General features: G+C 41.3%; 9 protein-coding genes, 3 non-coding genes and 2 pseudogenes across 12 annotated transcripts; 6 read left to right on the forward strand and 8 right to left on the reverse strand.

The window, feature by feature from the left end:
• TRNAL-UAA lies at positions 3,154 to 3,236 on the reverse strand. Its single transcript has one exon. It is a non-coding gene; the product is annotated as a tRNA-Leu (tRNA).
• TRNAR-UCU lies at positions 3,551 to 3,636 on the reverse strand. The gene is given in 2 exon segments: positions 3,551 to 3,586; positions 3,600 to 3,636. It is a non-coding gene; the product is annotated as a tRNA-Arg (tRNA).
• TRNAV-UAC lies at positions 3,922 to 3,994 on the forward strand. Its single transcript has one exon. It is a non-coding gene; the product is annotated as a tRNA-Val (tRNA).
• Positions 12,718 to 13,947, reverse strand: LOC100515186 (olfactory receptor 4D9-like). The gene is given in 2 exon segments (XM_003122687.3): positions 12,718 to 13,314; positions 13,317 to 13,947. Coding segments are annotated over 2 exon segments (798 nt in total). The 5' UTR covers positions 13,861 to 13,947; the 3' UTR covers positions 12,718 to 13,060.
• On the reverse strand, positions 29,312 to 30,243 carry LOC100515358 (olfactory receptor 4D9). Its single transcript, XM_003122688.3, is given in 4 exon segments — positions 29,312 to 29,607; positions 29,610 to 29,665; positions 29,667 to 29,721; positions 29,724 to 30,243. Coding segments are annotated over 4 exon segments (927 nt in total).
• On the reverse strand, positions 37,848 to 38,846 carry LOC100515525 (olfactory receptor 4D11). Its single transcript, XM_003122689.2, has one exon. It carries the CDS (start codon positions 38,844 to 38,846, stop codon positions 37,911 to 37,913), a length of 936 nt encoding a protein of 311 aa, XP_003122737.2. The 3' UTR covers positions 37,848 to 37,910.
• LOC100522475 (olfactory receptor 4D10-like) lies at positions 45,661 to 46,595 on the reverse strand. Its single transcript, XM_003122727.2, is given in 2 exon segments — positions 45,661 to 45,950; positions 45,953 to 46,595. Coding segments are annotated over 2 exon segments (933 nt in total).
• LOC110259446 (olfactory receptor 4D9-like) lies at positions 55,572 to 56,507 on the reverse strand. The gene has a single exon (XM_021084647.1). It carries the CDS (start codon positions 56,505 to 56,507, stop codon positions 55,572 to 55,574), a length of 936 nt encoding a protein of 311 aa, XP_020940306.1.
• LOC100515706 (olfactory receptor 4D6) lies at positions 63,835 to 64,779 on the reverse strand. Its single transcript, XM_021085460.1, has one exon. It carries the CDS (start codon positions 64,777 to 64,779, stop codon positions 63,835 to 63,837), a length of 945 nt encoding a protein of 314 aa, XP_020941119.1.
• On the forward strand, positions 77,163 to 78,113 carry LOC110259447 (olfactory receptor 5A2-like). The gene has a single exon (XM_021084660.1). The coding sequence runs from the start codon at positions 77,163 to 77,165 to the stop codon at positions 78,111 to 78,113; it is 951 nt and encodes a 316-aa protein (XP_020940319.1).
• LOC110259448 (olfactory receptor 1440-like) lies at positions 96,716 to 97,677 on the forward strand. The gene is given in 2 exon segments (XM_021084661.1): positions 96,716 to 97,583; positions 97,586 to 97,677. Coding segments are annotated over 2 exon segments (960 nt in total).
• Positions 106,860 to 107,561, forward strand: LOC110259092 (annotated as a pseudogene).
• LOC110259714 (olfactory receptor 5AN1-like) lies at positions 116,334 to 117,272 on the forward strand. Its single transcript, XM_021085461.1, has one exon. It carries the CDS (start codon positions 116,334 to 116,336, stop codon positions 117,270 to 117,272), a length of 939 nt encoding a protein of 312 aa, XP_020941120.1.
• On the forward strand, positions 140,893 to 141,855 carry LOC100524301 (annotated as a pseudogene).

Genomic DNA, 144,179 nt, shown 5'->3' on the forward strand with positions numbered 1-144,179 from the left:
GCTCCTGATGTCAGGGAGGAAGAACTTTCCCCCTCTATCCTTCGTAGTTCTTCTAACTGGTCTAAGAATTACATAGACCTCAAACAAATTAACAGGAGAAAATCCACCAAAGTTTTGCAGTTTTTTTTTTTTTGGCTGTGCCCAAGGCATGGGGAAGTTCTTGGGGCCAGGAATCAAACCCGCACCACAGTAGTGACCTAAGCCACAGCAGTGATAATGCCAGATCCTTAACCCACTGAGCCACCAGGGAACTTCCAAGCAAAAGTTTAATAACCTGTATACATGGAGACATCCGGGAAAACTGAATAACTCACCAAAATGGTTGAAACCCTCACCTCAAATACCATCTTCAGCCAACGCCAAAAGAGGATAGTGAGTCATCTGGGACCTCAGAAGGGAATTGACATGAAAATGGGAAAAGCAAATGTTTGGTAATGTGATGTTTGCTGGGCCATGCAGAGACCCTGGGTCACAGAGAGGAATTTTAACACGGAGACTTTGCTAGATCCCTCCCCTGTTCTGCACACCTCCTTCTTCCTGTAGTTACCCGTGATGATGGTTCCTTTCCCTTCTGGGAACAGATCCTGCATCTACATTCTTTATGCAGTTGCAGGGAAGGTCAAACGTCAACGTTTCTTCCTGAGTCTTCTGGGCCTTGAATGTTTTCAGCTCAAAATAATCCACCTGCTGGAGAGACATTCTGACACGGTAAACTTTGCTCCTCTTCACTGCTATTGAACAATCACAAATGAATTAGATGCGATTGTCACTAATTAAGATGTGGATCCCTAAGAATCATAGAACAAGTCTGGATTCAACCAAAGAAGCTAAAATCAGTCCCCGCTGAAAAGGAGCTGCCTGTATCATGGAGTCGATTCTGGGGGAAGTTAGCTTTTGGCCTAAACTCAGCTTCTTACCACAGTTCCGGGTTCAGGAGAGCTGCTAGGTGCCGCTTTGAATGCAGTGTGGAAGAGTGTGAAATGTTTTCTGTTCTCCTAGGGCTAGATTGACAGGAGTTGAACTCAGAGAACAAAAGTCTCAAACTGTGTGTAATCGGTGTTAAAGATGTGGAACTGGGCTGCTTAGCATAGAGCTAATTGGAGCAGCATGTACTTTTATTTAACAAACAACAGTTTTTTTTTCATCCTATGTTCCGGCCCACCCATGTTCCCCGACTTGAAATGCCGTCCTCTTCCTACTTTATTTTATTTTATTTTATTTTATTTTATTTTCCCACTGTACAGCAAGGGGATCAAGTTATCCTTACATGTATACATTACAATTACATTTTTCCCCCACCCATTCTTCTGTTGCAACATGAGTATCTAGACAAAGTTCTCAATGCTACTCAGCAGGATCTCCTTGTAAATCTATTCTAGGTTGTGTCTGATAAGCCCAAGCTCCGATCCCTCCCACTCCCTCCCCCTCCCATCAGGCAGCCACAAGTCTTTTCTCCAAGTCCATGATTTTCTTTTCTGAGGAGATGTTCATTTGTGCTGGATATTAGATTCCAGTTATAAGTGATATTGTATGGTATTTGTCTTTGTCTTTCTGACTCATTTCACTCAGTATGAGATTCTCTAGTTCCATCCATGTTGCTGCAAATGGCATTATGTCGTTCTTTTTATGGCTGAGTAGTATTCCTCTTCCTACTTTCTAAGTTCCTTTGTTTTGGGAATTTGCTGCTGATCCTTAAAGAATTTGCCCCGGAGATATCTGCTTGATCCTCTCCTGAGGGGACTGGGTCCTGGGGACTCTGAGACTGCCCCTCTTGCTGGGCCCACCACAATCCACCTTCAACACATGTTTAATGGGTGTGCCTTTCTTCAAGAATGCTTCTGCTGTGAGGACAGGAACTTTCTGTACATCCCCAGTGCCGGGGTGAGTGGCTGGCACGAAGCAAGCTGTCAAAAACTGTTGAGGAATTCCTGGGGGGTTCAATGGGTGAAGGATCTGGCTTTGTCCTGCTGTGACTCAGGTCACTGCTGTGGTGAGGATTTGGTCCCTGGTCCAGGGACTTCTGTATGCTGTGGGTGCAGGCAAACAAACAAACAAACAAACAAAACAACCAAAAAACCAACCAAACAACAAAAAAAAGCCACTGTTGGATGATTGAATGGAGAGTTGAGCAAGGGCAGTGGGTCAGGGAGGATTTTAGTGGATGAAGATGGGCAGACTCCATCCTTGGAAGTTTCTGTTTGTTAGAGAGATGGGAGAAAATTCCAATCAAGGTGACTGATTTCCATAACCAAATGGAATAAGTTTGTCCTGAGAAATTTCTATGCACTTTATTGTGCCACCCCACCTAATTCTTTGCAGTGCTTATCACCATCTCAAATTCTCCAATTTATTTGCTTGTTTATAAACCATCTCTTCCCTCTGTTGCTCTGTCCTGCAAGTGCCACTTGGCAAAAACCTTGTAGGAAAGGACTTTGTATTTTTTTGTTACAGTTATTTTCTATTTGGCTTATTTTTATTTTTTTAAAGAAATTTGCATTCCCACCTCAGTGTTTAGAATGGTAATTGGCACATAATAACTATTGACTACGTAGAGATTGTTATACTAAGTGAAGTTAGAAAGAGAAAGACGAATACCACATGATATCACTTATTTGTGGAATCTAAAATACGACAAAAATCAACATATCCAGGAAACAAAAAACAGACTCATAGAGAATAGACTTGTGGTGGCCAAAGGGGAGAGGAGATGGGGGAGGGATGGACTGGGAGTTTAGGGTTAATAGATGCCAACTATTATATATAGAATGGAAAAACAAAAGTCCTACTGTATATAGCACAGGGAACTGTATTTGATATTCTGGGGTAAACCATAATCGGAAAGAATATATATATATATGTCACTTTGCTGTACAGCAGAAATTAACACATTGTTGTAAGTCGACTATACTTCAATGAAATTCAAAAAATTGTCGACTCATTTCAAAAAGTTACGTGCCTCCCACCCCCATTCCCTACAAAGTAGTAGTTTCAGCAGTCGTTTACACTTTATTTGGAAACCAGTAGTTCTGAAGTTTTTGCTACACTTTCTTTGAAATAAACTTTCAGATTAAAAGGTCATTGCCACTTAATCACTCACGCTGAGCACCTAAAACTATTGGGGAAAAAAAACAAAACAAAGAAAACACATGTTTGTACCAGAAGTGGGGTTCGAACCCACGAGGATATAAATCCATTGGATCTTAAGTCCAACGCCTTAACCACTCGGCCATTCTGGTAGCTATTTGAAAACTTTTTGTTTTTCGCAATTTGATTAATACTGAGCAGGAGAAAAATTGTAGAGCAATTAAATAAACTTTTATTCCGGATGTGAAAGGACAACTCGGAGGTGGGATAGGAGGAAAGTCAGCAACTCTCACTACATCTTGTCAATTTCCGCATGTTGGGTCCCCACAAACCCTGGAGGCACTTGAAAGTGGTGGAGCAAACTCAAGGAGTGGGACTCCTAACACTTTCAAGGCTGAGGACACCACACAGAACGGAAATCACTTCCTTCAAAGTGAACGCATCGTGTTTTCTTACTTAAAAAGAACGACTCTGGTGGGACTCGAACCCACAACCTTTGAATGCCTCCATCTATCTAGAAGTCCAATGCGCTATCCATTGCGCCACAGAGCCAGATACCCCAACGTTCTCCGCGTCGTTTACATCAAGACAGGAGTGATGTCTGTCCGGGGCACTCACGCCGGCACATCCGGCCACGCTTTCTTTCTTGGAGAAACGGAAGGGCCCATGTCACCTAGAAGAAGTGCGGGCGGGAGTTGCGCTTCAGCGTCCGAAATCTGCTTGAAAGTTTCTCCTCACGCACGATCGCCAGGCATTAACTCTCAATCCTATTCCACATAGTAAGAAAAAAAGGTCTTTGTGTGCTATTACCCCATCCTGGCAGGCTGTGAAGCGAGAGGTTCCATAGTGTAGCGGTTATCACGTCTGCTTTACACGCAGAAGGTCCTGGGTTCGAGCCCCAGTGGAACCACGAGGTTGTAAATAACCTCAATTTTGCGCTTATTTGCACAATTCCTTTTGCCTGCCGCGGGAAATTGAGTTTTACGCCAGGAAGGAGACACTTAGGTTGCTAAGGGGCTCTGCACTGCGCCCCGAAGCGCAGGCTCCTTTCTGAGGTGCCGGCACGGATGTGCTGCCACGGCTGCCCCCTGGTGGCACCTCTAAGGAGTGCAGAAGGCCCTGCCCGGCTCCGGCCACCGCACGCCGCTGCGCCTGCGCGCCCCTGACAACCCACAATTCTACCTCGAGGTGCTTGGGCGGGTTCTTAAGTCCAAGCCCCGCTTCTTCCAATCCCCGCTTGGCCATCTTTAAAAGCTGCTGCCACCACTCAGTTTAGGCAATTACTGAAGGTCACCTCCCACCCCGACAATATTCTAGAAATCTTTTAATTTCCTTCATAAGCCTTCACTCATCCTTTCCCTTTCATTGTTTGAATATATCACGATTCTTTCTTTAGTCTGTGCTTTTTGATGAACAATTAAACCGTATTCAGTCTAATGGACAGTACAGTATTGGATTTCCTTGTTCACTGGTTTTGGAGGGGATCAGTATGTAAAATAATAATAGCAAAAATCTTCAATCGTCATGATCATCTAACCCATTTGAGATACCATCTCAGGCAAGCTGGAGCTTGCCCTTTTGTCTTAGAAGAATCACTGGGCTTGTGTGTTACATCCCCATAAACGTTACTGCTTTCATCTCCAAAGAGCTTATACCAAGATAAGAGCAACTTGCTTCTCTCTCTCAGATGGGAAATATTAATGAGCTTTTGGATCTTTGCTTGTCTGAGAGTCAAGAATATTTTTTGGGTAAGTGTGGCTATTTTTTCGTATGCTTAAAAACTTTTCCCGCTTCCCTCTTTCTTCCTTCATACTATCTGATCCCTTCTTTTCTTCAATTTTCTATTATTTTGTTAATATTTTCATATTGATTTTTCAGATACCCTATAGATTTAGACTTAGGATATGTTTTGCTAATACATTTCCCCCACTTTTCACTTGCCTTTTAATTTTATTTTTGATATTTTGTGCAATGTAGAAACAAAACTTTTTTTAAAAAAACAGATGAATGCAAAACATTTATTATAGCAAGATATAAAACAAATAGAGCTTTAAAAGTTCATAATGGCACTAGGCATTATCATGACTGATGGTATTCTTTGAACTTGCTTAAACTTGGGGGATTGGTTAGATATAATTCCTAAAATTCACTACTAACTATCTTCATGAAAACATGAAGTTCGAACTGGGAAGTTTGAGTATGATATTCAAAAGCATGTACATGTTTTTCGTAAGAGTATATAAATTCTCTTTCCTGTCTTTATTCACAGTCTGGACACTGTCATACATCCTCAGTGAGGTGACCAAACTGGCGGCCTTATAAGAAATTTAAAACTTTTAATGTAGTCCCATTCATCATCCTTATAATAATTTATTGTTTATTTTTAAAATAATTTTATTGATTGATTGATTGATTGTCTTTTTGCTATTTCTTTGGGCCGCTCCCTCGGCATATGGAGGTTCCCAGGCTAGGGGTCGAATCGGAGCTGTAGCCACCAGCCTACGCCAGAGCCACAGCAACGCGGGATCCGAGCCGCGTCTGCAACCTACACCACAGCTCATGGCAACGCCGATCCTTAACCCACTGAGCAAGGGCAGGGATCGAACCCTCAACCTCATGGTTCCTAGTTGGATTCGTTAACCACTGCGCCAAACCACTGCGCCACGAAGGGAACTCCCTTTATAATAATTTTTTTGGGGAGGGGAGAGATTATAAAATTTCTTGCCTAAAAAAATTCTTCCCTATTCTGAGATCACATTCCAAAAATTATGCTATACTTTCTCCTGATTATTACTTCGTAAAAATTTTCTGTTTATCTTTGGTCCAGTTGGCATTTCTATACCTGGGTGCCATACCTGGGTGCTTTGGGTGTGTCCCCTCCAAACTTGTATGTTGAATCCTAACCCCAAATGTGTTAGTGTTTGGAGGTGGGGCATTTGGGAGGTGATTCGGTTATCAGGGCGAAGCCCCTATAACAAGATTCGGGCCCGTATAGAAGAGGACCCAGACAGATCCCTTTCCTCTTCTGCCGGGTGAGGCCACAGCAAGAAGACTGCCATCTATGACCCAGGAAGTGGGCTCTCACCAGACTTAATCTTGGACTCCCCAGCCTCCATAACTGTGAGAAAGGAATGACTTTCTTTCTTTTTAATTTTTTTTTTTTTTTGGCTTCCCCTGTGGCATATGGAAATTCCTGGGCCTGGGATGGAATCTGAGCCATAGCTGTGACCTATGCCATAGCTACAGCAATGCTGGATCCTTAACCTGCTGCATCAGGCCAGTGATTGATCAGGCACCTCCACAGAGACAATCAGGGTCATTAACCCACCGCGCCACAGCGGGAACTCCTGAATTTCTGGTATATGCAACAACATGGGTTGATTTCAAAAGTGTTGTGCTAAGTGAAATAAGCCATGTACAAAGGCCATATGTTATATGATTGCATTTATATGACTTTCTGGAAAAGGGAAAACTACAAAAGACAGAAGACAGATTAGTGATTCCATTCTGGAAGCCTGAGTAGGGTTTCATATAATGTCCCAAGATCTCACATAGCTGAGGACATTGCTTGCTTGCAGATGAAGAGGCTAGTGTGGGGGGAAAGTATTTGCTGCAAAGTGGTGTGATGGAGGCATTATGTATCCTGATAATAATGGTGGTTGCCGTTGTATGACTGTGTGTTTGTCAAATCTCATAGAACTAAATACCTTGGAAGTTCCTGTCATGGCTCAGCAGTAACATGGACACAGACTAGTATCCATGAGGACGTGGGTTCCATCCCCGGCCTTGCTCAGTGGGTCGGGGATCCTACGTTGCCATGAGCTGTGGTGTAGGCTGGCAGCTGCAGACAAAACAAAACCAAAACCAAACAAACAAAAACAAAACAACCCAAAACCCAAAACTATATACCTTAAAAGAGTGGGCTTTACTGTATATAAATTGTACTTCAATAAACAAACAAAAGTAGAATTTATAGCATATCACAGGCTCTCGATTAAAAAAAATAAGTAAATACATAAATATACAAATAAATAAGTACTTGTTGAATAAATAATGGAATGAAGTAGGAATTGGATTTCAGATTGAGATCAATAACAGTTTTACACAAACATAATTTTTTTGCCTTTTTTGGGGGGTGGGGGCGCATCTGCAGCATATGGATGTTCCCAGGCTAAGGGTTGAGTCGGGCTGCAGCTGCTGGCCTGCACCACTGCCACAGCAATGCCAGATCCGAACCACGTCTGCAACCTATGCCACAGTTGATGGCAACGCCAGATCCTTAAGCCACTGAGCAAGGCCAGGACCAAACCCTTGTTCATTACCTCTGAGCCACAGTGGGAACTCCTACATAATCATAATTTGGTGAATAATTTTTTGGAGGCTCTCTCCATTTCTTGGGGGATAGTTGCATAATATAAGGGGGATAGTTGCATAATATAAGAGGGAAATATCTAAATCACAGAATATCAAACCCTTAGAGAAGAGGTCTCTATCCCATTGTGTTTAAAAATGCAAGGAAAACAATTTCTTTTGTAATATATAAGAAGATCTGGGTAGGTGGTACCTCACCCCTTTCTTTTTTTATGGCCGCACCCAACCTAAGGTTGGCCAGGGATTGAATCTGAGCCGCAGCTGTGACCGACAGCACAGCTATGGCAATGCCAGATCCTTAACCCACTGCACCAGAGCAGGAACTCTGCTATGTGGTTCTTATGCCCTCTGAGGTTTGGGGACCCTTGGCCAGGTAGCATAGAGGGTACTCTAGCAGAGGCTTCCAACTCTGAACTGTGGACTGTGGACCCAAGGGAAATGTTTATAGAGCTGCTCCTCTTGATCTGTGTGAGTTCATGTGTGCAGATATTCCCACTCCTTAAGAAAAAGACTGAAATCTTTTTTTTTTTTTTTCTTTTTAGGGCCACACCCGTGGCATATGGAGGTTCCCAGGCTAGGGGTCTGATCAGAGCTGTAGCTGCCAGCCTACACCACCAGAGTCACAGCAATGCCAGATGGAGCCTCATCTGTGACCAACACCACAGCTGATGGCAACGCCGGATCCTTAACCCACTGATCGAGGCCAGGGATAGAACCAGCAACCTCGTAGTTCCTAGTCAGATTCGTTTCCGCTGAGCCACAATGGGAACTCTGGATTGAAATTTTGAGGAGAGAAAATGAATGTGATAGGGGGGTGGATAAAGAATATCTCCTGCCCTTTCAGTAAACAAAGAATGTTGTGGTCATCAAGCTAATAGCCATTGCAGCACCCTGGACTGTGCACCCTGAAGCTATTTAGAAAGGCTGCTAAACAGAGTACCGGCCCTAGATAAGGTGGACCTCAAAGGAATGATCAGTGAGCCCAGACTCTTCCCTGTGTATGCATCTCCCCATACATAGAAAAGTGCTAATTTCCTTAACTTGAGATGTCTGTTTCTTTAATTAGCGGTACTCTTTTGATGTTCTACTGCTTATTTTTTTCTTTTTTTGGCAAAACTCCCATAGATCCTGGCTCCTCTCTTACCTCTTTGCAGCAGTCCCTCAGAGGTATCTAAACAGCTATATTCCAGGAAAGTCCTCAGTAAGTCCCCTGAATAAAATGTAATTCTCAGATTTTAGGTTGGCTTTTCTCCCCCCCAGTGGACATGGGTTTTGAAGCTTAGTGTCTGGAAATAAAAATCTCAGTTAAAATTCTTCGACCTCTGCCAAGGGGAGACGCATGCAAAGGAATGGCTCCCTCTAGTGGTAGGAAAACATCATGAACCATTTGGCTCTGTAGACACTGCTCTTTCAAGGAGGTTCTTTAGAAATAACAGCTTCCCAAGAGACGAGATGTTGAAGAATTTGACCCAAACACATATTGTTTTAAAATCCATATGTTAAAATATTGTTGTCAAGCAACACGGTCTCATGATATTGAAAGAGAACATTTTCATGGGACTGCTTGCTTCCAAATTACTATAATCTATTAGGAGCCCAATAATCAATTGTCTCTTAAAAGTAAGTGTGTGTTTGTGTGTGTGTCCTGGATAGTCTCAAAGTAAAAAGTGTATGTACACGAGTGTGTTTTAAAATTGTGTGCTATGTATTTTTTCTCATGTTGATCAGTCTATACATAAACACACACATACACAGTTATATATACACACAGAACACACATTTTTTTTTTTTCTGGAAGTATTCTCTTGTGAAACCTCAATTCAATAGTTGCCTCTAGAAAGTAAAGACTAAAAGCTAAAAAACTGTATAAAGAAGGGAAGGTGGTGTGGGTTTTTTTTGGTAATAAAAAATGATTTATGAGGAAGAAAACATCAGCTAGTGTTGATAAAGGAACATACTGGTTACGGCCGAATGTGATTCTGTATGCTTTGGTTCAAGGGATTTGAATTGTTCTTGACACTTTTGCTACACAGGTAATTAGGTTGAAAATTCAAGCCTGAAGTTAGAAGTGTGGTGAGTGATTTTAATTCTAGGCCAGAAGTCACAACCATCTTAGTGAAGCAAATGTAGATTTTTTTTTTTTTGTGGAGTTTTTTTTTTTTAATGATTTTTATTTTTTCCATTATAGTTGGTTTACAGCAAACATAGATTTTTTTAAAAAAGACCTTCCAGCTTTAAGAAAGCACCCTGAGTCCAGGATCAGAAATGAGCAACTGTGAATTTTGTCAGTGGTGTCTGCTTTACGCTGCCCCAGCCACCTTGCTGAATGGCCTATCCTTCTGTACCTGAGAATTTTGACTCTGAGGGCTTGAACTTATCCCCCTCGCAGGCACCCTCTGCAGCTTTCCAGTTCCACATCTCTTCCACTCTGGGATGACCCCCTTTGCCTCGTCCAGTAGACCCTCGGAAATTAACTCCTAAGGAGATGCTACTGAGAATGGGCTTAGAGATACCTCCCCCACCATCACCACCACCAGATGGCTGTGGCTTTCCAGAGATGTATATAACTTCTGCAGTGGTTTCACTGTACCTAGCTTGAACCCCATGAGCCATGTCTAATTTATGAATTATCCCCAGAGCAGGAATTTCAGGCCAACACCAAGGGAACAAGAGTAGGCAGCAATAGAGCTTGTTGGGATGGGTTGGATTTGGGACCAAGTCCCCCCCCACCACTTTTTTTTTTTTGCTTTTTAGGGCTGCACCTGCAGCACACGGAGGTTCCCGGGGCGGGTGTCTAATTGGAGCTGCAGCTGCTGGTCACACCGCAGCCACAGCAATGTGGAATGTGGGACCTGAGCTGTGTTTTCGACTTACATCACAGCTCATGGCAGGATCCTTAATCCATTGAGCGAGGCCAGGGATGGGACCTGTATCCTCATGGTTCCTAGTCGGGTTCATTACTTCTGAGCCACAACGGGAACTCCCAGGGCCAAGTTTCTCTCATTTGTGAATCACACTCTGTAAAGGATGCTTTACTTCCCTTATATAAGTCCCTCAAATTCTAGCTGACTACTCTGTTCATCTATTTACTTGATCAAATAACAGGTTGTCAGGAGACCAACTGGAATTTATGATTGTTTTCTATGCTCTTAATAAGGGGCTTTAAAGAAAATGCTAGGAGTTCCCGTCGTGGCGCAGTGGTTAACAAATCCGACTAGGAACCATGAGGTTGTGGGTTCGGTCCCTGCCCTTGCTCAGTGGGTTAACGATCCGGCGTTGCCGTGAGCTGTGGTGTAGGTTGCAGACGTGGCTCGGATCCCGAGTTGCTGTGGCTCTGGCGTAGGCCGGTGGTTACAGCTCCGATTCAACCCCTGGCCTGGGAACCTCCATATGCCGCGGGATCGGCCCAAGAAATAGCAACAACAGCAACAACAACAACAACAGACAAAAAGACAAAAGACAAAAAAAAAAAAAAAGAAAATGCTAGAATGAAGAATGAGGAGGAATTTAGAATGGGCTGATTGGTACTCCAGACAATTGGTCCCTAAATAATGGAAAGTCAGTTTAACCTTAAGCCTGTTCCTTCTTGTGGATGTGCAACTCAGGCACCTTCTAGCAATGCAGACAAGATAGGGTGTCCGCAGACACGATAGGGTGTCTTTCTCCCCGGAGGGCTGCAGAGAAATGAGTGGCTGGAAGATGATGTTGAAATTCTTAGAGGGAAACTAAGCCTTACCATATGTACTCCTTGGTCATATAAGGACAACCCAGTACTTTTCATAACACTACAATACAGGATAAATTTTTTTTTTTTCTGTCCTTTTAGGGCTGCACCCATGGCCTACAGAGGTTCCCAGGGTAGGGGTCTAATCGGAGCCTACACCACAGCAAAGCCAGATCCAAGCCACGTCTGCAACCTACACCACAGCTCCCGGCAACACCGGATCCTTAACCCACTGAGCAAGGCCAGGGATTGAATCCACAACCTCATGGTTCCTAGTCAGATTCGTTAACCACTGAGCCACAACGTGAACTCCTTAGAGGAATGTTTATAGACCCCTTGTTTCAGATGCCATCAAATCCTGTCTGAGGAGTTGTCAAGACATGCATTTAGCTTATTAGATAACACAGATCTAGGTGGCCTTGGCCATTTGTTAGCTATGAAATCTTTGATCAGACCTGAAACTTATCGCAGCTGCTGCAAGGGAAACCTCGACATTTCCATAGAAAAACTTAACTCAGATCCTCCAAGGTGAGCCATGGAACGTTTCCACACAGAGGCAGCTGGATATTATAGCTGGATTCTGGCCCTTGGAGATCATTTTACTAATTATTGCTTAGGCTACACGGGGCACAGACACAACTCAAGAACTAGAGGTATTTTCCCTCCAACGTTACTTCCTCACTTGTAAAACGAGGTGTTTGGGTGATAGCAGATTTATGTCCTATTAAGAGCTGACAGTTGAAGGGTTTGCTGACAAGCTCATCATGAGAAAATCTTATATGTAATAAATCATTGAGGGGTTGAATCTACTAGGAACTATGAGGTTGGAAACAGATCTGACTAGGAACTATGATGAGGTTGAAGGTTCGATCCCTGGCCTCTCTCAGTGGGTTAAGATCTGGCGTTACTGTGAGCTGTGGTGTAGGTTGCAGATGTGGCTAGGATCCCGCATTGCTGCAGGATCCCATCGGCTACAGCTCCCATTAGACCCCTACCTGGGAACCTCCATATGATGCGGGTGCGGCCCTAGAAAGACCAAAAAAAAAAAAAAAAAAAAAAAAAAAAAAGAAATCATTAAGTAATTAAAAAAAAAAAGCTTGAAAAAAGAGAGAAAATCTCATAGAAATAAATGTTTCAGATCACCTTTTTTTTTGAAGTTCCTGGGCCAGGGATTGAACCCAAGCCGAAGCAGTGACAATATCAACTCCTTAACTGCTAGGTCACCAGGGAACCCCCCAGACCATCCTCCTTAGAGGGCTGCAGAGCAAAGGGAAAACTCTGGCTTCAAGATGGCTTGTTGATGAGTTCCCATTGTGGCACAGTGGTTAACAAATCTGACTAGGAACCATGAGGTTGTGGGTTCAATCCTGGCCTTGCTCAGTGGGTTGAGACCCGGCGTTGCTGTGACCTGAGGTGAAGATTGCAGACGCCGCTCAGATCCTGCATTACTGTGGCTCTGGCGTAGGCCAGTGGCTACAGCTCCGATTCGACCCCTAGCCTGGGAACCTCCATGTGCCGCAGGAGCAGCCCTAGAAAAAGGCAAAAAGACCAAGAAAAAAAAAAAAAAAAGGAAAGAAAAAATGGTCTATTGATTGGGATCTTCTATTGTGTTGTAAGAAAATACTTTTTGGTTCTGATTCTTCTAATCTGCTTCAAGGTGTCTATTCCTGCCCCTTCCCCCTTTTTTTTCATTTTTGGCCACCCTGCGGCATGTGGAGCTTCTGGGCCAGGGATCAGATCCGAACAGCAGTCACGACTTAAGCCACAGCTGCAGCAACACAGGATCTTTACTCCACTGTGCCGGCCGGGGATTGAACTTGCGTCCCAGCGCTTGCAAGAGGCTGCCGATCCCATTGTGCCGCAGTGGGAGCTCCACGCCGTCTATTCCTTTTGGGACGGTCCAAGCCTCCTCTTCAGTCTCCTCATGGCTGACTTCATCTCCTGGTTCCTCAGGGTGTAGATCATGGGGTTCAGGACAGGGATGATGACAGTGAAGGTGATGGAGACAGCTCTGTCCATGGGGAGGGCGGTGAAGGGCCGGGCGTAGACGTAGATGCAGGGTACGAAGTGCAGGGTCACCACGGTGATGTGGGCGGTGCAGGTGGAGATGGCTTTCTTTCTGCCCTCACCGAGTGAGACCTCAGCATCGTCAAGATGACTGTGTAGGACACCAGGAGGAAGAGGAACCACAGTGTAGAGATCAAGCCATTGTTGGAAATCATCAAGACCTCAAGGGCAAAGGTGTCAGTGCAGGCGAGTTTGAGGACCTGGGGGACATCACAGTAGAAGCCATCCACAACGTTGGGTCCACAGAAGGGGAGTGGGAGCAGCAGGGAGATCTGCACGACGGAGTGGACAAAGCCCCCCAGCCAGGAGGCCACAATGAGGGCAGTGCACCAGCCCCTGCTCATGACGGTCACATAGTGCAGGGGCTTGGAGATGGCCACGTAGCGATCGAAGGCCATCACGGAGAGAGAGAAAATATCTGCCCCACCGAGGAGGTGGAAGAAGAACATCTGTGTGATGCAGCCGTTGAAGGAGATGGTCTTTCTCCTGGAAAGAAGGTCTACCAGGACCTTGGGGGCAGTGATGGAGGAGAAGCAGATGTCCAAGACGGAGAGGTTGCGGAGCAGGAAGTACATGGGGGTGTGCAGGCGAGACTCCCAGGTCACCGTGACCATGATGAGGAGGTTTCCCAGCACGGTGGCTGTGTACACCGAAGCTAACAGCAGGAGCAAGACCAAGCTCAGCTCTCGGGACTGGGTCAGTCCTTGAAAAATAAATTCTTTCACTCTGTGTAATTTTCCTGCTCCATTGCATCATGTTTCTTCTTCTTCAGTTGCTGGGGAGGGGAAAACAGAAAATAGAATGTAGAAAACACAACATTAAGAGCAAAAGGTGTATGAGTTAAATGATGGAGCTGCCTTGGGGATTATTTTTATGGTTATTTTCTTTTTGGGTGGGGATGCCTAAAATTCAGTAAGCTCTCCTCAGGAGATGGTGTTTTTTGAGTTTTCTCAGAGCAAACAAAAGGGTGTAATTCATTGCAGCACCTAAATTAGTACATTATTAAATTCTTAAAAAAAGTTTACAGTCTCTGGAGTTCCTGTTGTGGTGCAGCAAAAAACGACTCCAACTAGTATCCATGAGGGTGAGGGTTCAACCCTGACCTCAATCAGTGGGTCAGGGATCTGGGGTTGCCGTGAGCTGTGATACAGGTTGCAGATGCCGCTCAGATTCCATGTGGCTGTGGCTGTGCTGTAGCTCCGATTCGGCCAGACCCCTAGACGGGAACTTATATATGCCTTGGGTGAGGCTCTAAAAAGCAAAAAAAGAAAAAAAAAGTTTAGTCTCATAACTTTATATGTTCTACATCCCTCTTAAAAAGTCACCAGATACACTGAGAAGTGAAGAGACTCATTTTTTTCTTGTTTCTGTTTTCTCTTTTCGACAACACTTGTGCATCTAATTATGAGGAAGTAGGAAACACACACAGGGGAAAAATAGAAAACAGTCTGCAGCTCTAATGGAGGCTTAGAGTTTCTTCTGTCCTCCTCTTCGATAGCAGACGATGTGCTTGGCATAGTCTGGACAGATTTTCATGATACCAGATAATTAGCATTAAGTCCAGAAAAACAGTTTTCCCTTAGGACAAACAGCTTTGCAGCAGCTAAGACAATTGGAGTATATCATTGATTCTTTTTCCTTTTCTTTTTTTCAGTTTTTGTCTTTTGAGGGCTGCACCTGGGCCATATGGAGGTTCCCAGGCTAGGAGTTGAATCAGAACCGTAGCCGCTGGCCTACACTACAGCAACGCAGAATCTGAGCTTCGCCTGCGACCTACACCACAGCTCATGGCATCGCAGGATGCTTTGCAGGATCAAGGCCAGGGATCAAACCTGCATCCTCATGGATAGTAGTCAGATTTGTTTCCACTGAGCCATAGCGGGAACTCCCTTCGGTCTTTTTATTTTTTGGGGGGGAGTGGTGGATATGAAAGATCTCCCGCCAGGGATGGAATCAGCTGCAGTTTACACCGCAGCCAGATCCTTAATCCACTGTACTGGGCCAGGGATCAAACCCTCAGCTCTGTAGTGACCAGAGCCACGGCAGTCGGATTCTTACCCACTGTGCCTCAGTGGGAACTCTATCTTCCTTCTCTTGGTTTCTTGTTTTCCTCATACTTCTATGGCCCAAGATTGGGACTTGGCAATGATAGCTATAATCCCTGCCCCCCAGGATGCTCTTGGTAAAAACGTCATCATTCAGGCCACTGGACAAATGGTTTTCCTTTCCTGGACTCCATCCCTTTCATCACTTGCGTTTGTATATCACCCTCTCTCCCTTCGCATTTGTAAAGGCTTCAGTTTTGTGCAAAGAGCCAAGATAGTGAGTATCAGCAGAACTGAACTGGAATATAGACTCTGTCACTTCATTGACAGAGACTCCAAGCCTCAGCGCATCGGCAGTAAAAATGGGTCTAATCATGTTTGGTTCATAGGATTGTGAAGCTTGAAGAGGCTTGTTTAATTTATTCAACCTGAGTTCATTTCAGACCACATTTCCCCTGTGCATAGCACAATGACATTTTGCAGAGCCAGTCTTTCATATATGTTATTTGAAAAACGATGACTAAAAATGCACTCCTATGCTTTTCTTTTTTCTTTTTTTGTCTTTTCTAGGGCCACACCCACGGCATGTGGAGGTTCCCAGGCTAGGGGTCTAATTGGAGCTGTAGCTGCCGGCCTACACCACAGCCACAGCAACTCGGGATCCTAGCCATGTCTGTGACCTACACCACAGCTCACAGCAATGCCGGATCCTTAACCCACTGAGCGAGGCCAGGGATCAAACCTGCAATCTCATGGTTCCTAGTTGGATTCGTTAACCACTGTGCCACGACGGGAACTCCTATACTTTTCTTATAAAATGTAATTCTTTGAAATAATTGCAACTATGATCACCTCTAGCATTTGAAAAGCAGATATGTTCCATTCTCTGGAATATTATTCAGCAAAAGAAAGGAAAGGAGCTATCAAGCCAGGAAAAGACATGGAGGAAATTTAGTCATATTATTGAGTGAAAGAAGTCAGTCTGAAAAGGTACATATCATATGATTCCAACTGTTTTTTTCTGGAAAAGGTAAAACTGTAGTAAAAAGATAAATGGTTTCTAGGGGCTGGGCTGTGGAGGTGGGGAGGGATGATGAGGTGACAGATGGAGGTTCCCTGGCTAGGGGTCTAATCAGAGCTACAGCCGCTGGCCTATACCACAGCCACAGCAAGCCAGACCTGAGCCATGTCTGTGACCTACACCATAGCTCATGGCAACGCTGGATCTTTAACCCACTGAGCGAGGCCAGAGATGGAACCCACATCCTCATGGTTACTGATTTGGTTCGTTTCTTCTGAGCCACAATGGAAACTCCCATAGGGGATTTTTTTAAAAAAAATTTTATTAGCGTGTTAGTTGATTTACATGTTGTATTAGTTTCAGGGGTACAGCAAAACGAATCAGTCGTACATATAAATATAGACATTTTTTCCCCCATGACTGAGTAGATCTTCTGTGCTGTACAGTGGATTCTTGTCAATCAGCTATGTTATTCAGGGTGAGTGTTATTCCCACCCTCTCAATTCTTTCCTCCCCCCAACAATGTCACGTATGGTAACCACAAGATGGGTTTTGAAATCTGAGACGCATGGGATTTTTAGGACCCTGAAACTATTCTGTGTGATACTCAAATTGTGGATACATGACATCATGTGTTTGTCAAAACCCCTGGAATGTAAAGCGGGAAGTGTGAGCCCTCATGCAAACCATGAACTTCAGTTAATAATAATGTATCACTCTTGGTTCATCGGTGTTAACTAATGCAGCACACGAATGCAAGACATTAATAATAGGGGAAACTGCAGTGGTGGAGGGGAGAGGGGGTAAACGGGCTCTCTGAAGCTGCTTTCTAACTTTTCTTTTTATTTTTCCTTTTTTGGCTGCACCCACGGCATATGGAAATTCCCAGGCCAGGGACAAGGTCATAGCTGAGGCAACGCTGGATCCTTAACCCACTGTGCCCACAGTGGGAACTTCTTTCTAATTTTCCTGTACATCTAAAATTGTGCGAAGAAATAAAATCTATTACTTCAAAAAATCATATACCAAAGGATGACACAATTTAAAACATTTCTATTTTGCAAAGGAGCACTTAAAAAAAACCCTTATAAAGCCTCATTTCCGCTACATCCCAATTTGATGCTCTTCTCCTGTTTCCCACCCTGTTTTAAGGAAAACAACTATACCTAACTACCACTTTGTGTGTCAACAAGGACCTGGCTATGGTGATTTTGCCAACTGCCTACAACAAAATTGCCCTTTGCTGCTTTTAAAAAAAAATCAGCTTTGTTTGCATACAGTGAACTGCACACATTTCAAGGTACAATTTGAGGAACTTTGACATATATGTACAGCCATGAAACCGTCTCCACAACTAGGATAAGGAATGCCTCCGTCATCCCAAAAAGTTGTGCCCCTGAGAACTTGCAGAATCTCAGCCCCTAACTCCGTCCAAGCCTGCACTGAGAGACCACCAGACTGTAATATGCTGAGTCCTTAGCATGCCCCCAATATCACCCCCTCTCCCCATGCAAGTGCCTGCCTGGGAAGCACAGAGCTGCCAGGACAATTTACTGTCTGTGGCGGCCGGCACCTGAGATGGGCCACTGACCTCCCTTGCTTCGAGAATTTATTGGAAGGGCCTTGCAGTTGTGAATATGCAACTCCTGCAATTCACAAGTGTCTCTCTCAAGGACCGAGAGCCATTCCTTTGAATGAGATCATCAGGAAGGAGGGGGGTGAATGTCTCCCAGCCGCCCACCTTCCATAACCGCCAGCCCGAAGGCACAACCCACGGAAATGCATGGACATTGATGGACTCTGCAATTTTTCACTTTTCTTTGGGGCCAGATTGGAGTGGAGCTCAGCCCTTTCCCTAGGTTTCAGTAACATCAGGCTGTGTTCAGCTCTGACCCTTCTTTCTACTCCTTGCCTCCACGTTCTGTCTGTATTGAAGCCAACCTCTCATCCTGCTGTTAACTCCTGGGGTCCCTGGAGGCCACCCACTTTCCGTCTCATTTCCTCCTCCAAGCAGACATCACTAACTTTCCCTCCGTGCCCTTTCCTTTGAAGCCCAAGCAACACAAAGCTAATTTTCTTGGCTCACTCCCAGCCATCTATGAATCCACAGATAACTCCACAGGATTTCATCCTCTTCAAATACCCTCCATTTTTAAAAGGGTCAGTTTTTTTTTTTTTTTGAGTAAATATTTTTTTAAGAAGATTTCAAAAGTGAAGTGATCAGAACACATGCTATTTTTTAGATAACACACAGAGGATTAAAACAAACTTTTGAACTGCGGTGGGAAGTATTGTGGCACAGAGAAGAGACACCAGCTTGGGAGGTATGAGCTTTGATGTCTTCGTGGGACAACAGAAAATTCTTTAAAGGCATCTAAACTTCTGGGTAGTCAGTCTTTTCATCAGGGAAATGGAAGAATTCACTGCCTCAAGCCCCTTTGCAAGCAGGCAAGATCTGCACAATATTAATATTGATATTAATATTGGATCCATTGATCTAGGAGATTTCTAGAATTTTGGAGCTTTTTTTGAACATATATTAAAACTTAAAAAAATTGAAGTGTAGTTGATTTACACTATTCTGTTAGTTTCAGGTGCATGGCAAAGCGATTTGGTTATCTATCCATCTATCATCTATTTACTATATCCTTTTTTCTATTTCTTCCTATTATAGTTCATTATGTTTTAAATAATGTTGCCCTCAATTTCCTTGTGTCTAGTCTAAGACTGTGTTCTGTCTATTGCTTTACCAAGCCAGTTGCATCTCAATTAACTAAAACCCTCAACTTTTCTGGGGGTGGGTAGGGGACACACCTATGGTAGTGGACGTTCCCAGGCCAGGGATGGAACCCTTGCCACAGGAGTAGCCAGAGCCACAACAGTGACAATACCAGATCCGTAACCCTCTGAACCACTAGGCAACTTGCTCAGTTGTTTCTTGATATTTAACTGATGGCTGATGGGTGGTGGCAAGAAAAACGTTTTAGAACAAGAATTTCCAGGGGCGATTTATCATAGTGGTTAAGAGACTGAGCCCTGAATCCCAAACACGGGAGGTTCTGTGCAGAAATTAGCTGTGAACGTAATCGTATCACCTATACAACTGAAACATGCTGAGAATGGTGAGCATGAGATGTACGCGCCACTAAGAAAGTAAAGTTGGAGGGTGGGAGGGTAACTAGGAATCCTTTTGAATGGGTGCCTGTTTGCAACAGGAAAGAAGAAAACAGAGAACTGTGTTTACATATATTTTGCTTTTGGCAAGAACGAGCTCAAGATCCTAAGAAATTCTTAGAAAAATGCCCAGGCAAACCATTCTAATAAACGAGGCTTCTTGAAATTCATGGAGGGCCCAACTCGAGGGAAAACACAACCCTCTTTTCCACCCAGTGTGCATTGTCCCTTCCCGCCTAACCAGCTGACCTCCTGTCTATGCTCTTCAAGTCCCCTTCTTAATACTGAAGAACCCGTTATTCTGCTGTGCATCTCTCAAGTTCTTCGCTTGAATAGACATTATCCTCCACCTCTCAGGAGGGTGACAAACACTGAAAATATTTCTGAAATCCATAATCAAGCCGCACGGACACACATGCACAGACAGGCAGTCGGACACACCAGCACGCACCAAAGAGCCCCAATGTCACCGAATGACCTCACTTAAAGCTCCCAACCTCCAGTCCCTACCCAGGAAGTAGTGCTGGCCGTTGGGTGGCAGACACTGACCTTAGGAGTGATTGTCCAGGAATAGTCCCCTTTAAGGTAGACATGCATCTGATGGTTGGTTGGTACAGTATCTTCTCTCCTATTCTCAGGGGCTAAGGGCAGGCTCCAAGAATCACTTCTGTGTGGTCCTACCACACTGCCCCATGGATACCCCATGGCTGCTGCCATGGATACCAGCCTCTCAGCCCCAGGCCCAACGGAAGGATCACCAAAGGGAATACATTTGGATGTGATGGTTGAACCTGAGTAGCCAGACTTTCCTACTGGGATGCAGCTCCCTTGAGTGTTATTAAGACACTGATCATGCACGGGAAGGGGTGGGCAAACATGCACATTTTGGTTTTGAAATTCTCCTAAGGCAGGGGAGGAGATGAATCTTCAGAGATCTTGTGATGAGATCATAAATGTCTTTGCCTCAAAGGCTCATAGGAGACAGACAAGTCTGTCTCCTGACGAGACAAGAACTCAGGGAAAATACGCAGAACTCCCAGGAGATTGTGCTCCAGCTCATTCCCTTTCTTTTCTCTTTTCTTTAGGTAGATGATTTGCTTGTTGTCTGAATAACAGACATAATTGAATTCATTATAAAGATTGGGAAGCACATTTTCTCTTTGTTTTCAAGCAAACTCCTCACACAAAGAGAGCATATAAGGAGACAAAGAATGTGTTGATACCATTCATAGAACAAGTTTTTTTTTTTTTTTTTTTTTGCTTTTTTAGGGCCGCACCCGTGACATATGGAGGTTCCCAGGCTAGGGGTCGAATCAGAGCTATAGCCGCCGGCCTACACCACAGCTACAGCAATGTGGGATCCGAGCCGCGTCTGTGACCTACACCACAGCTCACAGCAACGCTGGATCCTTAACCCACTGAGTGAGGCCAGGGATCAAACTGCAACCTCAAGGTTCCTAGTTGGATTTGTTTCTGCTGCACCACAATGGGAACTCCTATAGTTTCTTTTTCATTTGCTGTTGAAATACTATAGGAAGAGATGCTTTCACTCATCTACAATCTGGTTGCCTGTTTTTTTTTAAATCTTATAATTTCTTTTTTATTTAATTGTTGAAATACTATAGGAAAAGATCTAAATTTTATTTTATTTTATTTTAATTTTATTTATTTATTTATTTATTTATTTATTTTCCCACCGTACAGCAAGGGGATCAAGTTATCCTTACATGTATACATTACATACATTTTATTTTTTTTAATTTACTTTTTGGCTGCACTCATGGCATGTGGAAGTTCCCTGGCCAGGGATCGAACCCGAGCCACAGCAATGACAATGCCAGATCCTTAACCTGCTGAGTCACGAGGGAACTCCCCCAATATTGTTTTTGAAACCTCATCTCTTACTATAGATCCGCAGATAGTCTCACTTGGAAATACTGCACACCTTCAACTTAAAATATCTAAAAGTGATCTGATCATTGCTATCAAGCGCTAAACACTTTCCTCTCTGTAGCGGGTGTAGTCATACTCCTTGTCTCAAGGGTCCAGTATCATTGAAATACCTCTGATGAGTCCCCTTAGCCCCCCCTCCTTTTTTGGCCTTTTGTAACCCTTTTTGGCTTCTTCCTTCATTGGCCCTACTTTTTCATAATTTACTTCTTGAACTTGTCAGTTCTGCTCTGATATTCATGCTTTTGTGCAATCCCGTCCCCTCACATGTGGACTGGACTTGGTGATTTGCTTCTAATGAAGAGAATACAGCAAAAGTGATAAGATGTCACTTTTACTTTTTAATTTTTTTTTTTTTTGTCTTTTTAGGGCTGCACCCAAGGCATATGGAAGGTGCCAGGCTAAGGGTAGAATTGGAGTTGTGGTTGCCGGCCTACACCACAGCCACAGCAATGCCAGCTTCAAACCACATCTGCAACCTATGCTGCAGCTCATGGCCTTGCCGGATCCTTAACCCACTGAGTGAGGCCTGGAATTGAACTCAAGTCCTTATGGATACTAGTTGAGTTCATTATCATTGAGCCACAAAGGGAACTCGAGGATGTCGCTTTTAAGACAATGACTTCTGTCTTGTTGACACAGTTTTTTTGTTTTTGTTTTTTTTTTTGCTTTGATCACTTTCTCTGACGAAGTAAACTGCCCTATGGGAGAGGCCCACAAGGCTAGCAACTCGAGATGGCCTCCAGCCAACAGCCAGGAAGGAACTGAAACCCTCGGACCAATAGCTCATGATTCTTCTGGTCAGGTCGGTGAACTTAGAGACTGGCCCTTCCCCAGTCGAACCTTGAGATAAGGTTGCAGCTCCCGGCTGAAGCCCTGACTGCAGCTTAATAGTCTGCTATTAAGTGAGATTTCTGTGGACAACTTTCTGTTTTAGACTTGAAAGATAAGTCACGCCACAGTAACAATGACACAACTCTGCAAATTCCTCCAGGGTAGTGTTTTGTGAGTGGAATATCAGATGCTTCAACATAGTTTCTGTGGTGCTGATTGTACTAGCATCTTAGAAAGTAAGCTGAAACAATCTGAATCTTCTTTGAATTTCTCAAAGAAGTCTAGAATGACAGGATCATTCCTTTTTTATTATTCAATGAATTTATTACATTTATAGTTGTACAATGATCATCACAATCCAACTGTATAGGATTTCCATCCCACACCCTCCGTGCATCCCCCCACCCCCAACCTGTCTCCTTCGGAAACCGTAAGTTTTTCAAAGTCTGTGAGCCAGTATCCATTCTGCAAAGAAGTTCATTGTGTCCTTGTTTCAGATTCCACATGTAAGTGGTAGCATTTGGTGTTGGTGTCTCATTGTCTGACTGACTTCACTGAGCATGATAGTTTCTAGGTCCATCCATGTTGCTAAAAATGCCATTATTTCGTTCCTTTGAATGGCTGAGTCATATTCCATTGTGTATATGTACCACATCTTCTTGATCCACTCCTCTGTCTATGCACATTCAGGTTGTTTCCATGAGAAGGATGGGATCACTCCTAAACCAGTCCATTTATGTATATAGATACACTTATTTGCTTATAAAAATGTTGCAGAAGTTTAAAATCAATGTTTCTTTTTTTTTTTTTTTTTTTGTCTTTTTGTCTTTTGTCTTTTGTTGTTGTTGTTGTTGCTATCTCTTGGGCCGCTCCCGCGGCATATGGAGGTTCCCAGGCTAGGGGTCCAATCGGAGCTGTAGCCACCGGCCTACGCCAGAGCCACAGCAACTCGGGATCCGAGCCGCGTCTGCAACCTACACCACAACTCACGGCAACGCCGGATCGTTAACCCACTGAGCAAGGGCAGGGACCGAACCCGCAACCTCACGATTCCTAGTCGGATTCGTTAACCACTGCGCCACGACGGGAACTCCTAAAATCAATGTTTCTAATGTAGAAAAAAATCACAGACAGTAGGGCCAAATACAAGGGATTTGTGTAGGATAAGTTAGCATCTGCTTAATATGTAATATTGCCCTAGAAAATGTCTCTACTTGGAGGAAAAAATATATTAATCCAAGTAATTATTTGATGTTATGGTGAAGGGAAGTAAATGTAATGCTATTCTCCTGAAGTCAACTGCTTTTGCTTTTGTTTTTTCTACTCGTGCCACGTGGAAGTTCCCAGGCCAGGGACTGAATCCTCGCCACAGCAGTGACCTGAGCCACAGCAGTGAGAGCACCGGATCCTTAACTTAGGCCACCAGGGAACGCCACCTCACTGTGTTTTATCAGGTTGTTTTGCATGCTGCAAACAGGTCAAGGCAGCTTCATGGGCAGCTTTTGCTGAGCGGCCGTAATTTGTGGGGTCCTACACTTGGGAACATAAACTCTGATGGTACAGAGTTTTGGTGACTTAAAACGTCGCCCAGTCACAAAGGTTTTGCTTGAGGTAGAGTCAACAGAGAGGTTGGAAAAGAAGGCACCCTTGTGACAAGTATGGAGGGTCAGAAGAGCACTGACATCTGAGCAAAGATGGAACCAGGTGGTAAATGGGGATTTTTCTGCAGATAGATGCAGCGGAGGACAAATTTATGTCTTTATTGGAATTTTATTTTATTTTGTTTTTTCTCTTTAAAAATATTATTGGCGTATAGTTACTTGACAATGTTGTGTTGGTGTCAGATGTGCAGTAAAATGAATCGGTTACACGTATACACATATCCATTCTTGTTCAGATTATTTTCCCAAGTAGGTTATCCTAGCATATTGAGTAGAGTTCCCTGTGCTTACAGTACGTCCTTGTTGATTATCTATTTTATATATAGTAATGTGTATTTTATAAATAACAGTGTGTATATGTTCATCCCTGTTCCCCCCCGCCACCTTTCCCCTTTGGTAACCATAAGTTTGTTTTTGAAGACTATGATTCTGTTTCTGTTTTGTATCCTTGTTTTTTTTTTTTTGGTCTTTTGTCTTTTTAGGGGCACACCTGTGGCATATGGAGGTTCCCGCTAGGGGTTGAATTGCAGCTGTAGCTTCTAGCCACAGCCACAGCCACAGCAGTGTGGGATCCGAGCCGTGTCTGAGACCCACACCACAGTTCATAGCAACACTGGCTCCTTAACCCATTGAGCAAAGCCAGGGATGGAACCTGCATCCTCATGGATACTAGTTGGGTTTGTTAACCACAGAGCCACAACAGGAACTCCTCTGTCATTTTGTTTAGATTCCACATGTAAGTGATATCATATGATGTTTGACTCTCTTTGACTTTCACTAAGTATGATAATCTCTAGGTCCATCAATGTTGCTGCAAATAGCATTATTTCTTCTTTTTATGGTGGAGTATATATACCACATATATTCCATTGTACATATATACATTCCATTGTGTACATGCACCACATCTTTATCCACTCCTCTGTCAATGGACAGTTAGGTTGCTTCTACGTCTTGGCTATTGTAAATAGTGCTGCAGTGAACATTGGGGTGCATTCCAGAATATTTTTGAGTGGTGAGAGTAGAACGGAGCACAGGAAAGGATAATCAATAAGAAAAAAGACACTTGTTTCTATAGGAACGTCTGCATCAGTAAATGTTTGTTTACAAGTAGCCTATGGAAATGATGGGGCTAAGTGATGGTTGTCTTCCATGAGTCTTGCCTTCTTGGCCAGTCTTCTTTGGGCAATGGACTCCAGTGTTCCATCTTTTGGAACCTAGCCTGCAAGTCTAGTGTCATCCTAATTCCAGGATTGCCTTCATCAATTTGCCCTTTTTTTCTTCTTTTTTTTCTTCCCCCACTTTTTAGGGCCGCACCCTGGACATATGGAAATTCCTAGGCTAGGGGTCCAATCAGAGCTACAGCTGCTGGCCACAGCCACAGTCACAGCCACACAGGATCTGAACCACGTCTGCGACCTACACCAAAGCTCACGTCAGTGCCAGATCCTTAACCCATTGAGCGAGGCCAGAGATTGAACCTAGGTCTTCATGGACACAAGACAGATTCGTTTCTGCTGAGCCACAATGGGAACTCCCAAGTATTTTTATGTAATAAGAGACTCTTTTTAGAGACAATGCTTTAGACCTCATAATCTAATCCAACCGTGAGGTCTTAGCCATGATCGTAAATGTGGAGGAGATCCCTAGAGCTCACCATTTTTCATGTTCTTTCTTCTCTCTGGCATCAGAACCAGATACATTACCCCCTTGCAGTTAACTGGGGTACATGATGAAGGGCTGGCCCACCGACCATGGTCAAAAATGATACACACTACTTTCAGGACTGGTTCCTATCGATCCCTCCCCTTTCCACATTATTCTTTTTTTTTTTTGTCTTTTTGTCTTTTTTTTTTTTGCTATTTCTTGGGCCGCTCCCACAGCATATGGAGGTTCCCAGGCTAGGAGTCAAATCGGAGCTGTAACCACGGGCCTACACCAGAGACACAGCAACGCGGGATCCGAGCCGCGTCTGCAACCTACAACACAGCTCATGGCAATACCGGATCGTTAACCCACTGAGCAAGGGCAGGGACCGAACCCGCAACCTCATGGTTCCTAGTCGGATTCGTTAACCACTGCGCCACGACGGGAACTCCTCCACATTATTCTTAATCCTCTCTCTCTCTTTTTCCATTTGCAGGATGAATGGTGAGGATTCTGAGACTCTTTAGAGAAAGGTGGAGCCGAGATGGAAGAAGCTTGTCTCTTTAAATGACTGCCTGGAACAGCTCTTTCTAAAGACCAGTGTCGGCCTGCGACATGAGCAGGAAATGCATTTTTATTGTGGTTAACTGCTTTGATTTTGGACGTATTTAACACAGTTTTTAGTCTACTTGGATTAGCCATGAGTGTCAGTTTCTGTAGCTTGAGCTTGATCAAATCTGGAGACATAGTAAAGTCAATAGATCCCAGACAAATATCAGCTGGATTGTTAGATAATCCATCTCCCAACACCATTATCATTCTTCTCATTGCAGACAACCAGCAAAATCTCAGATTCCCTCATTAAAACTTTATACATTTTTTTTTCTTTTCAGGGCACACCCAAGGCATATGGAAGTTCCCAGGCTAGGGGTCAAATTGGAGTTACAGTCGCCAGCCTACACCGCAGCCACAGCAACACAGCATCTGAGCCTCCTCTGCAAACTACACCACAGCTCATGGCAGTGCTGGATCCTTAACCTGATGATGGAGGCCGGGGTTCGAATTTGCATCCTCATGGATACCAGTTGGATTCATTTCTGCTGCACCACAACGCGAACTCCTATACTTTTTCTTTCTTTTTTTTTTTTTTTTTGTCATTTCTTGGGCCGCTCCCGTGGCATATGGAGGTTCCCAGGCTAGGAGTCAAATCGGAGCTGTAGCCACCGGCCTACGCCAGAGCCACAGCAACACGGGATCCGAGCCGCATCTGCAACCTACACCACAGCTCACAGCAACGCCGGATCGTCAACCCACTGAGCAAGGGCAGGGACCGAACCCACAACCTCGTGGTTCCTAGTCGGATTCGTTAACCACTGCGCCACGACAGGAACTCCCTATACTTTTCTTAACATATGAAATTCCCTGGAGCTGCAGTCATAGGATCCCAGATCCTGGATCCCATTGGACTGGGGATCAAATCCACACCTCTGCAGCGACCTGATCTGCCTGCAGTCTGCTTCTTAACCCACTGTGCACAGATTTTCTTTAGCTTCTAATGGATTAAATGGAAAGTGTAAAGGAGTTGTGAATTCTCATGTGCAGAAACAGAGAGAAACCTGGGTCTGGCTAGTCTATGATTGGAATAATCCTGCTATGTAATAGGGAGTCACTTTCTTCCTTTGGGAATGCTTAGTATTGGCCTTTTGTAAAGACATTAAAACAAATTTCAATTAAAAATATTATTGGGGTACAGGTGATTTACAACATTGTGTTAGTTTCAAGTGTGCAGCAAAGTGAATCAGCCATATGTATATACAAAGCCACTCTTTTTCAGATTCTTTTCCCATCTAGGTTATTGCAGAATATGGAGCAGAGTTCCCTGTGCTATACAGTAGGTCCTTGCTAGTTATCTGTTCTATAGATGGTAGTGCATATATGTCAACCTCAAACTCCCAATTTGTTCTCCCCCCCCGCCCCCCCCGCCACACTGATTAGCATCTGTCTTTGCTTAAGCCTTTCGCAAATTCAGGTGCGCTGTCTACAGGCTCTGCCTGTCAGTGTTATTTCTGTATGAATACTCCCACATAGAACATTACCGATTTCTGCCCAGGAAGAAATCTTGGAGCCATTTGGGGATCCTCTCTCCCCAAGCGAAAGCGTGGATTTGCATTGTTTGGGGGACCACAGGTGGAGTTCTCTTTTCCCTATTTTCCTTTTAAATGTCAGATACTGGTCTTCACTCCATGGGTGTCTGGCTTTGTGGCTGCAGGGAGCCCACCATCACACAAGTGTGACCTACTCTTGCACACCAGCCTCTCCCTCTGCATATACTGATTTATGTGCTTGAATTTTCCTTCTCTGTCTTGCTACCCTTGGCAATGGTAAGGGGTATATTGTCAAACATCTTTTCAAACTCTCAGGAAAAGTGCTTACAATATTTCCACTACACTTTGTTCTTATCTTTGCGAAAGCAACTTGAGGTACGCTTCTGAGACAGTGACTCTATTGAATCCTTCTGCAGCAGTTTGACTCCTAACACTGTCAGGCACATAATAAGTGCTCTGTCAATACGTGTGGGATGAATAATTGAAAGTGGGTAGTGGAAGGTGTGAATGGGACTCACTTTAAAACGGTATCACATATAGGTTCCCAGCACATCCTATAGGACTAACCGCGTCAGGACCCTATGGTCCCATAGATTTAATTGCTTTCGGCCTTATGGTGATCCCTTCCCATTTTGAGAAAGTGAAATATTTGATATTTATCTTAACATTTTGGTATTACCTTGTCCTCATAGAATTTTTTTCATATTAAAAAAGTTCTTATTCTATTCTTTCTACTCTATTCTATTCATTTTGCCTTTTAGGGCCATACCTGTGGCATATGGAAGTTCCCGGGCTAGGGGTTGATTTGGAGCTGCAGCTGCTGGCCTAAGCCACAGCCACAGCCACAGCAATGCTGTATCTAAGCTGCCAGTTCTGAGCTTAATATCTGCCGTTTGTAAATAATTTAAAAAAATTCAATTTAATTTAATTTAATTTAATTTTTGTCTTTTTGTCTTTTTAGGGCTGCACCCTTGTCATATGAGGTTCCCAGGCTAGGGGTCAAATCTGAGCTGTAGCTGCCTGCCTACAGCTACACCAGATCTGAGCCACGTCTGCAACTTACACCACATCTCATGGCAATGCTGGATTCTTAACCCACTGAGCAAGGCCAGGGATTGAACCTGGGTCCTCATGGATGCAAGTCAGATTTGTTTCCACTGAGCCACGGTGGGAACTCCTATAAAGAAATATTTAAAAAATTTAAATTAAAAACATTTTATTGGGGTACAGTTGATTTACAACCTACACCACAGCTCATGGCAACACTGGATCCTGAACACACTGGGTGAGGCCAGGGCTGGAACGTGCATCCTCATGGATACTAGTTGGGTTCGTTAAAGCTGAGCCTTCTTCCCATTTTTGAGAAAATGAAATTTTATATTTGTCTTTATATGTTGGTATTGTCTCATTCTCATAGAATTATTTTCATATTAAACAATTTCTTTTTTAAAAATTAAAGATGATTTACAATGTTGTGCCAATTTTTGCTATACAGCAAAGTGACCCAGTCATGGACACACACACACACACACCACACACACACACACACACATATATACACTCAATCCCTTTCTCATACTATCTTCCATCATGTGGGACCTCATTGCTTATCGTTGTCCTCACAGAATTTAAATCCTTTCTGAATGCTCCAGTCGTTTCTTTAGTCTCCTCATGGCTGATTTCATTTCCTGGTTCCTCAAGGTATAGATCATAGGATTGAGCAGCGGAGAGATGACAGTGAAGGTGACAGAGATAGCGGTATCCGTGGGGAGGGCGGTGAAGGGCCGGGCGTAGACGTAGATGCAGGGCACGAAGTGCAGGGTCACCACGGTGATGTGGGAGGTGCAGGTGGAGATGGCTTTCCTCCTGCCCTCCCCCTGGTGAGACCTCAGCATCCTGAGGATGACTGTGTACGAGATGAGAGAAAGAAGAATATGAACCAGCTGACCAGTCCATTGTTGGAAATCATCAGGAGCTCCAGGAAAGGTGTCAGTGCAGGCGAGTTTGAGGACCTGGGGGACATCACAGTAGAAAGTGCCAGAACATTGGGTCCACAGAAGGGGAGTGGGAGCAGCAGGGAGATCTGCGCAACGGAGTGGACAAAGCCCCCCACCCAGGAGGCCACCACGAGGCTAGCGCATCGTTCCTTCCTCATGATGGTCAGATAGTGGAGGGGTCTTGAGATGGCCACGTAGCGATCAAAGGCCATCACAGAGAGAGAGAAAACATCTGCTCCCCCCAGAAGGTGGAAGAAGAACATTTGGGTGACACAGCCATTGAAGGAGATGGTCTTTCTCTCTGACAGAAGATCAACTAGGACCTTAGGAGCTGTGATGGAGGAGAAGCAGATGTCAAGAACGGAGAGGTTGCGGAGCAGGAAGTACATGGGGGTGTGCAGATGAGATTCCCAGGTAACTGTCACCATGATGAGGAGGTTTCCCACCAGAGTCGTCATGTACACCAAAAGCAAAAAGACGAATAAGACCCAGCTCAGCTCTCGCGACTGAGTAATTCCCAGGAAAATAAATTCTTTCACTCGGGTATAATTTCCCTGATCCATTGAGTCACAGATCTTTTTTTTCAAGTATATCTCTGGAAGAAATAACAGCATGTTAAAGAATGTGTTATGAAATCTACTAGTGTTTTTTCTGTCACTTGAGTTTTTTTTCCTTTTTCTTTTTCATGGCTGCACCTTGCTACTGATGCTGTGGTTCAAAGCCCTCTTCCCAACAACTGGGAATAAGTGTAAAGTGCCATTTACCCTCTAGGGATTTTTTTTTTTTTTTTTTTTTGGCCTAGGAATTTGAACTAATGCATATGTTAAAAAAATTGAGTATTGTATCACACGTCTGCTTATAAATAAATTTATTTCTGTATGCAACTGTAAATATAAGCATTTGCATTAAAAAAAACCTTTACAGAAAGAAAGCAAACTATAATCTTCAATTTGTGCTTCAGTCATCTGGATACCTGGCTTTGGGGCATAGGGGTGGCAACTTTCAAGGTCTCAGCATTATAGCAATGTGGGTAGAATTATGGAGCTCTGTTTTGTTTATTTTTTCCCTCACTTTTACCGAAAATTTATGTTCATTTTATTGCTTCTAAAACCCATCATATCCATGTGAAATATGTATTATGTTCCTGAATTTATGGATGAGGAAATCAAGGCACAGAAAAATTAAGAAACTTGTTCAAGTTCTCACCACTGGTAGAGCCATATCACAAACTGAGATCTGTCTTATTCCAAAGACCTATGGTCTTGGGAGTTCTCTTGTGGTGCAGTGGGTTGAGAATCTAGTACTGTTTTCGCATCAGCTCAGGTTGCTCCTGTGGCATGAGCTCCTGGCCTGGGAATTTCCACTTGCCACAGGTGCAGCCAAAAAAAACAAACAGAAAGAAACCCTAACGACTGCAACTACACTTCTTCCCGCTGTTGGTCAGCCCTTCCCAGAAAATCCTGGAAAGGAAAAAAAAATCCTTTGCAAGCAAGTGAAAGTAGAATGTGGGCATAAGATGGTGATGTTAGAAGCTGCGCCTGGTGAATAAAAGGTTTAGGAGTTCCCATCGTGGCGCAGTGGTTAACAAATCCGACTAGGAACCATGAGGTTGCGGGTTCGATCCCTGTCCTTGCTCAGTGGGTTGAGGATCCAGCGTTGCCGTGAGCTGTGGTGTAGGTCGCAGATGCGGCTCGGATCCTGCGTTGCTGTGGCTCTGGCGTAGGCTGGTGGCTACAGCTCCGATTAGACCCCTAGCCTGGGAACCTCCATATGCCGAGGGAGCGGCCCAAGAAATGGCAAAAAGACCAAAAAAAAAAAAAAAAAAAAAAAAAAAAAAAAAAAATAAAAAAAAATAAAAGGTTTGGCTGAAGGGACTCACATGAGAGGATGTCAGAAGTGACTTGGAAAAAAAAGGAGAATTTTAAAAGTAGACTTTGCAGTCTTTAGAGGTACCTTCGCCCAGAACCTACATCACCACAAAGTGTTCAGTGCAAGGTGCAGAAATGAGTTCTGGGTAGCATTATCCCAAACACAATCTCCTTCCTAAAATAATGGATATTGTGAGTTCCTACGGATGCTGGATGCTGTCTTTGTACCAAGTGGGGAGGATACTTTGAACCTGCAGCATTGTGCACACTGCGCTGAAACACTGGCTTAATAAAGAAGGAGGGAGGGGAAGTGGATAAAGAAATACAGATGTGGGGAGGGATAAATTAGGAGTTTGGAATTAACATATACACTCCACACTACATAAAACAGATAACCAATAAGGACCTACTGTATAGCACATGGAACTCAATATTTTGGGAAAGGCATCTATAAGTGAAACCTATAAGGGAAAAGCATCTGAAAGAGAAATATGTACATATATCTGTATGAATATCTGAATCACTTTGCTGTATACTTGAAACTGACACAACATTGTAATCAACTATACTTCAATTAAAAAAAAAGAGTTATAATTTTATCTGTTTTTGTAAAGTCAAAAGAAGGATCATGAGGGTTTCTCAGAAATCACCCCATGCTTTGGAAACAAGCTTATCAAACATCTTGGACAGAGCCTGTAAACCGAGGGTTACCCCGCAGCCCAGCTTCCCAGAAAGAATGCTGCTCCATTCTCTACATTGAGTTGAATCTCTGAGAGCTCGCCTATGCCACAATTTTCTCTCTCCCAATACTGAAAAGCCTCTACTCTTAATTGAATCCTTAAATTTTTAGAAGCCTTATGCATATTGAGTTGCGAAGCTGGCCAGATTGCATGTACTAAATTCAGGAATTGCTGACTTTCAGTGCTGTTTTTCCAAGGTAATTGTCCTCCTGAGAGGCAGGAAGTAGCCAGGCACCTTCTCAATCACCTTCAAAACAATTCAAACCTCACCCTCCTCCCTCCCACCCCCTAGTAAAATGCATCACATCCCCTGGAGCCAACTGAACTTCCTCTTCTATTTTACAAGCCACAATTTCCTTCTTCCTCATCGTGAACAACTACTGCTTTTCTTGGCTTCATTAAAAGTCTTGGTTTCAAAAGGAACATTCTATACATTTGTAGCATTTCTGAAAAATCTACACCCCCAGCTTTTGAGTTTTGGAAGTTCACAGGCAAGCACTAACAGACTCAGGCTCCAAGTGAAAAAAATCAACCCTCTTATGATGCTCCCATTGCTTCTTAGAAGTAGGTTCTGGGGAAAGTCTTTGTTTCATGGACAGCCTACCTCAAAGCTAGCGATTTGGTTATGTTTTTCTTTCAGCTGGGAAAGGGCAGACTTGGGGAATCACCTCATTCTGACTCTTCACCTGACAGTGCCTCAACCACCTCTCTTGTCCCTCAGCCACATGCCTAATAAAGGAATTTGCAAAGGGAATATTGTTGTGTATGAATGCAGAAGCTGAGTGGCCAATTCAATGGTGTTCTTGTGAGAGTCATTAAAATGTCACCAAGGCCTCCTCCTTTCTCTCTATCTCCCTCATCGCCTCTCTGCCCCATCCCAGGTGTGCATGCAGAGACACTAGTGCATCTTCAGGACATAGCCTTTTCTCTAGAGGAAGCCCATGAAACGGTGCATTATCATCCTTGGCTTAGGAGGAACATGCTGTGTTGCACCACACCATGGAGCGTGCGTTTTTCCTTCTTCCCAAAATTGTTTTGCTTTCAATCAGCTGGGAAATGAAACTTAAGTAAAAGGGTAACAACAGAAAAACAAATCAGAACTCAGTGGTTACTGTTAGGGTAGCTCTCAGAGACTGGAGGGGGTAGATTTATTTTTATTTTTTATTTTTTGCTTTTTAGGGCTGTACTCGCGGAACATAGAAGTTCCCAGGCTAGGGGTTGAATCTGAGCTGCAGCTGCCAGCCTGCACCACAGCCAGATCCAAGCCCTGTCTGTGACCTACACTACAGCTCACGGCAATGTCAGATCCATCACCCACTGAGGGAGGCCAGGGATTGAACCTGCATCCTTATGGATACTGGTTGAATTCTTTACCGATGTGCCACAACAGGAATCCCCAGCTTGTGATTTTATGTCATCAAGATAAATGATAGACATGTGTGTAATTGGATGCAATTGACCTCCCCCTCCCCTGAGTTATTGAAACAGGTTGTATCTTGTGTTCAGACATAGGTTGAGGAAGTGTCAGGGACAATGGCATGGCAGGGCTTTCTGAGTTCCTGCCCCTGGGATCATATTTCTGTAGCCGAAATGTGGCCTCCGCCTCTGTGCATTGGCACAAATTAAGTCTCGGAGAAAGAGTTTTAGGTGAAGCAGAAAGAACAGCTTAATTGCTTTGCCAGGCAAAGGAGGCCATGGCAGGCTAAGGCCTCAAAACTGTGTCCTGTCTTGAGAGGAAATAGCAAAAGGTTTTATAGATTCAGCTCAGAAGACAGGGTTATTGATTAAGGTGTCTATATTATTCTCCCTCCATAGATCATTTCAGAGTCGTTGGGTCCATTGGTCAGTCCAGTGATGGTTTTGAAACTGACAATACTTACGACTTGAACCCAGCCAGCAGATTGGGACTTGAACCCAGCCTAAACCCAGACTGGGACTTGAGCCCACGTGCTGGGACTCGAATTTAGCCAAAAGCCAGATTGAGACTTGAACCCACAGTTTTTAAATTAGAGTCACTCACCTGGTGTCTGGACTTACTGAGGTTCAGGTTCTTTGTGCCTCAGTGCAGAAGGAATTCAGCAAGAGAGAAAGTGATAGGCAAGAAATAGATTTATTAAGATGCTTGTGAGAGATGCAAGCAGGCAGGCAAGGAGGCTCTGCCCTAAGGATTAGGTGGGCTACAGTTTTTTTTTTTTTTGTCTTTTTGCCATTTCTTGGGCCACTCTCACGGCATATGGAGGTTCCCAGGCTAGGGGTCTAATCAGAGCTGTAGCCACCGGCCCACACCAGAGCCACAGCAACGTGGGATCCGAATTGCATCCGCGACCCACACCACAGCTCATGGCAATGCCAGATCCTTAACCCACTGAGCAAGGCCAGGGATTGAACCCGCAACCTCATGGTTCCTAGTCAGATTCATTAACCACTGGGCCACGACGGGAACTCCAGGTGGGCTACAGTTTTATCATCCAAGAGAAATGGGGGTGGCAAAAACCACCTCTTTCTCTTTCTTCAAGTAGTAGCTTCTTCTTGGTATCCGGTATCAAAGTATTTGACCCTATAAGGTCAAACTAGGACTGTCATGGTGCTTATTAAAAACAGCAGAAGGGTGGTCCTTAAATTCCTGCCCTTGGTCTGAACCTGAATGCTGGCCTCGCCCCATCCCCACCCAATGGCCTGAGGTGCATATCTGGCACCTCCACCAGTCAAGCAAGCCTGCCTCCTTCTGAAGGCCCTCCAGAGCGATCACCAACCCACAATGATCTCCCAAAGCTCCCCAGGCCCCCTCTCTCCATCCATGGTTCCCCACTGGGACCACCCCCCGCCCCCCCCCAACCACCACCCATGCAACTATCCCACTCCATCCCTATCTGTTTCTGGCTGTCTTTGGGGTTATCGTTCCTTGACCTCTTTGGAAGATTGCTCACAGGGAAGTGGCGAAAGGTGGTGTTCCTTTACAGAAGAAAAACTAGATGCAATAAAACACTGGGTGCAGTAACTCTAACTAGAAAGTAAACATTAGCAATACGTTTGTGTGTCCAGGCAGGGCATAACATAATGGAGGTGGTTTTAACTAGTTTTGTTTTTTAGCTGTAACAAAATTTCCTAATGATTAACTCCGGAGTCAGTCTTTTGAGACTGAGGGGAGGCCTGGGAGGTGAAAGGAAAAGCCTTTTACTTCAAAACATAAGGACTCAGGCGTTTGTACATGGTTTCACTTCTGAGATACAGTGATTCAGACTCTATAGGTCTTTGATGCCATCCAGATCTCACATAGGGATAACACTCTGATTTGAGGGAGTCACAAGGGGTAGGAAGAAAAGGAAAGGACCCATTTGCATGAACTGGGCTCTAAAGTGGCTTGCGGTATGCATTTTTCATAGGCAATTTCATATAGAAAATCTTAGAGAGTCTAGAGACTAGAGACCCGAGCTGCTGGAGCAAATGTAGCAGAACCCGATGAGCAGTGAGTTGACAAGAATTTGTGGGCTGGGTTAATGCTGTAAAAAGTTAGAGCTGATTGACAGGAGCAGGAAATAATGAACAAGTGAGTCAGTTAGTTAATGGATGCTTAAGGGGCCAGCCCAGGTCCGATGAGGGGCAGAAGCGAAGTTTGCTTTCAACACTCGCCAAGCTTTGGCTGCCTCCCCTGGGCTCTCTTCTAACCCACTGGCTCTGCCTTCGTGGTCTGACCCCTCATCCCTACTCTCTAAGCCATGGTTTATCTTTGACCCATTGTATTCTTTCGCTATGAAACTCTCTCGCACTGTGTACCTCATCATCTTCAGGGTGATTCTTCGAGTTGTATATAAATAACAGGAACACCTATTGTCATGTTTTAATGACAAAGCTAGAAATTTTAAGGAGTTCCCTTTGTGGCTCTGTGGGTTAAGAACTCTACAGAGTGTCCATGAGAATGGGGTTTCAATCCCTGGCCTTGTTCGGTGGATTAAGGATCCACTTTTTTTTTTTTTTTGGTTTTTAGGGCCTCACTTGAGGCATATGGAGGTCCCCAGGCTAGGGGTCAAATTGGAGATACAGCTGCCAGCCTACAACACGGCTGCAGCAATGAGAGCTATGAGTGGCGTTTGTGAGCTACACCACAATTCACGGCAATGCGGGATCCTTAACCCACTGAGGGAGCCCAGGGATTGGACCTGCAACCTCATGGTTCCTGGTTGGATTTGTTTCTGCTGTGCCACGACGGGAACCCCAGGATCCACTTTTTTTTTTGTAAGAAAAAAAATGAAAGCTAGGAATTTTAAGATGATAGGTGCTTTGACTTCTAGGTACATTCCATCTTTTCCACACCATTTTTTCCCCCTAATAATGACGAGTATAGATCATACAGAGGAGAAGAGTGTGACAGGTCAATGGGTAACGGAATGTGAGTGAGGCATAATAGTTTAGTTATTAAAGTGGATCCATTTGCCTTTACCTGAGCATTTACTGTCTGCCAGGCAGTGTATGTTTCACATATACCATCTCATTCTAACCTTCACAACAACTCCAAGAGAACCTTTGTACAGGGGACCTGTGCCCTGTGAGGAGTTAAAATAGCTCAAGATCACACAGATGGATGGCAGAGATAGGATTTGGATCCAGGTCTGTTTAACTCTGAAGTTCGAGCTTTCAGCCACAGTGCTCTACTTTTTTACTTTTAACCATATTTCCCCAGACAAAACCACAAGCCTATACTTCCTCTTCACAAATATGAACATATTGAAAGATAGAGTTTTATTCTTCTTTAACACCCTCTTTCTCTCTTTCTTCCTCCTTTTCTCCGGTGGGGAGAATGTAAATCCTCAGTGGTGTAGTCAGTCTGATATTTGCTCTGGTAAGACTACAACGGTGCACAAGTTCTTGAGTAATGAGAACAGATTGCTCTTGGTGTAGGATCCCTGAGGTTCTGCCTGCCTTTGTCATGAGAGTGTGAATTTGGCATGTCTAGTTCTGCATAAGCTAAATCCCTTGAGGACATTATGGGAAATATTCCCAAGCTTCTTCATTCCTGATAGGAATCTAGGAGGACAACCACTACATACCTTTGAGGTTCTCCATGGGTTACAAGCCCATATGGAGCTTAACTCAGCAGAAAAAATGTTCTTAATCTGTGACAGGCCCGTATGTACTCATATATGTGTATTTCAGAGGCAGTGATCATGAAATCTTTCTAGAACAGGATTGCAGTTGGGCCATGGACAGGTCCAGCCATGAAATAAATTGCATTCCTGTGGCAAGAGGAATTGACCTTCTGAAGACTTATCTCTAACTAAATTGATAGAAGATCTTGAGGAAATCACTCTATTCTTCTTCTATTTCATATTACTCACCTCTTGGAAAAGGGATCACTCTTCACATGCCATAAAACTTTCATGGTTGACACATCTTTTTTTAGTCTTTGAGTGGAAATATATCAATCAGCTCAATCCTATAACACGAGATACTTCATGTTCACCAGAAGCTTGGGTTACTAGTATCCTGTTAACTTAAATTGGAAAATAAAGTATTATCTAGTGAGTTTAGTTGGTTTATTGACCGTATATCTGAGTATATAAATTGACTCCATGGGTAAAACACTGAATGGAGTCTTTGTTGATGAAGAGGATGGAGAGCCTCAGTCTATCGCCTTTCAGAAGGGATGAGTCTTCCCTTCAGTTTCCTCATGGCCGACTTCATCTCGTGGTTCCTCAGAGTGTAGATCAAGGGGTTCAGCAGTGGGGAGATGACGGTGAAGGTGACGGAGATGGCCTTATCTGTGGGGAGGGCGGTGAAGGGCCGGGCATAGACGTAGATGCAGGGCACGAAGTGCAGGGTCACCACGGTGATGTGGGCGGTGCAGGTGGAGATGGCTTTCCTCCTGGCTTCCCCTGCCTGAGACCTCAGCATCATCAAGATAACTGTGTAGGACACAAGCAGGAAGATGAACCACAGGGTTGTGACTAAGCCATTGTTGGAAATCATCAGCAGCTCAAGAACAAAGGTGTTGGTGCAGGCGAGTTTGAGGACCTGGGGGACATCACAGTAGAAAGTGTCAAGGACATTAGGTCCACAGAAGGGGAGTGGGAGCAGCAGGGAGATCTGCACGACGGAGTGGACAAAGCCCCCCAGCCAGGAGGCCACAATGAGGGCAGTGCACCGGCCCCTGCTCATGATGGTCACATAGTGCAGGGGCTTGGAGATGGCCACGTAGCGATCGAAGGCCATCACGGAGAGAGAGAAAATATCTGCCCCACCGAGGAGGTGGAAGAAGAACATCTGTGTCATGCAGCTTGTATATGATATTGTCTTTATCTTTGTCAGAAGGTCTACCAGGACCTTGGGAGCAGTGATAGAGGAGAAGCAGATGTCAAGGATGGCTAGATTGCGGAGCAGGAAGTACATGGGGGTGTGCAGGCGAGACTCCCAGGTCACCGTGACCATGATGAGGAGGTTTCCCAGAAGAGTTGTCATGTACACAAAGCTCAAAAAAAGAAAGAAGACCAAGCTTAGGTCTTGGGACTGAGTCAGTCCCAGAAATATAAATTCTGTTACTCTGGTGCCATTTCTCAACTCCATTGAATCATGTTTCCTCTTCCTCTGTAGATTGGAAAAAATTAAAAGTGTTATTTTGGAAAGTGTTTACTCTCCCTTAATAGATTCAGGTTTATAGAGTCAGGTATTTGGTCTAAAAACTGGTAAGATATTATCCCCACTGAATTGCTGCTCTGGGGTTATTGCTAGTGTGTGAAAGTGATATAACACAAGCATGCAATTTATTGTTCTTTCTCTGAGAGTTCCCTTGTGGCCTAGTGGTTAAAGGATCTGATGTTGTCACTGCTGTGGCTTGGGTGGTGAGGGTTTGATTCCTGGCCCAGGAACTTTTGGAGGCTGCAGTTGCTGCCCCCAAATTATTCTCCTGTAAATTATAGATATTTTAGAAAATGCACAAAATAATGTTCTAAATATTCAAGATAAAGAGGTGGATATTAAATATTCATAAAGGAGGTATTGTGGTATGATGGATATAAAAATGGCATCAGTTTGGTGTATGGGTAAGAAAATGCCTATTGATATGACTGAGTTCCTATAAATCCCACAGGAATGTGTTGCTTCCCCCCTCCCCGTCCCCCAGACTGGGTGGCTCATTTACATGGTTTAAGAATTGCTGTCTTTAGAATGGTTCTCTTTGGCCTTCATTCTGCAGAAGCACTCCTTTCTTTTTCAAACCACAAGTGTAATTCTATGAAAAATTAGAAAACTTTAAGGTCATTATTGCTCTATTCTTTCTTAAGGGGATTTCTTTGTTTCTGCATTTACTTTAAACTACTTCAGGTACTCAAACCCCTGGGTGTCAAAATAACAGCTATGGAAATAAAGGTGTAACTCAGAGCTTCAGTTCATTGCTTCAGTTTATTGCTTAAAATTAATTGTTTAAAATCGAGCGATCATGCACATATAGACTCATGTACTTCAAGTGTACACGTCAATAAGCTTTGACACAGGCACAGGCCCCTGCCATCATCACTATATTTAAGATAATTAGCATGTCTATCACTCCCAAAGCATCCTTGTGACCCTTCGTAATGTCTCCTCTGCCCCTCCTTCTTCAGGCAACCACTGAGCTGCTTGCTTCTGTCACTCTGCATTAGTTTGTATTTTCATTTTTTTATTTTATGATTTTTATTTTTCCATTACAGTTGATTTACCCTGTTCTGTCAATTTCTACTGTACAGCAAAGTTACCTAAAGTTATACGTATAGTATACCCAGTTATTATACGTATAACTATATATATATGAGAATATATATATACATATACATTCTTTTTATCACATTATCCTCCATCATGTTCCATCACAAGTGACTAGATATGTTCTCTGTGCTACACAGCAGGATCTCATTGCTTATCCACTCCAAATGCAGTAGTTTGCACCTATTAAAGAAAGACAGTTGGTTTGTATTTTCTAAATTTTTTTTTATGAACTGTATTTTACAATGTGTACTCTCTTTTTGTTTGGCTTCTTTTACACATAAAAATTATCCATGTTTTGGTGTGGACCAACATTTTGTTCCCTTTTATTGCATGGCTATGCCACGGTTTATTTATCAACTCACTTGTGGGTGAACATTTGGGTTGTTTTTAGTTTTTGGCTCTTATCTTAAAGCTTCTATGAGTAGGTCTTCACATGGACATATCTTTTCATTTCACTCGAGTAAGTATCTAAGAGTGGAATGGCTGTTACTTTTCAAATTCAATAATAAAATATACAAACCAATTAAAATGAAAAGGACAAAAGGTTTGAACAGACACTTGAGCAAGAAGATAGAGAGATAGCAAATGAGCATAGGAGAAGATGCTTAGTGTCATTCATCACTGAGAAAATGTAAATGAAAACCACAGTGAGATAATAGCATGTACCTGTCAGAATGGCTAATATTAAAAAGATGGATATATCCAGAGTGGGCAAAAATGAGGAGGAATTGGAATGCTGGTGGGAACATAAAATGGTACAACCACTTTAAAAAACAGTTTGCTTGTTTCTTAGGATGTTGAACGTGTACTCACGGTATACTCTTGATGGCTTTTGAATTCCTATCTTTTTTTTTTTTTTTTTTTTTGGTGAGTCCTTGAAATGGACCTTAACTTCTTTCTTTGCAGTTTATCTCTCTTTTCTTGCTATAATCAGAAACAAAGGAAAAGTGAAAGCCACTTCCCTCCCACTTTTGGGGTGTATTTTTCCAGTTCGGATGAAGACATTTCTTTTCGCCCAGCTCACTTTCCCTTCAAGTTGTCTTTCCTTTGTTTGCAATTTTGTCCAAAGGCCATTTGGTATGGAAAACTGGAAAAGCTACTGAGAGGCATCACAGCATACAGCAGATACAGGGGGATTACGGTATCACCCAGCTTGTTCAGATCCCAGCTGGACACTTACTGGTTATGCAAACACAGGCAGGTTCCTTCGCCCACTTGGCCTCAGGCTCTGCACTGGTGTTTAGAAACAGGAGCATCTCCCTCATGTGATTTTTGTGAGGGTTAAATGAATTCATCTATGTAAAGCATCAGGACTTGGAGCACTGCCTAATCCTTCATAAGTGTGATTACACATGTGTGACCTTAAAGAAAAACTCTGGGTTAGTAACTCTCACAGATACATGACTTCTTTAAAGATACTGGTAATCTTTCAGAAGAACGGAAGGTTCATCCTGGCATGTAGCATCGTGTGTACTTATTACATTATTTGCAGTCAAAATCTATTTGTAAGTATTAAGGATTACATCTAACTTTCAATTTTTCTCACTCATTTTCTCACTCTTATGTACAGGTACCCAGACGTCACAAATGTACATGCCAAGGTAGGGTTATGCATCTTACCAGAAATGCCAAGTTTTCTTTGCAGGTCTCCAACACCTTAATTAATACTCCCATGAATCATTCAGTTTCAGAAAATTCTCTTAAATGCCCCTCTGAAGGGCAGTGATTTCAATGGCTTCTCTTTCACCTTTATGTGGTAAAGGGCAGACACTGGGAATAGTATTTTCTTGAGTCTTCCATGCTGATATACCACGCCCTGTCGTATTGACCAATTCCTTAATCCCCTAACCAGGATGAGAATTATCAGAGGGCATGTAGTTGGATGTGGTGCTGGAACAATTCTGCTGATGGAGAGGCTGTTTCAGTGGGAGTAATTACGAAACGACTCAGGCATATACACTTAGGAACACACATTTGGTCATGGGTCTAAAACTTTCCAGCAGTGGTAGAGTCTCTCCTTGACCAACACTGCTCAGCTGCCCCTGGATTTTTCAACAAAGCCTTGACTTTTGGAGCTCCATGCTTGTCTCTGCATCGTCCAGGGGTAGCCCAAATCCTGCTAAGCTATGGTAGCCAGACTCTCCCATCCGCCATATCTGATCTCCTGCCATCCTCATCCTCCGTCGCCCCCCAGGTGGTGTCTGATCACCCTGGCCTGCCTTCAGCAAGGATCCTGTTAGGTCAGTTTAGCCACGATGCCCCCTGCCCAGCCCCCTGATGATTACCTCTTGGTAATTTTCCTAGTGGGAGATGAATGTCAGTCCTTAGGGACTGTGAGCAACTTCCTAAGGCAGTTTCATCCATGCAGGGAGATTCCTGAAGGGTGATACACAGGTAAGGGCAGGAGACCTCAGATCTGAGGGTTATGTAGGTGAGAGTGAAGGAGATCTGAGTGGGGTGATGACCAAAGTGGGTGATGGATTTCTCATGGGCTACGCAAATCCTACTTGCTTGACCTTCAAAATTTTTCAAAATCCTCACTGCCTCCAGGGTGACTAACTTAAGTCATACCTTCATAATTTCTACTGCAGTAACTTTCTAACTGGTCTTCCCATCTTGTCCTTACCTCTCCTGCAATTCTGTTAAAACATGCATCATTTTTTTTCCTTTCTATGGCTGCACCTGCGGCATATGGAAGTTCCCAGGCTAGGTGTTGAATAGAAGCCACAGCAATGCTGGATCCGAGCTGCATCTGTGATGTATGCTGCAGCTTGAGGCAACACCAGATCCTTAATCCACTGAGCGAGGCCAGGGATTGAACTCATCCTCATAGACACTGTCGGGATCTTAACCTACTGAACCACAGCAGGAACTCCAAAAACATGCATAATTATTCCACTTTCCAGAGCCCTCTAAGGACAACCCATCTTACTTTATGGGAAAGTCAAAATTCTTAGGATGGTTTCAAAGGTTGTAATGAACTGGTCCCATGGTCCAATCATCTCTCTGACCTCAACTACTACCACTTTCCTCCTTCTTCCCCTCATCAAATTACAAAGGCTTCCTTGCTGTTTCATGGATGCTCAGGGCACACCCCCACCTCAGGGCCTTGGCACGTCTGATTTGTGCCCTGAGATGTGTACCACAACATCCCATTTTCCTAGTTTGAGTATTTTAAGATCCATAGTATACCTCCAGAAATGGAGCCAAACAAACAAACAAACAAACAAACAAATGAGAAAACCAAAAAACCCCCCCAGGTTATAAATGGCATAATAGTTAAGCAAAAAAAAAAAAAAAAAAAAAAAAAAAAGTCGAGTTGATACATTGACCAGTGTTCTCCACATCATTCCAATCCTTCTGAATGTACATACATAGTCTGAAGAAGCTTCAGAGGTTTCTATGCGTTTTAGAGAGTTAGGTGTCAGGAATAAAAGCATATCTGTTGTTTTTTTCACCGTATTCTCCAATGATTTGAGCAGCAAAAACAAGTGAGAGGAAATATTCATGCATTGACTTTTTAATTTTTCTTCTTTTTAAGGCCACACCTACAGCATATGGTAATTCCTAGGCTGGGGTCAAATCAGAGCTGCCGCTGCAGGCCTATGCTACAGCTATGGCAGCACTGGACCCGGAGCCGCATCTGTGACCTACACCACAGCTTGCTGTAATGCTGGATCTTTAACTCACTGAACAAGGCCAGGATTGAACCCACATCCTCATGGACAACAGTTTGGGTTCCTAACCCAACGAACCACAATGGGAACTCCTTGATGTTTAAAATTTTTACGAGTGTTTTCTATGTTCTGCTTGTTCTGCCAGGTTCTTGGATAAAACTGCAAAGCATAAAGTTAAGAAGGCATGGAGAATAGGGTCTGAGGGTTAGAGCCAAGTTCAAGGTGCTGAGGAAGAGCAGTGGAGGGTGGCCAGTGGGCCAGGGCATCAGAGGAAGGTCAGAGTAAGGACCTTGCACCAGGTCATAGAGATTTTTCATTTAATTAATTTTTTGTTTGTTTTGTTGCATTCTCTTTTGCTTCTTTCTTTTCTTTTTTGGCTGCCCTGTGGTATATGGAGTTCCCAGGTGAGGGATCAGATCTGAGCCACAGTTGCAACCTATGCCACAGCTGAGCTGGATCCTTAATCCACTGTGCTGGGCAGGGGATCGAACCTATGTCCCAGCAAACCAGAGACACAGCTGATCCCCTTGTGCCACAGTAGGAACTCCCAGGTCATGGGACTCATAATTGCTGAGGTCCATATTCTTTTTTTTTCTTTTTAGGGCCATACCCGTGGCATATGGAAGTTTCCGACTAGGGGTCGAATCGGAGTTACAGCTGCTGGCCTGCACCACAGCCACAGCAACACAGGATCGGAGCCATGTTTGCGACCTGCATGACAGCTCATGGCCACACTGGATCCCAACCCACTGAGCAAGGTCAGGGATCGAACCCGTATCCTCAGGGATACTAGTGGATTCATTTGGCTGAACCATGACGGAAACTAATTCAAGCTCTGCTAACTTCAAGGCTGCTTCCTGGCATGTGGGCTTTAGATGGAAAAATCCTCAGGTAACAGATATTTAATTTATTCGTATTTTACAGTCAGAAGAGGAACTTCATTTGGGTATGTTTACTTTCTTAAGATGTAATTACTTTGTGAAAGACCTTATAGAATCCAATGTTAAAACTGCATTCTTTTTTTCTTTTAATTAAAGTTGTATTGAAATATAGTTGATTTACAAGATTGTGATCATTTCTGTACAACAAGGTGATTCAGTTATACAAGTACACATATCCATTCTTTTTCAGATTCTTTTCCCATGTAGGTTACAGCAGAATATTGGGCAGAGTTCCCTGTGCTATACAGCAGGTCTCTGTTGACTGTCCATTCTAGGTACAATCATGTGCACATGCTGATCCCAGACCCCCAGTCCATCGCTCCCCCGCCCCACGCCTGTCCCCTTTGGCAAATAGAAGTTTGTTTTCAAAGTCTGGGAGTCTGTTTCTGTTTTGTAAATAAATTCATTTGTATCTTTTTTTTTAGATTCCTTCCATATATAACTGATATCATATGGTGTCTGTCTTTCCAAACTGTGTTATTTTCTAATATGTCTCTGCTCTCTTCCTGTGAACAGTGTAGGAATGGGAATGTCTGGATATACAACATTTTTTTATGCCTTTTTAATTGAAAATTCATTTAGACAAGTGTAGATTCCCATGCAGTAGTAAAAAATAACATGAAGGATCCCAGCTTAGCTCACTTTCCCCCAATGATGGTTTCACAACATCGAGTTGTACATCTTAAATAGATGCCATTTTTACTTGTCATTACAACTCTGTAGAGCTGAAAAAACCCCTATGACTATCCGATGTGATAGGATGGTCTGAGTGTATGTGGATTCCATTTTCTTTCTCTCTTCCAAGGCTGCATAGCAAACGTGACATACATTTCTTTGGCTAACTATTTTGAAACACGAAACCCACTTTTTTTTAACATCATTATGGCACGACGATCACAATATTCATAAGTCATAGTATCTTAGCAGAAATATGAAAGTTAATCAGAAGTCCGTTAGTAAATATAGTTTATTTGATGCACAAACATTTTCAAAGATGGCCAGTGGGGGTGAGCTAGCAGTCTATCCCATGACAGAAGGCGCCAGTCTTCCCTTCAGTTTCCTCATGGCCGACATCATCTCGTGGTTCCTCAGGGTGTAGATCAAGGGGTTCAGCAGCGGGGAGATGACAGTGAAGGTGACAGAGATGGCCTTATCCGTGGGGAGGGCGGTGAAGGGCCGGGCGTAGACGTAGATGCAGGGCACGAAGTGCAGGGTCACCACGGCGATGTGGGAGGTGCAGGTGGAGATGGCTTTCCTCCTGGCCTCCCCCTGGTGAGACCTTAGTAATAATAATATGACCAGGTAGGACACCAGAGGAAGACGAACCACAGCGTGGTGAGCAGTCCATTGTTGGAAATCATCAGCAGCTCAAGAACAAAGGTGTTGGTGCAGGCGAGTTTGAGGACCTGGGGGACATCGCAGTAGAAAGTGTCAAGGACATTGGGTCCGCAGAAGGGGAGTGGCAGCAAGAGCGAAATCTGCACGATGGAGTGGGCAAAGCCCCCCACCCAGGAGGTCACTATTAACCCGATGCAACGGCCTCTGCTCATGATGGTCACGTAGTGTAGGGGCTTGGAGATGGCCACGTACCGATCTAATGCCATCACTGACAAAGAAAATACATCCACCCCTCCGATAAGGTGGAAGAAGAACATCTGGGTGAAGCAGCCGTTGTAGGAGATGGTCTTCCTTGGTGACAAAAGATCTGCCAGAACTTTGGGAGCTGTGATGGAGGAAAAGCAGATGTCGGCAATAGATAAATTACGGAGCAAAAAGTACATGGGGGTGTGCAGGCGAGACTCACAGGTCACGGTGATCATGATGAGGAGGTTTCCCAGCAGAGTTGTCATGTACACCAAGAGCAGGAAAAGAAATAAGACCAAGCTCAGTTCCTGGTCCTGGGTTAGGCCAAGGAAAATAAATTCTTTTACAGCAGTGCCGTTTCCCAGCTCCATTGAATTATCTTTTTTTCTCTTTTGTTTCAAGCTACTTGGTATGAAAATACTTGGCTATGTGTGTTTTCTCCTTCATCTCTTTTCCTTCTCCTTCTTCTAAAATGTTGTCTTCTTAAGCACATGAGTGCAACTCAGAATCTTTCCCACGTGGTGGTCGTATTCGTAATTTGTTGCGCTGTCCAAATTTCTAAGATAGCCTCACTTCAGTGATGCAATTACACAATCGCATGTGAAGTCATTCAATAATCCTTTTCCAGTAAAACTGTTTTTGGAAACATAAGCATTTGTGTTCAGTAGTGATATTTACATAGCCTATTTTATATGGATTTGTTTTGGTTTCAAAATTTTATTGTTATTATTTATTTTTCTGTTCTTTTAAATTGAACTATAGTTGCTGTACAATATTATATAAGTTTCTGGTGTACAACATAGTGCTACACAATTTTTAAAGTTTATATTCCATTTATGGTTGCTCCAAGATACTGGCTATATTCCTTATATTGTGCAATATATTCCTGTAGCATATTTTTTTGCCTGTTATTAAACATTTTTTTATTATGATTGATTTACAATGTTCTGTCAATTTCAGCTATACAGCAAAGTGACCCAGTCACACATGTATATACATTCTTTTTCTCACATTAGCCCCCATCAGATTCCATCACAAGTGATTATATATATATAGTTCTCTGCGCTATGCAGCAGGATCCCATTTAAATTTCATACAAATTTATTGACATCAAGAACTTTCTGAAGCCTTTTCTCATATTCAAACCATATCTTTGTATGTAAAGATAAGAAAGAGAAGTTCCTGTCTTGGCTCAGTGGTTAATGAATCTGACTAGCATCCATGAGGATGCAGGTTTGATCCCCGGCCTTGCTCAGTGGGTTAAGGATCTGGTGTTGCTGTGACCTGTGGTGTAGGCCAGTGGCTACAGCTCCAATTTGATCCCTAGCCTGGGAACCTCCACATGCTGTGGGTGTGGCCCTAAACAGCCAAAAAACAAAACAAAACAAAACAAAACAAAATAAAATAAAATAAAAGACATGACTCCAGCCATTGTGGACTTAGAGTCTACAAATCTAATATTTGTAAAAGCAAATATTCTGTTGTTCAGGAGGGTTTTATCTTGCCAAAATAGATGCTGTCTGTTTCTGATTACAATGTTGCTGTGGTATGAGTCAGTTTCCTTGCTCTTGGCTGTTTTATGTCAGATTTCTTAAAATTTCAGCCTATTGTTTTGTATAGGTAACTTGTTATTTTGATTCCTTTACCCTAATGAGATTATTTGTTTTATAATTATTTAAAAATATTTAACATTTGCTATTGAAAAACAGATGTGTAAATCCAAATCTCAAAGAACATTATAATTTTTCTTATTGTGGTTAAAACACAAACGTGAGAGCTACTCTCTTAATAAATTTTTAAGTGCATCATGTAGTTTTGTTAACTATGGCTGTGGTTTTGTACAGCACATCTTTAGAACACATATTCATCTTGTATAACTGACACGACCCTTGCTTGGGGAGGTGGGTAGAGAATAAAGATGGTGACCTACTTTCAAGAGGTGGTCCATGTCGCATCAGGCACACTCTCCTCTGCCTCTTTCCTTTGTGGACTGAAGCTAAAAGAGAGGAGGGAATCACACAACAGGGAGACACCCTGGTATCATTAGCATAATGCCCTTTTTTACATAAGCTGTTACTGATCACTTTTAGGAAATTTTATAATTGTTATCTGTTCCTCCTTATACTTAGCCAGTGAACACTTGCTACAATCTTCCAGTGCATATAGGTAACTTGGACCACATGATCAAAGAGTTTACAGCCTAAAAAAATGAATGATTTGTGCAAATTATGAATGTAACGCATGATCAAATGAGAGATGTATGATGAAGTGAAGATTTGGGTGGGATAGGAGATGGTGGGAGATGTCATGATTTTCATCAGTAACAAAAACAATTATCTTTAGAGAGCTTACTATCTGTGAAGAGGTATTAAAAGTTGATTATTTTCTTCTTTTGATTCTTCTTCTTCTTTTTTTTTTTTTTTTTTGTATTTTTAGGGCCGTACCCATGACATACAGACGTTCCCTGGATAGGGGTCAAATCAGAAATGTAGCTGCTGGCCTACACCATAGCTCTATTTGGTTGAAGGAAGGAATAGATAGAAATAAGATGGAAAGAAACAGTTTCTTTTTAAAAAGACCTTAAACAGTAACTTTTTAAATAACCTCTTCACATACACACACACACATACATGTAGAGTTTAATTTTGTATAACAAAAATGTCTCATGAAGTCTATCTGAAGATAAGCATTTGACAGAAAGGGACTCTGGAAGTCATGCCAAATGGCCCAAATTTTTGCATTCCTCTTAACACAACATCCCTCTTCCCAAAGGTTAACACGCACCTCTGCTGTCTTTGTCACTGAGAAGATCACCTTGGCTCTGAAACATTTAATATAACTGAGAAATATTAAGGTCAAACTATTTATACAAAATCAGTAACAACATCTTGATTTCACTATGCATAACTTTAACCTTAGCTAGACATTTAGAATGTCTTTACCTCATTCCTTGGATCCTGAAACTCCAAGTACAAATTGTATGCCGTGGGGTGGAGGGCAGAACAAAACACTGGTGACATTAATTCTTGAAAATTTTTTCTGAAGGTAAAGCCCTTTGGAGGACTAAATATCTTAGTGTTGGAGTTCCCTGGTGGCTCAGCCTGTTAAGGACTGGTGTTGTCACTGTGGTGGCTCAGGTCACTGCCGTGGTGTGGTTTCAATCCCTGGCCTGGGAACTTCCACATGCTGCAGGTGTGGCAAATATATATGTATGTATTAATCCGATCTAGCTATTATTTATCTGTCTGTCTGTCTGTCTATCTATCTATCTATCTATCTATCTATCTATCTATCTATCTATTTATCTATCTATCTATCTTAGTGTTTTTTCTCCCCTTTCAGGAGAGAAAGGGTAGATTCAAAGAATCACATCTTCAAGACTCTTCACTGTGTTCTTGTGTTATTCACAAATCCTTCAGCTTCAGGCCTAATATAAGAATTGGAAAGGAAATATTATTGGACAAGGAAGGGGAAGTCAAATGCCTGATTGTGCTGCTGGTGATGAATTTTCAATGGGAGTTACTAAAAGTCACTGAGACATGCATATGTACACACACACACACACACACGCATATGCGCGCACGCATACACACACACAGACATGGACACATTTTAATTGGTGTTCGAATTATTTGGAGGCAGTAGGTGAAATCTAGACCTTTATCCACAGCTCAATCAGAACTTTGTTAAAACGTGCCAGCTGCTGTTCCCAAGTGACTAAAAATGTCCAATTTGTATGGCTTTCAAGGCCCAGAGGACACCATAGACAAGAGAGTTTTAATTATATTACCAAAAACAGAAAGAAGAGAACTGGACCTCAAATCTTTCGTTATTAGTCCAGTTTCTCATTACACACAGGATGCTCAGTCTCATGAGTCCCCAGGTAGAGAAACACGACTTAGATGGTGTTTGGGGGCTGCGCAATTTTCTTGTTTTCCAACATCCCACTCATACCGAATCTTTCAATTTTGATTAAGTACGTTACTCTGAGATATCTCATACATTGAGCTAGATAAGCATGTTAATAAAGCTGTCCACACAATTATGTTAGTTATTCAGAATTAATTCAATTTATTAAATGGTTTCATCTTATGTAGAATGTACTTTCCCTGTTTCCAGAATGATAGTGGGCTTGGATTTACCTGCTTTTCCATTTTGTCTTAGTACATTAAACTAGTCAACAAAGATAAAAACTGCCTTGGACCCAGCGTAAATAAACAAACAAACAAATAAATAAACAAATAAATGGAGCTACAACAAGTTAAAGGGCGTCTGCAGAGCAAAAGACGTCATCAACAAATGAAAGGACAACACCCAGAATGGGAGAATATATCTGCCAATCATATATCAGATAAGGCATGTGAAAGTTCCCAGGCCAGGGATGGAAGCCATACCACAGCAGCCGCTGCTGTGACAAAAATGTATCCTTAACCCGCTGTGCCACAAGAGAACACCTCCATTTATTTTATTTATTTATTTATTCTATTTTAATTTTTTTGTCTTTTGTCTTTTTACCCCCCCCCCCCGGGTTGAATTGGAGCTATAGCTGCTGGCCCTGTGCCACAGCCACAGCAATGTGGGATTTGAGTTGTGTCTGCAGCCTACACTACAGATCACAGCAATACTGGATCCTTAACCCATTGAGCAAGGCCAAGGATTGAACCTGTGTCCTCATGGATGCTAGTCAGATTTGTTTATGTTGAGACATGACAGGAATTCTCCCTCCTCCATTTATTAAATTTTGCTTTTGTTGCTTATGTTTTTGGTGTCAGATCCAAAAGTATCATTGCCAAACCAATGTCAAAGAGATTTTCCCCTAATTTTTCTTCTAGGAGTTTTATAGGTTCAAGTTTCATGTTTAAATATATCTCCATCAAGTGAATGTTGTTGTTGTTGTTTTTAATTTTAGGGCCTCACTGGTGGTATATGGAGGACCTCAGGCTAGGGGTTGAATTGGAGCTGTAGCTGCTGGCCTATACCACAGCCACAGCAATACCAGATCCAAGCTGTGTCTATGACCTACACCACAGCTCACTGCAACGCTGGATTGTTAAACCCCTGAGTGAGACCAGGGGTCGAACCTGTGTCCTCATGGATGCTAGTTGGGTTCGTTTCCACTGAGCCACAACAGGAACTTCCATTCAAGTGAATTTTTGTGAGTGGTGTAAAATAGGGGTCCAATTTCATTTTTTAAATTGAAGTCTTCCGCCTTTTAAAATTTTATTTTTATTTATTTATGTATTTATTTTTTAGGACTGCACCTGTGGCATATGGAAGTTCCCTTTACTTCAGACTCACACTCTTCCATCCTATACAGAGTCCAGAAAGTGGTGACAGCTTGGGGTTGGCTTCTCTAGCCCATGAACTTGAGACTTGTGCATGAGTGTGGTGCTAATTCCTAGACTCTTGGAAGAAGCAAGTGGCCACCATCCTTTGTCAAGTCCCCCTCCCACCCCTGGCCCCTCTTCCTTGCATCTATCTTTCTCTCCTGCTTCCTTTTCGGCTCCTCTTCCTCTTCATCCCAGTTGAAACATCACTCTCGAATCAGTTTTCTATGGCTGCTGTAACAAAATTATCACACACTTAGTGGCTTAAACCAACATAAATTTATTATCTTGCAATTCTGTGGGTCAAAAATCTGACACGGGTCTTTCTGGAGGTTCTAGGGAAGAATCCACTCTCTTGGTTTTTCTCACTTCTGGCTACCCACATTCCTTGGCTGTGGGCTCTTCCATTTCTAAAGCCAGGTACTTCTCACATTGCATTAATCCAACTTTCTCTCTGTCTTCCCCTTCTACTTTTAAGGCCCTTGTGATGACATTGACCCTACCCAGATATTCTGGAATAACCTTCCTATTTTAAGGTCAGCTCATTAGCAAACTTAATTCCATTTACAACCATGATTTCCTTTGCCATGTGTTATAACATTCACAGATTCTGGGTACTAAGATGTTAACTATATTGTCTCCTATAACCCCTCATATTCTGTTTCTGTATTCGTTACCTGTCAATCGGGAACCTCCGAACTCTGAATGCTGAAAGATTTTTAAGGTCATTTAATAGTAAAAATCTGATCTGACCTGAACTAATTTTAAGTGGAAAAATTTGATCTGAATTAATATGAGGACATATCTACCTTTAATAAATTGCACATAGTGGGAATATTCACATATTTTCTTGCAGAAATTGATTTAAGTGTTTGGGTATTAGAGGCTCCCAATGGGATAAATGATATACTATATAATATATGCACTGAATTATCTTTCTAAAGCTAAGAAATTTTAAATTGCTCCTGGGCATCTATCTATAGAAAACCATGACTCGCAAAGACACATGTACTCCAATGTTCGTTGCAGCACTATTTACAATAGCAAAGACATGGAAACAACCTAAATGTCCATCGACAGAGGAGTGGATCCAGAAGATGTGGTACATATACACAAAGGAATATTACTCAGACATCAAAAAGAACGAAATACCAGCATTTTTAGCAACATGGATGGACCTAGAAACTATTATGCTAAGTGAAGTCAGCCATACAATGAGACACCAACATCCAATGCTTTCACTGACATGTGGAATCTGAAAAAAGGACATACTGAACTTCTTTGCAGAACAGATGCTGACTCACAGACATTGAAAAACTTATGGTCTCCGGAGGAGACAGTTTGGGGGGTGGGGGGATGTGCTTGGGCTGTGGGATGGAAATCCTGTGAAATCAGATTGTTATGATCACTATACAACTACAGATGTGATAAATTCATTTGAGTAATAAAAAATATATATATATATAAAAGAAATTTTAATTTGCAAGACCTATCTGCTCCAAATAAGTTAAAATAACGGGATGTGGTTCTGCATAAAGCCTAGAGTATAAAATCCTAGGACACTCTGGTTCAATCATTTCCATTTCCTTTGGCTTCCATAGAAATGTAAAGTCAGTTTTGTTTTGTTTTTTCCTTTTTAGAGCCACATGTGCTGCATATGGAAGTTCCCAGGCTATGGGTCAAATTAGAGCTGCAGCTGCCAGCCTACGCCACAACCACAGCAATGGCAAGATCCCAGCTGCATCTGCAACCTACACTACAGTTCACAGCAATGCCAGATCCTTAACTCACTGAGTGAGGCCAGGGATTGAACCCTCATCCTCATGGATACTAGTTGGATTCTTACTGCTGAACCACAAAGGAAACTCCTAAAGTTAGTTTTAAATACTAAAAAAACAAGATTAATTAGAATTTGGTATCATCTTCTTGCATGCATTATTTCATCCTTTTCTACATATTTGAAACACTTACTCATAGCTTCTTAGGGGTCAGGCAGTATTCTAGATACTGGCAACATAAAGGAGAATCAGATCTACTGATTTGAAGTTTTATGAGGTTTTAAAATGGACAGCGGTAGGAGAAATGATAAAGAAGTACATATAGGAAAAACAAGAGTATTTGTTGGGTTGAACATACATTTTTCCTTTTTCAACTAATCTAACTAGGTTATGCCTGAGGCAGTGGTATGAACACAGCATAGGTAGCTCCAGATTTTGGCCATTGTGGTAATTACATACTGGAGCTGTACAAATCAGATGGTGACTTAGAGGTCACATCCAATTTATCTCTTCCTCTTCCTTTGCAGCATCCAATTCTGACAAAGTTATCCAGGCACAAGGCAATGGAAATCTTTAAAAGCTAAGACTCTTTACACATACCAAATATTTGCAGGAGGTCTTGCCAGTGTATTTTACAGGTAGGTTGATTAAAAAGAAAGTCCAAAAGGGGAATGCGGTGGTGGGAGGGATAAATTAAAAGGTTGAGATTAATATACACACCCCTGATACCACCTCACACCAGTCAGAATGGCCATAATTAATAAATTCACAGATAACAAATGCTGGAGGGGGTGTGGAGAAAAGGGAACTCTCCTGCACTGTTGGTGGGAATGTAAGCTTGTACAACCACTGTGGAGAACAGTATGGAGGTACCTTAGAAATCTATACATAGAACTACCATATGATCTAGCAATCCCACTCTTGGCCATATATCTGGATAGAACTTTCCTTAAAAAAGGCACATGCACCAGCATGTTCATTGCAGCCGTATTCACAATAGCCAAGACATGGAAACAACCCAAATGTCCATCCACGGATGATTGGATTAGGAAGATGTGGTATATATACACAATGGAATACTACTCAGCCATAAAAAAGAACGACATAATGCCATTTGCAGCAACATGGATAGAACTAGAGAGTCTCATCCTGAGTGAAGTAAGTCAGAAAGAGAAAGACAAATACCGTATGATGTCACTCATATCTGGTATTTAATATCCAGCACAAATGAACATTTCCACAGAAAAGAAAATCATGGACTTGGAGAATAGACATGTGGTTGCCAAGGGAGAGGAGGAGGGAGTGGGGTGGTTGGGGAGCTTGGGGTTAATAGATGCAGACTATTGCCTTTGGGATGGATTAGCAATGAGATCCTGCTGTGTAGCACTGGAAACTATGTCTAGTTACTTATGATAGAGCATGATAATGTGCAAAAAACAGAATGTGTACATTTATGTGTAACTGGGTCACCATGCTGTACAGTAGAAAACAAAAAATTGTTTTGGGGAAATAACTATTAAAATAATAATAATAATAATAATAATAATAATAATAAATATACACCACTATATATAAAATAGATAAGTAACAAGGACCTACTCCATGGCACAGGGAAATCTACTCAATATTCTATAATAACCTACATGGGAAAAGAATCTGTAACTGATTCACTGTGCTGTACACCTGAAAATAACCTGTAGCTGATTTACTGTGCTGTATACCTGAAATTAACTCAACATTGTAAGTCAACTATACTCCAATAAAATTTAAGAAAGGATGGTCCAAATTTGCTGACAAAACAGAAGTGTTCAAGCAGAATGTTTGCAGACTGTGTTTAGTACATAGCATGTACTTGATAAATAGTCATAGAGTAACTGTTGTTGAACTGGGACCAAGCTACTGGATGCCTGCTACATGGAGACGGATGTCCCTGTTGTCTATTACATGCCTGGACATTGCAGTGCTAGCCTTTACCTCATTACCTGGACACACGATTTCTACTATGGTTCACAGTTGAGCCCTGCTTGCTGTCACTTACTCTTCAAACACTATGTTCTTCCCTATAACTTCCTTCTGGTGTTTCTTTTCAAAGACTGTGTTCCAGGTTACTGATCCTTTGTATCTGTGCCATCCTGGTATAGTTAATTGTTAGGTATGGTTGAGCCCCAATGTATGACAGCTAATAATTTAAGAAAATATTTCAATTATATACTTGCATCTTGATCTGCAGTCTATAATGAGGCTATCCCCTTGCAGAAAGCATGAGTCTTCCATTCAGTCTCCTCATGGCTGACTTCATCTCCTGGTTCCTCAGGGTGTAGATCATGGGGTTCAGGACAGGGATGATGACAGTGAAGGTGATGGAGACAGCTCTGTCCATGGGGAGGGCAGTGAAGGGCCGGGCATAGACATAGATGCAGGGTACGAAGTGCAGGGTTACCACGGTGATATGGGCGGTGCAGGTGGAGATGGCTTTCTTTCTGCCCTCACCCGAGTGAGACCTCAGCATCACGAGGATGACTGTGTAAGACACAAGAAGAAGGACAAACCACAGGGTCGTGACTAAGCCATTGTTGGAAATCATCAGCAGCTCCAGAACAAAGGTGTCGGTGCAGGCGAGTTTGAGGACCTGGGGGACATCACAGTAGAAGCCATCCACAACGTTGGGTCCACAGAAGGGGAGTGGGAGCAGCAGGGAGACCTGCACGATGGAGTGGACAAAGCCCCCCAGCCAGGAGGCCACAATGAGGGCGGTGCACCGGCCCCTGCTCATGACAGTCACATAGTGCAGGGGCTTGGAGATGGCCACGTAGCGATCGAAGGCCATCACGGAGAGAGAGAAAATATCTGCCCCACCGAGGAGGTGGAAGAAGAACATCTGTGTGATGCAGCCGTTGAAGGAGATGGTCTTTCTCCTGGAAAGAAGGTCTACCAGGACCTTGGGGGCAGTGATGGAGGAGAAGCAGATGTCCAAGACGGAGAGGTTGCGGAGCAGGAAGTACATGGGGGTGTGCAGGCGAGACTCCCAGGTCACCGTGACCATGATGGCAAGATTTGCTAACACAGTTGTTACATAAACTGTAGATAAGAAGAAAAACAAGAGCAAGCTCAACTCTTGAGACTGGGTAATTCCATAAAAAATAAATTCAGACACCCTGGTATGATTTCTCAAGGCCATTGGATGATATTTTTTCCTCCACGTACAGCTTTAAAGGAAATAATGATATTACTAAAGCAATGAAATCAAGCAAAGATTTATCTCATGGATAAATTGAACATACATAATTTTAAAAAATCACATGTTTTATTCTACATGAACTTACTGTATTACCCAGGGAAATCACTCAGTTCCACCTGCTTCAGCTCCCCTATTAGTATAAGTTATAGGTTTGTTTCCCTATTATAATCAGTGGGGGCCCTTGGGTTCTGTTAAAGTCTACCCCAAGAAGTTGCTGAGAAAGAGAACTTAGGGAAGGTTTTGTGGAAGTGGTTGTGGGTTCCCTACATCTTCATGAATCAGAGACACTCTGATTTTATTCACTTTCTACTTTGTTCCTATGGCTTAAACATCATTAAAATAAATCAATCCTTAAATGCCTTAGCGGCCCAAGAAATAGCAACAATAACAACAACAACAACAACAAAAAAGACAAAAAAGACAAAAAAAAAAAAAATGCCTTTCAGCAACAACATGATAGGGATCGATTTCAATAGCATGTTATAGTTTTAAAAGCAACTGCACATCTAATTTCAATAAAATTTCCTAACATTCTTCTGAGTTTTGTGGGAAGGCATTATCTTTCCCACTTCAACAATAGCGAATCTGAACTCAATAAGCATAAATTGATTTTCAAGGTCATACAGAAAATCAGTGTCAGAGAGAAGGTAACACAAATGTCTTCCATTTCTTAGTCCTAGGATCTTTCCACTATACTACACTGCCTGCCAGTTTCATAATACATAAATCCAAAAATAATTTGTGTAAGGGACTCTGTACAGGAATTTTCTAGCACCTTCCAAAGTGAATTTCATCACTCCCTCAATTTCCACTCTCCATCACAATGGGATTTTAGACTATTGTTCTTCTATCACCTTTCAGAAATGTCTCTTTAATTTCAGTTCATAAACACTCAGGGGTTGGGGTTTAACACAAAGAATATGACAAAGATGGTGATGGTTCAGTCCATAAGGAAGACAGCAAAGGTCCAGGCTTGCATCCACAGAGAAATGTCATGAAATGCAAGTTACCACAGTGAAATATTCGGTCCAGGTAAATGCGGATTTCCTCCCGTGCCGTTTCTATACAATTAAGCAGTTTCTGGTGAGCTTGCAATTTGCATTTCCTGAGGGAGTACAAAATAACACAGGATATAGGCAAAGGTGGCTCCCAGTTCCTGGAGACCTGTTGGTTCTTTTACTGTAGAGTCCTTGTTGGGGAAGAAAGAGGGAATTCATTATATTTTTCCCACGTGAGTCAGGAGTAGGCAACGTTTTATGGCTTGAGAATTAATTTAGGAAAAATCATGTTCTTGAATAAGCTTAACAAATATGTGTAACGTCACATAGGAAGCTAGTGGTGAAGTCTTTTAGCCCAATACATATTTCACCCATGTCAGTTCATATTCTGCCCATGTCAGTTCCACAGTTTCTGAGAAGACTTATGATGGTGGAAATGGTGAAAAGATAAAAATTAACTCAGAGAAAAAAAAAAAGATCCTCAGCCTTAGCATCTCTCTGAATTACTAAAACCTCTATATAGAGAGATGGTCCCTAGATTAGTGCCCGGCTGGAAAGCATCCTACTTAGTTTGTGTTGAAACAAACTTTCAGAGCCTTGAGAAATTATGTGGATGAATAAACAAAAACCACACATTGTTAGAGTTCCCTGGTGCTTCAGTGGATTAAGGATCCAGTGCTGTCACTGCTGTGGCTCTGGTTACTGCTGTGGTGCTGGTTTGATCCATGATCAGGGAACTTCCACACACCACGGGAGCGGCCAAATGATTGCACCAATAGTGGATGGAGCCCCTATTCTCACAGATACTAGGTCAGGTCCTTAACCTGCTGAGTCACAACAGGAACTGCAAAAACCCACCACAATTTGCCTCTCATTTGGTCTGGAGGACAGGACTACTTGTTTTGTTTCTCCAGTTTAGCCAGTCTTTGTGGACTTAATCACCTCCACAGCCTGTACTGATAGGTAGCACGTTTTATCTCAAAGACTTCTCTGAGTTACCCACATTGCAAGGACACTGGACACTGTGTCACATCTCTCCTAAGGATTCTACTGTCTTCATGGCTCTCCACGTGCCCCTTCTCTTCAGCCTCAGTTAAACACTTACCATTTCTGCTTAGATGGTTGTAGGAATTCCCAAACTGGTCTTTGGTGTTGTCGTCTCTAACTACATCCTCTCTGTTGTTTCCAGAAATATAAGTCACAAATGGGGTCATTTATTCCTTTGTTTGAAAATTTTCCATGGCTCTCTATTGCCTACAAAACATCAAACTCCTCCAATAGCAACCAAGAGTTTTTTCCATCTTGGCGGTTATCTAGTGCCCTGTTTCCTTCAATCTTGTTTCAGATCTTTAAATGTTATGCAAATTCTTGCTGGCTCCTGCCTTTGGATCTGTGTTCCTGTTGTTATCTCCACCCACCATGTCCTCCTCACTCTTAGACTCTCCTCCTTGACGAGCACTGAGTTTTCATCATTCAGGTCCAGAGTCCCCTCTTCTCTGAAAAATTTCCTAATATCCTTTTATGACCATAATTCCCTGCACTGACTTTTCTTCTGGCATAGATAATGGTTTATTCCATCTGATTTCTACTATGTTTATATTTCCTTAGTTCTTTATAGTTTCCCTCAAGTTCATCCTGTCTGCTTAGTGTTTCATCCATCCCAATGTCATCAAAGCCTTACTTAGTTTGGGGCACATGTTCAGTGCTCAATAATTTTTTTTTCAATTAATGAATAAACTTCACTCATAAGTGTGCATCATGACTTATAAGCATGGGCAATGGAGTGTGAGTGAGCAAGAAGTATCTTGACAAACATAGCCTAAGAAACCCTTTCATTAATGTCTTTGGACTGGCTTCAGGCATACCAGATAGAGATTTATTTTCTGATCCAGGCTTTAAAATATCTCTGTGACCTTGAGAAAGTCATGCTGCCTCTCTGGCCTCAGATCTTCAGTTGTAAAATGTGCAGACAGTTTAGTATGAAGTAGTCTGATGCAGGATCTAGTGTGATTCGGGGTAAGACAAGGGGTTTGGAGGCACCCTGGGATTGGAATTCTGCCTCTGCCTCCTTTGTTACTCAGAGCAAGTCCTTTATTTTCCTTTAATTTCCTCCTCTGTAAACTGGGAAGCATAGCACTTACTTCACTGGGTAGCATGAGGAGTAACTATAATCATGTTTCGTAAAGTACCCAGAACATAATAGGCATTCGATTAACTCATTTCCTTTCTCTTTCCCTGAAAATACAGTGCCTGCCCTGAAGGGTTATTTATGAGGACAGTTGCAGAATGTAAAATGCTACTCAACAGAAGAACAGCTTCTCTTTGAACCAACTTGCTTACTTTATTCCAGTGAACTTGTGTAAATTAACCAAGTGGACCAGAGACTTCAGCGCTGGGTTATCGAGTTTGGGACTTAAGGCAAAAGAGACTCAGTGAGTCATGGGCAATGTAACTATACCCAGCTGCCTCTGCAACCTCCATAGTTTTTAAGGGAATTTGGGCTTAAAATCATGGTTTTTAAGGAAGCACCCATCTTGTGGAAAGAGGCTCTGTGACAAATCCTAAGCTGGAACAAAATCTGCTCCTTATATGCAACTCAATCACTTCACCAAATACAAACTGCTTTATCTCTTACCATGTGGTGGCGTCCTCTTCTTCTTAGGAAGACATTCCTCCTTACCCAATATTTTTAACATCCACTTTGTTTTCTGTCGCTGAAGTTTTCAGCTATTTGTGCGCTATCTTACACACTGGGTGTACTTTTCATGCTCATACCATTCATGTGTGGTCTGCAATGACTCACATTCTGACGGTTCAATATCCTTACCTAAATTCTTCAGCAGCCAATCAGGAAATGACACATTTTGAGACTGGGTAGCTGGGCCTCAGGTTATATGATGCTAAGAAATAGCGTGATAGAAGGTGAAGTTCTTCTGAAGATTAGTAATACTGGACTTCAACATCTTCTCTTCACCCTTCTTGTTGGAAACTCCAGACTCAGGAAGTCATGTCACTATGGCTCTTCTGCTTGTCCCAATGTGTCCCTGCTAGGCTTAGTCTCTCAGGCCCAAGCCTAATATGAGAATTAGCCAAGAGAATCTTATTGGATGTGAGTCTGGAAACAGAATGGACATTCTTCTGCTAGCGTTGGAGTTCCAGTGGGGATTATTAAATCTTTGCTAAGTCATTACCACACAAAGTACACACACACACACACACACACACACACACACACACACACACACACACATAAACATGAAGGTGTTTCAAACGTTTCAATAACTTCCAAATTCTTGCAAGGCCCCAGAAGACATAAATCTATATAGTGTGTGATTTTGTCAGTATTGGGGATATATTTGTATGAACATTTAATGTGATATGATCATTCATTCTCAATGTGGGCATCATGCCCAATGGGGCAAAAACTGGTTCTTGGGGGCCAAAAAAACCCTTAGATATAACAGTGATCTGTGGTTCTTCAGAGAACCTCAGTACATAAAAAGATATATAATATATCTTTCAGAGTAAGTTTTCTTGAGGGAGAGCAATTAGGAAAAACATCTAATAAAGATCCTTTGGTGGTGGAGGGGAATGAGTTAATTTTATTTATTTATTTATTTATTTATCCTTTTTATGGCCACACCTGAGGCACATGGTAGTTCCTGGGCCAGGGGTCGAATCAGAGGCAGCAGCTGCTGGCCTATGCTACAGCCTCAGAAACACCAGATCTGAGTTGAATCTGTGACCTACTCTGTGGCTTGCGGCAACACTGGATGCTTAACCCACGGAGTGAGGCCAGGGATTGAACCGGCATCCTCAAGGACAGAGACTATGTCAGTTTCTTAACCCACTGAGCTGCAACAGCAATTCTAGGGGGCAATAATTTTTAAAATTTTGAGAAGCCCTGGCAATAAGGTTAAGAGTCTTGGACCAATGTCTCTGTCTTGTAAGACACAGAGAAGATACCGATGTGCGCCACCTATAAGGACTTTTTTAGCTAAATATGAGCCCATCTCAACAATTTGCAAAAAACTGTTCTGTACGTTTCAATTTCCTCAGCTTCCTTATTCCTCTTGACCAATTCTTTAATGACGATTGGAGACAGAAGGTGCAATTGGATGTGAGCATAGAGAGAAAAAGGATATTTACTGTCTCTTTGCAGATTTACTTCCTTGGAATTCTTCTCTTGGGAGAGAAGAGGACTATAACATAGACCCAGTGACTATTCTTTTTTTTTTTTTTTTTGTCTTTTTGCTATTTCTTTGGGCCGCTCCCGAGGCATATGGAGGTTCCCAGGCTAGGGGTTGAATCAGAGCTGTAGCCACTGGCCAACATCAGAGCCACAGCAACGCGGGATCCGAGCCGTGTCTGCAACCTACACCACAGCTCACGGCAAAGCCGGATCGTCAACCCACTGAGCAAGGGCAGGGACCGAACCCGCAACCTCATGGTTCCTAGTCAGATTCGTTAACCACTGCGCCACAACGGGAACTCCCCAGTGACTATTCTTAAGTGACCCTGTATAAGGTTACTGTATACAGTATTTTTTTTTTATTTTTATTTATTTATTTATTTATTTTTTTACTCTCCTGGTACACAAAATGGGTCTTGAGTGTATGAAAAGTTATTCCTTAGGTATTTTTTTTTATACCAGAGTGATTTGCTTGAATTTCCTATGCATACATAGATGAAAACTATAGTTTTGCTCCAGCTCTAAAAGCCTTGGGGCGAAATAGAAACAGGGGATAGAGGTAAGAGTTAAGAAGGAAGTTCAGGTTAACATAAAATAAATGTGGATTCTGTGCAGATATATCCCCAAATTGTTAATTTCTCTCTCTCTCTTTTTTTTTTTTTTTGCTTTTTAGGGATGCGCTGTAGGCATAAGGAGGTTCCTAGGCTAGGGGTTGAATTGGAGCTACAGCTGCCGACTTAGTGACAGACACAGCAATGTGGGATCTGAGCCGAGTCTGTGACCTACACCACAGCTCATGGCAACACTGGATCCCCAACCCACTTAGCGAGGCCAGGGATGGAACCTGCATCTTCATGGATACTAGTCAGCTTCGTTTCCGCTGAGCCATGACGGGATCACCTGTAATTCTTTTGAGATTAATTTTAGTGGGAAAAAATGTAGAATGGACTTGAGCATAGGAAATGCTTGGTCCATGTATATAGATTCGTTCATGTATATATCTGACTTAACACAACTTAAACTGTTCCTTCTCTTTTCACTAATTCATGAACTACTTTGAAGACTGCACTCACAATATTAAGTCAGGAAGTGATTCTAATAATCCACTGAAAACAGCAGCACCACTAGAGAGAGAATGTATGAAATAAACACATTCATATTCTGTTTATATGCATATTTAGGAGCAGACGTGTAGACAATAGGGAACATTGTGTGCCTGATCGTTCTCAGGAGTGGTGCTATATTTTGCAGCTATAATGCTCTCAACATTTATCATGTTTCATTCTCATGACAACATTGTGTGTAGACAATGCTATTTCCACCTTGCAGGTGGAGAAAATGAGGTCCGATATGTTGGCTTGAGAGCCACAGAGCACACCAAAATAGTATTTAGGGATTTTTTTTTTTCTGTCTTTTTAGCGCCGCATCCAGGGCATACAGAGGTTCCCAGGCTAGGGGTCAAATCGGAGAGGTAGCTTCCAGCCTACACTACAGCCACAGCAACACTGGATCCAAACTTCATCTTAGACCTACACTACAGCTCATGGCAATGCCAGATCCTTAACCTAATGAATGAGGCCAGGGATCGAACCCACGTCCTCATGGATACTAGTCAGGTTCATTAACCACTGAACCATGATGGGAACTCCAACATTTAGGTTATTGATTTCAACCACATGCCCCATACTTCTCCCCAGTCCATAATCCCCTAGCTGATGTTTGATCTCACCTCTTCCTTTTGTTCTTATATTATCTCTAATTGGAGTTCCTGTTATGGCTCAGTGGGTTAAGGACCTGACGTTTTCTCTGTGAGGATGCAGGTTTGATCTCTGGCCTTGCTCAGTGGGTTAAGGATCCAGTGTTGCCACAAGCTGTGGCACAGGTTGCAGCTGCAGCTCCAATTGGACCTCTGGCCTGGGAACTTCCATATGTGGCAGGTGAGGTCATAAAAAGATCAAAAAGAATTTAGTGGCTCTGGGGATATAGACAAATGACTGTAGAGAAAGAGCCAGCTGTCTCTGACCCTTAGGTTAGCAGCGAGGTAACCAACTCAGATTTCCAGGCTCCATCTGACTGCTCATCCCAATTTATTGCTTTCAAAAGGCCCAAGCCACCTCTGCATTCTCTTCATGGCTGACTTCATCTCCTGGTTCCTCAGAGTGTAGATCATGGGGTTCAGCATGGGGGTGAGGACTGTGTTACTGATGGACACAGCTGTGTCCATGGGCAGCGTAGAGAAGGGCCGGCAGTAGATGTACACGCAAGGCACGAAATGAAGAGTCACCACCAGGATGTGGGAGGTGCAGGTGGAGAGGGCTTTGTTCCGGCCCTCCCCAGAATGAGATCTCAGCATCACCAGAATGCTCGTGTAGGACCCCAGGAGCAAGAGCAACCACAGCAGGGTCACCAGCCCATTGTTAGAGATCATGAGCAGCTCCAGAGCAAAGGTGTCGGTGCAGGCCAGCTTAACCACCTGGGGCACGTCACAGTAGAAGGCAACCAGGACATTGGGGCCACAGAAGGGGAGTGGAAGCATCAGAATAATCTGAACAATGGAGTGCAAACCACCACCCACCCAGGAAGCCACCACCAAGGCCAACCACAACTCTCTCCTCATAATGGTTACATAGTGCAGAGGTTTGGAGATTGCAAGGTATCTGTCATAGGCCATCACAGAGAGGAAAAAAATATCTGCCCCACCAGCAAAGTGGAAGAAAAAGATCTGAGCCATGCAGCCATCGTAGGAGATGGCTTTCCTCTCTGATAAAAGATCCACCAGGAATTTGGGAACGGTGACAGATGAAAAAGCAATGTCCAGGACAGATTTGTTCCGCAGGAGAAAGTACATGGGAGTGTGGAGGGGGGACTCGCAGGTGATGGTCACTACAATGAGGGCATTGCCCAGCACAGTTGCTACATAAACAGCAAGGAAAGCCACAAACAAGAAAAGCTCCAGTTCCCGGAAGTGAGTGATTTCCAGGAAGACAAATTCCTTCACGTTGGTGTGGTTGCTCTGGACCATGATGGGGAGATACCCTCTTCTAGATCTACTTTGGGAGAAGATAATTTAGAGTTAGGAGTGTGAAGTCCTGAGGCGACCACATCATTTATCATATATTGTTATAAGGTTCTTTTAAGCATTTAGATCATTGTGCCTACTAAGCAAAACCGAGCTAGAGTCTCCCCCCCCTTTTTTAGTCACACCCATGGTAGGTGGAAGTTCCCCAGGCCAGGGATCAAACTCACACTGCAGTTGCAACCTGCACTGCATCTGGGGCAATGCTGGATCCCACTGCACTACACAGGAACTTCCCAGGGTTTTCCTTTTTGCAGCCTGAAAATTCTTTTTTTTTTTTTGGGGGGGGGTGTCTTTTTGTCTTTTTAGGGCTGCACTGATGGCATATGGAGGTTCCCAGGCTAGGGGTCTAATCGGAGCTGTAGCTGTTGGCCTACACCACAGCCATAGCAATGTGGGATCTGAGCGCATCTTTGACTTACACCACAGCTCCTGGCAACACCAGATCCTTAACCTACTGAGTGAGGCCAGGGGTCGAACCTGCAACCTCATGGTTCCTAGTTGGCTTCGTTAGCCACTGAGCCACGATGGGAACTCCTAGAATGAGTTTTAATACAAAAAAAAAATCCTATAATTTGCATGTGTCTTGAGAAGCTGAGTATTTTACAGGAGAGGCAGCAGATTTCAGTCAGCCTAAGTCTTTTAGTTCTAAATGACATATTTCAAGAATTGCACATGAGCGTTTTACTTCTTAGGGGCTGCAGACAAAACCCTATCGAAGTCATAAGGTTATATGTGTGCTAAGCTGAAGGTGCCTGCAATCCCATTTTCAGTATGTCCTCACCTACCTTTGCATTAGAAAGGTGAGCCTGCCAGTTTCCCCATCTTCACTGTCTGCTCTTCTCCCAAACACATGCACAATCCACACTGCTCCCTTAGACACTGGATTGGAAGTCTAATGATATAATAATCAGCATAGGGAATAGTGTCAGGTATTTGTAGGAAAAAATAATTTTCACTGGAGAAACTGGCAGTTTCAGATGCCATGGGAGTTATTAAAAAGTTAATAAGCTATGTGTATCTATATTGGAATTTTCCAATCTCATTTTCAGTTATTGCTTTCTAGTTTAATTCCACTGTGGTCTGAGAGCATACTTTGTATGATTTTTGAATAGAATGGTTTATGGCCCTGAATGTGGTCTGTTCTTGTAAATGTTCTATGGAAGCCTAAGAAGAATGTATATTATGCTATTGTTACATGAAATATTTTATAAATATCAATTAGATCCTGTTGATTAATGGTGCTATTTAATTCAATTGTATCCTTACTGAATTTCTGCCTGTTGGACCTGTCAATTATTGATAGAGGGATGGTGGCGTCTCTATGTAGTGGATTTGTCTGTTTTTCCTTGTGTTTCTAGCAGTTTTTCCCTCTTGTATTTTGACATCTGTTGTTAAGTGCACACATATTAAGGGTCGTTATGTATTCCCAGAAATTTTATCCCCTTACCATTACCATTATAAAGTCTCTCCTTATCTCTGATAATTTTTCTTGTAATTATCAAATTAATATATCTACCCCAGCTTACTTTTGGTATATCTTTCTTCATCACATTGCTTTTTATCTCTATCTTTATATTTAAAGTGGATTTCTTATGGAAAACATGTAATTGGGTCTTAAAAAAAAATCCACTGTGGAATGTCAACTGGTACAACCACTGTGGAAAACAGTATTGCAGTTCTTCAGAAAACGAAATATAAAACTACCATATAATCCAGCAATCCCACTCCTGGACATATATGTGGACAAAACTACAATTTAAAAAGATGTAGGAGTTCCTGTCGTGGCTCAGTGGTTAGTGAACTTGATTAGCATCCATGAAGACATGGGTTGGATCCCTGGCCTTGCTCAGTGGGTTAAGGATCTGGCGTTGCCCTGAGCTGTGGTGTAGGTCGCAGACGTGGCTTGGATCTGCATTGCTGAGGCTGTGGCTGCAGCTGATTGGACCCCTAGTCTGGGAAGCTCCGTATGCTGAGGGTATGGCCCTAAAAAAGTATATATATATATATATATATATATATATATATATATATATATATATATATAAAGACAGCTTGTCCCATTTGAATAGTTTTTTTGGGGGGGGCTTTTTTAGGGCTGATCTTGCAGCATATGGAGGTTCCCAGGCTAGGGGTCTAAAAGGAGGTAGGGCTACACCACAACCCCAGCAAAGTCAGATCTGAGCCGTGTCTGTGACCTCCACCACAGCTCACGGCAAAGCCGGATCCTTAACCCACTGAGTGAAGCCAGGGATCGAACCTGAAACGTCATGGTTCCTAGTTGGATTCATTTCCACTGCACACAAGAGGAACTCCTGAATAGTTCTCATATAATGGTTATCATATAGGTTGTATATCACATGATCCTCATACCACCACACAACATTGATACATTTGGGAGCATCTCACTGATGAAGGAAGATCTTACATAAGATCAAGTGAGGTTCCCAAGGTTATACAGGTGAAAATAGGTAGGATTCAAACTTTGCCATGTGTTAACATTACCAATATTTTAAAACCTATGATGCCCACTCTTCTAGACGGCTCTTTACGTCATGATGCCTCTTTTTAAAAACTAAAAAAAATCTGATTTGTTAAAATGGTTCTGTGAACGTGAACTTGTAACTTACCTGTCCTCAATTATAGGGTCCTTATAAAAACATATTCATTTATTAATGTTATTCACCATTTACAGTATTCTCAGTAAGTTGCCCATCTTCCTGGTCTGGTTTCTTTCCCAGCATCGAGGTGCATGAAAGTATTGAACTTAGATATTTGAAAACCTCATGGTATAATGCTTACTTCATGATAATGTATATGAGGAAGATCAATTATTATTGCAATGCTGGGTTCTCAGATTTTAGCCCCCAGGGGAATCATAAAACTTGACCCTACAATTTAGTCATACTTCCACCAGGTGGCAGCAGCATTCCAGAGGGAGTTCTAAGCTAGCAGGCATCAGTGAAGGTAATGGTTTGTTAATACAGTTATCTCAGTTGTAACCATACTGTTTGGGTTCTTCTACTTTAGCTCTTTTGTTTCATAGTAAAAACCTGAGAGATCAAGATCCTAATCTCCCTCATTAAAATGGGAATCAGAGCTTAATTTCTATGACTTCTAGCTTGGTACTTTCCTTTTGCACACACACACACATATGTGTGTGTGTGTGTGTGTGTGTGTGTGTATTTTAGAGCTTCAGGTGCAGCATATGGAAATTCCCAGGCTAGGGGTTGAATAGGAGCTGTAGTTGTTGCCACGCCACAGCCACAGCAACGGGGGATCTGAGCCACTTCTGTGACCTACACCACAGCTCGTAGCAATGCTAGATCCTTAACCCACTGAGGCTAGGGATCGAACCTGCAACCTCATGGTTACTAGTCAGATTTGTTTCTGCTGTACCACAATGGGAAGTCCCTCAATATTGTATTTTACTTACAAGCACCTCTAGATTTTTCTCTGGGCTTTGCTTTGAATCAATTAATATCAATAAAATGCTAAAATGTTAAACAGACACAAAAGCAAACATATTGTAAGGAGGAGCTGTTAGTGAACTAACTCTAGAATGTATAGAATCTTAGTGAGATGAATTTCAAAGAAATATCTCCTAAATATTTGCTTTTATGTGCCATTTGCTTTCATACATTTTGATGCTTGCTTGAACTTATGCTTTAAATTCTTAGATTTAATCATATTTGAAATGTGATATTTTAAAGTAAGGGAATGGAGAGTTTATGGTTATATCCAGGTGAGTTAAATAAGGCAACAGTTCTTCCAGAACAAATTGACAAACACATTCAGTGTCCCTACTTTACAGTTTTTTCTCTCCATTTGTTTGGTTGTTTATTTATTTATTTTTTTTGGTCTTTTTAGGGCTGCACCAGTGGTATATGGAGGTTCCCAGGCTAGGGGTCGAATCAGAGCTACAGCTGCTGGCCTATGCCACAGCCGCAGCAACGCCAGATCCAAGCCTCGTCTGTGACCTACATCATAGATCACGGCAATGCCAGATCCTTAACCCACTGAGATAATTTGCTTTTTTAAAAACCACACAGTAAGCATTAAATGTTAATTATTAATTTTGAAAATACAAAAATACAGAATTCTGCATACAATTTCAGAGCTCTACAGACTTCAAGGAGATATTCAGGTGAAGAATCCTTAGCTTAGCCTGCTTCCTGGGTCAGGAGTGGACAGCTCTTGCCAAGACCCTCATTTTCTCTCTGAGCCCCAGCAGCATAGCCAAGCACCTGCTGTGGGCAGGGGATCCTGGCCGACATGAGTGTCTTGGTCACCAGTGCTGTCAATACACCTGAGGGGCGGAGATCATTCGCATTCAACTGATGAGGAGTGATAACTTGCCAGATGGCTCAGGGTGGAGGAGTTGCTGCTGAAATCCAACTTCCAACGCCTTTAGCTGTCTTCCTGAGAGAAGGCTGCTGAGGATTCCTGAGGTTCAAGGCTGCTCTTCACCTCGCTCTGTCCTGTCTGTGACACTTCATGAACACGAGATCCTAAGACACATGCCCCGAGTCCTCAGACTGGCAGTGATGTCTCCCAAATCGATTCTGGCAGTGTGGGTGCCCATGAGAAAGAACCCCCATCTGGAGGGGCCCTTTCTGCTGCAGCACTGCCAAGTCACTATGTCACTTCAGCAGCAAGGTCAAGGACACAGACTCTGGTGTCAGAGACCATTCCGAGTTCCCACTCTGCTTCTTATGTGCCCTCAGGAGGCTTGGTTTCCTCACCCGTGACAGCAGGACAGCTCCAACCACCTAGGGTGCTTTGTGGGGATCAAGTGAGGTGGTGGGGGTGGGGCTGCTGTGCGGTACCTGATGTGTCAGCCCTCCCGGAATGGTGGTGATCTTACCTCATCCAACCTTGGTTTCCAGGTGAGGAGACCAGGCCCAAAGTAGCGAGCGAGCACTAGCTCACCGGGTCTTCTTTCAGTTGATCCTTTCTAACCATACCGTGCCTCCTCTCAGGCTGATCTGACAAAAATTTCCTTCAGTTTGTGGCATGATGATCAAGGAAGAAAAGAAAATGTTAATGGGGCATTTAAATATCTCAGGGAATGGAAAAGATCAGAACCAATAAATCATATTGACACCTGAAAATGACTGTGCAGAAATAGGGGAAGTGGTGAGGCAGAAGAAGGAGCAGGATTTCATGTGCCAGTGACAACTCTGCCTCTGTCCAGAGCAAGAGCACCTGAAGAATGGCGATGTGTCCAGCCCAGCTCCCTGTTTTCAGCAACAGCAGTCATTACTCAGAAAGCTCACTGGCAAAGGCAGCCCTTCCAAAGAGCATGAGAGCTTCAGCTAGGACAAATCATTTCAGCCCATTTTTGCAGGGGAAGAAATGGATTAACAAAGAAGCAACCAAGAGTCTAAAAGAGGCGGCTGAAAAGGTGGTCAAAAATGTGGCTTAGAACTAACTCTACAACAAAATAAATTAAAAAAAAAAAAACTGGCTTAAGCATTAGAAGCACTGGCTTTCTAAGCTATGGACAACTGTCTGCTCAAGAATCATCCGGCCTGGCAGGAAGTAGGTGTTCTTCTGTGTATATTCAGATCCAACCAGCATTTACGCAGTGTCTGTTGTGTGCCAGGCACCAAGGAAAAGCTTCTTTTTCTAAACTTCATTTATTGCCAACGAGTCTGAGAAGGTGGCATTCTCAGCCTCTTTCTTTTTAGATGAGGAAATAGGAGCAGAGTAAATGGTTGCCTGGGATTTGCTGTATCTCTCCTGATTCCAAGCATGGTGCTGTCTCTACTAGACCAGGCTGCCTTGTCCTACGCTTAAGAAAATCCTGCATATGAGCTCATGGTCAAGAGGGTACAGAATCTTCTTAAGAAAACACGCTCAGGAGTTCCCGACGTGGCGCAGTGGTTAACGAATCCGACTAGGAACCATGAGGTTGCGGGTTCGGTCCCTGCCCTTGCTCAGTGGGTTAACGATCCGGCGTTGCCGTGAGCTGTGGTGTAGATTGCAGACGTGGCTCGGATCCAGCGTTGCTGTGGCTCTGGCGTAGGCCGGTGGCTACAGCTCCGATTCGACCCCTAGCCTGGGAACCTCCATATGCCGTGGGAGCGGCCCAAGAAATAGCAAAAAAAGACCAAAAAAAAAAAAAAAAAAAAAAAAAAAAAAAAAAAAAAAAGAAAACATGCTCAGACCTTCTTTCCCATGGCGTCTGGTGACCACATGAAAGGGCTTCCAAGTCAGATCCAGAATTCAATGTTATTTTACTAGCCTGGATTCCCTTAAAAAATGCCACAACAAGAGATACAAACTTTTAACACACTTTATTGTTTTAGGGGCCAAACAAGGCAGCATTTACATGGGAAAAAATGTACCTCATTGAAAATAATACATCATGGTATTGTTGAGTGATCCTAATCACAGGATCTGAGGATGGGAAGGACAATCTTTGGATAATGTTGCTTAGGACGCTTGTTCATTTGTTAAAAAGGGGGAGTTCCCATCATGGCTCAGCGGTAACAAACCCGCCTAGTATCCATGAGGACGCGGGTTCGATCCCTGGCCTCGCTCAGTGGGTTAAAGATCTGGAGTTGCTGTGGCTGTGGTGTAGGCTGGCAGCTACAGCTCCAATTTGACCCCTAGCCTGGGAACTTCCGTATGCAGCCCTAAAAAGACAAAAAAAACCCCAACCCCCCCGAACATTTATTAAAAAGGGTCCTTTCACATGTCATGGTTGGGGGAAGGCAAGAGTGTAGGACCGTGGCATATGCTGGGTGGTGGCCGAGAGTTTACCCACTAGAGTAGGTGGGCTGGTAAATCAGCAGTAAGTCAGGAAGGGAGTGAGACCAGCCCTCCCCCCGGCCCCACCATGACTCCAGTAAATCTGATTCACTGAGCCTCTGCTCCCATGAACACACTCCATATCACTTTCAACCACCATATGGAGGTTACCAGGCTAGGGGCTGAATAGGAGCTGTAGCTGCTGGCCTACGCCAAAGTTACAGCATTGTGGGATCTGAGCCACACCTGAGCTCATGGCAACGCTGGATCCTTAACCCACTGAGGGAGGCCAGGGATCGAACCTGTGTCCTCATGGATGCTAAGCCACGACAGGAACTCTGGAGATGATTTCTTAATTGCATGGTATGGGGGACTAAGGTTAGCAGTCAGCTCCTGCCCTTTTTCATGCTGCAGGACAGACAGGATAACAGTGCCATTTCCTGCATTCCTAGGCTGGCATGAGCTTCTGATAAAAGTGACTCTTAAGGCCCCAGCTTTAAAAAATATTGTTACCATTCAGAGTAAATGAAAACGTGATTCCTTAGAAATAATATGGCACCTCCCTCTTTTACCTATGCCCTCCAATCAGTGTTTTTAAAAATTAATTTTTCCCTTTGGTTATATATATTTTTTCTTTTTAGGGCAGAAACAGCAGCATATGGAAGCTCCCAGGCTAGGGGTTGAGCTGGAGCTGCGGCTCCTGGCCTAGGCCACAGCCCCAGCACTGCCAGATCCTCATGGATACCAGTTGGGTTTGTTACCACTGAACCATGGTAACTGTTGAATTCCTTCTGCCAACTGATTTTTATTTTCAGATTGAAGATTGCTAACTTAATCTCCACGAAACAGATGAATTCCTCTTTTGTAAACTTTATTTCTGAAGAAAAGTTTTCAAAAAACAAGAAATCAGTGTTTCAAAATTTCAGACTTTCAGAATTTGAGGGAGAGTGAGCCCAATTCACTCAGGCCCAAGGGTGGGAAGGGTAAACTGACTCACCCCCGGGGATACATCCACGTTGTGGCAGTTCTGGGAGTAGCACCCAACATGTTAAAGTGTTGAGGCGCTGTTTTTATCACGATGAAAATGAGTGAGAGTTAAAAGTCAGATAGAGGAGTTCCCATCGTGGCACAGTGGTTAACAAATCTGGCTAGGAACCATGAGGTTGCAGGTTTGATCCCGGGCCTTGCTCAGTGGGTTAGGGATCCAGCGTTGCCATGAGCTGTGGTGTAGGTTGCAGACACGGCTTGGATCCCACGTTGCTGTGGCTCTGGTGTAGGCTGGTGGCTACAGCTCCAATTGGACCCCTAGCCTGGGAACCTCCATATGCCAAGGGAGTGGCCCTAGAAAAGGCAAAAAAAAAAAAAAAAGACCAAGAAAAAAAAAGAAAAAAAGACAAAAGTCAGATAGAAGGAAAGGAGCTTTTGGCCATGACGCTAGAGGCAGAGTTTGTGATGATATCAGTTACCATCCACTGAGTGATTTCTTTCATTCGGCTCAATGCTAAGACCTTTTTAGTCACATCTCATTTCCGGATCGCATCAAAACATTGGAGGTAGATATTATTATTATACCAATTTTACAAGTGAGGAAATTGATACTTAAGAGATTAAAAAACTTGTTACATGTCTGTATGAATACAGTGGGAGATCCAGAATTCAAACTGAAGTCCCTCAGTTGGACATTTTTTAAACACTACGGTTTTGGTTAAATTTTTTTTATTATAGTTGATTTACTGGGTTGTGCCTATTTCTGCTGCACAGCAAAATGACTCAGTCATACATGTATGTACATTCTTTTTTAATATTATTTTCCATCATGGTTTATCCCAGGAGATTCGATACAGTTCCCTGTGCTATGTACAGGAGAATCTCATTGTTTGTATATTCTAAATGTACTGGTTTGCACCTACTAAACCCAAATTCCCAGTCCATCCCACTCCCTCCTCCCTCCCCCTTGGCAACCACAAACCTGTTTGCTATCAACTATATTTTAGTACAAAGTTTGATCAGTTTTTCTGAAGTTTACTGGCAATGAAGGGTCTTAAAGTGGAAGGCAACCCACCAATACAAGAGGAAGCCTTCCTGGACTTAGATCAGGAGAAGCTCAATGCGGATAAAGCAGGGAAATGAGAATAAGACTCTGGTGAAGGGTGATCGGCTCTGTTGCCCATCACCCCAGAGAACAATTAGCACTCAGAAATATTGAGCTCTAATGATCGCTGGGCTTTACTTTGGACCCAGGAGTGAGTAACAAAGCAGCCACATGGAGGGAGAGTATGGTTACCCCTGCCCATTAAAGTAATGAATTCTCAAAGGCCATTCAAAGACTTGATAAAAAAGGAATAGCAATTACAGAAAGAGTTATTACTATTTGCATGAGTCCAAAGTATAAAAATTGGCTGAACCAGAAACCAGACATAGAGCAGATGAAATAGACTTGGAGCAGGGAAATGCAGATGAACTAAGATTTGTAAAAGATGTGACTGGAGCAAAGCAACCGATGATTCTTCTCCTGTAGCAACAGAACGCAGGACGCTTCTGCCTGAAACCATTCAGTAAGTTTAGCTGCCACCTTTTATTATGACCATTATACAAATACAGCCTTCCTCATATTTTTATCTTCGAAAGGGGCAGAGTCATTCTACTCACCTCCAGGGATGATTAAATGAGTTAATATAAATCAAGTTCTTAGAACACTGCCTGGTACTTGATAAGCCCAAAATAAATGTTTGTGCATATATTACATATTACGTATTATATTATTACAATGGAGGACTCATTATAAGCCAAATACGCTGCTAAGTTCTGTGAATAAGCAGTGGAAAAATTCATTTGTTAAACAAATATTTAGTGTGCCTGCCAGACACTGTTTTGGAGACTCAGGATAGTTAAATAAACAGAACAGATAAAACTCCCTGACTACTTTTGAGTAGATTACATTCTGGTAGGGAAGTTTTCATTAAGGTAAGAAACACCAAACTCATCTAATTTCCTTTTTGGTAGAATTAATAGATTGATGTTATAGTGAAGAGTCATCTTGGTGCTTCTTGGTTTCGCCTGCTTCATCAGTGAATGTGGGGAGATTTGAAATTTTTAGAAGACGCAAACCTACAAATAATGTATTTACTTTAACAACTTTATAGACATATATTTAACAGTTAGAAATTGCATGTCGTGGAGTTCCCATTGTGGCGCAGTGGTTAACGAATCTGACTAGGAACCATGAGGTTGAGGATTCGATCCCTGGCCTTGCTTAGTGGGTTAAGGATCCAGCATTGCCGTGAGCTCTGGTGTAGATTGCAGATGCGGCTCGGATCCGAGTTGCTGTGGCTCTGGTGTAGATCTGTGGCTACAGCTCCGATTAGACCTCTAGCCTTGGAACTCCATGTGCCATGGGAGTGGCCCTAGAAAAGGCAAAAAGACAAAAAAAAAATTTGCATGTCTTCAACTGTACAACTTAATGTTTATATACACATATGCATACATCTTGAAAAGATCATAGATCAGGTTAAATAACTTATCTATCCTCTCTACCTAGTTACCTCTGTGTGTGTGTGTGTGTGTGTGTGTGTGTGTGTGTGTGTGAAGTTTTAATTTAAGATCTATCTTCAGACTTCTTATCATGGCTCAGTGGTTAATGAATCCAACTAGGAACAATGAGGTGGTGGGTTCGATCCCTGGCCTCACTCAGTGGGTTAAGGATCCGGCATGGCCGTGAGCTGTGGTGTAGGTTGCAAATGGGCTCGGATCCCATGTTGCTGTGGCTGTGGCGAAGGCTGGTGGCTACAGGTCTGATTAGACTCCTAGCCTGGGAACCTCCATATGCCGTGGGAGTGGCCCTAGAAAAGACAAAAAAAAAAGACCTATCTTCTTAGACAACTTTCAAGTACACAGTAATGTTAACTCTTGTCACCAAGATTGTCGTTGGATTCTCCAGAACTTGTTCTACCAGAGTAACTGAAGCTTTGTACTTTTTGACCAATATCTCCCCATTCGCCCCACCCCATCCCAAACCCTGGCAACCACCATTTTACTCCCTACTTTTTTAAAAAAATCATTTATTTATATATATATATATTTTTCTACTGTATGACAAGGCTAACGTCAGCAAATTTAAGAGTATAGACATTATTTCAAGTATCTTCTGTGACCACAATGGCATGAAACTAGAAATCAATCACAGGAAAAGAAGCGAGAAAAAACCTACTACATGGAGACTAAACAACATGTGACTAAAACACCAGGGGGAAGATACTCTCTACTTTTTAAAGTTTGACTTTTTAGGATTCCATGTATGGGTGAGATCATGCAGAATTTATTCTTCTGTGTCTGGCTTATTTTACTTTGCATAGCCCTCCATGTTCATCCATATTCTTGCAAATGACAAGATTTTTTTGTTTTATGGCTGAATAATATTCCAGTGTCTATCATCTGTCTATCTATCATCTATCTGTCTATCTATCTATCCTTCTATTTATCTATCTATTTATTTCAAGTTTTCTTTATCCATTCATCCTTCAGTGGACATTTAGGTTGTTTCTGTATCTTTACTATTGTGAATAATGCTGCAATGAACATAGTTAGTCCCAGTTTTAGTTTTTTTATGCATTTTATACAGTGACTTTTATAAAACCATTATATAATTAGAAAAATTCTAAGAATGCATGTGTAGGTATATAATATATATGTATACATACCACATATATATTTTTTCCCTCTAGTTTTACTACCTAAAAGAATGGGTTGTTTTTATTATGGATTGAATTTTCTTCCTCAAAATGGAATATGTAAAATATAGCCTGTTGTATTTAGTTTCTTTTTTGATTCTCATATTAAAGTATATAAAATATAGGAAGAAATTCCTAATTTATTGTAAACAGGTTTTTAAAAATTTTTTGTTTCTGTTTTTTTCCTTTTTATGGCTGCACCTGTGGCATATGGAAGTTCCCAGCTAGGGGTCAAATTGGAGCTGCAGCTGCAAGCTTATGCCACAGCAACAGCAATGTTAGATCCAAGCCACATCTGCAAACTACACCACAGCTCATGGGAACGCCAGATCCCTGACCCACTGAGTGAGGCCAGGGATTGAACCTGCATCCTCATGGATACTAATCAGATTCATTTCCCCTGTGCTACAATGGGAACTTTGGGTTTATATTTTGAAGTTAAGAGATCTAAAAAGCTATAAGAAACCCAAAGTCCAAAGGAACCCTGAGACTCATCTGATTCAACCTTCCCATTTTTCAATTGAGAAAATGAGGATCCAAAGAGATGAAGTGACTTTTTCACAGTCCTCTGGGGAGTTAGGAATGGAGCTGTGGGGAAAATTCAGATTACTGACTCCCAATCTCTTCTTTATGAGACTGATTCTCTTCTAGGGAACAAGTTATGCAGCATGCAGATTTTAAATAGTGTCAAGAGATTATCGGAGGCTGAATTCCTCTGAGTAGACTGCCCAGCAGGTGGCTAAACTTGGTGTTAACTGTATGACCTTCTAGGAAATAACCACGCATAGAATAACAAAGTCTGATTGAAAGATTGCCTCTTTCCTTTATGCAGGAAGCAGGTCTATGGCTGGAGGAAGGAATGACACAATTGTGACAAAATTCATCCTCCTGGGATTTTCAGATCATCCGCAAATGAAGGTTTTCCTTTTTGTGTTATTCCTGGGGATTTACCTCCTGACCCTAGCCTGGAACCTGAGCCTCATTGCCCTCATCAGGATGGACTCCCACCTACACACGCCCATGTACTTCTTCCTCAGTAACCTGTCCTTCTTAGATATTGGCTATGTGTCCTCCACAGCCCCCAAAATGCTCTCTGACATCATCACAGAGCAGAAAAGCATTTCCTTTGTTGGCTGTGCCACGCAGTACTTTTTCTTCTGTGGAGCTGGGCTGACTGAGTGCTATCTTTTGGCAGCCATGGCATATGACCGGTATGCTGCAATTTGCAACCCATTGCTCTATACAGCCCTCATATCCCATACACTTTGTTTAAAGATGGTGGCTGGGGCCTATGTGGGTGGATTCCTCAGTTCTTTGATTGAAACATACTTACTCTATCGGCATGATTTCTGTGGGCCCAATACGATCAACCACTTCTTCTGTGACCTTCGTCCCATCCTAGTTCTGTCCTGCTCAGATACCTTCATCATCCAGGTGGTGATCTTCCTTGTAGCTGTTGTTGTTGGAGTGGTATCTGCCCTTGTGCTCCTCCTCTCTTATGGCTACATTGTTGCTACTGTCCTGAATATCAGCTCAGCTAAAGGCAGGAGCAAGGCCTTCAGTACCTGTACCTGCCATCTGACAGCTGTGACCCTCTTCTACGGTTCTGGTCTCTTCATGTACATGCGACCTAGTTCCAGCTACTCCCTGGACCGAGACAAGGTGGTGTCCGTATTCTATGCTCTGGTGATCCCTATGTTGAATCCCATCATCTACAGTCTTAGAAATGAGGAGATAAAAAGAGCCATGAGGAAAGTCATGGAAAGGGATTATGTACTTTCTCTTGGGTGCTGATTTTTTCCTACCCTGACGTAATGTTGACAATAAAGCTGTCCGTTGGGTCACTTGTTCAGACTTTCATGTAGGTTTGGACTAGTTGATTTGCATGATGATTTGTGCAGATCAACATTTTTTTTCTTTCCTCTTTCAATATTCCTCTAACCATTTTCTGTTGGTTACTGGAAAACAATTTGGCGGTTATTAGTTTCTAGAATGAATAGCATTGTGTAGATTTGAGATTATAAATGTTCCGTTGAGCAGAAAACTTCACCATGACAAAGACTGACCACCTGGAACATCACAGTAAGAGATTGTGTCTGGTGGGGAGGGATGGGCTGGGGGTTTGGGATTAGCATATGCATCCTGAGGTATATGGAAAGAGTGGCCAACAGGCACCTGCTGTGTAGCACAGGGAACTCTATCCAATATTCTGTGATGGTCTGTGTGGGAAAAGAATCTGAAAAAGAATGGATGTGTGTACATCTAAAATGAGAAAAGGAAAAAAAAGAGAGTTTGTGTCTGTAGAAGAAAAATATTGGAAAAATGTTAGTCCAGCATTCAGCGTAGAGAATTAAAAAAATTTTTTTTAAAGTTTTTTATTATTTAAAATATTTTAATTATAGTTGAGTTAACAATGTCCTGTCAATTTCTGATGTACCGCAAAGTGATCTAATTATACTTATATATACACATTCTTTTTCTCATATTATCTTCCATCATGTTCCATCACATGATTGGATAGAGTTCCCTGTGCTATACAGCAGGCTCTCATTGCTTATCCATTCCAATTGCAGTAGTTTGCGTCTACCAACCCCAAACTCCCAGTCCATCCCACTCTCTCCCTCTCCCCCTTGGCAACCACAAGTCTGTTCTCCATGTCCATGAGTTTGTTTCCTTTTTGTAGAGAGGTTCATTTGTGCCATATATTAGATTCCACATATAATGGAGAGTGGAGATTCTTAGGGTAGGTTAGGAATATATAGCATTATAATCTGAGGGGGGGGTACCTTTTCCTTAAAACAGTTGCCTTTCCTTCTTATGAGGTTAAACAAGTTAGAACACATGAGCACCACAAGGCAGACACCCTGCCTTATTTGAGAATTGTGGCTGTTACACACCATGATTGATGGGGATATAGTACTGACTCTTTAGATGTTTAAGGCAGGAGAGAGATTAAAAACTTCCAATAGGATCTTAATGATTGAATAAATGGGACAACTTATGGCTAATTTAATCAAATATACAAAACGTAGTCACAGAGGTGATTTGAACAAAACCAGGGAATTGTCTTTTAAGTCCAAAGTAACAGTTTTCTAACCAACACTCCAAGATTCTTAGGAATCTGTGTAAGAGGAGCTTACCTTCATCTGGGGTGAAATCTTTTCTTGCCTTTCTCTTTCTCTCTCCCTTCCCTCCTTCCTTCCTTCCTTCCTTCCTTCCTTCCTTCCTTCCTTCCTTCCTTTCCTCCCTCCCTCCCTCCCTCCCTTTTCTTTCTTTCTTTCTTTCTTTCTTTCTTTCTTTCTTTCTTTCTTTCTTTCTTTCTTTCTTTCTTTCTTTCTTTCTTTCTTTCTTTCTTTCTTTCTCTTTCCTTCCTTCTCTTTTCTCCTTACAAATTTTTTGATACGTTCTAGAAGAGAATTTGGCCAAAGAATTGAAGAGAGTGATTTTTCTCCTCCATATTTTCTGAACACATGTTTTGTGTCCTTGAACCGGCAGTAAGAACTGGAATAAATTTTTCACCTGTGGCTTATTTTGGATAGGTCATAAATGAATAAATACTTACCTATGTGTCCTTGAACAAGATACTTGGGCCCTGTGTGCTTTAGTTTCTCATCTGTAAAACAGAGATAATAATAGTAATTATCCTATAGGCTTACTGTAAAGAATTAAATGAGTCCGTATATGTGAACTCTCATAATAGTGCCTGGTGTATAGCAAATGCTTAAGGGGTGATACTACTATTATTATGCTGTAATGATTTATCACCATCTGAGCCAAAGAATGGGAGACATTTCCTTAGTTTGGTAGGAAATGTGATCTTTGTCATGGCTTTGCTGCATTGGAAAGTGGGTCTGTGGAGACTCTAGCAAAGACTAGTTAAAAGTATTTTTAAGTGTTTTTAAGTGATTAGACCTGCGATTATTAACCTCATCTCTGCCATTTTGTAAGTGGTCTTATGCCAGTTGCTTACAAGCTCCATTTTTCTCACATGTAAAATGAGAATAATAATTGTATCTACCTCATAGAAATGGTGCGACAATTGAGACTATGCATGAAAAGGGCTTAGCCTAGTGACCTATGCATATGGCAACAATAAATGTTAGCTCATAATATTATCCAATTCATTGATACTGTCAACCAACTTTGTATAAATCAGGAGAAATCCAGGTTAATGTGCTAAAAACAGAAAAGGTAAATAGGTTTGTAATATCTACTCAATTGGGACAAAATAGTCTCAGTAAAAGTGTATGTCTACAAGATCTCACCTTTGCTACTTTTGTGTGCAGGAAGCAGTCCTTAGGGAAATAGAAACAACTCAAGTTCATAGAAATCCCCACAAGTGGAAACACTACCACAGTGCCAACTCTGTCAGCTCCTAGAACACTTTCCTTTTTCCTTCTTCCCCTTTCCCTCCATCTTTCCTTATATGTACTTCAGTTCACTGAATTCCTATCCTTCATTGTACCTTTAGTAGTTTATCTTAAATTCTCCTCATGCCAGGAGTTCCCGTAGTGGCTCTGAGCCCAACTAGTATCCATGAGGAGGCAGGTTCGATCCGTGGCCTTGTTCAGTGGGTTAAGGATCCAGTGTTGCCATGAGCTGTGATGTAGGTCACAGATCCCATGTTGCTGTGGGTGTGGCCTGCAGCTACAGCTCTGATTTGACCCCTAGCCTGGGAACTTCCATATGCCATAGATATGGCCCCAAAGAGAACAACAACAACAAAAAAAATTCTCCCTATGCCAGAAGCCATTGGGAAAAAAATAAGCCTTATGCTTTGGATTTACCTGGAGCAGTCACTGGTTCATTATTATTTCTATTTTTTTTCATGAGCCAAGATTCTTACTATAATGTCTTTATAAAAATCTCTTTTGTCTGGCTGGGTGTATGTTTGCTAGTACTGGAAACTTTCTCTTTTCATTGAGAAGATATAAGGTGCTTCTGCAGTTTGCCCAACTACCCAGGAGAAAGTAATGCTCATTCATTAATTATCATGAAATCTAGTGCTTAAAGTGGAGACGGGCACAAAGCCTGAATAAAGCTAAAATGATCTGGAGTTTATAGTAAAACACATGTGAATGAAACCTCCCAAACAAGTGCATTTATTATGGAGCATATACACAGAAGTACATCAAACAGAGTGTTTTTGGCACTCAGAGGATCAGGTATTTTACAGCTATTTGAAATAGGACGAGTTATAGCTGTTTCCAGGGGGCGGCTAGGCCAGCTTGAAGATGAATTGATCTTAGTAAAATAACGGCCATCCAGGGTGTGATGCTCATTTTGCCATGTCCGAGAATCTTTTCCAGATGGACTGAAGTTCACCAAGCTCAGAAGAGCTGGCTGCATAAACCAGAATGTCATTTTTAATTTTCAGTGAAGAACCAAGCTGCCAAGCGTGTACTTGTGCCAGTGGCACAATACTTTGTCTCGTTGAAGAAACCGCATGGAAAGGCAAATTTCAATCGAAAGTCTATTTGGAAAGAAAGGAATCAAAGCAAAGTGGATAATGTATACCTGTGCCAGATGGGCCTGGCTACAGGGTCCAGGCAGGCTGAGGCTCTGGGCCAGGCCACCACTAAGTTTTCTCCCCAGGCACTCATTTTCCTCTCTTCCTGGGAGAGTGACCATCTCCCCTGTTAATGAATATGCTCTTTACAGATCAACAGACAGCTTTCCCTTCTTCTGGTCTAAGATATATTTTGTCTCTAAATGGCCTCTTTTAAGCATTTTAATTATCTCTTATGATCTCATTTTGTGCTTTGATTTTTAGTGTTTACAGAAACTCAATTATTGTCCATATGGACCATCAACAGTCCCCTAATCTTTTGTAGATATATACGGTTACACACACACACACACACACACACACACACACACACACACACCAATTAGTGACCGATACATTAAACAAGATTTTTTAAGCCTTTTTCTAAAGGTTAATAGTCTCACATTTCCAGTCTTAAATCTAGGCAAACCTAGAGTTGCCTCTTCTGTGATGATCCACATGAGTAAGGAATCATTTGCATTTCACTCCCCTGCATCCAGATAACTGATTTGGAGCACCCTGACCAACACATGAGCAGGGAGAGTCTGAATGTTTTGCATGGAAGGAGACAAACCATGAATCCCATCAGCTTGATCTAGGACTAGCTTCTCTGAATTCTTGGTGTTTCCTTGCCTGTAACATCTTCTGTATCATGGGGAAGAAAAACCAACTGCTTATATCGAAACTTTGCTGCATTTATTCCACTCTCACTCTTCATGCTTCTCTCTCCCTTTCTAATGCTGGCCAAAATCTCCTATGTCCAATACTGCTTATGGTTCTGGTCAAAGATGAGAGTCCTTTCTTTCCTACAAGTAAAGAAATAGCCATAGCTGATGCCATTGTGGCTTGGAACTGATATAATGTGGATGTGGCAGTCTCTCTCATCAGTGTTGCCAGTCCAGAAGGCTGGCACCATCTGGTTGGAAGACAAACAAACCACATACTTTGGTGAGACGACACTCTAGAAATAAACAGACATCCGGGACCCAGGGAGACCTCATGAAAGAAAAGACATCTCATCGTTCTCAAAATGAACTTCTTCTGAAATAGACTCATGATATCAGATGGGATTTATACACCAACATAAATAGAAAAACTGGCATGTGTGAAGTATCGTGTTGACATTGTGTGGCATGTTTTTGCTATTCTAATACAATCTTTATCTTTTCCTTATGCAAAAAGAAGCTGGGTTTTTTTCATTTTAAGAAATTCTTAAGGAGCCAAACCGACCTATATGGACCAGAGGGAGGAAGTCCGTGTGTCAGACACGCAGTGAAACTCATAGTTCCTTTTCCAACAACCTAGAGCTAAGGAAGTAGCCTCACGGGATCATCTTACCCCTCAATTTGAACCCAAGACTAGAACACAATTGGAAATAACACTCAATTTGGGGTTAAGATGCAGCTGGGTGGTATCCATGAGCCTAATCAAGAAGAGGTGGGTTCTGGAGATCCCGTTGTGGCTCAGCAGAAATGAATCTGACTAGTATCCATGAGCACTCAGGTTCAATCTTTGGCCTTGCTCAGTGGGTTAAGGATCTGGCATTGCTGTGAGCTATGGTATAGGTTGCAGATGCAGCTTGGATCTGACATTGCTGCAGCTGTGGTGTAGGCCAGCAGCTACAGCTCTGATTCGACCCCTAGTCTGGGAGCCTCCATATGCAGCAGGTGCAGCCCCAAAAGACAAAAAAAAAAAAAAAAAAAAAGAAAAAAAAAGAAAAAAAAAGAAGAAGTCCTGTATCTCTACACACCTTCCAGTCCAATAAGTATTAATTCATTAACTTATTTCATGCATGCTGTAACACATGCTGTTTATAATTTGCTGTATTTCTTTTTCTTTTTAGGTCTGTACTTGCAACATATGGAAGTTCCTAGGCTAGCAGGTCAATCAGAGCTGCAGCTGCTGGCCTACACCACAGCCTTAGCAATGCAGGATCCAAGTCTAGTCTGCCACCTACAACACAGCTCACAGCAACCTTGGATCCTTAACCCACTGAGCAAGACCAGGGATCAAACCTGTATCCACATGGATAATAGTCTGGTTTGTAACCTGCCGAGCCACAACGGGAACTCCTATAATTTTCTGTATTTTCTGCACTATCTGTCTGGGTGACACTCCTCCCCACCCCCACGCAGTCCCTCTTTTTTCTAGAAGGCAAAGCAAGTATTTCTTCTTTCATGAACACTTTTGGTGTCAGTGGCTTTCAGATCTCTGAAGGTCCTGGAATTGTTTTTCATCATACATGCCATACCTAGTAGTTTTTCAACAGCACACCATACATGAGATTTTCCTGCTTTAGCTAGTATAAAAAGCTTTGATAAAGACCCTAGCCTTCTTTATTTACTTGATTTAATTTTATTTAACACTTACAATTAGATGTAACTCACCACGAAAGGGAAAATATCTGTTTGAAGGGAAAAAACCTTTTCTGTCCTCTGGGATCATTGCTTGAGTAGAATTAGTTTCAACTATGGCTTTCAAGGTTGAACCCTGATCAGTTTAAGACAATTAGAAAATATCCAACATGCAAATCAAACCCACAATGAAGTATCATCTCACACTAGTTAGAAAGGCTGTCATCAAAGGTCTACAAATAATAAATGCTAGAGGATGTGTGGAGAAAAGGGAACACTGTTACATTGTTGGGGGGGGCTTTAAACTGGTGCACCTTCTATGGAAAACTATGGAAGTTCCTTAAAAACTCAAAATGAGAACTACCATATGATCTGGCAATCCCATTCTTAGGGATGAAAACTAGACAAGACGAAAACTCTAATTTAAAAGATACCAGCAACCCAATGCTCATCGCAGCACTGTTTACAATAGCCAAGACATGGAAACGACCCAACTGCCCATTAACAGATGCTTGGTTTAAGAAGATGGAATGTTACTCAGCCATAAAAAACAATGAAATATTACCATTTGGAGCAACATGGATGGACCTAGAGATGATCATACTAAGTAAAGTAAGTCAGAGAAAGACAAATATCAAAAATATCATTTATATGTAGAGTCTAAAAATAACACAACGAATGTATATACAAAACAGAAATAGACTCACAGACATAGAAAACAAATTTATGGTTACCAAAGGGGGAAGGGGGAGATAAATTAGGAGCATGGGATTAGCAGATACGAACTACCGTACATAAATGGATAAGCAATAAGGATTTACTGTATAGCACAGGGACCTATATTCAACATGACATAATAATTTATAATGGAAAATGATCTGAAAAACATAACTGAATCGCTTTGCTATACACAAGAAACTAACGCAATATCATAAATCAACTATACTTCAATTAAAAAAAGAAAATATCTGGGAGTCCCTCTTGTGGCTCAGAAGGTTAAGAACTCGGTATAGTGTCCATTAGGATGTGGATTCAATCCCTGGCCTTGCTCAGTGGGTTAGGGATCTGGCAGCTGTAAGCTGCTGTAGTTCACAGATGCATCTTGGCTGTGCTGCAGGCTGGCAGCTGCAGCACCTATTTAACCCCTAGCCTGGGAACTTCCACATGCTGCAGGAGCAGCCCTAAAAAAGGAAAAAAAAATTACAGAAATTTATAGCTTCAGACAAAAAGAGGTATTTATTATTTTATTCAGTTTCTGTGGGTCAGGAATTCAGGGGAATATTGGCTGTGTGGTTCTGGCTCAGGGTCTTTCACCAAGTAGCATTCACGTAGTTAATCAGAGCTCTAGTCTTCTGAAGCTACACTGAGGCTGGAGGATCCACTGTCAAAATGGATCTTTCACAGAGCTGGCAAGTTGATGGCAGAAGATGGGTATTTTTGGTTACATGGGTTGGCCTATTAAATCTAGTAGTGGTATGGGCATACATACGTCTACAGATCACTGGGGACCATTTTTTCTTTGTTTTACTTTTTAGGGCTGCACCCACAGCATTTGAAGTTCCCGGGGTGTGGGTCAAATCAGAGTTGTAGCTGCTGGCCAACACCACAGCCACAGCAACACAAGATCTGAGGCTTGTCGGTGACCTACACCCCAGCTCACAGCAACACCAGATCCTTAACCCACTTAGCAAGGCCAGGGATTGAACCTGCAACCCAAGGATAATAGGTTCATAACCTGTTGAGCCATAACGGGATCTCTCTGGGGACCATTTTGAAGGTTGCCTATCACACCGATAGTTAGAAATGCTTCAGAATAACTATATTAGAAAACATTCATTGAAAATTTGGGAACAATTTATATGCCATGTGAAAAAAACAGTTAAACACATTAAGGGAAATTCAGTTGATCTATGAGAATGTACTTGGAGGAAAATAATACCTATAATGAACTCAAAACATTTTGATAACCAATCCACAAATTTAGGGATTCAAGAAATAATGTTTATTATCTTTCCATAACACTACTTTTCCTTTGCCCTCTCCTTATTTCACTACTGGGAAAAAATTGGTCTATTCAAGGGTCTGTCGTTTTTCTCCTTGCATTTGTGTGTAAGTTCTAGAGGGTTTGGATGATGCCAGGGCAGTGGGAGGTCAGGTCCATGACCTTTCTCCATAGCAGCATCTCCTGGAATATCTATGGCTTCATCAGATCCCCAGCTGTCAAATCACAACTGGAATTCAGCTGCTGAATTTCATTTATCCCCATCACCAAGATTTGTTCGGTCTGATGACTACGCTGCTCATAAGCACTCTTGGTGAAGAGGAACCGTTCTACTGTGATAGTCACGGAAACTTTGTAGAACCCAAGCCCTCACCGCCCAGTGGCTCTTTACCTGAACTGCTGTGGTCACATTCTCGTATGTTTCTGCCTGCCAATGCAGACTCTAACCATCTTTTGGTGAGGGCGTCTCTGTTCTTGGTGTCTCTAAACTTAGTTGAGGGATGTATTTTTGCCCTTGGGATCTGTCTATAAGCCATCTGAAGACTTACTCGTATTGTTGACCCCATCAGCTCTGCTTCAAATTTCTTTTCCTGTCACCCCTCTTCTCTGAGGCTCAAGAAGCTGGCAACTTATCTGCTTGGAAGAAGGGAGTGGTCCCATACATGAGGAAGAAAAAATTAAGTAAAACATTTGAAAAATGTTTCAAAATATTGATTAGCTATTCCATGCAGCTAAGTGAAAAATTTAAAAAGTAGGTTGGATGTGCATAAAACAAGGGATTAAAGACATGTTGCAGAGCGTGAGCAGACCTCATCTTTAATGTATTACAATTCATTCATTAGACATAGCTTAGCTTCTTATATCCCCTAAGATGTCTTCCCATGTAGTGTTTAGGGGAAAAAAGTCAGACTTTGGGGACCAAAGGACAAGGGGTTAGTCCACTTTGCTGTCTTGGCTATAAGAGTTACTTCTCATATATTTGGAGGGAGAAGACAGCAAAGTGGTGTGAAGGGAGGTGGAAGAGTTCCTTCTCGGTGTGTGTTTTGGGGATATTAGTTTATTTACCTTTTCAAAGGTTCCTACCTACTTTGCCCAGTTCCCCCTTATCCCTCCTTGTCTCTACCCTTCTTTGTTCTCTTTCTCTTGTTCTCCCTTTCCTTCTATTTCACCTGTTTAAACCAAACAGCTGGAGCCACAGGAGACAAGAAGAGAGCTGTTTATGTTTCTTCTCCCCTATCCTAAATAGGGAAGGTCTTTCTGAACATTATCCATCTATAGAGTCCCATCTAAAAGTGAAAAACAACCCCCCCCAAAAACTGGTTCAAAATAAGGCAGCAGATAGTTGAGATTCCCTCTACTGCAGAGTCAGACTCAGCATTCCTGGAGGTTTCCTATTTCCTGGTGTTTTTCCCAGGCAGAGGTCTCTGATGACTGTTCCTATGCTTGGGTGACGTATTTTACAGATAACAAGGTTGGAAATGATCTCTAGATAAGCCCCATGTTTCTTCCAGGGTACCTTGCTATCGAAAAGTCCCAAAAGATTAACATCACGGAGGGAGATCTTATAATCTAAGCAAGGGACCAATTAACAGAGTTGGTCTTCCTCCATTACCCAGGAGATAGTTCATGTCTAGCTTGTATGGTTTTAATTGCTCCTTCTTCATAGTGGGTCATGCTCCCAAGTCCTCTCTTACCTGTGATGGAGAAAGCTCATAAGCACTTAGGGCTCTCTTCTTCCACAGCTGGATCATTTCTGAAGGAGGCCGAGTGAGTTGTTAACAAGAGGCCATGTGCTCATCCTAGGATATGGATGAGTGGGATAATATCCGAAGTCAGAAGTTGAAATGCATTTTGGGCATTTCTGAGTAGCTGGGCACACCACAAAAGGATCACAGGAGAATAAAGCTTCTCCGAAGTATCAGGTGAGTCACTAGGGGCTCTGATATGGAATGTCAATGGGCTAGGATCCAGGAAAGATTTCAGAGATTTACAAATAGCTCAGTATCATTGTCCATGAATCCTAAGTTTTATAAGGGGTCTTTGTCCCTGGCAGCTTGTGCTTCTGGAAAAGGAAATCTGTTGACGAATGACCTAAATATGTGGGCTGCGTCAATACATTTTCGCCAAAAGTGGGGAACAGAAACTCCTCTGACTCACTTGATTAGTGTTTAAAATGAGAGCGTCCAGACCCAAGGGGAAGGCTCATGCAATATTTTTGAGGAGCTTATAAAATCCTATTTGTTGCATTTAAAATGTCCACTTTGACATGATGGAAGATAGTATGAAAAAATGAATCTATGTATATGTATGACTGGGTCACTTTGCTGTGAAAGTGATAGAACATTGTAAATTAACTATACTTTAAATAACAAAATTAAAAAAAATAAAATGTCCACTTTGAGTTGTTTACAGAAGACTCTGTGGAAGGCATTATTCCTAAATTGAGTGAATCCAATGCAGCTTTGATTATTATGTCAGATTCTAGAGGACGGGAGGGACCACCAGTTAAGAATAAATTACTTGGTTTTCTGAGAATAATGTGTCCATATTGCCTTTGATAAACAAGCTCTTCAGGGTTTGTCTCCTGGCCTACAGATATGTTGAACTTTTATAAAGATGATAAGTAAATATCAGGAAGTGTTATCGATGAATTATCTTAAAGGATCATATTGAAGGGGCCACTCTTTCATATTCGCTTTCCATTTCCTTCTTTTTTTCATTTGCTGGGCAGGGTTGAATGGAGGTATATGGTTTGGGGAGGGATGGTGGACTATGTTATCAAATGCGGTGTGAGAAAAAGTTGAAGGAAGACTGCCAAGATAAACTTTATTCCAAGAGAAATTTAACTCAAAACTAAAGAAGAAAGCTGAATATCCAGCACAAATGAACATCTCCACAGAAAAGAAAATCATGGACTTGGAAATAGACTTGTGGCTGCCTGATGGGAGAGGGAGGGAGTGGGAGGGATCGGGAGCTTGGGCTTATCAGACACAACCTAGAATAGATTTACAAGGAGATCCTGCTGAGTAGCATTGAGAAATATGTCTAGATACTCATATTGCAACAGAACAAAGGGTGGGGAAAAATGTATACATGTAAGGATAACTTGATCCCCTTGCTGTACAGTGGGAGAAAAAAAAAAAAAAAAGAAGAAGAAAGCTGAGGCGTTCCTGATAAAGAGGCAAGAAAAAGTAAGGTCAAATTAGAAATGATACAATCTGGGTGGCTGAGAAAAATGACTTGGCAACCACAAGGTACTCTGAGACTAACAACAGCATCACTGGTTTCACATTGTTCTCTCCGTACAGTAGGGTTCACTGTGGAAATTTAATCTCTTAGGCATCCGTGGACACAAGCTTTGCAGTGGTTACCACCTGAAGACTGAGATTTCCTTCTGTGTCAGCATTACATACCTATGTATTTCATCCTCCTGAGAGAAGATAAATGCGTCTCCAGTTTGTCTCACTTACTTGGCAAACCATCTGCATTCATTACAGCGTTTCTGTTCATTTCCTGTATCTATGTGAAAAGATGTGGTGGTCATGTTATTGACCCCATGTTCAATTACATGGTCATTGCCCTGTCCATTTGTACAACAATGCCTCTGAAATAGTCTCTGCCATTCAAAGATCTTTCGTGAGGAATTCCTGTAAAGAACATGTAGGAACCTTCCCAGATTTCTAACTTCCTGCCCATATCTAGCTGAGGTTTGCCGACAAAATATTATATCTTTCTCATGCCACATAGTATTTCTTGTCTTGTATTATACCTATAAGAGCACATTTCTCATGTCTCTTCCTGAACCGTAAGTTCCTTATTAGGGCATTTACATCATCCAAACCACCAACTACAGTGCTTTGCATACTAAGGTTGTATAGAAATAAGATTAATGCAACAGTTAATATCATTTTAGTGAGCTACTGAATACAGATATTAAGATGTGGCTTTGATGTTAGAGAGCCTGAATTTAAATCCCAGTTTTATCCTTCATGGGTTGTGTAATGTTTGGTTATTTACTGCTCTGAACCACAATTTTCTCATTTGTAAAATGAGAATAAGAAGTACATATCTTATAAGGATGTTGGATAAATTAAAATGAGGTAAAATATAAAAAGATTCAAAATAGCACCTGGTTTTGTGCCCACTCAATCAATGATAGCCACTTAATAGCATGCCTTGATTTGGGGGTAAATTCAATCATAATAGAGTTAAAAAAAAAAGCAAATCAAATAGCTTGGGGTTCTACAAAAACTAGCCAGTTAAAGCTTGCGAAATCAAGGGTTTCATAGAAATAGTATTTGTAAAATTGTTTCTGGTAATCTGGTGGGCAGTAGATTCAATAATGTGAGGTAAAATCTAATATATATATTTTGACTGAGCCAGCAAGACAGCAAATACATTTCTCAAGGTAAAGAATTGACAAGAAAAAGCAAGAACCTTGGAGTGTGTTGCACTGAGGCCAGCATTTTCCCAGGTAGCATCTACCAATCCCTGATAGCCTAAGTCCTATGGTTTAATGGGCATGTATGAGGGGTTGGAGAAACAGACATTGTGGGAGTTTGGATTAGAAGCAACATCCCCACATCAAGTCACTGAACAGGGACTCAGAAAGGGTGAAACTCTCAGAGAGCAAATTAGGAAAACCTACTCCACAAAATGAGACAGTGATGCACATACTCTCTCAGCTTTAGTTTGGGAGGTAGAGGAAAAGTAAATGCCTTCTCTGATAATTCTTTCTAAAAAATTATTTTTATTGAATAAACTTGATGTTAAACATTTGTGTAAGTTTAAGTTCAGTGTGTTGATTTGATATGTTTGCATATTGCCATATGCTTCTCATCCTACCATTTGCTAACACGTCTGTCACATCTCATTATCATTTCTTCTTTGTGATGGGAATAACTGTGATCTAGTCTTTTCAGAACTTTGAAGTTTATAAAAGGATATTGTTGTCTATAATCATTATACTATGCATTAGATCTCTAGGACTTAACTAGTAGCTACAGGTGTGTACCCTTAAACCATGTTGTTACAAATGGCAGGATTTCAGCTGAATAATATTCCATTGCAGATCGATCTGTCTGTCTGTCTGTCTGTCTGTCTGTCTATCTATCTATCTATCTATCTATCTATCTATCTATCTATCTATCTATCATCATCATCATCATCATTTCTTTTTAAGTCTTGTGTTCATTATCCATTCATCCCTTTTTCTTTTGTCTTTTTGCCATTTCTTGGGCTATTCCCACAGCATATGGAGGTTCCCAGGCTAGGGGTCGAATCGGAGCTGTAGCCACTGGCCTTTGCCAGAGCCACAGCAACACAGGATCTGAGCCGCGTCTGCAACCTACACCATAGCTCATGGCAACGCCGGATCCTTAACCCACTGAGCAAGGCCAGGGATCCAACCTGCATCCACATGGATACCAGTTGGGTTCGTTTCCAGTGAGCTACGATGGGAACTCCAAGATTTTGATTGTTACAGTTTTGTAATATTGTTTTCATTCAGGAAAAGTGGTGCTTTAAGTTTTGTTCTTTTTTTCTCAGGATTATATTGTCTATTTAGAGTCTTTTCTGGTTCCATAACATTTAGGATTTAAAAAATTTCTATAACAAATGCCATTGGAATTTTGAATGGGATTATGCTGTATCATTAGAGAGCCTTGGGTAAAATGAGCATTTTAGCAATAATAATTCTTCTTATCCATGAATACAGGCTATTTTTCCATTTGTGTTTTTTCAGTTTCTTTCATCAAGGTTTTGTAGTTTTCATTGTACAAATCTTTCACTTCCTTGGTTTTAAATCTTAAATATTTTGTTGTTTTTGATGCTAATGTGAATGGGGTAGATTTTTAAGTTCTTTTTCAGATGTTTCATTTTCATTGTAGAGAAATGCAACGCATGCTAATTTTATATCCTACAGGTTTACTGATCTCATGGGTTACTTTCGGCACTTTAGAATTAAATCTTTAGGATTTTCTACTTATAACTTCATATCATTTACAAATAATGACAATTCTCTCTCTCTCGCTCTCTCTTTTTTTTTTTTTGGCCTTTTGGCTTTTCTAGGGCCACACCCGCTGAATATGGAGGTTCCCAAGCTAGGGGTCCAATCGGAGCTGTAGCTGCCAACCTACGCCAGAGCCACAGCAACACAGGATCCGAGCCGCGTCTGTAACCTACACTACAGCTCACGACTATGCCAGATCCTTAACCCACTGAACAAGGCCAGGGATCAAACCCTCAACCTCATGGTTCCTATTCGTTAACCACTGAGCCATGACGGGAATTCCAAATAATGACAGTTTTAATTCTTCCTTTCCAATTTGGATATCTTTTCTTTCATTATCTTGCCCAATTGTTCTAGGTATCAGTACTATGTTGAAAAGTAATGAAAGTAAGTGCCCTTGTCTTGTTGCTGATCATAGAAGAAAAGCTTTCAAATTTTAATGACAAGATTAGCCGGGGACTTGTTTTACATGTTGCAATATGTTCATTCTATGTTCATTACACTAAGTGTTTAAATCATGAAATAATGTATTTTGTCAACTACTTTTTCTGCATTTGTTGAAATGTATTTATCACTACAAACTTCTTCTCTCTTAGAACTGCTTTGGTAGCATCTCGTTGGCTTTGATACATTATGTTTTTATTTTCATTTGTTTAGAGATATTTTGATTGCTCTTTTGAGTTCCCATTTGACCCATTGGTTATTCAGGAAAGTCTAGTTTTTCTCCCACATCCTTGTAGATTTTCCCACTTTCTTGTTTATTTCTTGCTTCATATCATTATGGTTGGAAAAAATGCTTGTTATTATTTTAATATTAACTTTTCTAAAACTTATTTAGACTATTGTATAATCTATCCTGGAAATGTTCCTGTGCACTGAGAAGAATGTGATTCTGCTTCTATTGGATGGAATGTTATGTGACTATCTATTAGGCCTATCTGCTGTAGACTATGGCTCAAGTTCAAAGTTTTCGTGGTTTTCTCTCTGGATGATAAATCAGTTGTTGAAAGTAGGGTATTGAAGAACCATAATGTCATTATATTGTTGTCTATCTTTTCCTTCAGATCTGTTAGTATTTGCTTATTGTATTTAGGTGACCTGATTTGGTGCATATATACATATTTACTTTTATTATGTCCTCTTGATGAACTGGCCACTGTATCATTACATAATGACTTTTTTTCTTGTTTCTTTACTTGGCTTAATGTCTAATATAAGTATAACTATTCCCACTTTCTTTTGGTTTCCACTTGCATGGGCTATTTTTTTCCATTCTTTCACTTTGAGCCTATGTATGTTCTTAAAGCTGTTTTGAGTCTTTTGTAGGTATAATATAGTTGGATCCTTTTTTGAATTATTAGTGTATTTTTTGTTTTTGTTATTTTGTTTTGTTTTTTCCCTTTTGGCCACCCCGTGGCATATAGACTTCTCCGGGCAGGGATCAGATTCAAACTGCAGTTGCCACCCAAGCCACAGTTGCAGGCAACACTGGATCCTCAACCCACTATGCTGGGTTGGGTATCAAACCTGCATCCCAAGACTCCCAAGATGCCACCAATCCCATTGCACCACCAGGAGAACTCTGGATCTCCAGATCTTTTTTTTTTTTTTTAATTGATTGAGTGCTCTGACTTTTTGATGGGTGAACTTAACACATTTGCATTTAAAGTTATCATAGATATGTAAGAACTAATGCCATTTTATCAACTGCTTTCTGGCTATTTTGTATTTCTACCATTTCTTTTTCTTTTTTTCTTCCTTCCTTCTTCCTTCCTTCCTCCCTTCCTTCCTCCCTCCCCCTCTTCTTTCTTCCTTCCCTCCTTCCTTCCTTCTTTTTTTGATATGCCTGTGACATATGGAAGTTCCTGGGCCAAGGATTGAACCCACACCACAGCAGCAACAACTCCTCCACTCTTTCTTTTCTTTTTTCTTTTTTTCTTTTTGTATTTTCTAGGGCTGCACCTGTGGCATATGGAGGTTCCCAGGCTAGGGATCTAATCGGAGCTGTTGCTGCTGGCCTACACCACAGCCACAGCAACGTGGGATCTGAGCTGCGTCTGAGACCTACACCACAGCTCATGGCAATGCTGGATCCTTAACCCACTGAGTGAGGTCAGGGATCGAACATGTAACCTCATGATTTCTAATCAGGTTCATTAACCACTGAGCCATGACAGGAACTCCTTCACTGTTTCTTTCTTTCTTTTTTTTTTTAAGCAAAGTATGCTTTATTTACTTATTTATTCATTTTTAATTTTAAAAAATTTTTTTATTTTTTAAAATTTTAACCTTGATATATTTTTTTAAATCATATCTGTAGTTGTATAGTGATCATAACAATCTGATTTCACAGGATTTCCATCCCACAGCCCAAGCACATCCCCCTGCCCCCCAGACTGTCTCCTCCGGAGACCATAAGTTTTTCAATGTCTGTGAGTCAGCATCTGTTCTGCAAAGAAGTTCAGTCTGTCCTTTTTTCAGATTCCACATGTCAGTGAAAGCATTGGATATTGGTGTCTCATTGTATGGCTGACTTCACTTAGCATGATAGTTTTTAGGTCCATCCATGCTGCTAAAAATGCTGGTATTTCGTTCTTTTTAATGGCTGAGTAATATTCCATTGTATATATGTACCACCTCTTCTTGATCCACTCCTCTGCCAATGGACATTTGGGTTGTTTCCATGTCTTTGCTATTGTAAATAGTGCTGCAATGAACACTGGAGTATATGTGCCTTTGCGAGTTGTGGTTTTCTCTGGATAGATGCTTAGGAGTGGGATGGCTGGATCAAATGGTAGTTCTATGTTTAGTTTTCTGAGGAATCTCCATACTGTTTTCCACAGAGGTTGCACCAATTTACAATCCCATCAACAGTGTAATAGTGTTCCTTTTTTTCCACACCCTCTCCAGCACTTATTGTTTGTAGACTTTTGGATGATGGCCATTCTGCTCCTTCACTGTTTCTTTTCCATCTGTTTCTACCTATCTTTCTACATCAGTGATTTTCTATGGCGTTATTTCTTCTGTGAATCTGCTTTAGGTTTTTATTATTTGTGAATCTACTCTTGGTTTTTTCTTTGTTGCTTAGAGTCTTATATAAACATATAAGTCTCATAGATAAAACCATCCATTTTAAGCTGATATTCAACTTAATTTCGTCTACAAAAACAGCACATTTTTACTCTCACCTTGTATAACTATTTACCTATTCTATGTTGTTTATTTACATAAATTATAGTAGATATAGTTATTATTATTATTTTTTGGTCTTTTTAGGGCCACGCTGGCAGCATATGGAAGTTCCCAGGCTAGGGGTTAATCTGAGATGCAGCTGCCAGCCTATGCCACAGCCAGGTATAGTTATTTTTAAAAACTGTTTGTTTTTATCCTTTCTACTATAGTTAAGTGGTTAAACAATACCCTATTACTGAATTAGCATATTTAAAGTCTTTTTACTTTTATTCCTAAGTTGTTTGCATACTTTCTTATCTTTTCATGTTGCTGAAGTGTCTTTACATATCAGCTTGGAAAACTCCTTTTAGTATTTCTTGTAAGGCAGGTCTAGTGGTGATGAATACATCAGATTTTGTGTTTCTGAGAAAGTCTTCATTTCTCTTTCTCTTTTTTTTTTTTAAGGGCCACACCCCATAGCATATGGAAGTTCCCAGACTAGCAGTTGAATTGGAGCTGTAGCTGCTGACCTGCGCCATAGCCACAGCAATGTCAGATTCGAGCTGAGTGTCTGCGACCTACACCACAGCTCATGGCAATGCTGGATCCTTAACACACTGAGAAAGGCCAGGGATTGAACCTGTGTCCTCATGGATACTAGTCAGTTTCCTTTCCACTGATCCATGATGGGAAATCCATTCATTTCTCTTTCATATCTCAAGTATAAATTTGCCAGCTACAGTGTTAGTATTCTTGGCTAGGAGTTTTCACTTTCAGCACTGGCTACAGCATTCCACCTGTATTTTTGAACTTTCCACCTGTCTTGATTACAGAATAATGAATGTTAGTTCTCATGTAGATTTTCAAGAATACAGACTCCACCATCCTCACTTTATAGACGAAGCCTAGCATGATTCAGGGATTTCTTCAAGCCTTGAGTTAATATCAAAGTTACTCTTATCAGAATCATTATTTTTACCATATAGAGAGATGACAGATTTTCTTAATTTAGTCCATTTTAAATTCTCATATATTTGTAAAATCTGGAATGGGAAAGCATGAAACTAAGGCATTTAATCAATATATACTAATGATGTTCATTTACTGTCTTTAGGACCCCCAAGAGAATTACAATATATATATTCAAGATAATTTTTCATTTAAGATTGGTGATTATACATGGAAAGGACAGGTTAACTCAACATTGATGATTCAAGGTTGTATATTAATCAGCTGCATGACTGAAAAAAAAAAAGAAGAGTGTTTTGTTTGTAGAATAAAAGCATTTCCTTCTCATGTTTTTCTCAGCAGATGGCACCAAACAAGTCCATGGATGGGGATAAAAATCTAACTTTCGTGGCCACGTTTGTTTTCCTGGGACTCTCAGATGAAAAAGAGCTGCAACTTGTCCTCTTTCCAATCTTTCTAGGGATCTATCTTATAACTCTAACCTGGAATCTGGGTCTTATCTGCCTCATCAGAATGGATTCCCACCTCCACATACCTATGTACTTTTTTTTCAGTTTCTTGTCTTTTATTGATATCTCTTACTCGTCTTCTGTCAGCCCAAGGATGCTTTCAGATTTCTTAAAGGTTGAAAAAACAATCTCCTTCATAGCCTGTGCCACCCAGTATTTTGTTGGGTCCTGGATGGGTCAGGCTGAGTGCTGCCTCTTGGCTGCCATGGCCTATGACAGATATGTTGCTATTGGTAGCCCCCTGCAGTACTCAGCCATCATGGCTCCTGGCCTCTGTGTGAAGATGATTGCTGGGGCTTTTGGGAGTGGTTTCCTTGGTAGCTTAGTTCAAACAGTCCCTTGTTTTCACCTCTACTACTGTGGGCCAAATGTGATTCATCATTTCTTCTGTGACCTTCCTCAGATTATTTCCTTGTCTTGCTCCAATCCCTTCACCAGCCAAATGATACTTTCTTTAGTAGCTATTCTTTTTGGGTTGGGTTCTTTGCTTGTTATCCTCTTATCCTATGGTTTCATAGCAGTTTCCATTCTGAAAATATCCTCCATCAAAGGTAGTGCCAAGGCGTTCAATACCTGTGCCTCCCACCTGGCAGTTGTGACACTCTTCTATGGCACAGGTCTCTCCGTGTACCTGCTTCCTAGCTCTGGCCACCCCAAGAAGCAGGACAAGGTCCTGTCAGTGTTCTATGTTGTCCTTATTCCATGTTAAACCCTCTTATATATAGTTTGAGGAACAATGAGATCAAAGAAGCCCTCAGGAGAATGATAAAGAGGGAAACACATTTACCTCAGTAAGAATAATATTTGGGAGGAGGGGTGGGGTGGAGGGAGTGGGATGGATTGGGAACATGGGGTTAATAGATGCAGATTATTGCCTTTGGAATGGATAAGCAATGAGTTCCTGCTGTGTAGCACTAGGAACTACATCTAGTCACTTATGATGGAGCATGATAATGTGAGAAAAAAAACCTATACATATGTGTGTACCTGGGTTACCATGCTGTACAGTAGAAAATTGACAGATCACTCTAAACTAGCTATAAAGAAAAAAATAAAAATCATTATAAAAAAATAAAAATCTGTGAATGAAAAAAAAGAATAACATTTGGGTTGGTATTATTACCCGTATAAGGAAGACAGGGGTAAGAACATGCAAGAGACACTTTGTAGAACACAAGAATAGCGAGGTCTTCCTTGTTTTCTGGTGCCATGAATTTCTTTTTAATTTTATCGTCTGTCTGTCTGTCTATCTGTCTATCTATCATCTATTTATCTATCTATCTATCTATCTATCTATCATCTATGTTATAGTTAATGTACAATATTTTATACATTTCAGGTGTACAACATAATGACTCACAATTTTTAAACTTGTTATTCCATTTATAGTTATTGTAAAATTTTGCCTATATTCCCGTATTGGACAGTTTATTCTCATAGCTTATTTAATTTGCACTTAGTAGTTTGTATCGCTTAATCTCCTACCCTTATCATTCCCTTCCCCCTTCCCTCTCCCACTGGGAACAACTAATTTGTTCTCTATTTTGTGAGTCTGTTTCTGATCTCTTATATTCATTAGCTTGTTTTATTTTTAGGTTCTACATTTAAGTGATATCATACACTATTTTCCTTCTCTGTATGACCTATTTTCTTAGCATAGTCCCACTAAGTCCATTCATGTTGCTGCAAATGGAAAATTTTTATTCTTTTTTATGACTGAGTAGTATTACATTGCATGTGTGTGTGTGTATTCCCCCATTTTTTTTTTGTCTTTTTGTCTTTTTGCTATTTCTTGGGCTGCTCCCGCGGCATATGGAGGTTCCCAGGCTAGGGGTCGAATCGGAGCTGTAGCCACCGGCCTACGCCAGAGCCACAGCAACGCGGGATCCGAGCCGCATCTGCAACCTACACCACAGCTCACGGCAATGCCGGATCGTAAACCCACCGAGAAAGGGCAGGGACCGAACCTGCAACCTCATGGTTCCTAGTCGGATTCGTTAACCACTGTGCCACAATGGGAACTCCACTCCCCCATTCTTTATCCATTCTTCTCTCTTTTTTGGGGGGGGGCACTACAGTGGCATGTGGAAGTTCCCAGGCCAGGGATCGATTCCATGCCACAGTAGTGACCCAAGACACAGTAGTGATAATGCCAGGTCCTTAACCACTGAGCCACCAGGGAACTCCACATCCACTCACCCTTGATGGACACGTAGGTTGCTTTCATATCTTGGCAATTGTAAATATCACTGCTATGAACATTGAGACTCATGTATCTTTTCTATTTAGCGCTTTCATTTTTTTTCAGATATAAGCTCATGGGTAGAATGGCTGGATCATATGGTATTTCTTTTTTTTTTTTTTTTTTTTTTTTTTTTTTTTTTTTTTAATTTTATTTTCCCACTGTACAGCAAGGGGGTCAGGTTATCCTTACATGTATACATTACAATTACAGTTTTTCCCCCACCATTTCTTCTGTTGCAACATGAGTATCTAGACATAGTTCTCAATGCTATTCAGCGGGATCTCCTTGTAAATCTATTCTACGTTGTGACTGATAAGCCCAAGCTCCCAATCCCTCCCACTCCCTTCCCCTCCCATCAGGCAACCACAAGTCTCTTCTCCAAGTCCATGATTGATTTTCTTTTCTGAGGAGATGTTCATTTGTGCTGGATATTAGATTCCAGTTATAAGTGATGTCATATGGTATTTGTCTTTGTCTTTCTGGCTCATTTCACTCAGTATGAGATTCTCTAGTTCCATCCATGTTGCTGCAAATGGCATGATGTCATCCTTTTTTATGGCTGAGTAGTATTCCATCGTGTATATATACCACATCTTCCGAATCCAATCCTCTGTCGATGGACATTTGGATTGTTTCCATGTCCTGGCTATTGTGAATAGTGCTGCAATGAACATGCGGGTGCATGTGTCTCTTTTAAGTAGAGCTTTGTCCGGATAGATGCCCAAGAGTGGGATTGCAGGGTCATATGGAAGTTCTATGTATAGATTTCTAAGGTATCTCCAAACTGTTCTCCATAGTGGCTGTACCAGTTTACATTCCCACCAGCAGTGCAGGAGGGTTCCCTTTTCTCCACAGCCCCTCCAGCACTTGTTATTTGTGGATTTATGAATGATGGCCATTCTGACTGGTGTGAGGTGGTATCTCATGGTAGTTTTGATTTGCATTTCTCTTATAATCAGCGATGTTGAGCATTTTTTCATGTGTTTGTTGGCCATCTGTATATCTTCCTTGGAGAAATGTCTATTCAGGTCTTTTGCCTCATATGGTATTTCTATATGTGGTTTTTTGAAAACTCTTCAACTCTTTCCATACTGGCTACTAGCATCATTATATTTAACTGCCACCACCAAGTGATCTGTCTGAGGCAGTGCCAGCTGCATTGAATTCAGTTTAAAAAGTCTGTTTCCCTGATTAGACCCAGGTAGACAAAACCCTATATTTTGATAACAGAGATTCTGATAGATGTTACATATAGTGAAATGATAAGAACCCAGGAAGCCATACACACTACGCTTTTCTTCACTGATTTTTCTTTATAAAATTAGGTGTTTATTTATACATCAATAAACTAAAAATAAAAAGAAATAAAAAATTAAATATGTGAGAATTAAAAATAGTTTAAAAATGAGCAATTCCTAATCTTAATTTTGAACAGAGATTGTGTGTGTGTGTGTTTGTGTGTGTTTGAGAGAGAGACAGACATACACACAGAACAAGAGAGCAGGAGAGAGAGAGACACAGAGAGACAGAGAGAGAGAGATGGGGGAGAGGAAAAAAAGAAAGCAAAGGAGATGCCAGGAGATGATGGGAGTGGAGAGGGACAAAGGTAGGTCTAGCTTTATTACCAAATAACCTTGTCCCCTAACTTGTCCTCTGAGCCTTTTTTGTGAAGTGTATTGTGAAAAAGAGAAGGGAGAGAGGAATGGTAGAAAGAAAAGACACCTTTAAGGCTCAGAGGATTAAAAAGAAGTCAAAGTCATCAATTCCTGGGCATATGTTGGACTGGTTGCAGCATGCTCTCTGGTAGCTTCCCTGAGACCAGGAAAGACCTCAGAAATAAAGGCTTTTGTGGTGTGTCTAGTGGAGTTGGACATGAACTCCAGTGATCTGCATCCCTCAGAGGATCCAGGACTTAAGTTTGACCAGGGAGCAATAGAGCCACCTGACATGGAGTTACCATGGAAACTCAGAGTCCAATCAAGAAATTTTAAAAAGAGGTTTCTTTTTTCAGACAGAAGATTATGGGCTAAGTTTCAAACATATCATATTAGTGTTTATACTACATTTTATATTTCATAGAGTTACACTGCAAAGATGTGACTTCTTTCTATTAACGTATGGGGTTTGCAGGTTCGAATTACCCCTTTTATAGTTAGAATTTTTAGACATATTGAAATCTGCCATATTCTTCTTAGTGTAGCAAAAGTTCATCTTTAATTTCACAAAATGCAGTTTGTGGAACTAAATGGTTCTTTCTAACTGACCAGAAACATATCCTCTACCGCTTGTCTGTGAAGCACCAATTCTATGTTTTGGTCTGATATCTGCAACACTGTTTTAAGAATCTTTTCCGTTTTACAGATTAAATTATTATAGTTTTTTACCAGAGGAACATGTAAGTACCAGCCTATTAGCAGGAGTTAAATCATGTAATTCACTCATTGTCCACACACACTTGTTTCTCCCTGGCAGTAAGATTAGCTGAAGTTGATCCAATCAAGAATGAGACCTTCCTGAAACACCCCAATATCCATAGTAATGGCAAGGTACCTGATCTCAATTTAAAAAAGGACTAAAAATTGACAAACAATTCTTGGAATGATCTTAGACATTTTAAATGAAGAATTAGTAATGCTGCAGAATATGTTGGATTGAACTCCAATTCAGAACACATAAATTACACTTGGTATTAATAGAAGGCAAAGTGTGTATATTCTGACAATAGCTTAAAAAGGGATCTGAAATTCAATGCCCTTGTCGGTCCTATTTTATAGGTGACAATACCAAGGTTTAGAGAAGTGCATTTGGTCAAGATCATAGAATCCTCAAGTGGAAGAGATGCTACTCAATCCAGATTTTCTGACACGAAAGTGTGTGGTTGTAACCACAATTGTGGCCTTCTCATGAATAGTTTTACTGTAGTCCTTATTGCCTTGATTTGTTCACGTAGCATAGGAAGAAATGCCATGTTTGCCTCATGGCTGCAGTGATGATTGATTTAGGTCAGGTATTTAAGAAGATATGTGTACAGCAATGGAATGCTACTCAGTCATAAAAAGAACAAAATAATGCCACTTGCAACAACATGGATGGAACAAGAGACTCTCGTCCTAAGTGAAGTAAGTTAGAAAGAGCAAGACACACTATGATATCACTTATATCTCAATCTAGTATATGGCACAAATGAATCTTTCCACAGAAAAGAAACTCATGGGCTTGGAGAACAGACTTGTGGTTGCCAAGGGGGAGGGGGAGGGAGTGGGATGAACTGGGAGCTTGGGGTTCATAGATGCAAACTATTGCATTTGGAGTGGACAAGCAATATGATCCTGCTGTATAGCATAGTGAACTATATCTAGTCACTTGTGAAGGAACATGATGGAGGATATGTGAGAAAAAGAATATGTGTGCATGTGTGAGACTGGGTCACTTTGCTATATGGTAGAAAACAGACAGAACACTGGAAACCAACTATAATGGAAAAAATAAAAATCATTAAAACATTAAAAAAGGAGATATGTGTATGGATATATATAAATGAAGGTGCTTTGTAAGCAGGGTGTGTCCACATATCTGATTTAGTATATTCACACTATCACCAGCTAGCTGTGTCATCTTGGGCAAGTCTCTGTTTAAGTCCACTGACCTCAGGTCTCCACCTGGAAATTGAAGGTATTGGTCTAGGTGATCACTATGTCCCTTCCAGCTCAAATGACTCCCAGGGTGTTAAAGGAAAAGCTCTAATTATGAGACCTTGATAGGACCACAGGGGAGTAGAGAACTGAATCAGGAGGGACATGGCAAAGTGGGACATGAAATTAGAAGGGACAAAATCTCCATGACAACCCTGACTCCAGAGAGCAAGTACCTGGAGAGCGTTCTTGCCCAACTGTTTTTTTCCGTTCACTCTGCCCTTGATGACACATAGAAGAGGCTCTCATGTGGGCATCTCTCTGGCTGAGTGGACAGCCAAGTCCATGGTCCAAAGTCTCCATACTGAAGTGCAGCATGCCCACCTGGAAAATCTGTTTGCAAAAGACATCCACAATTTTACCCTTTGTCAAGAACTCTGCCTTCCTGGGCCCTGAGTCAAGGTGAGGGGGCAAGATTCATAGAGATAGTGGATTCTGTGCTATCTCTGTAGCCATGTGATTCTTCCAGCTGGAATTTCATGGAGCCAGGTTTGTCATCCTCAGTCTCTTTCTCCTTCTTCCACTATCCCTTCTCCCTTATGTCCACACCCTCCACTTCGGGCTCTTCCTGGAGTTTTCTGTCTCCCACTTTCCTGGAAAATATGAATCTGTGACCTGAAATGTCAGGTGTCACTCTGGAGTGAGGGACACATGTTGACGTCTGGTTCTGCAGTGTCTTGGGGATGTAATCTTGACCTCTGCAGCCTTCTGTTTTCCACCTGTAAAATGGGGGTAAGGAATCATTTAGAATCGAAGGACATGTCTGTATAGGTTAATGTATGGTAAAAGCTAACTGAATGTTAAGATAAAGAATTTACTGAATTTCAGGAGAATAAACCAAATTGTGCTTATTTACACTGTTCATCTTTATTCAACCCAAGGACACTTATAATTCAATATGTTTAGTTGCAGATCTGTTTTTATGTACTAATCATTAATCTGATTTTCATTTAAACATACAGCTTTGATTCATAATTTCTGTACAGCTAAGTCAAGCAGGTTGCTGATAAAGATATGAACAAATATGTAGAATTTCATTGACCTCTTAAAGAAATTATCTTTGGAGAACGTGGGTGTCTGGAGACTATAGGGTGGGTAACACAGATATCAGAGAAGCCCCCATCTGAGCCCAGGTAGTGTTGGTCCACCCGTCCCTTTAAATCTTCTTTTACCTAATATTGTTTATTTTCATCCAGCAACATTCCTGGCTTCCTTGAGCTGATTTTGTGCCCTGCACGACCTCACAAGTGACCATGTCCTTAGTAGGTCCGATTTGAAAAAGGTTTTGCTAAGGTCTTTCGGTCATTGAGTCCCTGAAACACCACCCCCCTGTGTGGTAGTAAATCTTTGTTTTTTCAGGACTGCAGTTGTGGCATATGGAACATCCTGGTCTAGGGCATTGGAGCTGCAGATGTCAGCCTACACCACAGCAATGGCATGTCTGTGACATACACTGCAGCTCTTGGCAACACAGGATCCTTAACCACTGAGAAGGGCCAAGGATCGAACCCACATCCTCATGGATACCCACATCCTCATGGGTGTGTTATCACTGAGTCTCAACAGGAACTCATAGGTGCTAAATCCTATTAGCCCTATTGATAAATGAGGCAACGAAGGCACAGAAATGTGAATAACTTGCTAAGGGTCACAGAGCCAGGAAGTAGAAGTCAGGAAGCTTAATGCCTCCAGCTGTGTTCTCTTTCTCAGGATTATTTAGTCTGTTTAGGGTATTTGTGATTCCATGACAATATTTGGATTCTTTAATCTGACAGGTTTTGAGTGGAGTCTTTAAGACTGTCTATATTAAAAAATCATATCATCTGCAAGCAGGAGAAATTTCAATTCTGATGCCATCTATCCCTTCCTTCCTTCCTTCCTTCCTTCCTTCCTTCCTTCCTTCCTTCCTTCCTTCCTTCTTGCCGGATTGGCCTGGCTTGGACTTCTAGTACAATGTTGTGTAGGAATGTGCACAGTGGTCACCCTTGTCTTATCTCCTGTCTTAGGAAGAAAAGCTTTCAATCATTTACCACTGAGTGTGGTGTTAGATGCAGGCATGTTCTCATGGCCTTTACTATGTTGAGGTAAATTCCTCCTACCTCACTTGTTGAGAGTTTTGATCATGATTGCAAGTTGAATTTGTCCAAAGCTTTTAGTGCATTTATTGAGAGGATTTTATGATTTTTTATATTTCATTCTGTTGATGTAATGTGTCACATTTATTGCTTTGTGTATGTTGACCCATTCTTGCATCCCAAGAACGAACCCTACCTGGTCATGGTAGGATCCTTTGTATGTGCTGCTGAATTTTGTTTGCTAGTATTTCGTTGAGACTTTAAAAATCTTTAGTAACCAAGGATAATGACCCGTAGTTTTCTTCCCTGGTAGTGTCCTTATCTTGCTTTGCCGTCAAAGTAATATTGGCTTTGTAAAATGCCTTTGGAAAGGTTCCTTTCTCTTCAGTTTTTTGGGAAGAGTTTGAAAAGGATTGGCATTAATTCTTCCTTAAATGTTGGGTGCAATTTACGATGAAGCCTTCTTGTCCAGGGCTTTTCTTTGTTGGGAGGTTTCTGATAACTGATTCAGTCTCCTTGCTAGTTATTGTTCTGTTCAGACTTTCTGTTCTGTGTTTTTTTTTTTTTTTCTGATTCAGTTTTCCTAGGTTGTATGTGTCTAGAAATGTATCTCCTTCTTCTGTGCCGTCCAATGTGATGGAAAACCTTGGGCACTGAGGGGCCACTCTGGTGGAGCCCTGAAGCAGCAGAGGGGAGGGGCAGTGAGGTCAGAGTGTAGCTGCTCCTCTATTCTTTTCATGTGGTCCTTCGTGGACTCTGTGGCCCAGGGGGGATGCTCTACCTTCATCCTTTGTTTTAGAATTTTAACATTGGTATCTTGCCTATGAATAGTTACTAGTTTTTTTTTTAATTTTCTGGTGAGGAGGACTGAATTCAGGAATAATCTATCTTGCTATATTGATTATGACACTGAGAACTTAAAATCCACGCTCTTAACCCTTAACCAGAGTTTGATGCTGCTTCCTAAAATGAAAAATTCCTGCAATTAGGACAAAAGTTGGGGCCAGTAGTGATTTGTACTGGCTTCCCTTTGGGATATTTTGTATGAAGTCTTCCCTAAGAAGATGTTTTTCATAACTTATTGGGGCAGACAGACTGTGTCCCTCCAAAATACTATCAGGATTCGAAATCACGGTGTAATTCCTAGGCCACGTAGGAGCTGTTTGATTGAATATATTTTCAAATCTTGGTAAGGTATAATGAACAGTGCAATTTTTCTTATGAGTAAAAGAAGAGAATATAAGACTATATCTAGATGGTCATTTGGGAGAGAAGAGCTCTTTCAAAATTATTGTGAAATGATGCTACTTATGCAGTACTTTTATAATGCAGCAGTTATCCCCTGAATTATCAGAGGTCATTAAAAACCTCTTAATTATTTAATTTATCATATATTTGAGGTATAATGTGCCAATTTCTGCTGTAAAGCACAGTGACTCGTCATATGTATTATGTTATATTATACACTCTTTTTTGAAACCTATAATTTTAATCAATGATAGTCTTTTACATGATAATCACGGAATTCATATTCTTTCTTAAACTTTTCAGTCAAACTTTAAAATCTCTTTATAAATGATCATGAGACCTCATGAAATAACGGAGAAGGTTCTTGCTGACAATTCAAGATGAAAACCTGAGGTCTTGACCTGAAGACCGTGAAGCTTTTTCTTCTTTTCTAGTTCTCCATGGAGGGAATGCATGGTATGTATTAGCTTTGTAAAGTTACCCTTTCACCTGAGTCAGCAGTGCATTCTCTTGTCTCTTTTCTGACTTCAGGAGTACAAAGCCAATGACCAGGGGAGACAATACTACGAATATCACTGCTTTTGTCCTCTTGGGATTCTCAGATTTTCCCCATATCAGAGCAGCCCTCTTTGTGGTGTTCCTGGTGATATATATTTTGACTCTGACTTGGAATCTGTGTCTCATTGTCTGATAAGGCTGGATTCCCACCTCCACACACCCATGTACTTCTTCCTCAGTAATCTGTCCTTTATAGACATCTGCTATGTGAGCTCTACAGCCCCAAGATGCTCTACGACTTCTTCCAGGCAAAGCCAACTATCACCGTTGTGGGTTGTGCCATTCAATATTTTGTGTTTTCAACCATGGGACTGAGCGAGTGTTGTCTCATGACAGTCATGGCTTATGACCGCTATGCTGCCATTTGTAACCCACTCCTCTATTCATCCATCATGTCACCCTCTCTCTGTGGTCGGATGGTGCTGGGGTCCTATATGGCTGGACTCTCTGCTACTCTGTCCCAAGTGTGTGCCGTGCTTCAGCTCCACTTCTGTGGGCCTAATGTCATCCACCACTTCTTCTGTGACATGCCTTGATGTTAGGTCTTTCCTGCTCTGACACGTTCTTGTTCAAGTCTTGACTGCTATATTTACAGTCTTCTTTGGGATAATAAATGCCCTGGTTATCATGATGTCCTATGTCTACGTTGTCATCTCCATCATGAAGATCACTTCCGCAAAAGGCCGGTCCAAGGCTTTCAACACCTGTGCTTCTCACTTGACAGCAGTTACCCTCTTCTACACCTCAGGTATCTTTGTCTATTTAAGTTCCAGCTCTGGTGGGTCCTCTGGCCTTGACAGATTTGCCGCAGTCTTCTACACGGTGGTGATTCCCATGCTGAACCCTTTGATATACAGTCTGAGGAACAAAGACATCAAAGATGCCTGGAAGAGACTGAAAAAGAGGAAAGAGTGTTGCTGAGGTAACAGATTGTGACGTCTGACAGGTTTGTCCTGTTAGAATCACTTTACCATGCAATGATATTCACATGAGTGGAGAATGTCAAAATTCATACTGCCTTGGACAAAAAGGTTGAATTTGACACAGATAATATACCAAAATGGACCCACAGCGGAATCACAGTGCACAATCAAAACATCTTTCAGTCCTTGAGGCCCATTATTTTCATTCTATTTGTGATGTGGCTTCAACATTTACTCATCTGTCAGCAAGTATTCATGAGTCATTACGATTTAGAACTTTGTTGCTTCCTTTTTACCTCCAAGATGACGTCTGTTCAATCTTAGATATGACCTTAAAGGAGAGCTACGTGACAGAAGTCCCAGGATTGTAGAAGACTTTCCTCCCAAATACTGTGATGCAGCATAACCTAGACATGACTGTGACCAATGTTCATTCTGTGTTTCTGACCAGAATGAGAATGAACCCAGAGAGGGAGTATACCATTGGACAGAAACAAAGTGTTCAATTGGCCTGATCGTGCCTCCGGTGGAGGTTCCTCTGAGATAGCCTACATTTGTGTTAAGGGCTCTTTCAGTGGTTATTGTCTGCTAAGTCTCTGGTCACCTCCGAATCTCCACCAGCTGCAGTCTGAGGAAGGGGAGGAGGTGATCTGAATCATGACGAGGAATGGAATGATATATGCAGTCCCTTCAGGGGTATTTACTTATGAGTTCGCCGGTGTAATTTTTTGCATCTAGTGTCCAGTGGGGATTTCTGTTGGAGATGGTATCCAAATACCATGTCACAGTCCCTGGTAATCTCTCATATTGTGGGATTCAAGCCTCGCTCCCATTAAATTTGGAATATTTACCGCTGGGGAACATACCCAACAGGAGCATCCTACCAAATGGCTTTGGCCCCTTCAAACATTAACATTTTTCATGTGATGAGATTTGCGTGAGAATTCATGGCCACATGGAGTTTTTCCTTATAGTCCATGTTGCAGAGAAAGAGCTAAGATGGAAAACTAATGCACTTTCCTTCCTAGAGAATGTGGCCAACGTTTTATGTCCTAGAAATTTATGGTGGTATGGGATTATATAATGGTTGAGTAGAATGGTTAGAGATATTGGAATGCTGATCTTTCCAGGTAACCTGAAGGGGTAGGAGAGGAAACAGACTGTGGGCTCAGCAGTGTTGTCAAGGCTCGCCAATTTTTGTCTTCAGAAAGAGGATGTAAATTTGTGGTCCTTGCTGTTTGGTTAAAAACAGAGTAAGTGTGTTCCTGACTGCTGAGTTTCCAGATTTCCCAACTTTGACCCACTGATTCAAGCATATTATTAGCTTACATATTACCCTTTGAGAGCCATGGATTCTTAGAGTTGTTTGGGGGTCTCAGTTTCAAGGTCACATGAATCATTCTGTTGAGCAACTGTAACTGGAGAGACATTTGAAGCCTTTTTCAAATTCTCCATGAGTTTGCACGGGGACACAGTTGAGAGAAGAGGAATTGTTGAACACCTGGGAGCGTGTGTGAGGGGTTAGTACCTGCCAAAGAAATAGTGCAATGTGAATGAAAGTCGTGTGCCCACCTCACCCCCACCCAGGTATAGGTACATCTTCTTAAGCATTGCTCTTTAACAATGTGTGAGAATGTGTGTGTGTGTGTGTGTGGTGTGTGTGTGTGTGTGTGTGTGTGTGTAAGAAGCTCTTTGCAGGAAGCGGCCCTCAGCAGGAAGCCCCTTTGTTTCATCCTTGTAGCAGAGATGTATTATAAGTAACCTTAAAGCAGGCCCCTTCCCGTTCTACTCATCTCAGGCCCAAGCACACCTTTCACATCTTTTGATCAAGCAATACCTTGCCTAGCCTGTAGTTTCTTTCCATAGATCAAAGAGGTAGAACTGAAGAAGAAGAACTTAGAAGATGATCAGATCTCTTCCTTAGCTTCCACATTGCAGCAATCTCACGAATCAGCTGTGCGAACGAGATCACATCGAAGGAAAGATCACAAGATGTTGACAAGCCTGAAGGTCAGGAGATGCATGCAGTGGGAGATGGTGAAGAGTCTGGTCTCTGGAGTTCCCTTGTGGTGCAGCAGGTTAAGGATCCAGTGTTGTCACTGCAGTGGCTTGGGTCGCTGCTGTGTGAGGGTTCAATCCATGGCCAGGGAACGTCCACGTGCACATGTGTGGCCCTCCCCTGAACCAAAGGAGTCTGATTCCGTATCTGAAGGATTAACTGAGATTACTTCCCTTTTTCCCTTTAAAACCTTTCATGGCAAGCAGAGTCTACAGATCTGGTTTTTGGACACACCCAAATCACCATCTCCCTAAGATGGCTGGCATTCTGAATAAAAGCAGCTACCCTTGGAGTTCCCATCGTGGCTCAACGGTTAATGAATTTGACTAGGAACCATGAGGTTGAGGGTTCAATCCCTGGCCTTGCTCAGTGGGTTAAGGGTCTGGCGTTGCCACGGCTCAGATCTGGCGTTGCTGGGGCTGTGCTGTAGGCGGCAACTACAGCTCCTATTAGACCCCTAGCCTGGGAACCTCTACATGCCACGGTGTGGCCCTGGAGAAGCCAACAACAACAACAACAGAAAGAGCAGATATCCCTGCAGCAGGGAGCCAGATCCGATTTTGGCAACATCAGACATCTGTTTCTAACAGGCTCTGAGCGCTTCAGTTGAAGAGAAGCCTCTGCTGTGTTTTTATAACACCATCTAGTTTGTGATAACTCCTATGCTATGCATTAGACCTCCAGAACTTATTCATCTTCTAATTGCAAGTTTGTACCCTTTAACCTCATCGCCACATGTCTCAACCTTCAAGGTTGAGATTAGGGGAAATGTTCAGAGGGTTAGAAAGACGTCAAAGTCATCAATTCCTGGGCATACGTTGGACCGGTTGGAGCATGCTCTCTGGTAGCTTCCCAGAGACCAGGCAAGACCTTGGAAATAAAGGCTCTTGTGGTGTGTCTCGTGGGGTTGGGCGTGAAGTCCAGTGATCTGCATCCCTCAGAGGATCCAGGACTTAAGTCTGACCAGGAGGAATAGAGCCACCTGACATGGAATTACCATGGAATCCAGAGTTCAATCAAGAGAGTTAAAAAAAGAGTTTTAAAGAGAGCTTTCTTTTTTTTTCAGATAGGATATTATGGACTAGATTTCATACATATCATGTTGGTATTTATACTACATTTTGTATTTCATAGAGTTACATTGCAAAGATGTGACTTCTTTCTATTAGCATATGGGGTTGGCAGGTTCAAATTATGCCTTTTACAGATAGAACTTTTAGGCATATTGAAGTCTGCCATATTCTTCTTCGTGCAGCAACAGCTCGTCTTCAATTTCACAAAATGCGATTTGTGGAACTAAATGTTTTTTTCGAACTGACCAGAAACATATCCTCTATGGCTTGCCTGTGAAGCACCACTTCTATGTTTTGGTCTGATATCTGCAACACTATTTTAAGAATCTTTTCCGTTTAACAGATGAAAGTATTATAGTTTTCATCAGAAGAACATGTAAGTACCAGCCTATTAGCCGGAGTTAAATCATGTAATTCACTCATTGTCCACACACACTTGTTTCTCCCTGGCAGTAAGGTTAGCTGAGGTTGATCCAATCAAGAACGAGACCTTCCTGAAACACCTCAATATCCATAGTAATGGCGGGGTACCTGAGCCCAATTTAAAAAGGACCCCCCAAAATGACAATTTTTGGAATGATCTTTGACATTTTAATGGAGAATTAGTAATGCTGCAGAATATGTTGGATTGAACTCCAATTCAGAACACATAAATTACACCTGGTATTAATAGAAGGCAAGCTGGACTGCATATTCTGACAATAGCCTAAAAAGGGATCTGAAATTCAACCCCATTATCGGTCCTATTTTATAGGTGACAATACCAAGGTTTGGAGAAGCACATTTGGTCAAGCTCAGAATCCTCAAGTGGAAGAGATACTATTCGATCCATTTTCTGAAACAAAAGCACATGGATGTAAGCACAATAAATTGTGGCCTTCTCATGAATAGTTTCACTGTAGTCTTATTGCCTTGATTTGTTCACGTAGCATAGGAAGTAATGCCATGTTTGCCTCATGGCTGCAGTGATGATTGATTTAGATCAGGTATTTAAGAAGATATGTGTATGGCAATGGAATGCTACTCAGCCATAAAAAGAACAAAATAGTGCCACTTGCAGCACCATGGATGGAACGAGAGACTCTCATCCTAAGTGAAGCAAGTCAGAAAGAGCAAGACAAATACCATATGATATCGCTTTTATCTGGGATCTCATATACGACACAAATGAATCTTTCCACAGAAAAGAAACTCATGGGCTTGGAGAACAGACTTGTGGTTGTCAAGGGGGACGGGAAGGGAGTGGGATGGACTGGGAGCTTGGGGTTCATAGATGCAAACTACTGCATTTGGAGAGGAAAGCAATATGATCCTGCTGTATAGCATAGGAAACTATATTAGTCACCTGTGATGGAACATGTTGGAAGAAAATGTGAGAAAAAGAAAAAGAATATATACATATATATATATACATATATATATATATATGTATGAGCATGTGTGTGAGATTGGTTCACTTTGCTGTACAGTAGGAACTTGACAGAACACTGTAAACCAAGTATAATGGGAAAAATTAAAAATCAATAGAACATTAAAAAAGGAGATATGTGTATGGATATATATAAAATGAAGGTGCCGTGTAAGCAGGGTGTGTCCACATATCTGATTTAGTATATTCACACTATCACCAGCTAGCTGTTTCACCTTGGGCAAGTCTCTTAACTCCACTGGCTTCAGGTCTCCACCTGGAAATTGAAGGTATTGGCCTAAGTCATCACTATGTCCCTTCCAGCTCAAATGACTCCCAGGGTGTTAAAGGAAAAGCTCTAATTATCAGATCTTGATAGGACCACAGGGGAGTGGGGAACTCAATCAGGAGGGGCATGGCAAAGTGGGACATGAAATTAGAAGGGACAAAATCTCCATGACAACCCTGACTCCAGAGAGCAAGTACCTGGAGAGCGTTCTTGCCCAGCTGTTTTTTTCCTTTCACTCTGCCCTTGATGACACATAGAAGAGGCTCTCATGTGGGCATCTCTCTGGCTGAGTGGACAGCCAAGTCCATGGTCCAAAGTCTCCATACTGAAGTGCAGCATGCCCACCTGGAAAATCTGTTTGCAAAAGACATCCACAATTTTACCCTTTGTCAAGAACTCTGCCTTCCTGGGCCCCGAGTCAAGGTGAGAGGGCAAGATTCATAGAGATAGTGGATTCTGTGCTATCTCTATAGCCATGTGAGTCTTCCAGCTGGACGTTCAAGGAGCCAGGTTTGTCATCCTCAGTCTCTTTCTCCTTCTTCCACTATCCCTTCTCCCTTATGTCCACACCCTCCACTTCGGGCTCTTCCTGGAGTTTTCTGTCTGGAAAATATGAATCTGTGACCTGAAATGTCAGGTGTCACTCTGGAGTGAGGGACACCTGTTGACTTCTGGTTCTGCCATGTCTTGGGGATGTAATCTTGACCTCTGCAGCCTTCTGTTCTCCACCTGTGAATTGGGGGTAAGTCATCACTTAGAATCGAAGGACATGTCTGTATAGCTTAATGTATGGTAAAAGCTAACTGAATGTTAAGATTAAGAATGTACTGAATTTCAGGAGAATAAACCAAATCATGCTTATTTACACTGTTCATCTTTATTCATCCCAAGGACACTTAGAATTCAATATGTTTAGTTGCAGATCTGTTTTTATGTACTAATCATTCATCTGATTTCCATTTAAACATACAGCTTTGATTCATAATTTCTGTACAGCTAAGTCAAGCAGGTTGCTGATAACGATATGAACAAATATGTAGAATTTCATTGACCTCTTAAAGAAATTATCTTTGGAGAACGTGGGTGTCTAGAGACTCTAAGGTGGGTGTCAGAGATATCAGAGATGCCCCCGTCCGAGCTCAGGGAGTGTTGGTCTAAGTGTCCCATTTAATCTTCTTTTGCTTAACATTGTTAGTCTTCATCCAGCAACTTTTATGGTTTTCCTGACCTGATTTTTTGTTCTGCACAACCTCACAAGTGACCATGTCCTTAGTAGGTCCGATTTGGAAAAGGTTTGGATAAGCTCTTTAGGTCATTGAGTCCCTGAAACACCACCCCCCATGTGGTGGTAAATCTTTGTTTTTTAGGAATGCAGCTGTGGCATATGGAACATCCTGGTCTAGGGCATTGGAGCTGCAGATGTCAGCCTACACCACAGCAATGGCATGTCTGTGACATACACTGCAGCTCTTGGCAACACAGGATCCTTAACCACTGAGAAGGGCCAAGGATCGAACCCACATCCTCATGGATACCCACATCCTCATGGGTGTGTTATCACTGAGTCTCAGCAGGAACTCCGAGGTGGTAAATCCTATTACGCCTATTGATAAATGAGGCAACGAAGGCACAGAAATGTGAATAACTTGCTAAGGGTCACAGAGCCAGGAGGTAGAAGTCAGGAAGCTTAATGCCTCCAGCTGTGTTCTCTTTCTCAGGATTATTTAGTCTGTTTAGGGTATTTGTGATTCCATGACAATATTTGGCTTGTTTAATCTGACAGGTTTTGAGTGGAGTCTTTAAGACTGTCTATATTAAAAAATCATATCATCTGCAAGCAGGAGAAATTTCAATTCTGATGCCATCTATCCCTTCCTTCCTTCCTTCCTTCCTTCCTTCCTTCCTTCCTTCCTTCCTTCCTTCCTTCCTTCCTTCCTTCTTGCTGGATTGGCCTGGCTTGGACTTCTAGTACAATGTTGTGTAGGAATGTGTACATGGTCACCCTTGTCTTATTTCTGGTCTTAGGAGAAAAGCTTTCAATCATTTACCACTGAGTGTGGTGTTAGATGCAGGCATGTTCTCACGGCCTTTACTATGCTGAGGTAAATTCCTCCTACCTCACTTGTTGAGAGTTTTGATCATGATTGCAAGTTGATTTGTCCAAAGCTTTTAGTGCATTTATTGAGAGGATTTTATGATTTTTTATATTTCATTCTGTTGATGTAATGTGTCACATTTATTGCTTTGTGTATGTTGACCCATTCTTGCATCCCAAGAACGAACCCTACCTGGTCATTGTATGATCCTTTGCATGTGCTGCTGAATTTTGTTTGCTAGTATTTTGTTGAGACTTTAAAAATCTCCAGTAGCCAAGTATAACGACCTGTAGTTTTCTTCCCTGGTAGTGTCCTTAGCTTGCTTTGCCGTCAAGGTAATATTGGCTCTGTAAAATGCCTTTGGAAAGGCTCCTTTCTCTTCAGTTTTTTTGGAAGAGTTTGAAAAGGATTGGCATTAATTCTTCTTTAAATTTTTGATTCAATTTACCATGAAGCCATCTGTTCCTGGAATTTTTTTGTTGGTAGATTTCTGATTACTAATTCAGTCTCCTTGCTAGTTACTGTTCTGTTCAGACTGTCTATTCTGTTTTTCTGACTCAGTTTTTCTAGGTTGTATGTGTCTAGAAATTTATCTGCTTCTTCTGTGCTGTCCAATGTGGTGGAAAACCATGGGCACCGAGGGGCCATTGTGGTGGGGTGCTGAAGCAGCAGAGGGGAGGGCAGTGAGGTCAGAGTGTAGCTGCTCTTCTATTCTTTTCATGTGGTCCTTCATGGTCTCTGTGGCCCAGGGGGGATGCTCTACCTTCATCCTTTGTTTTAGAATTTTAACATTGGTATCTTGCCTATGAATAGTTACTATTTTTTTTTTAATTTTCTGGTGAGTTGGACTGAAGTCAGGAGAAATCTATGTTGCTGTATTGATTATGACACTCTGAACTAAAAACCTAAATGCTTAACCCTTAACCAGAGTTTGATGCTGCTTCCTAAAATGAAAAATTCCTGCAATTAGGACAAAAGTTGGGGCCAGTAGTGAGTCATACTGGCTTCCCTTTGGGATATTTTGTATGAAGTCTTCCCTAAGAGGACTGTTTCTTAACTTAATGGGGCAGACAGACTTTGTCCCTCAAAATATTATCAGGATTCTAAATCATGGTGTAATTTCCTAAGCCACATAGAAGCTGTTTGATTGAATATATTTGCAAGAATCTTGAGAAGTTAGTATAAACAGAGTAATTTTTCTTATGAGTAAAAGAAGAGAATATAAGACTATATCTAGATGGTTATTTGGGAGGGAAGAGCTCTTTCAAATTATTCTGCAATGATGCTATTTAAGAAACAGTGTTTTAAAGCAGCAGATATACCTTGAATTTTCATTAAAAAGCCTGTTCTTTTATTTTTTTACTTTTAACATAGAGTTGATTAATTATGTTGTGCGAATTTCTGCTGTACAGCAAAGTGACTCAGTCATGATATAGGCACATTCCTTTTTTCAACCTGTAATTTTAATCAGTGATACAGACTTTTATGTAATAATCACAGAATTGATATTGCTTTCTTAAAACTTTTCAGTCAAACTTTAAACTATCTTTATAAATTATCATGAGACCTCATGACATAACTGAGAACCTGAAGCACTGAGAAGGTACATGCTGACATTTCAAGATGATAAGCTGAGATATTACCCCAAGACCGTGAAGCACTTTCCCTTTTCCAGTGTTCAGTGGAGGAAAAATGTGGCATGCATTAGCATTGTAACACTACCATTTCACCTGAGTCAGCAATGCATTCTCTTGTCTCTTTTCTGACTTCAGGAGTACAAAGCCAATGACCGGGGAAGACAATATTACAGATAACACCGATTTTGTCCTCTTGGGATTCTCAGATTTTCCCCACATCAGACCAGCCCTCTTTGTGGTGTTCCTGGTGATATATATTTTGACTCTGACTTGGAATCTGTGTCTCATTGTCCTGATAGGGATGGATTCCCACCTCCACATACCCATGTACTTCTTCCTCAGTAATCTGTCCTTTATAGACATCTGCTATGTGAGCTCTACAGCCCCCAAGATGCTCTACGACTTCTTCCAGGCAAAGCCAACTATCACCGTTGTGGGTTGTGCCATTCAATACTTTGTGTTTTCAACCATGGGACTGAGCGAGTGTTGTCTCATGACAGTCATGGCTTATGACCGCTATGCTGCCATTTGTAACCCACTCCTCTATTCATCCATCGTGTCACCCTCTCTCTGTGGTCGGATGGTGCTGGGGTCCTATATGGCTGGACTCTCTGCTTCTCTGTCCCAAGTGTGTGCCATGCTTCAGCTCCACTTCTGTGGGCCCAATGTCATCCACCACTTCTTCTGTGACATGCCCCAGCTGTTAGTTCTTTCCTGCACTGACACGTTCTTTGTACGACTCTTGACTGCTATTTTAGCACTGATCTTTGGGATAATAAATGCCCTGGTTATCATGATGTCCTATGTCTACATTGTCATCTCCATCATGAAGATCACTTCCGCAAAAGGCTGGTCCAAGGCTTTCAACACCTGTGCTTCTCACATGACAGCAGTTACCCTCTTCTACACCTCAAGTATGTTTGTCTATTTGAGTTCCAGCTCTGGTGGTTCCTCCAGCTTTGACAGATTTGCCTCAGTCTTCTACACTGTGGTGATTCCCATGTTGAACCCTTTGATATACAGTCTGAGGAACAAAGACATCAAAGATGCCTGGAAGCGACTGAAAAAGAAGAAAGAGTGTTGCTGAGGTAACAGATTGTGATGTCTGACAGGTTTGTCCTGTTAGAACCACTTTACCACACAATAATATTCACATGAATGGAGAATAACTATATTCATGCTCCCTTGCACAGTAAAGGTTAAATTTGACTCAGATAATATGTCAAAATGGACCAACAGCTGAATCCCACCACAGAATCCATGATTCTCTAAGTCCATGTGGCCCATTATTTTCATTCTATTTGTGGTGTGTCTTCAACTTTTATTCATCTATCAGCAAGTGTTCGTGAAACTTTATTTCCTTCCTTCCTTCCTTCCTTCCTTCCTTCCTTCCTTCCTTCCTTCCTTCCTTCCTTTCTTTCTTTCTTTCTTTCTTTCTTTCTTTCTTTCTTTCTTTCTTTCTTTCTTTCTTTCTTCCCACTGTACAGCATGGGCATTAGGTTGCTCTTACATGTATACCTTTTTTCCTGACCATTTGTTCTGTTGCAATAAGAGTATCTAGACATAGTTCTCAATGCTACTTAGAAGAATCTCCTTGTAAATCTATTCTAAGTTGTATCTGATAAGCCCAAGCTCCCGATCCCTCCCACTCCCTCCCTCTCTTGTTGGGCAGCCACAAGTCTATTTTCCAAGTCCATGATTTTCTTTTCCGTGGAGTCATTCATTTGTGCTGTATGTTAGATTCCAGTTATAAGTGATATCATATGGTATTTGTCTGTGTCTTTGTGGCTGATTTCACTCAGTATGAGAGTCTCTAGTTCCATCCATGTTGCTACAAATGGCATTATGTCATTCTTTTTATGGCTGAGTAGTATTCCATTGTGTATATATACCACATCTTCCAAATCCAATCATCTGTCGATGGACATTTGGATTGTTTCCATGTCCTGGCTATTGTGAATAGTGCTGCAATGAACATGCGGGTGCATGTGTCTTTTTTAAGTAGAGTTTTGTCTGGATATATACCCAAGAGTGGGATTGCAGGGTCATATGGAAGTTCTATGTATAGATTTCTAAGGTATCTCCAAACTGTTCTCCATAGTGGCTGTACCAGTTGACATTCCCACCAACAGTGCAGGAGGGTTCCCTTTTCTCCACAGCCCCTCCAGCACTTGTTATTTGTGGACTTCTGAATGATGGCCATTCTGACTGGTGTGAGGTGGTATCTCATGGTAGTTTTGATTTGCATTTCTCTTATAATCAGCGATATTGAGCATTTTTTCATGTGTTTGCTGGCCATCTGTATATCTTCCTTGGAGAACAGTCTATTCAGGTCTTTTGCCCATTTTTCCATTGATTGGTTGGTTTTTTTGCTGTTGGGTTGTATAAGTTGCTTATATATTCTAGAGATTAAGCCCTTGTCGGTTGCCTCATTTGAAACTATTTTCTCCCATTCTGTAAGTTGTCTTTTTGTTTTCTTTTTGGTTTCCTTTGCTGTGCAAAAGCTTTTCAGTTTGATGAGGTCCCATGGGTTTATTTTTGCTCTAATTTCTGTTGCTTTGGGAGGCTGACCTGAGAAAACATTCATGATGTTGATGTCAGAGAGTGTTTTGCCTATGGTTTCTTCTAGTACTTTGATGGTGTCCTGTCGTATATTTAAGTCTTTCAGCCATTTGGAGTTTATTTTTGTTTATGGTGTGAGGGTGTGTTCTAGTTTCATTGCTTTGCATGCAGCTGTCCAGGTTTCCCAGCAATGCTTGCTGAGTAGACTTTCTTTTTCCCATTTTATGTTCTTGCCCCCTTTGTCAAAGATTAATTGATCATAGGTGTCAGGGTTTATTTCTGGATTCTCCATTCTATTCCATTGGTCTGTCTGTCTGTTTTGGTACCAGTACCACACTGTTTTGATGTCTGTGGCTTTGTAATATTTCTTGAAGTCTGGGAGAGTTATGCCTCCTGCTTGTTTTTTGTTTCTCAGTATTGCTTTGGCAATTCTGGGTCTTTTGTTGTTCCATATAAATTTTTTGATTGTTTGTTCTAGTTTTGTGGAAAGTGTTGTGGGTAATTTGATAGGGATTTCATTGAATCTGTAGATTGCTTTGGGAAGTATGGCCATTTTTACAATGTTGATTTTTCCAATCCAGGAACATGGAATATCTTTCCATTTCTTTACGTCTTCTTTGATTTCTTTGATTAACATTTTTTAGTTCTTGGCATATAAGTCCTTTACCTCCTTGGTCAGGTGTATTCCGAGGTGTTTGATTTTTTGAGGTGCATTTTTAAAAGGTATTGTCTTTCTGTATTCCTTTTCTAAAATTTCATTGTTGGTATACAGAAATGCGACTGATTTCTGAATGTTCATCTTATATCCTGCTACCTTGCTGAATTTATTAATCGGTTCAAGCAATTTTTGGGTTGAGTCCTTAGGGTTTTCTAGGTATAATATCATGACGTCTGCATACAGTGACAGTTTTATCTCTTGTCTTCCTATATTGGATGCCTTTTATTTCTTTTGTTTGTCTAATTGCTATGGCTAGGTCTTCCAAAACTATGTTGAAGAGCAGTGGTGAGAGTGGGCATCCCTATATTGTTCCAGATTTGAGTGAGAAGGCTTTCAGTTTTGCTCCATTGAGTATTATATTTGCTGTGGGTTTGTCATAAATGGCTTTGATTATGTTCAGGAATGTTCCCTCTATACCCACTTTGGCGAGGGTCTTGATCATGTATGGATGCTGGACTTTGTCAAATGCTTTTTCTGCATCTATTGAGATGATCATATGGTTTTTGACTTTTCTTTTGTTAATGTGGTGTGTGACATTGCTTGATTTTTGTATGTTGAACCATCCTTGTGAACCTGGGATGAACTCTACCTGGCCATGGTGTATGATCTTTTTGATACGTTGTTGGATTCTGTTGGCTAAGATTTTGTTGAGAATTTTTGCATCTATATTCATCAAAGATATTGGCCAATAGTTTTCTTTTTTGGTGGTACCTTTGCCTGGTTTTGGAATGAGGGTGATGGTGGCATCATAGAATGTCTTTGGAAGTGTTCCTTCTTCTTCAAACTTTTGAAAAAGTTTAAGGCAGATGGGCACCAGATCCTCTTTACATGTTTGGTAGACTTCTCTTGTGAGGCCATCAGGTCCTGGAGTTTTATTTGTAGGGAGTGTTTTTATGACATCTTCAATTTCATTTGTAGTGATCGGTCTGTTCCTTTGTGATTCAGTTCTGGCAGGTTGTAAGATTCTAGAAAATTGTCCATTTCTTCCAGATTGTCAAATTTGTTGCCATATAGTTGTTCATAGTATTCTCTTATGGTTTTTTGTATTTCTGCAGTATCTGTTGTGATTTCTCCTTTTTCATCTCTAATTTTGGTTATTTGGGTTCTTTCTCTCCTCTTTTTAGTGAGTCTGGCTAGGGGTTTGTCAATTTTGTTTACCTTTTCAAAGAACCAGCTCTTGGTTTTATTAATTTTCTCTATTGTTTTTGAATCTCTATTTTATTGATTTCTTCTTTGATGTTTATAATTTCCTTCCTTCTGCTGACTTTAGGTCTTTTTTGTTCTTCTTTTTCTAATTCGTATAGGTGAAGGGTTACGTTGTCAGTTTGGGATCTTTCTTCTTTTTTGAGAAAGGCCTGTATTGCTATAAATTTCCCTCTGAGCACTGCTTTTGCAGCATCCCATAGATTTTGAGAGGCTGTGTCTTCATTATCATTTGTCTCAAGGTATTTTTAAATTTCCTTCTTGATTTCCTCATTAACCCATTGGTTTTTTTAGTAGCATGTTGTTTAGTCTCCACATAGTAGGTTTTTTTCTCATTTCTTTTCCTGTGGTTGATTTCTAGTTTCATGGCATTGTGGTCAGAGAAGATAGTTGAAATAATTTCTATGCTCCTAAATTTGTTGAGGTTAGCTTTGTGTCCCAATATGTGGTCGAGTCTTGAGAATGTTCCATGTGCAGTTGGGAAGAATGTGTATTCTGATTTTTTTGGATGTAGCAAAACTACAACATTTAGAACTTTGATGCTTTCTTTGTGCCTCCACGATGAAGTCTGTTCAATATTACACTTATAACCCTAAAGGAGGAACACATGACAAAAGTCCCAGGATTGTAGGAAACTTGTCTCTGAAATACACTGATGCAGCATAATCTAGACCCGGTGGTGACATTTGTTTGTTCTGTGTTTCTCCCCAGAATGAGGGTGAACCCAGAGAGGGAATATACCTTTGGACAGAAACAAGGTACACCACTGGACTAGTGGTGCCTCCTGTGGAGATCTGACTGTGATATCTTATGTTTGTGTAAGGCCTCTTTCAGTGCTTAATTATCTGAGAAGTCTCTGGCCACATCCAAATCTCCACCAGTTGTAGTGTGAGGAGGGAGGAGGTGATTTGAATCATGAATAGGAATGGAATGATATATGCAGTCCCTTCAGGGCTATCTACTTATGAATCTGATGGTGTAATGTTTTGCATCCAGTGTCCAGTGGGGATTTCGGTTGGAGATGGTATCCAAAAATCCATGTCATGGTCGATAGCAATGTCTTATATTGTGGGATTCAAACCTCTCTCCCATTATGTGTGGAACATTGACCCTTGGTAAACATAGCCAACATGAATAGCTATCAAGTAGTTTCTGCTCGTTCAAACATATGAACATGTTTGGTGTGATGAGAATTGTGTGAGAATTTATGGTAATATTGGAGTTATTGACTTATATTTAATATTTATTGGTATGGAAAACTAATATACTTTCCCGTGTTTCTCGGCCATCTGTATGTCTTCTTTGGAGAACTCTCTGTTTAGGTCTTCTGCCCATTTTTTGATGGGGTTGTTTGTTTGTTTGGTATGGAGCTGCAGAAGGTGTTTATAAATTTTGGAGATTAATCCCTTGTCAGTTGATTCACTTGCAAAGATTTTCTCCCATTCTGTGGGTTGTCTTTTTGTGTTGTTTAGGGTTTCCTTTGCTGTGCAGAAACTTTGAAGTTTGATTAGGTCCTATTTGTTTATTTTTGCTTTTGTTGTCAATACTCTGAGAGGTGGATCTGAGAAGATGTTGCTGTCGTTTATGTCAGAGAGTGTTTGACTTATGTTTTCCTCTAAGAGTTTTATAGTGTCTGGTCTTGTATCTAGGTCTTTATTCCATTTGGAGTTTATTTTGGTATATGGTGTTAGGGGTGTGATCTAATTTCATTCTTTTCCATGTGGCTGCCCAGTTTTCCCAGCACCACTTATTGAACAAGCTGTCCTTTCTCCATTGTATATTCTTGCCTCCTTTGTCATAGATGAGTTGGCTGTAGGTGCATGGGTTTACTTCTGGGCTTTCTATCCTGTTCCACTGATCTATGTTTCTGTCTTTGTGCCAGTACCATGCGGTTTTGATGACTGTTGCTTAGTAGTATAGTCTGAAGTCAGGGAGCCTGATTCTTCCATCTCCATTTTCCTTTTTCAGGATGTCTTTGACTATCCTGGGTCTTTTGTGCTTCCAAACAAACTTTAAAATATTTTGTTCAAGTTCTGTGAAAAATGTCCTTGGTAGTTTGATAGGGATTGCACTGAGTCTGTAGATTGCCTTAGGTAGTATAGTCATTTTGATAATATTAACTCTTGCAATCCACGAGCATGGTATATCTTTCCATCTATTGGTGTCATCTTTGATTTCTTTCATCAGTGGCTTATAGTTTTCAGAGTACAGGTCTTTTGTCTCTTTAGGTAGGTTTACTCCTAGGCATTTTATTCTTTTGGATGTGGTGGTAAACGGGATTGCCTCCCTAATTTCCTTTTCTGCTCTTTCATGTTTAGTGTATAGACATGCTGTCAAATGCTGTGTATTGATTTTGTATCCTGCAAATTGCCAAATTCATAGATGAGCTCTAACAGTTTTCTCATAGCATCTTTAGGATTCTCTAGGTGTAGCACCATGTCCTCTGCAAACAGGGATAGTTGTACTTCTTCCTTTCCAATTTGGATTCCTTTTATCTCTTTTGCTTCTCTGATTGCTGTGGCTAGGACTTCCAAAGCTATGTTGAACAGCGGTGGCGAGAGCAGACATCCTTGTACAGGGGTTCCACTATCTCCACATCTTCACCAATTCTTGCACTTTCTTTTTCCCTGGGAGATCATCATTCTAACTGTTATGAGGTGATATCTCATTGTGGTTTTGATTTACATTTCCGTGCAACTTGAATACCAAGAGGACCATGCTGAGACATATTACAAGTAAAATGTCAAATGTTAAAGACAAGGACACAATCTTAAAAGCCGCAAGAGAACAGCCGTTTCTTACAAACAAGGAAAGTTCCTTAAAGGTATCAGTGCATTTTCTCCAGAATATTTCCAGCCCAAGCAAGTGGCAGGATCTATTTGAAGTGCTGAAAGAAGAACTTGCCAACCAAGTTGGAGAAGTTGTCCTTCACAATTGAAGGAGAGATGAATAGTTTTTCAGAAAAGCAAATCTGATGGATTTGTCACCACTGGATTGACTTTACAATAAGTGTTTTTAAAAAACAATTTCTTTTCTTTTCTTTTTTCCCCCAATACACTATTTTTTCCCCTACTGTACAGCAAGGTGACCCAGTTGCACGTACATGTATACGTTCTCTTTTCTCCCATTATCATGCTTCATCATAAGTGACTAGACCTAGTTCCCAGTGCCACACAGCAGGATCTTGTTGCTAATCCATGCCAAAGGCAATAGTCTGCATCTATTAACCCCAAGCTCCCAATGCATCCCCCTCCCTCCGCCTCCCCCTTGGCAAACACAAGTCTATTCTCCAAGTCCAAGATTTTCTCTTCTGTGGAAAGATTCATTTGTGCTGTATATTAGATTCCAGATAGAAGTGATATCATGTGGCATTTGTCTTTCTCTTTCTGACTTACTTCAGTCAGGATGAGAGTCTCTCGTTCCATCCATGCTGCTGCAAATGACATTATTTTGTTCTTTTTTATGGCTGAGTAGTATTCCATAGTGTATTTGTACCACATCTAGTCCAATCATCTTTTGGTGGACATTTGCTTTGTTTCCATGTCGTGGCTATTGTGAATAGTGCTGCAATGAACATGCAGGTGTAAGTGTCTTTTTCCATGAAAGATTTTTCTGGATATATGCAAACAAGAGTGAGATTGCTGGGTCATATGGTATTCTACATAGAGTTTTCTAAGGTACCTCCATACTGTTCTCCATAGTGGTTGTACGAGCTTACATTCCCACCAACAGTGCAGGAGGGTTCCCTTTTCTCCACATTCCCTCCAGCATTTGTTATTTGTGGACTTATGAATGATGGCCATTGTGACTGGTGGTATCTCATGGTAGTTTTGACTTGCATTTCTCTAATTATCAGTGAAGTTGAGCATTCATGATACAAATTATTACTAAAGTTGGTAGAGAGGGAACATACCTTAACATAATAAAAGCCATTTATGACAAACCCACAGCAAATATAATACTCAACGGTGAAAGACTGAAAGCCTTCCCACTAAAATCTGCAAGAAGACGCGGATGCCCCCTCTCACCACAGAGAGTGTTAAAGAAAAGTTTTCAAGCCGAAACTACAGGTCACTAATTAATAACAAGAAACATATGATAATATAAATGATTAGTAGGGGTAAATATTGTTAAATTCAGAACATTCTACTGTAGTAATCATGCTGATATATCACTAATAAATCTAGTATAAATATTAAAAGACAAAATAGATCACAATAACTACCACTACAATAATTTTAGTGGAAGCATAAGGTAGGAAAATGTGGATTGTTATATCAAAACCATAAAATGTGGGAGAGGAGGGTAAAATATAGTCTTTGAGTGTATTTGAACTTATCATCTAAATATAGACCCTTGTTCATTTAGGATGTTTTTAAAAAAATGAAAGCATAGGTGATTTACAATGATTTGTTAGTTTTGAATGTATACCAAAGTGATTCAGTGATATGTGTGTATTTCTTTTCAAATACTTTTCTATTACATGTTGTTATAAGGTATTGATTATAATTCCCTGTGCTACACAGCAGGTCATTGTTGTTTGTCTCTCTTATGTTTACTCATGTGTACCTTTGAACCCCAAACTCCTAATTTGTCTCTCATCCACTTTCCCCTTTGGTAACCATAAGTTTGTTTTCTCTGTCTGTTTTGTAAATAAATTCATTTGTATCATTTTCAGGTTCCACATATAAGTGACAACATATGACATTTGCATTTCTCCGTCTGACTTACTTCACTTAGTACTATAATCTCTATGTTCATCGATATAAGATATTCATGAAACCTTAGAGTTAGCACAAAACCAAAATCTGTAGTAAATTCACACAAGGTAAAGAGAAATGAAGCTAAGCATACCACTACCCCAAATCAACAAATTATATAGGAAGAAGGCAAGAGAAGAAAGCAATGATGGAGTTAAAAAACAGCCAGAAAAAGATTCACTAATCAGTGATTATAAGTCTATATCTATCAATAACACTTTAAATGTAATCACCCTAACATTTCCAGTCAAGCACTCTTGAGTAGTGAATGGGTAAAAAAGCCATGCCTGACTGTACGCTGCCTTGAAAAGGCTCGTTACAGCTTTAAGGACACACATGGAATAAAAGTGAGGGATAGACAAAAAGAAAATTCATGTCCATGGAAACCAAAAGAGAGCTGAGGTAGGTGTACTTATCTCAGAAAAAAAATAGACTTGAAGACAAAATGCATAATATGAGACAAACCAAGTTCATTCCATGAAGAGAAAGGGGTCAATTCTGTTGGTCGTGAACTCTAAACAGGAGTCACTGTCTTCTAGAAAGAAGGCTGAAGGAGTAGAGCAATGCTTATTGATGCAGGTGGGGTGAGAAAATGTTCACTATCTTAAGAACAGGCTTTTAGAAGTATGAAAAATCTCTGAGATGGGATGTTTTCCTTGAATTCTCACATTTGAGTCTAATAATGGTTTACGGTCAACTATTATGCTCTTCACCTCAAGTTGAGGCATCTGTATTTCAAGAGGTTCAGAGTCGCACCTCTCACTCACGCCTCTCAAGGGAAGTCAGGTGCCTTTCCCTATAGGCAGCCTCTTCTGACCTTTAGCAGGACACCTACATCACTGACTGCATCTATGTAGGAATCAGAACTCTGCACATTCCTTGAGGATGGACCATTGTAACCCTGGGACCACTGACAGCATCTGGTACTTGTGAGGGGATCAATGATCCATATATTTTTTCTGTTTGTTTTGTTGAAGTAAAATCTACCTCTTGAAAAAAAAGAAGAATCTGTTTGGTTTCAATGATTATATGATTAGCTTTTATCATGGGAATATATATAACTACTAGCGTATTAGCAAGAATAAAAGAATGTATTTAGCTCTTTGCCCCACCCACCCCATTTTCCCTGGAATTAAGATTGGCTGAAGTAGATGAAATCAAGAGTAGGACCCTTCTAAAACATTCCTGGTAATGGCAGGATAGATGAGCCCCACTAAATTTTTTTTTAAAGCAACAGAAAATTTTATGGAAAAGAATAGATATTTTAATGAATAAATAGTAATGCAGCATAACATGTTGAAAGAAGTCCAATTCAGAAAACCTCACACCTACTATTAATAGAAGGCATGCTGTGTAATAGATACTCTACATAACGATTTATGAGCATTCCCTAATTTAATCTGTCTAGGAAGAGCTATTCAATGAAAGAGCTCCTACTGTCAGCTCCATTTTATGCAAACCTGAAGTGATAATTTTGAGGCTTAGGGAGGTTCATTTGCTCAAGGTCACACAGCACTCAAGTGGAAAAGCCAGACTCCAACCCCAATTATTTGATAACAATGCCCATTGTTGCAACCCTTTTGATTTTTGTTCCTGTCACAAAGTAGTTTTTTTTTTAAATTTTTGTATGCCTTCTTGCCTCAATTTCCTTACTTAACATGGGAAATCATGTCATGTCTGCCTCATAGGGCTACTGTGATGATTGATTCAGGTAAGATATTTGAGAAAATGTCTGTATGTATATATATTTGATTTTTTTTTTGTTTTTTGTTTTGCCATTTCTTGGGGCACTCTTGCGGCATATGGAGGTTCCTAGGCTAGAGGTCAAATCAGAGCTGTAGCCAGTAACCTACACCACAGCCACAGCAACAGAGGGATCCAAGCCACATCTGCAACCTACACCACAGCCCACAGCAACACCAGATCCCTAACCCAGTGAGCAAGGCCAGGGATCAAACCCGCAACCTCATGGTTCCTAGTCAGATTCGTTAACCACTGAGCCACGACGGGAACTCCTATTCCCATTTAATTTTTCTTTTTAATTATTTAATTTATTATTTTAATTACTTAATTTATTATTTTTAGAACCACACCCATGGCATATGGCAGTTCCCAGGCTAGGGGTAGAATCTAAGTTCTAGCTGCAGGCCTATGCCACAGCCACAGTAACACAGGATCCTAGCCGCATCTGTGACCCATGCCACAGCTTGAGGCGGCAGGATCATTAACCCACTGAGCAAGATGAGCAAGCGAACCTGTATCCTCATGGATACTAGTCGGTTCTTAACCCACTGAGGCACAATGGGAACACATATGTAGTATGTGTGTATATGCATGTAGTGTGTATGCGTGTGTATATATACATATATATTTAGTGTGTGTGTATGCATATACGTGTAATGCAAGAACTTTGTAAACAGGAAGTGCACATGCTTAACATAGGGTTTTCAAGTTATTCTTACCAACTTGCTTTGTCATCTTGACAAATCCCTTAGCTCTACAGGCTTCAGGTCATCACCTGGAAAATGATGGTATTGGATTAAAAAATCCCTGGGTCTTTCTAGCTCTAATGACTTCAAGTTCATTAAAAGAAAAGCTATAATCCTAAGATTATGATTGGACTATTGGGAAGTAGGGAATGGATCCAGAAGGGACATGGCAAACTGGAGCATGAAATTAGCAGGGACAAATGCTCCATGACAACCGTGACTCCAGAGAGCAAGTACCTGGAGAGGTTCCTCTCCCTAATTGTCCTTCTCCTTTCACCTCTGCCTGTAGTACCACATTTAAGAGTAACCCCCTGTGAGCATCTCTCTGGCTGTGGGTGGACAGCCAGCTCGTGGACACAGTTCCCACCTTGAAGGGCCACAGGGCTCACTTGAAAACTTTTAGGGGAGAATGAATTACACAGTGTCAACCTTTGGCAAGAACTCTGTCCTCTTGGGAATGGAGGCAAGGTGAGAGGGTGAGCTTTACAGAGAACCGTGGGTTCTGTGCTATCTCCATAGCCATGTGATTCTTTTAGGAGGACGTTCATGGAGCAAAGTTTATAGTCCTGTTTCTTTCATTCTTCAACTCTTCCCCCCTCCTCGTGTCCATACCCCCCTCTTAGGGCTCTTCCTCAGGTTCTCTTTCTCCTTACTCCAATTCTCTGACTTTCAGTGAAAGGACGATCACTACCCTAAAATTTCAGGTCCTCACTCTGCTGTGGGAGACAAATGTTGAGGACTAGTTGTGCGGTTTCTCAAGAATGTAATCTTGAACTCTGTTACCTTCCATTTTTCCCCCTGAAAACGAGGGGCGGTATGATCCTGTAAAATCAAATGAAATCCTGTCTATGAAGCCCAACACCTTGTGCAAGTGAATCGAGTGCTGACTTAAAATACGAATTTACTTCAATTCAGGGAAATTTCCCAAGATTGAAAATGCTTGTCTGTGTTTCCAAACTTTATCCGTCCCATGGACCCTTTCAATTTACTTTTTCCTGAGAATGCTCCTTTTAAAAAAATAATTAATTTGATTTCCTTTTCAATATACAGCTTGGATTCATAGTTTCTCCATAATGGTATGACGAAGTCCTCAAGTACCACTGCACTGGCCTTCAGAAATATTTCAAATATCTCTCCCCTCTCGTGATGGATACCTTGGGGGTCTGGTGGCCGCAGCACAGGTGACACAGTTATCAGAGATGCCAAGTCCCAGCACAGGTAGTGTTGGTTTAGCTGTCACTTGAACTGTCTTTTAGATAACTTGTTCTTCATCCAGCACCATTCCTGGCTTTCTTCATTTTAGTTTGTACCCTACACAGCCTGACAAATGACCATGTCTTTTGTTAGATCTGATTTGGAAAAAGTTTTCATTAGCTCTCTCTCCGTAGTGAAATCTCCAAGCAATATTGACCTCGGCCATTTTTGTCCTCTAAATATTGTCTTAAGAAATGATGGACACATGCTAAGAACTATTAATTGAAAAGAGTGAATATGCTCAGAATGCATTTGCTTTTCCTCTAGTTTTCCAAATTTTAACAGTATCAATTTTTATGATAATTTTTTTCGTGACTAAGTAAAGCAATGCACAACTCTTCCTTCTTTTCTGGGAATGCTGGGTTACACGGAGTACCTAGTTGTGGCTGAGTCTGATTCAAAAGGTATTAAGACTGTGAAGAATTTTTCAGCAAGTTACTGGAAAAGTCTTGACTGATTAATCACATAGATATTTTGAGGATGTTGTGTGTGAGCATTTTTATTTTCAAAATATTTTCATTGATTCCTACTCATCTGGGAAACATATTAGCAGCACCCTATTCTAAGAGTAAACAGAAACATTTTAAACTTAATAAACCCATACATTGAAATGAACAAATATATTTTTAGGGTCATGTTCAAAAGTGAGTAGAAGAACCATTTCTTAAGGTATTCAACATATCTTTGTTTAATTATATAAATATTAGTATACGAGACGCTTATCATTAAATAGCAAAGCATCTCCACTAGTCCACATGTTGTTTGTAGTGAGGGTACCATCAGCTCAACAGTGGTTGGTGGTTTTGGATCATAAAAGCAGCATTGGGAGTTTGCAATTTTGCTAAATGGGGGAAAATGAAATAGCACAGAAATAAATGCAGTCATTTCTTAACAATATTCTGAGTTTAGGCTTAGAGACCATCTAATTTAGGAACTCATTTTAAAAAAACTTATTGGAGGACAGTTGACTGAGAAGGTTGTGTGAGTTTCAGGTGTGCAGCAAGGTGAATCAGTTGTACGCATACCTATGTCCATTCAGATTCTTTGCCCATGTACGTTATTGCACAGTACTGAGCAGATTTCCCTGTGCTGTACAGTAGGTTCTTGCTACCTATTTTACATACAGTAGTGTATATCTGTCAATCCCAACCCCTAATTTACCCCTCCCCATATGTTTCCCCTTTGGTAAACATAATTTTTTTTTCAAGATCTTTGAGCCTCTTTTTGTTTTGTAAGTTTTATTTTTTTTTTCTGGCTGCACAAGCAGCATATGTTAGTTCCTGAGCCAGAGATCCATTTGAAGCCACAACTGTGATCCATGCCCCAACTGTGGCAATGCCAGATCTTTAACCCATTGTGCTGGGTCAGGGATTGATCCTGCACCACCTCAGAGACAATGCCAGATCCTTAACCTGCTGTGCCACCACAGGCATTCCATTTCTTTTGTAAATTATTTGGTATCATTTTAAATTAGATTCCACATATTAGTGTTCTCATATGATATTTATTTTTCTTTGTGGGATGTACTTCACTGAGTATGATAATTGTACGTCCATCCATGTTGCTGCAAATAGCATTATTTCATTCTTTTTTGTGGCTGAGTAACGTTCCATCGTATGTATGTACCACATCTTCTTTATCAAATGCTCTATTGATGGACATTCAGGTTGATTCTATGTCTTGGATATTGTAAACAGTGGTGCAGTGAACATTGGGGTGAATGTAGTATTGCAAATTATGGATTTCTCCAGATAATGTCTAAGAGTTGGATTTGCTGGACCATAGGGTAGTTGGAAGAACTCCTGGGTCCTTTTGTTTTAGTTCTGCCTTAGTTTTTCGTTTACAGTGAGGAATGATCATGGGAATGACAACTACCAACATTTATTGATCGCTCACTGTTTTAAGGCCTTTATGTCCTTCAATCCCTGAAACCACTGTATGAGGTGGTAAGTGTTATATGCCCCATTTATAGTGAGCCATCTGAAGGATTACTAACTTTCCAAGGGTCACACATCCAGTAGGTAAAAGTCAGGAAAGCCTGAGTCTGTTCTCCCGTCATTCTCTACCTTTCATTCTCTCCTTTCATTCACTACATTTCATTCATTTTCCCTCTTCTTTTATCTCTCCTTCTTAACTAGTATGTGGGATTAAAATTTAATGTATCTTATCAACTTGTTATTATTATAAATATAGGAGTTGTGGGTAATCAAAGAAAACCAAAAAGTGTGAACAAGAAAATCAAAATCATACCAACTATTACTTTTGGCATTTAACTGGCTCACATTTTGTGTGTGTGTGTGCGTGTGCGTGTGTGTGTGTGTAGAGATAGAGAGAAAAGATTATATAAATTACATAATGCATTTTTTCCTTAATAGGGTAGGACCTTTTTTTATTCATCAGCCATATTTATTTATGACTTTTTATTTAAATATGTCACCACATTTTCTTTTTATAATTTGTGACTATTTCCCACCAGTTCATCAATTATATTTCTTTTTTTTGTTTTTTTGGTTTTTTGTTTTTTTGCTATTCTTGGGCCGCTCCCGCGGCATATGGAGGTTCCCAGGCTAGGAGTTGAATCAGAGCTGTAGCCACCGGCCTACGCCAAAGCCACAGCAACGCAGGATCTGAGCCGCGTCTGCAACCTACACCACAGCTCATGGCAATGCCAAATCCTTAACCCACTGAGCAAGGGCAGGGACTGAATCCACAACCTCATGGTTCCTAGTCGGATTCATTAACCACTACGTCATGACGGGAACTCCCATCAATTATATTTCAAAAGCATTTTATGTAAGTGAAATTTTAGTCGTAACAAAATTTTGAATTCTTATATCGTATTTTTCTTATTGTTTCTGTTTTGGTGTTATATTTAAGAAATGTTTCTCATCCCAAGTTTATAGAAATGATTATATGTTTATTCCCCTATTGCTTTTTACTTATAGTGAGCCAGAGTTTATCCTTTGTAAATTTTAAATACTAACTTTTCCAAATATTAAATTCTTACTGATAACAAAATTTGTTTCTTAAATTTCTCTTTGCTCTTTTGACACATCTATTTGTACAAGAATAATTAGTTGTCCACATTTATAAGACTTTCTGTTTTCTGAAAGTTCAAATCCTTTGTTATTAATCATTTCCAAAATTTTCCTGTCTCTTACTTACTATTGATTTTCATCTCCTTTGGATTATGGACAGTGTCAGGTGTAATCTGTTTTGAAACTGTCAGGGAGCTATGACATGCTGACCGTACCAGCAAAAAATAGAAATATACCTTTGTAGTATTTAAGGATTGAAATATTTGCTTTGACTCTTGACATCAAGGCCTCTCATAGAGTCATGCCAATTTTCCATTGACCCAAGTGTTCTCAAATTCGAGCAAACTAAATTGAACATAATATACGTGGTTTGTATCTTCATGGCCACAGCTCACTTGGCTTGCCTCTAAATGATGTCTGAATCTATTCCTGCCTAGAGGCAAAGCTACTGACTGTGTACAGGGCTGATGATGTCTCAGGTATTTCCCCAAAATTAACCCATACAACTCTAGCACCCCTGGCATTCCTGTCCCTGGGCACATCTGTGAATCACGGTTATGTGTAAACCATCAGTGATAATAATAACCTACAGCTCTTGAGCAAGATTGTGGTACTGGCTTGTGTGCTGGGCATCCATATCCCATTTGCTTTATGGTTCGGGGGTTTTGCTGTGCTCACTTTGTTATGAGTAAATTGGACAAGTGTGTTTGACCTTCTGGGACAAAAAGAGAGAGGGTATCAGAACTAAAACTCTTTTTTTTTCAGTGTTATTGATATGGAATTGACATATAATAATGTAGACATTTAAGGTGTACAACTTAGAGATTTGATATAAATATATATTGCAAAATGATTACCATCTTAAAATTAGTTAATGTCCATATTTCTTGCAGGTAAAATTGTTTTTCCTTGGGATGAGAACTTTAAAAATTTACTCTCTTAACAACTTTCTGTTTACTTGATTTTATTGGCGTATATTTGACTTACAATGTTTTATTGGTTTCAGGTGTATAGCAAAGTGAATTAGTCATACGTATACTTATACCCATCCTTTTTCCCATGTAGGTTATTACAAACGATTGAGTAGATTTTTCTGTGCTATAAAGTACGTTCTCATTAAGCAACTCTTTTTTTTTTTTTATTTTTTTAAAATTTTCCCACTGTACAGCAAGGGGATCAAGTTATCCTTACATGTATACATTACAATTACATTTTTTCCCCACCCTTTGTTCTGTTGCAACATGAGTATCTAGACAAAGTTCTCAATGCTATTCAGCAGGATCTCCTTGTAAATCTATTCTAAGTTGTGTCTGATAAGCCCAAGCTCCCGATCCCTCCCACTCCCTCCCTCTCTTGTTGGGCAGCCACAGGTCTCTTCTCCAAGTCCATGATTTTCTTTTCCATGGAGTCGTTCATTTGTGCTGTATGTTAGATTCCAGTTATGAGTGATATCATATGGTATTTGTCTGTGTCTTTGTGGCTGATTTCACTCAGTATGAGAGTCTCTAGTTCCATCCATGTTGCTACAAATGGCATTATGTCATTCTTTTTATGGCTGAGTAGTATTCCATTGTGTATATATGCCACATCTTCCAAATCCAATCATCTGTCGATGGACATTTGGGTTGTTTCCATGTCCTGGCTATTGTGAATAGAGCTGCAATGAACATGCGGGTGCATGTGTCTCTTTTAAGTAGAGTTTTGTCCGGATAGATGCCCAAGAGTGGGATTGCAGGTCATATGGAAGTTCTATGTATAGATTTCTAAGGTATCTCCAAACTGTTCTCCATAGTGGCTATACCAGTTTACATTCCCACCAACAGTGCAGGAGGGTTCCCTTTTCTCCACAGCCCCTCCAGCACTTGTTATTTGTGGATTTATTAATGATGGCCATTCTGACTGGTGTGAGGTGGTATCTCATGGTAGTTTTGATTTGCATTTCTCTTATAATCAGCGATATTGAGCATTTTTTCATGTGTTTGCTGGCCATCGATATATCTTCCTTGGAGAACAGTCTGTTCAGGTCTTTTGCCCATTTTTCCATTGGTTGATTAGCTTTTTTTGCTGTTGTGTTGTATAAGTTGCTTATATATTCGAGAGATTAAGCCCTTGTCAGTTGCATCATTTGAAACTATTTTCTCCCATTCCGTAGGTTGTCTTTTTGTTTTCTTTGCAACTCTTTTCTATTGTAGTGTATATATGTTACTCCCACCCTCGCCCTTTTTCCTCTCCACAATGGTTTCATCTATGGTAACCATAAAATTGGTTTTGAAAACTGAGGGTTTGTTTCTGTATTGTCAAGAAGTTCTTTTGTATCATTTTCATGAGATTCCACATATGTGATATCATATGATATTTGTCTTTCTCTGACTTTCTTCACTTTGTGTGAAAATTTCTGGGTCCATCCATGTTGGTGCAAATGGCATTATTTCCTTCTCTTTTATGATTGAGTAGTTTTCCATTGTGTGTATGTACCACCTCTTATTTATCCATTCATCTGTTGATGGACATTTAAGTTGCTTCCATGTCTTGGTTATTTTAAATAGCGGTGCAATGAATATTGGGGTGCATGTATCTTTGGAATTATGGTTTTCTCTGTTTAGATTGCCAGGAGTGGGATTTCTGGATCATACGGCAATTCTAGAGTTTGTTTTTAAAATAACTTCCATACTGTTCTCTATAGTGGCTGCATCAGCTTACATTCCCACCAGCAGTGCAGGAGGGTTCCCTTTTCTCTGCACTTTCTCCATCATTTATTGTTTGTAGACTTTTGGATGATAGCCATTCCGACTTGTGTGAGGTGATATGTCATTGTAGTTTTGAAGTGTACTTCTTTAATAATTAGTGACGTTGAGCATCTTTTCATGAGTTTTTTGTTGTTGTTGTTGTTGTTGCCACATGTCTGTCTTCTTTGGAGAACCATCTATTTAGATCTTTTGTCCATTGCTGGGGTTTTTTGTTATTTTGGTAGAAAGCTCAATGAGATATGTATGTATTTAGCAGATTAATCCCTTGGTGAGCACTTCATTTGCAAAGATCTTCTCCCATTCTGCAACAAGAGAAGCAAGAACTGACAAAAGCCAAAATTATTAGAAGGAAATAACTCATAAAGATCACAGCAGAAATAAATGAAACTGAGACAAGGAAAACAGTAGAGAAGGTCAATGAAATGAAAAGTTGGTTCCTAAAAAATCAACAAAGTCGATAAACCTTTAGCCAGTCTCACCAAGAAGAAAAAGGGAGAGGGCTGAAATCCATAAAGTGAGAAATGAAAAATTACAATGGTCATCACAGAAGTGCAAAGATCATAAGAGACTACTACAAGCAACTATATGCCAGTAAAATGGACAACCTAGAAGAAATGGAGAGATTCCTAGAAAGGTACAACCTCACAAGACTGAACCAGAAGGAAATAGAAAATTTGTGCAGACCAATCATAAGAACTGAAATCACAACTACGGCTAAAAAATTCCAAAAACAAACATCAAGGACTATGGCTTCACAGGCAAATTCTATCAAACAGTCACAGAAAAGTTCACACCTATCTTTCTGAAACTCTTCCAAAAAATTGCAGAGGAAGGAACACTCCCAAATTCATTCTATGATCCCACTATCACCTTGATACCAAAATCAGACAAAGACACCACACATACCAATGAAAATTACAGGCCAATAACACTTATGAACATAGATGCAACAATATCCAATAAAATGTGAGCAAAATGAATCCAAAAGTATATTAAAAAGGTATATCCGAAAGTATTTCTTGGAATGGGTTAGCGATGAGATCCTGCTTGTAGCATGGAGAACTATGTCTAGTCACTTATGGTGGAGCATGATAATAGGAGAAAACAGAATGTATGCATGGATGTGTAACTGGGTCACCATGCTGTACACTAGGAAAAAATTGTATTGGGGAAGTAACAGCAAAACAAAAAATGAAAAAAAAAATTTAAAAAGGTATGTCCCAACATGATCAAGTGGGATTTATCACAGGGATGCAAGGATTTTTCAGTATCCACAGAGCAAGCAATGTGATATACCACATAAGCCAACTGAAGAATAAAAACCTTATCATCTCAACAGATGCAGAGAAAGCTTTTGATAAATTTCAAGACCTATTCCTGATAAAAACTCTCCAGAAAGTGAGCAAGCAATAGAAGGGAAACTACCTTAACATAATAAAAGCCATGTATGACAAATCCACAGCTGACACCGTCAATGCTGAAAAAGTCAAAGTATTAACATCTTTCAAGTGTACAATATAGTATTCTCAACTATAGTCTTGTTGTACATTACATTCCTAGATCTTATTTATCTTATAACTGGAAGTTTATACCTTTGACCACCTTCTCCCAATTCTCCCATTCCCTATCCTCTGCCTCTGGGAACCACATACTTGGTCTCTGTTTCTAAGATTTTTTTTTTCTTTTCTAGGACTGCACCTGTGGAATATGGAAGTTCCCATGCTAGGGGTTGAATTGGAGCTACAGCTGCTGGCCAAGCCACAGCCACAGCTATGCCAGATCTGAGCAATGTCAGTGACCTACACCACAGCTCTTGGCAATGCTGGATCCTTAACCCACTGAGCAGGGTCAGGGGATCAAACTCGTGTCCTGATGGATACTTGTCAGATTCGATTCCACTGAGCCACCATGGGAACTCTGCTATGATTCCCCCCTCCCACAGTGAGATCATACAGTATTTGTCTTTCTCCTTGTGACTTATATTACTTAGCACAATGCCCTCCAGATTTTCTGATGCCTAACATATGTGTATATCATGATGTCTTTATTCATTCAGATGTCTTGGCTATTGTAAATAATACTGCAGTGAACATGGGGGTGTAGACATCTCTTCTGGAGAGTGATTGTATTTCATTTGTATATACACACAGAAGTAAAATTGCTGACTATGCAGTTCTATTTCTGGTTGAGTAAACTTCACTCTGTTTTCCATAGTAGCTGCACCAACTTACATTACCACAGCAGTGAACAGGTTCCCTTTTCTCCACATTCTCACTAGCATTTGTTACCTCTTCTTTTCGGTAATAGCCATCATACCATCATACCATGTGCAAGGTGATAGCTCATTAAGATTTTTATTGGCATTTTTCTGATGATTAGTGATAGTAAACACATTTTCATGTATCTGCTCATCACTTGGTTGTCTATATTCAGTGTTTTGGCCTAATTCTTAATTAGGTTACTATTATAAATATTGTTTTTGGTATTGGGTTCTATAACTCCTTATATATTTTTGTTATTTACACCTTATCATATATATGGTTTGCAAATATTTTCTCTCATTCCACTTTTTCCTCTCTTTTTAAAAACTATTTTTATGGGCAGAAGGTTTTATTTTTATTTATCTATTTATTTTTGTCTTTTGTATTTTGGTTTTTTAGGGCCGCACTCATGGCACATGGAGGTTCCGAGGCTATGAGTAGAATAGGAGCCGGAGCTGTCGGCCTACAGCACAGCCACAGCAACACAGGATCCAAGCCACTTCTTCAACCTACACCACAGCTCACAGCATTGCCGGATCCTTAACCCACTGAGGGAGCCAGGTATTGAACCTGCAACCTCATGTCCTAGTCAGATTCCTTTCCCTCTGCACCATGAGGGGAGATCCACAGAAGGGTTTTTTTAATTTGATACAAATGCATTTGTTGATTTTGATTTTTTTTTTTTGCTTTTTCCTTTGGTGAGGTGTCCAAAAAATCATTGCCAAGACTCATATCAAGAAAATTTCCCCCCCTCGTTTTCTTCTAGGAATTTTACGGTGATTGGTTATTTAAGACCATATATTTAAGTCTTCGTTCACTTCAAGCTAATTTTTTTAGTGGTGTAATACTGAGATCTGGTAGTCACATTCTTTTCATGTGAATATCCAATTTTCCCTGCACCACTCACTGAAGAGACTGTCTTCTCTCCATTGAGTATTTTGGTTACCATTGGTTACCATTAGCTTGAGCATCTTCCTACACTATCATTCCCAGCCTCTATTTTTAAAGCTAAAATGAGTCTCTTGAAAGAAGCACGTTGTTGGATATTGTTTTTGTATTTATTTAGTATATGTCTTTTTACAAGATAATTTAATCCATTAATGTTTATAATATTATTGATAGTTTATGACATTATTGACAAATTGTCAATTATTTTATAGATCCATTATTCCTTGCTTCTTATCTTGCTGTCTTCTTTTGTGAAGTGATGTCTTTGTGTAGCAGTATGCTTTGTCTTTTGTGTAGAAACTATAGGTTTTTCTTTTGTGGTTACCGTGAAGCTTACATAAAATATATTTATAACAACCCATTTTGGAGTTCCCATCGTGGCGCAGTGGTTAACGAATCCGACTAGGAACCATGAGGTTGCAGGTTGATCCCGCCCTTGCTCAGTGGGTTAACGATCCAGCGTTGCCGTGAGCTGTGGTGTAGGTTGCAGATGCGGCTCGGATCGCGCGTTGCTGTGGCTCTGGCATAGGCGGTGGCTACAGCTCCGATTCGACCCCTAGCCTGGGAACCTCCATATGCCACAGAAGCGGCCCAAAGAAATGGCAAAAAAAAAAAAAAAAAAATTTAAGCTGATAACAGTTTAACTTTGATAGCATCCTACATTTGACACTTTTCTTCATCCCTGCCCTGACTTTTTATGTTAATGATGTTACAATTTACAAATTTTAATATATGCATCCTATAACAAATTATTTTAACTATGGCTTTTCTTATATGTCTATTTTTAAAATTTACATTGGCATAAGTACCTTACATACCACCATTACAATAATGAAGAATCTGACTGCTAGTCTATATTACACTTACCAGTGCATCTTAAACCTATAATCACCTCTTAGCATAGTGCTGTATTGGATAGGGGAAGGGCAATGCAGTCAAATGTACTGCTCCTCTCCCCTTCTAATGTGGGCCTTCTCCCTCTCTGTGGTCTAGGGGTGTGCTTCTGTGTCATCCTTGTGTTTCAAGATTTTCACAGCTATGTCTTTTCTATGAACAATTGAGAGTGGTTTTGGGTGTTTTTAGTGTTTTTGGTGTTTTTGGTGTTGCACCTGCAGCATATGGAGGTTCCCAGGCTAGGGCTCGAATCTGAGCCACAGCTGCCGGCCTATGCCACAGCCCCAGCAACGTCAGATCTGAGCCTCATCTGCAACCTACACCACAGTTCAAGGCAACGCCAGATGCTCAACCCCCTGAGTGAGGGCAGGGATGGAACCCACAACCTCGTGGTTCCTAGTCGGATTCATTTCTGCTGCGCCATGACGGGAACTCTGCTAAATCTTTTTTCATGAGGGTAACTGAAGTTAGGAATGACCTGTGTTGTCATCTTGATTATATCACTGAGAACTAAATCTCTAAAGTCTGACCTTTCACAGAGTACTACACTCTTTCCTAAGATGCAAAATATCTTAAAATCAGGACAGGAGTGGGGCCAGTAGTGAGTTGTTCTAGTCTCATTTTGGAATGGTTTGCATGAAGGCTTCCCTAAGAAGGCTTCTTTAATAATTTAATTGGGCACCCATGCTGTGTCCATCAGGATTATAAATCCGATGTAAATTTCTACATCATTTTGGAGTTGAGGTATTGAATATATTTGTGTAAAATTTGAGGAATTATTATATACAGGGTATTAGTTATGGGCAAAGAAGGAAGGGAGTTCCCTGTTGTGGCACAGGGGAAACAAATCTGACTCCCATCCATGAGGATGTGTGTTTGACCCCTGGTCTGGCTCAGTGGGTTGTGGATCCAGAATTGCCATGAGCTGGGGTGTAGGTTGCAGACATGGCTCAGATCCCACATTGCTGTGGCTCTGATTCGATCCCTAGTCTGGGAACTTCCATATGCCATGGGTGCAGCCTTCAAAAAGCACAAAAAGAAAAAGAGTAATTTTTAAAAGTTTATCTAGCTGCCCATCATGGAGAGTAGAGCTATTCAAATGTTTCCTGAAATGATGGAACGTATCCTTTTATTATTAGGAAGCAGCAGTTATATATCAAATTATCAGTGGTCTTTTAAAAGCTTTCTGTTGTAATCGATGGTCTCTTCCTATATATATATGGTCACAGAATTTCTATTGCTTTGTCTTACAGAGACTGATAGAAACTTTGCTTTATTTCAAAGTTTCAATCACATTTTTGTTGTTGTTGCTTTTTTTGTGTGTGTGTGTGTTTGTGTGTCTTTTGAGGGCCATACCCATGGCATATGGAGGTTCCGAGGCTAGGGGTAAAATCAGAGCTGCAGCCTCTGGCCTACACCACAGTCACAGCAAGGCCAGATCCGAGCCGGGTCTGTGAGCTACATCACAGCTCATGGCAATGCCTGATTTTTAACCCACTGAGTGAGGCCAGGGATCAAACCCACACCTCATGGTTCCTAGTCGGATTTGTTTCTGCTCTGCCACAATGGGAACACCTCAATCAACTTTTAATACATGTCTTTATGTTTTAGTGAGACCTCATGACATAAGAAACTGAAACACTGAGAAGTTACTTTTTGACAATTCACGATGAAATGTTGGAGTCTTTCCTTCAGGATGGAGAAGCATTTCCCCTTTTCCAGTGCTCAATGGAAGAAAAAAAAATACCATATTTGAGAATTATAACACTACCATTTCACCTGAGTCAGCAATGAATTCTTTTCTTTGTTTCTGACTGTAGGAGTCCAAAGCCAATGACTGGGGGAGAAAATATTACAAATATCACCCATTTTATCCTCTTGGGATTCTCAGATTTTCCCCAAATCATAGCAGCCCTCTTTGGTATGTTTCTGGTGATATACATGACAACTCTGACTTGGAACCTTTTCCTCATTGTCTTGATAAGGATGGATTCCCACCTCCACATACCCATGTACTTCTTCCTCAGTAATCTGTCCTTTATAGACATCTGCTATGTGAGCTCTACAGCCCCCAAGATGCTCTACGACTTCTTCCAGGCAAAGCCAACTATCACCATTGTGGGTTGTGCCATTCAATACTTTGTGTTTTCAACCATGGGACTGAGCGAGTCTTGTCTCATGACAGTCATGGCTTATGACCGCTATGCTGCCATTTGTAACCCACTCCTCTATTCATCAACCATGTCACCCTCTCTCTGTGGTGGATGGTGCTGGGGTCCTATATGGCTGGATTCTCTGCTTCTCTGTCCCAAGTGTGTGCCATGCTTCAGCTCCACTTCTGTGGCCTAATGTCATCCACCACTTCTTCTGTGACATGCCCCAGCTGTTAGTTCTTTCCTGCTCTGACACATTCTTTGTACGACTCTTGACTGCTATTTTAGCACTGATCTTTGGGATAATAAATCCCTGGTTATCATGATGTCCTATGTCTACATTGTCATCTCCATCATGAAGATCACTTCCGCAAAAGGCCGGTCCAAGGCTTTCAACACCTGTGCTTCTCACTTGACAGCAGTTACCTTCTTCTACACCTCAGGTATCTTTGTCTATTTGAGTTCCAGCTCTGGCAGTTCCTCCAGCTTTGACAGGTTTGCCTCAGTCTTCTACACTGTGGTGATTCCCATGCTGAACCCTTTGATATACAGTCTGAGGAACAAAGACATCAAAGATGCCTTGAAGAGGTTGCAGAGGAAGAGAGGATGTTGGTCAAATAAGAGATTTGTCATGTTAGATTGACCTTAACACACAATAATATTCTCATGAACGGAGTGTAACAAAATTCATACTGCCTTGGACAAACAGGCTTAATTTGACACAGACAGTTTGCCAAAATAGCGAAACAGGTGAATCAAGCCTCAAAACTGCAATATCTTTAAGTCCCTGTGGCCCTTTATTTTCATCATACCGAAGAAGAGACTCCATCGGTTAGTAATCTATCAGCAAGTTTTTGTGAAACATCAAGCTTTAGCACTGCGTTGTTTCTTTTTCCTCTTCACTTGAGCCATATTCCATCTCAAACTTATGAACCTAAAGGAGAGATACCAGACAGAAGTCCCAATATCATAGAATACTTGTCTCCAAAATACTGTGATGCAGCATAATCTAGACATGGTGGTGACCAATGTTTGATCTATGTTTCTGATCGGAATGAGGATGAACACAGAGAGGGAATATAGCTTTAGACAGAAACAAGGTATACCACTGATGAGGTTCTGCCTCCCTCAGAGAGCAGTCTGGGATAGCTTATGTTTGTGCAGGGCGTCTTTCAGTGCTTATTATCTGATAAGTCTCTGACCACATCTGAATCTCCACCAACTGCAGTCTGAGGAAGGAGGAGGTGGTTTTAATCATTAAGAGGATTGGAAGGATACATGCAATTATCATATCATAATGCATATTCATTACTTATGAATCTGATGGTGTAGTTTTTTGCATCTAGTGTCCAGTGGGGATTTCTGTCAGAGATAGTATCTAAAAAATCCATGTCACAGTCAATAGCAATCTTCTATATTGTGGGATTCAAACCTCTTTCCCATTATGTTTGTAACATTGACCCTTGGTTAACATACCCAATAGGATCATACTACCAAGTAGTTGTGGCCCCTTCAAACATCTGAACGTTTTTGGTGTGATGAGAATTTATGGAAATTATAGAGTTAATTATATTCCATATTGCAGAGAAAGAGCTAGTATTGGAAACTAACATACCTTCCTTCCTCCTGAATGTGGTCAATATTTTTATGTCCTAGAAATTCGAGGTTGTTTGGGAGGTGGTATAATGGTTGGAGTAGAATGGTTAGAGGAATTTGAATGCTGATACTTTCCAGGTAACCTCAAGGGGTAAGAGAGGAAACAGACTGTGGGCTAAGCAGTGTTCTCAAGTCTAGACAATTTTTGTCTTCAGAAGAAATATGTAAATTTGTGGTCCTTGTGGTCTGGTCAAAAAGAGGGCAAGTTGTGTTCCTGATTGGTGAGCTTCCAGATTTCCCCATACCTCAACAAACTGTTTAAAACATATCATAAATTTACATATTGTCCTTGGAGATTCGGGGATTCTCTCTCCCTCTCTTTTTTTTTTCTTGTCTTAGAGGGCTATACCTGCGGCATATGAAAGTTCTCAAGCTAGGGGTCGAATAGGAGCTAAAGCTGCTGGCCTACACCATAGCCGCAGCAATGTGGGATCCAAGCCATGTCTGCGACTTACACTACAGTTCCCAGCAATGCCTGATCCTTAACAGAGCGAGAGAGGTCAGGGAATGAACCTGTATCTTCATGGATGTTAGTCAGGGTCATTAACTGCTGAGCCATGAAGGGAACTCCCTCATCAGATTCTTACTGTTGTTTTGGGGTCTCAAGTTTGATGGTCTAATAAATTATCCTGTTTAATTAACACCTGTAAATGGATTTAGGGACAAGATGGTGAAGTGGAAAGACTCAAGCTCACCTTCTCTCATGGAAACACCAAAAGTATAAGAAACTGGAGTTCCCGTCGTGGTGCAATGGTTAACGAATCCGACTAGGAACCATGAGGTTGCAGGTTCAGTCCCTGCCCTTGCTCAGTGGGTTAACGATCCGGCGTTGCTGTGAGCTGTGGTGTAGGTCGCAGATGTGGCTCGGATCCCAAGTTGCTGTGGCTTTGGCGTAGGCTTGCAGCTACAGCTCCGATTTGACCCCAGACTGGGAACCTCCATATGTCACAGGAGTGGCCCAAAGAAATAGCAAAAAGACAAAAAAAAAAAAAGTATAAGAAACTGCTGGACAACCATCAACAAAATAGACTGGAACTTACCAAGAAGATATGCTATACCCAAAGACCAAGCATCCACACTGAGACAGGAGGAGGGGTGCTTTCATGATGTAAGAAATTCCATATCCAATTGTAGGCAACCCACAGACTGGAAAATAACTATGTCCTAGGCTCTCCCTTATGAGTGAAAGTTCCAAACTCCATATCAAGTTCCCCTGCATGAGGGCCTCCATTGGGTAGAGGAGCCCCAGAGCATTTGGCATTGAAGGCTGGTGGGGCTTGAGCGCAGAAGTCTCTGGGGAAACAGAGACTC

Source organism: Sus scrofa, chromosome 2 (genome assembly GCF_000003025.6).
Source record: "Sus scrofa isolate TJ Tabasco breed Duroc chromosome 2, Sscrofa11.1, whole genome shotgun sequence".
NCBI lineage: Eukaryota > Metazoa > Chordata > Mammalia > Artiodactyla > Suidae > Sus > Sus scrofa.

Excerpts from the sequence above, each read along its gene's own strand:
- LOC100515525 (XM_003122689.2), bottom strand. The coding sequence starts at position 38,846 with ATGGAGTTGAGAAATGGCACCAGAGTAACAGAATTTATATTTCTGGGA.
- LOC110259446 (XM_021084647.1), bottom strand. The coding sequence starts at position 56,507 with ATGGCCTTGAGAAATCATACCAGGGTGTCTGAATTTATTTTTTATGGA.
- LOC100515706 (XM_021085460.1), bottom strand. The coding sequence starts at position 64,779 with ATGGTCCAGAGCAACCACACCAACGTGAAGGAATTTGTCTTCCTGGAA.
- LOC110259447 (XM_021084660.1), top strand. The coding sequence starts at position 77,163 with ATGGCTGGAGGAAGGAATGACACAATTGTGACAAAATTCATCCTCCTG.
- LOC110259714 (XM_021085461.1), top strand. The coding sequence starts at position 116,334 with ATGACCGGGGAAGACAATATTACAGATAACACCGATTTTGTCCTCTTG.